The sequence below is a fragment of the Pistacia vera genome, unplaced genomic scaffold (genome assembly GCF_008641045.1).
Source record: "Pistacia vera cultivar Batoury unplaced genomic scaffold, PisVer_v2 Contig306, whole genome shotgun sequence".
Lineage (NCBI taxonomy): Eukaryota > Viridiplantae > Streptophyta > Magnoliopsida > Sapindales > Anacardiaceae > Pistacia > Pistacia vera.
In genome coordinates this window covers 188,873-302,737 of record NW_022196120.1, presented here as the reverse complement: position 1 = coordinate 302,737, position 113,865 = coordinate 188,873, and the positions used below count along the sequence as shown (strand labels likewise).

The following is a 113,865-nucleotide window of genomic DNA, read 5'->3' as shown; positions in this document are numbered from 1 at the left end:
TGGTTTGCAGATCGAGCATAGTGAAAATGAAGCATTGATCCATCAGTCTACTTATCTAAAAAATATTTTGAACCGTTTTAATATGGCAATAACTCACTCCCTTGAGTATCATAATGGTAATCCAGTCTTTCGATCATAAAAAATATCAATTTTTCCTTAAAAGAGGATAATTAGAAAATATTTGGTCCTGAGGTATTTTATCTTATTGCTATAGGCACATTGTTATGTTTGGCACAATGTACAAGATCGGATATAACATTTGTAGTAAAATCATTTGCAAGATTTAGCTCTGCACCAATTCGGCGACATTGGAATGACATCGCAATATCATGGCATTTTACAAAACAAACATTGATTGCTACTTCTTTTAATCATTTGGAGATTCTTCTACTTCATAAAACTAGAAGAGAATGCGTATGTTTAAAATCTGATATCCATCATATCTAAAGCACATGCAAGCTGTCTTTTATCTTAAATACTCATACTATCTTATATGAAGATAATGCAAATTGTATTGCTTAAATTAGAGGAAGATATATCAAAGGAAACAAAACTAAATATATCTCACCAAAATGCTTTTATATTCATGAACTCTAACAGAATCGAGCAATTGATGTCAAACAAATACGCTTCAACTTTTGAAAAATTGATATATTGCATCGGTATGCAGTAACTTAATAAGCAACCCAGTAAATTTAGTCATTATCCGAGGAGTGATCTGGGGAAGAAAATTTTGAAGAAAACTATTTTACTGAACGTATATGTATTGTACTTTTTTTTTTTTACCAAGTTTTGTCCCATTGATTTTCCTGACAAGGTTTTTAAATGAGACTATATTAAGCACGTCCACATCATTATACACTTCATCAAATAATTGTATTTCTTTATGTGGTTTTTTTTTTTTTTTTTCGGTTAAATGGTGAGACTTAAGGGGGGGAGTGTTGTGAGTGGCTTTCCACTACCTTGGAAGAGGTTTACACCATCATCTACAACATCATCATCGCCTTAATGCTTGCTGTGTGACATGTGAAAATGTTTTGCCTAGGTAGTAAGATCTATTTGCTATGATGGGAAGTCATACACTATATAAACCCCCGTTTGCTTTTATGATGTATTTGGTTGGGGGTAATGCGAGATTATTGGGGTTACTATGATGGGAAGTCATACACTATATAAACCCCCCTTTGCTTTTAGGGGACATTTGGTTAGGGGTAATGTGAGATTATTGGGGTTACTATGATAGGAAGTCATACACTATATAAACCCCTTTTTGCTTTTAGGGGACATTTGGTTGGGGAAATGTGAGATTATTAGGGTTATGTCATCTTATATTACTTGATTATCACGTTTGGTTCTCAAGTAATATAAAATTCCAACAATCTTCAAATACTAATAGTAGTTATTGACTTAATGTTGGTAATATCGGAGGTAATCTGATTACCTCAATTTTCTTAAGTAATGTAAGATTACCAAGACAATCTTTTTTTGTTATAATTATATCCCTTATTAATAAAATTTGAGGACAATAATGCCCTTATTTTAAATTTATTTACATGAATGTTGTTTTTACTATTTCACCCAAATTAATTTACTTTTTGGACAAAATTACCGTTGAATTTAAAACAAATTACAGCCCACCCAAGCCACTACCCCCACCCACCTGCCGCCGTCAGAAAGGCACACGGAAGGACGGAAATGGCCACCATTAAAGGTACAAAAGGTCATTAACGGTTAGATATGTCACTATCTGGCCATTTCCGACAAGATCTCTGGCCGAAAATGGCCATACGACGCACAAATGCCATTTCCTGCCTTCCGTGCGCCATTAGGTTGCCGGCGGTTGACAGTGGCCGGGTTGTGGGGGTGCTTTATTGATTTTTCAAACTTTTATTATGGGGTTGTTTTTGTTAAGTTTTTAAATGCAGGGGGTTCTAATAATCCAAATAATAATCAATATTAAAAAATAATATAATAATAATATTTAATTAGAGGACAATTCAATAATTTAAATAATATAACCACTAATTTATTCCTCCCAACCAAACATATTAATAAAACATACCCACTGATTTATTCTAACTAACCAAACACATTTTCTTAAAGATTCCCAATAATCTTCAAGGTAATATAACTTTCCAGTAGTTCAACATTCCCTAAACCAAACACACTCTTATAGTTTTATTCTTTGCTGTACCAATTTCAAATCAAGTGAATTAAAAAGAAACACTCTGTCCTTCTATTCTTCTTTTGTTCTCCAAAAGTCTATTATCTTTCATTTATTATGTTTTAATCCTTATTATATTATATTTTGCGATTATCATACAACAAATTAATGATTTATTTTTTTAGGTTGATTTATGAACCCCATAATATTAGACTACCATTCACCTTTTTTTTTTTCGTTGTGTTTTGCAAAGTTATAGTATGTGTAGGAAAAATTTATAAAATAAATCTATAAATAATTATGTTAATTGTATTTATAATCACAATAGTGGGAGAACGACTTACACATACCCAAGATTTACCTAAACGACAAGTTGGTACCTAAAAGGTTTTAAAACGACAAATAGGTACCTTCCGTCATGTTCTGTTAGTGATTTTCGTTTGATATTAGTGAAAAGACTAAAATGCCCTTGAAAGTTTAATATTTTAGTTTTTTATAAATTTAAAAATTTCTAAAAAACTCCCTAGGTTTGCTAATTTGACTAAAAACCCCAATATATAAAAATTTTATAAAATAACAAAAACACCCCTGCCACCCGCAATGCCAGATTCTGACCACCAACGCCGAAATTTGGCCGAAAAATTGTGTTACGACACACACCATATTGGGGTATTTAGTCAAATTAGTAAACCTAGGGGGTTTTTAAAAATTTTTAAATTTATAAAAAGCTAAAATATTAAACTTTCGAGGGCATTTTAATCTTTTCACTATTATCAAACGAAAATCACTAATAGAATATGACAGAAGGTACCTATTTATTATTTCAAAACCTTTTGGATACCAACTTATTGTTTAGGTAAGCTTTGGATATGCATAACTGGTTCAGCCTCACAGTAGCAGATGTTTTGGAAAAAGGAAAGGCCTGAATTTTGTCGTGAGTTGTGAAAACATTGGTCCAAGGGAAAGGGAGATGGATTTACACACCTTAGTAATCATGGGTTTTTAAATAAAAGTTATCACCAAGTCTTGGAAGTTGGAAATCAAAAGGCTTGATTTCAATTAACATTGTCGTCCCATTCGTTTCTTCAACAAAATGCTGTATATAATTATACGCCACGCCTTTATATGTCCATTTTATTATTACATCAAATTGCGCAATTTCTGTGTAACGATGCTTCATTACCATTGAAATTCACAATCCTGACCACCTTATCACTTTTTGGTTTCCTAAATTCAGATTTCAAGTTACGTTTCCAATTAATACTTTCATTTCATCAAGAGATTTAATTATTGTTTATTTCACTAATTAATTCAACAACGTTAATTAGTTTTTTTTTTTTTTTTTTTATCGTCTGCATACCTTAAATTCTATGTCAGTTTTATCACATGTTCATTGTTTAAAATTAACATGATGTAGTTGAGATTTGGACTTTCTAAAGCCTTATTTATTTTGGCTTTAAATTCCCATCAGTCGACTTCTAATAAGTTAGGTGGTCAAGTAATTCAACTTGATTAATGTTGGTTTACTTAATATTATAATGTTACCAATTTAAAACGCAATAAGTGTGAACTAAGTGGTTGTGCATAGATTCAACCCATAGTTTCAGGTTTAATTTTCTGTTGGACGTAAATAGTGGTGGATCCAAAATTTCTTTTGAGGGTGGGCTAAAATAAAAACTAATTACATATTAATATTTTTGTCTATTAATATTTTTGTTAGGGTGGGTCAAAATCCAAAAATTATATATATTAATATTAAAAAAAAAAATTTTGAGGGTGACCCAAAAGTGGGCTGGATTCGCTCCTAGACGTAAAGATAGTACCTTTGTTTATAATTCACCTGTAAGTCGTGACGGTAGATTACTGTGAGATAACTTCTATTAAGAATTAATCGATATGCACATAAACTGGTCTGGAATTCTGGATACCCCAATTACAAAAAAAAAAAAAAAATAAATAAATAAAAATAAAATTGTTGTTATGGTTGAGAAAGAGAAAGGAACCTAATTAAGAAAGTCACACAAGTTACTCTTATACAAATTCATTTTGTATATTTTGTTTATGAAAAAAAGAGAATATTAGTAATGAGAAGATTAAGAATGGACATTCCAGAAGGTGATTGGATGACTTTTAATTTCGATTGGTTGACAAACGAGCAAAAACACAACTTGGCAAACGTCGTCGTGTTTGACCCATGAGATGACGTTTTAGTTTATTTATTGAATGGAAATCTCAAGATTTGTCTTTATTTGTATGAATTTTATGTTTAATAGTGACAGAAGACAATAACTCCAAACCATGTGGATGTTGAATTGTTCATGTGGGTACCAGGTTTTAGTCTTCTCGTATTGGTGCATGGATTAGATTAATCTCCTTTATTTAACACTAACGCAGTACCCAGTAAATATTTACCTATATAAATCTGAAAATCTTTTATGATAATATTGTGGGTGGTTTATGCATTTGAGCTGGACTTCACATTATTATAATACCAGTCAAAGATTTTGTTTTTCTTGTGTAATTAGATATGGAGTTTATTTAAGGTAAAAGCAGATGAGATGTTGAAAGAAAGAAATCCAGGAAGGAAGGATTTCCGAGATATGATCATCAAATCTTAAACCCTTTTGCCTTAAACATCTGATTTTCACTGCTATATCTTTTAGATGAATCCCAACGTATCTAATTTCTGCAAATTGGGTCAGAAAGTAAAAAGCAGGAGAGTTTGTCGTTTTCAGTGTGGGTCCAACTTTGAAACTAGGGTTGGCGTCAGGTCAATATTCAATAGAGTTGAGAATTTGTTTGTCAGCTCAGAAAATTGTGACAGCGTACTTATCTTTATACCAAATCACTTAAAAAAGATTGAGCGTCAAACCCGTGAGAAGAGAAAGTCTTCTTCTTTATTTGCAAACTAAAACGCCATTCAAGTCTCACCAAACAACTCGCCAACTAAACAAGAACCTCTTTTATGACAAAACACTCAAGGTCAATGACTACTATTTAATCTCTTGTCTCTTCATTTTACCTGTTTTTCTTCTTTCACAAACGTCTCTCTCCTTGTTTTGACTCTGTCTCCACTCTGTCCTTTCATTTGGGTCTGCTAGTTAACTTGAATTCATTAACTTTCTCAACAAATTCTGCTTCCCCATCTGGGTATTGCTATGATATATTTTCCTTTTAATTAGTTTATTTTATATGTTCTTGTTCTTCGTATAATTGTTGTGTTTTTCAGCAGCAAATAATTTGAGGAGTTATCTGATGAAAATCAACAAAGTTGAATCTCTCTAGCAAATATTAATCTCCCTGTTGAATAAATAAGCATAAGATGAAGTGCTTTCACTACTTCAAGGAGAAGAAATTCAGAATCAGGGAAGAAAGATCAGCTCCAGAGTTGAAAGAATCAAGAAGATCTTATGATTATTCGGGTGGTGATCGTGTGGTTAAGTCTTCATGCTCAGCAGCTTCTCCTCGTGGTATACCAGAGTTGTATGAAGAGAAAGCTCATAATCTCCGAGTATTTTCTTTCTCCGAGCTCAAGCAAGCCACAAATGATTTCAGTAGGCTGCTTAAGATTGGTGAGGGTGGATTTGGGATTGTCTATAAAGGTTCAATCAAGCCTGCTGATGGGAAAGGTGACTCCACCGTAGTGGCCATTAAAAAGCTTAACAGGGATGGATTACAGGTATGGGTTATAGTGAACAATATCTCATTCTTGTCGTTTTATTTGCAGGTATTATGTTTGGATTGGGATGTTTAAACGGTGTTTGGAGGATTAAGTATTGTTTTTCATGACTGTGACTGTGAAGTCTGTTCTTTGATGCGTTCAGGAAATAACGTTTTTAAACTTCTCTCAGTAAAAATATGGTTTGGAATGCTTAGATTATATCAGTTTTGCTTGAATTCAATCTTTTTTTCATCCATTATACGCAGTTTAATTTGTAATCCTCCATTTAATTGCCGAGCTCCTAATATTATGCAGTATCAAGAAATGATATAACCGTTGTTTACCTAAACCGATCTAAAACAGATAAATTATTTAATCTAAACTAAAGTTATTTTTGTGAATAAGCATTATGGGTTTGTTTTCCTGAGTAAGTTGGTTTTTATAATGGTGATGTAGGGTCATAAACAGTGGGTGGCCGAAGTTCAATTTCTTGGTGTTGTGGAACACCCGAATCTTGTCAAACTCATAGGATACTGTGCTGTTGATGGAGAAAGAGGAATCCAGCGTCTACTTGTGTACGAGTTTATGCCAAATAGGAGCTTAGAAGACCATCTTTTTAGCAGGGCATTCCCGCCTCTTCCTTGGAAAACAAGATTGCAAATAATACTCGGGGCAGCTGAAGGATTGGCTTATCTGCATGAAGGATTGGAAGTTCAGGTTCGTTTTAGATATTAACTTCACTTACTGTGTTCAGGATTTAAGTGATTCTTGTTTGTTTCTATCCATCTCAACATTGGTAATTCTAACGGTGAAGGTGATATTTCGAGATTTCAAATCTTCCAACGTGTTACTGGATGAGAATTTTAAACCCAGGCTTTCAGACTTTGGGCTTGCAAGGGTAGGGCCATTGGCTGGGCGTACACATGTTTCAACAGCAGTAAGTCACTTTTTTTAAATTGCTCCTTTCTATTGTCAATTATTTTGGAAATATGTTGAAATAATGCTTAACTAGGGTTAATTTGAAGCATCAATCTGAAATAAATAATCGTAGATTTCTTCATATTCATGGTGGTAGTGGTTCATTTCAGATAAATAAGTTAGTTTTGGTTATGAATGATTAGGTGGTGGGGACATACGGATACGCAGCTCCAGATTACATAGAGACAGGGCATCTGACAGCAAAAAGTGATGTATGGAGTTTTGGAGTGGTATTGTACGAGATTCTTACGGGGAGGAGGTCTCTGGAAAGAAACCGCCCAAAATCGGAGCAGAAGCTTTTGGAGTGGGTGAAGCAGTATCCTGTTGATAGTAAAAAGTTTGGGTTAATGATGGACCAACGACTTGAAAATGAGTACTCTATCAATGAAGCTCGCAAAATTGCCAAATTAGCAGACAGTTGTTTGTCAAAGAGTGCAAAAGATCGTCCCAAGATGAGTCAGGTGGTGGAGAGGTTGAAGCAAGTAGTGCAAATTTCAGAAGAAGTTGACTCTTCTCCTTCTCATAAGAATTTGGAGCTGAGTGAAGACGACCCAGTAACAGAAAATAAGACCACTCAATCTGAACCTTCTGAATCATGGAAAAGACGGATGGCTCACCTAGCTAAACTGAGTGAACATGTAGACGGAGCAAGTAGAAGAAGATTGATGATCATGCAGAGGGCCAAAGTGCTTTGAAACTCTATCTAATGCAAATTTGAGAGTGAAATGAACTGATTTTCCTATGCTGAACATGGAAATTTCAATTGGATAAAGATTTGACTCGTAACTTAATTTTACGAATATTTTCTTACAATTTCGACATGACAGTTCATAATTGAACAAATAAGACCGATAGTAAATAGACAAGATTCATTTATGAGTTGTCCAATTATAAGTTACATATTAGAATTATAAGAGAAAATTTGTAAAATTAGATTATAAGTATTGTATCGTGTATTTCAATTTGAAAGTAAGTAGAGCGCTTCTAATATAGTCCACCTTGTCTTGTACAGGCGATGTAATGACAAGTGTTATATGACAGACTCTTGTTTTTACATTTTTTTTTTTATATATATATTCGGAAATAACTTTAACCTAATTTGTATTCGTGGCATGTGGCAAACCAAACATTTCTATCGTTTCAAAGGTGAGAATTGATCAAAAGCCGCCACCAACTTACCAATAAGAAAAGCCCTCACTCTGAAATGTTCAGATAATTCTTCCCTACTTGGGATGATTTTTTCTCACAGATGAAAAATCGGGTAAAAAATAAATTTCATTTGGATCTTCTCCAATGTCGCACAATGTATACAAAAAAAATAAAAAATAAAAATAAAAATAAAAATTGAAGAAGTTCCTCATAGTCTGCTACTGGTTGCAACAGGCAAATGCTGATATTTTGATATACCCATGATTATGATTGCTTTGGAAAGCCGCCTATATGCAGAGTGTAGCCACTACATGAATTGTCACTGCAAACTTCAATAATTGTTTGCCATCGCAGGGCAGATATACCTTCTTCCACTTGCAACACCAACTGCACACAGCAACAGAGCATATGTACCTCATTGTTAGTCACCAATTTTCAGCATCTCTATCTCTTCTCATGAGATCTGGTTCTATTCTATAGAATCGGTTTTGTTTTAGTTCACATTAAGGTCACAATCCACAGTACAGAATTTTAAATATGTACAGAGGAGAAATAAAAAAAAAAAAAAAAGGGATAGAGGAGCAGTTATAAGCTAACCTGTTACTTATCTACTCTGTCATAGTATATCATGGAACTCCCTCCATAAAACATGATTAAGTCACCTGCTAGAAATCAACTGCAGTCAGCATTATACATCTCATTAATATAATTTTCTTGTAATGGATTTGATTAAAAAAATAAAAAATAAAAAAACACTTGCGCATGACATACTAAGTACTAACACACCAGAAGAGCCGTCAGACAACTTTTCCCAATGGATTACAGCTACTCTGATAGCTCTACCCCAAATCTTTCGATTTCCTTGCTCTTGCAGTACTTTCAATTACAATCTTGTCTTTCAATAAAATCACCAATCTCTCGTAAAACCATCTCAAATGAAAAAATTCACCTCTTCTCACCAGAGCTGCTGTTTGTACCACCATTATGCAGAAGAGTACGTGCACAGAATGCCATGGTAGTCCTGAGACTGCCATATGCCAATTCATGATTACACAAGTGATCCAGGGAGGCACAGAGAATGGAAGATGCTAAAAAAAGAACTATGAGTCAACTTTCAGGATTCACTTGAACCACATTCAATGAGTTTAAAAGGACTCTGACTGGTTTTCCCATGAGGTCTGTTTCTACATAAATAATCATATGTAATGTACATGAGGAAGTCCAAAAAGAGGCTCTTTCCAGATGTTTCTTTAGCAAATTCAGTATTTCCTTTGATGTTATTGTAGGCTCTGTTCATTATTATATAGGAAGTCTCATCAAAATCGAAGGAAATCTCACGTAGCTTCTGACTCCACAACAAAGTCTTCTCTGGCATGCCCTGCTTGCAAAAGTGGGACAGCAACGTATTAGTAGTAATGACATTTGGAACAAAGGCCATCTTAAGCAATTTTGCAGCTACTATCATAGCTCGATCCAGTATGTCATTACAAACACCATTCATCATAGTGTTATATGTGACTGTATTCGGAACAATACCGGCTGTAATAAGCTCATCCAGCATAATCACAGCTCGATTCATTTTTCGAATATTGCAGAAACCATGGATCCGTATGTTATAGGTCGTAATATCAGGATACCAACCATTGGCATACATTTTACTCACAAACTCATCTGCATTAACCATGTCTAATGCTTTACAGTACCCACCAATCAAAGTGTTGTATGTGGTTATATCAGGGACTAACCCAGTCCGATACATGTCCATAAATGCATCAATTGCAGATTTCATTCTGCCTTGTTTGCAAAAGCCATTAATGATTATATTCGCAGTAAAGATATCTGGAAGCAGACCGTTTTGCCTCATCTCTTTCTCCAATTTCAATGCTTCATGCAACTTCCCATGGCTACAAAACCCAGAAATTAAAGAGTTGTATGTAAAGTTATTTGGAACAAACCCTATCGTTAACATTTCTAAAAACACATTATATGCATCCTCCACCAGGCCTGCCTTTGACAGTCCATTAATGTAGGCTGAGAAGGCAACGGCATCAGGAAACATTTTCCTCCTATCCATCTCATTCCACATATTTTGAGCTCCCACTAGATCCCCCATCCTAAAGTACCCATCCAAAAGCATGGTGAAAGCCACTTTATTGACGGGAAAACCCTTCTTTATCATCATACACAAAAGCTCCCAGGCTTCTTGCAGTCTCCTCTTCTTGCACAAACCAATGAGCAGAGAACTGCACGTGGATGAAGAAGGAGTCAGACCAAACTTATCCATAGTTTTATATACTTCATAAGCATTTTCTTCTAAACCTTCCCTGCTATAAGCGGCAATAATAGAGTTGAAGGCAACAACACTTGGAGGTATTCCTTTCTCAAGCATATCCTCAAAAAATTCCAGAGCCTCATCCAAATGACCAGCCCAACATAGTCCTGCAACTGTAATATCATACAATGAGCAATCTGGAAGCAACCCCGACACTGACAAATCCCTTAACAACCCGTCCCCATCTTCTTCCCTACCATATTTATAATGCCCGAAAAACAAAATATTAAAAGTTACACTATCAGGAGCTATACCTCTGCTCTTCATTTCTTCATAAAGCATGATAGCCTGACCAATGTCCCTTGCTTTAACATAACCGTTAATCAGGGTATTATATATTACCACATTTGGAGAAAGACAAGCATCTTGAATCCCATCAAAAATCTTCCTTGCTTGCCCCGTGTTTCCCTCTTTGCACAAGGCATCAATAAGTGTATTGAATGTAACAATGTTTGGTTTGCAGCCCCTTTCAACCATCAAATGCATCCAATATAGACCATCTGAACTCTGCCCCCTAATGCAATAAGCATTGATCAGAATGTTATAGACATATGTGTCTGGTACACACATATACTTTTGCATCACATGAAACAAACTCTCACCAATGCTAACATACCCTTTTCTACAAAATCCAAGTACCATTACATTGAAAGTATAATTAGAAGGCCTAGGCCCTTTACCAAGCATATCCCTAAACAATTTCCACACACTACCATAATCACCAATTCTAAGCAACAAGTTGAAAAGTGTACTAATTGCAGACAAGCTCGGCCTGACTCCCTCTTCCCTCATTCGACACAAAATCTCCATTGCCTCCGTAGCCATTTCCACACGCAAAAAGCCACGCATTAGCGTATCAAGTACAGAGAAATCTGATTCGTATTGATGGTGACCCCCCCACATAATCTCTACAAAATCTTTACTCCTACGTACTCCAATTCTACTTATAACCCACGTAACTATATCTTGTGCAAGAAAGCGGAGACTCTCTGCCGCTAAAATATGCGCAGCAACACAACAAGACCGAATTATAGACTCGGAATCATCGCGAAATGCAACTTTGAAGAATGCAAATGCCGTCTCTTGAGTTTCTAATAGTTTCATTATCTTAACTAGTAAACATGGGCAAAATTTTTGTGAAAATCCTCTCAAGATATATCCTTTTTGATTTTTGATAAGTTTTGACAACCCCAAAACGATTTTCCGCCGCTCATTTGAATTTATAAATGTCAAAGAATTTGACTTGGGATTACAGAAAGGTAAAAACTGATTTAGATAATCAAAGCTGTCACTGTTTGAAGAAGCATATGAAGAAGAGTTTTTTAGGGTTCGTGAAAAGCTTGAGGTATGCGGTTTTGATGAAGAGAGAAGAGGAGATGAAAACTGTACCTTGATAGTATTGCGCACCCGGTGCACGTTAGATGACATCCGAAGTTTCCGGAGAAATGTCGGAGACGAATTTCCGGCGAAGGGTTTTAGAAAGGTTTTGTTCAGTTCGGCGGGGCAGTGTATCAGCTGCGGAGCAAATGTCCGTCGCTTGGCACTACCAGTCGTGCGCGCTTCCCTTTTTTTTTTAAAGCCCAAAATGAGTTTTTTGGGCCCAAATTAAGCAAGTTGGGCTTATGGAAACAGTCACTTCATATACAAATTCACTGTATAAATCGATGTGTTTTAAGCAGGAATACTAGACTTACCGATCCAACTACCGACTTTGACATACCGACCCAACTATCCAAATCTCAAAATTCGACTCAATTCACATGAGTCGGTATGTCAAAGTCGGTAAATCTAGCATTACTAGTGTTTTAAGATGATTTAATAATTTTATATTTAAAAAAATTAAATAATTAAAATAGATTGTTGCTACATCTTTTTTGTAAGAAATAATTTGTATATGTAACATGACTCATATAAATAATATAAAGGCTTCATTCTCCGATCATATGATTCATTATCTTCTAAAACAATAAATTTAAAGAATATAAATTAAAAGCTCCTTACCAACATTACAAAGAAAAATATAATCATGTTTAAGTTCCGTGTTCTTAGGTTTTTTTTTTTTTTTTTTTTAATAAATTTATTTTAGAATCACGTACCAACTGCCCTGATTGGAACAAATGTTATAGGCAAACAGCGAAATAGAGGGTGTGAATGTTATGTGGTATTGGTTTTAGATAAATCCGTTTAACTTGTATTAGTTAAATTTTGAGTTATTTGGTTCCCATCCCTCTGTTCATAAAATGGCAATGGGTTGGGTGGTGGGAATTTCGGGCATATATTAGACTCGAGAAACTTTTTATCGGGTTATTAACCATCTTAACATCCATCAAATATATGGAAAAATTAACTTAACTGCCAGTCTGTTGTTGATTGCGAAGCTGAAAATCACGATTTCATTAAACAAAAAAAAAAAAAAAAAGTACACAGATCATCCCTTACAAGGACGCTACCGTTGCTTCCTCTTAAATCTTATGAACATTAATCCAAAAAAAAAAAAGAAAAGAAGCAAAATTATGGGATTGGTTTTGCTTCGTCTCTCACCCACTCACAATTCACCATTCACTTTCAGATCGAAGTCTGGATCATAATGGTTTTACTATTACGTGGGAAAATGAAAAACAAAATTTAGAGCGTTTGTCATCCATGGCCAACTGTCGTTGGTTTAAGTCTTAAGCCTTAAGCCACAGCTACTGTTCCAGTCCGTACAGTTTTGTTGGGTGTAGTAGAATTCTTAGATTCTGTTTTTCTGATAGATGATGAAGACGACCTTTTCCAGCTCTTCTCCTTCGCCTCATCTATCTCTATCTGTTCTTGTCTGCACTCTTTGCTACAAAAAGGTGTGTTTCCTCTGCAAAATTCCATAAAAATCCAATCAGTAAATCATACTTAAATCGAATTTCAATAAATCAAAACTATTATTGGATCTAGATTTATATGATTTTCTTAATTTCACATCAAAATCAAATCTAACCTGTACATGAAGATGTCGGAGTTATAACCAAGTGGTTTCCGGCAAAGAAAACATGCATCAAGAAAGTGAGGTTCCTGATGATGGTGATCTGCGCACCCGGCGTAGTAGTAAGACATCGTAGATGAATTTGAATTTGAATTTGAATATGAATACTCGGAAATGGCTAAAATGCGCCGGTAGTCACAAGCCCGCTAATGGAAGATTGAAGAACGAGAGAGGCGGAGAGAAAAAGTGAGATTGGTAGCTCTATTTATGGTGACATGGCCAAGAAAAAGGTTGTTGACTTGAGACAATCCTCTACATTAGTCACCACTCTAAGAACATACTCTAAACTAATTAAATCGCTTTAATAGTTTTTTCGTACCAAGTGTCATGCCTTTTATTGGGTGATGGATAAAGTAACAGCTATACAACGGGGAAGTTTATTTAAAACCAACGGCGATTTACAGAAATCTGTGCGGATGAATCTAGTGGCGCAGTACATGAATGATACATCTCTTTCACAAAAATAAAGAATTATTTTTATTTCCAATTGGTCCCCTTAATTTATGATTTCTTTTAATTGTTTGTGTACTATTTAGATTCTATTCTCATCACCTAGACCCTTCTACTGGCAACCACACCACTCTTTTTTTCCACAATCTACTTTTCTTAGTCCAATCTAATCGTTTTAAATGAATTTAACATGATACTTTTTTGTTCAAAGATGCTCAATAAACAACTTTTGTTAGGAATATATGTAAATCAAGTAAATCATTTGAATGTAGGTCTACCACAATATTTTTAAAAATTATAAAGAACAGGAGCTTGAAGAAATGATTAAGAGCTTGCGGGGTTTTAATAAATTATAAAAAATACAGGGTTGAAATAAATTTTGTTAAAGTTTTAGGACATGTAATAAACTTGTGATGATCTCTCTAGAGTCCAAGGACCACTTTTGTCGTCACTTTCTCCAACTAGCAGTTAAGTGTGTGGGATGGCCCACACTTCCCTAAATAACAATAAACCGAACTTGGAGCTGAGTAGACTGGGACCCATCAACCTCACAAAAGCAAACACATACCATTGATTAATGGGACTATCTGACGCATAATCTTGCTGGCTCATTTTCCAAGGTCATTGTCCCCCCGGCCCCACCCTGCTACCCGTTTACATTGGGCAGCTTCTGCCCTGTACACGTGTGCCATATCTTGTAATGTATTACCAGCGCAGCATCGTGTAATTATTAGCACGTGCTACGTGGCAAATTGATTAACAAAAAGAAAAGTAGTTTCTTTTTTTGTGTTATTGGAAGAGTACGTTTAACGAGGTCAAGAGATCTAGCGGTGTATATTTGGCCACACCCACATATTATTTGATCTCAATTATTAAAAGGATATATTGCCTCCCCCCCACGTTGGAGCATCAACGTATTGTCGTATATTTTATACAGCTTGTTTGATGGGAGTGAGGTGAGGCCTAAGGCTAAGAGTGGGAGCTTACGTGAGATTTGGGAGTTGGAACATGTGAATATTACATGAGCAAGATTCTATAATCTCATTAACATCATCTTTACTAAACAACGATCGATATCGAGTCACTTGTCTTTTCTTAATCAATTTTACTTTAATTATTTAGACATGTGTTCCAATACAACTAAGTCCAATTACCATATTATTCAACCTTAGTTACTTTATTTGAGCTTCAGCTTCTGAGTCCAAGTTCCAACATGCCGGTGAGAGACTGGACCACATCCCAGTTTCAAGATCAAAAGTCTGGCTTAAGTTTCCCGATCTTGGCCCGAAGCCTGTTCAAGAATCCCTAAAAAAAACCTATTCTCACGAATTTCTATTTGGGTTTTTTTGTATTTTTGTATACTAATTTTATTATCCTTTTCTTAAAATACATGTACAATAAAAAAAAAAAATTAAATAACCTATTATATATTAACGAAGATTATAAATAAAGCATATTATGTATAAATTATGATGTACAACATATATATGGTATATACTATATGTTATATACTTATATATTTATATACTATCTCTGATATATAATATATAATATATAATGTATAATGTCAAATGTATACCATATATAATGTGAATGTATAACTTTTGTTTCATAACATTAAAACATATATATATATATATATAACTTCTCTATAGTCATAATAGTGGGACTAACTAATTTTATTACTATGAGAAGGTTATAACTTAATAGAGATGTAGTTAAAAAAATTTCTTATTTCATAATTCATGTTTTAGTAGTACAATATTAGGATTTCAATTCATGTTTTAATAATATTAGGGTTTCAATTCAACGCTTCAATTGCTTACTTTTGAAACGGATAGAAGATTGTGTTTTGAAACCAACAAAGATAATTGTCCGCGATGGAATTGTAAATGCAGTTGCTGCATGACAACTGATGTGAAGTCACAAACAATTGCTAATTGTTTTAAGCATTACAAATTTAGGATCCCCAATATTGATGAATTGCAAATTACAAATAAAGTATATGAGAAGAATCAAAGAGTCATTGTAGAATCCAGTGATCAGATTCAACAACTTCACTACACTAATTGAATAAATATTAATGTCTTCTTTAATCATCCAAATGAGTAATAAGTCATGTATGTTTTAACAAAAGAAGAAATCATTTCTACAATTAAACAAGAAGAGAGAGGAAATAATTATAAGAATGATAATACAGAAATACAAAAAAGTTTCATGTCAAGAAGATGTAAACATGCTTGAGAAGCTATAAATGTTTTGGCTTTAACAAGAAAATGTCCATGCTAGCGAATAATGTATCCACAAGTTAAAAGATGTGGTAACAACTCTAAAACATAAATTATTGTCCCAAACAACTTCAGATAAATATTTTATTTCATCTTAAACCTTTAATGTAAAATAGCACATATTTTTTCTATAATGTACAAATAATTATTACTATGTGGAGGCAACTTTCCTTAAGATGAGAATTAGAAAAATTATAACTTATTACAATGTGGAATTTATTCTTATTTATAACTATCTCAAATTGGGAATATAATTTTTTATAGCTATGTAGAATTTATTCTTATATAGAGTATCACTATAGAGAAATTTTACTATATATATATATATTACAAATATTTATAATGATTTATTAAATTTAATCTAGTTTTATTTATTACCTATTTATATATAGTTTCATAAAATACTTACACAATTATAATTTGTCATTGTATATGTATATTTGATTTTCAAATATTAAAATTAAAATTAATATATATAATATATGGGCTGGGGAATTCGGGGCCGGGGCGGGTCGAGGCAAAACCTATCCCGGCCCCAGCCCGTCCCTGAATTTCGGTGCCAATCTTAGGCTTGATCCCACCCCAAAGCCAAAACGATTCAGAAAAAATCTGTCCCGTTCGAGCCGGGCATGGGTGGGTCCCCGCGGGGCTGGGCTTTGTGCCCATCCCTAACCACATCCCAGTTTCAAGTCTCGCTTAAGTTTCCCTGTGGAAGCCCAATGCAGTAACAATAAATGGCCCGGACCCATATGGTCGAACATTGGGCTTGCTGGCAGTGACTCTCTCTAATGGGTTTATTACATTATCTGGGTTGATCTAGTATAGGGCCTATGGGCAAATGGGTTTTGAAGATACTTAGAATAGTAATGGTGTATGTCACACAAAAGTATTAACTCTGTAGAGTGTGCGCGAGGTTGTTGCTCCCCAATTCTATGGAAGACCAAAGTGCAGGAAGAAGAGGCAACCTGCTGCCACAAGTGTTATGGTTCTTCTTCATCGCCGCATGCGTAAAGCTTCTACTTGTCCCATCATATCACAGCACTGACTTTGAAGTTCACCGCCACTGGCTAGCTCTCTCTCATTCTCTCCCTGTCTCTGATTGGTACTTGGACGAGACCAGCCCTTGGACTCTTGATTACCCTCCATTTTTCGCCTACTTTGAACGATTCCTCTCCATTTTTGCGCACCTCATCGACCCTGAGATTGTCGATATTCAAAATGGTCTAAACTACAAGGCCAATTCGGTTATCTATTTTCAGAGAATTAGTGTTATTTTATCAGATTTGTGGCTATTGTTTGGGGTTTATAGATTGAGTAAAAAATTGGAGGTTAAAAGGCGAGATTTGATGTGGGTATTAATTATTTGGTCTCCTGGGCTGGTGATTGTGGATCACCTGCATTTTCAATACAATGGGTTTTTGTTGGGTTGGTTGTTGCTCTCGATTTCGTTTCTACAAGAAGGGAGGGATTTAATGGGTGGGTTTGTTTTTGCGGTATTGTTATGTTTCAAGCACTTGTTTGCTGTAGCTGCTCCGGTCTATTTTGTTTATTTATTGAGACATTATTGTTGGAAGGGCATGGTTAGGGGATTTAGCCGTCTTTCTGTAATGGGTGCGTTGGTTGTGGCGGTTTTCGCAGCGGCTTATGGGCCATTTGTGTACCATGGGCAGGTAAGTCTAACTTTCTTTGTGGCTCAAAATCGTTGTGTAGTTTTGATTATGAATTTAGTAATAATTTTCACTTGAATGTGCTTTGATTTTTAATATTTCTAGCCTGAGTCCATTTGGCATAAAGGATTAGATATTTAGGTGATGGAATCATTTGATTATCTTTGACTGTGGTTTTTTTAATTTGTAAGGGTGTCTGTTCTGTTTTATATGTTCCACCTCCTATGCTTCTCTTAAATATGTTTGTTTTGCCTCTTTTTTGTTTATGTAAAACCGTCTACTTCTAAGTATAATCATGAGTTAATTCTTCAACGGGAGACTATAATTTGAAAGTTGAAATCACATTCCATGGAGTTTTTTTCAGGCTTTTTAAACACAATAATTGCAGTTTTACTTTTAACAAGCTTTTGAGCTGATACTCTTCTATTTTTATTTCATGGAATATTTAAATAAATTCAAATGAATTTCATTTGAGTCATCCTATTCATGTTTGCAGATACAACAAGTCCTACGCCGCATGTTTCCCTTCGGCAGGGGACTTTGCCATGGTTATTGGGCTCCAAATTTTTGGGTTTTCTATATTCTATTAGACAAAGAGCTTGCTTTCTTTCTCAGAAAAGTAGGTTTTAATATCCAAGTGCCGTCAGCTTCTTTCACCGGTGGCCTTGTAGGAGATTCGTCACCTTTTGCTGTACTCCCTCAGGTAATAATAAATAATCAACTTGACAAATATGCACAAGAAATATGACAATCACCCTAATTACTTGATGAATGGGGAATGTTTACCTTTTGCAAACTCCTCATTTGGTAATTCACAAGTTAGTCTCCTTTCCAGTGTTCGCTTTCTTATATTGGACTCAGAAATCTGACCTAGCAGAGGGAGGAAGATTGTGTATTCGTTTCTTAAATTACTAAAAGGAATTGTGATTCTGTTTTTTGACCATAAGAAAATATGCTTCTGCTATATCTGCACATTTATATTCCAAGTGCTGGTGAGACTTATTTTCAGTATACTATAAAATGAAATGGCAGATCACCCCAGTAACCACCTTTATCATGGTTTTGCTTGCCTTGTCTCCTTGTCTGATCAAGGCTTGGAGGAATCCCATACCTGGGATGATTGCTAGATGGATAGCTTATGCCTACACCTGCGGTTTTTTATTTGGGTGGCATGTACATGAGAAAGCATCGCTTCACTTCGTGATTCCCCTGGCTATTGTTGCAGTTCAAAGTTTGGAGGACGCAAGGCATTACTTCGTGTTGTCTATAGGTATGCAATTTGCTTAGCTTATGAATCATTAGCTCTTATAGTTCTTACATGCAGCAATTATTTATATGCTGATGGGGGATGTTATATTTTGTATGTCATGCAGTATCTTGTTATTCACTATTCCCACTGCTATATGAAGCCCAAGAATATCCAATAAAAGTTCTGCTGTTGCTGTTGCACTGTGCTTTGATGTGGATTGGTTTTTCTGCACAATATGCTGAAGATGCAGTAGCTAGAGCAACTGCAACTGCAACTGCACCTGCACCTGCACCTGCAAAGAAAAAAGTTGCTCAATCAAAATTGAAGGCTGCTGCTTCTGATGAAGGTGGATTTGTTATTGGGTGGATTGGGAAGATTTATCTGTTTGGTCTTTTGGTTGTTGAGATATGGGGTCAGTTTTTACACCCTTATCTTCTTGGTGACAAGCTTCCTTTTGTACCACTAATGTTGATGTCAATATATTGTTCACTAGGGATAATGTATTCTTGGATTTGGCAGCTGAGATGGATAATTAAACCCACCTGATTTCAATTCCCTGGGTGATGTTTGTATACGAACGTGACATCTTAACACATTTCTTGTATTCATATGGACAATTTTGGTAATCAAAAGATTTGTAACAAAAAACAAAAAAAAGCTTTGAGGAGTACCTAAAGAAGTCTTTTCCTTACTAGAATTCCGCATGATTGTGCTACAATGGAGTTGTAAGATTTATCTGCTGCATTTGGTTATTTTGCGTAAATTTCAACGGGCCAGTGTCTCGACTTCAATATGGTTGTTGGTCATTACTTTTTTGTTTTTTAATGAAATCCCAGAGATCTGGTATCAATGGCGATGGACAATTGTAAGGATATTTATTGCTTTTACCTGTTGCGTTGCTGCGTGTTCTTTATTGTGAACGTTTTCATCTAATATTTTCTGGAACTTCAATTTTACAGCTATGTTTAAATTAATTCAGTGAACATATGGGTTGCATTATTAGTGAAAAGCAATTAAAGTACCAAGGCAGAACAATTTAGTTATGTTGTTCTGAAATCCTTTTATAATGTTTAACACGACTTCCCTCTAGAGAAGACATCTGTAAATATATTGTTGAATTTTGATATCGTGTTGAGAATTGGATGGTAAAAGAATTGAACGAGTGTTGGGGGATTTATCACTTTTTCCCTCTTCTCTCCTCCTTTGTGGACCTATTTATATATTATTCTTTGAAACTTTTGCCAATGTTTTCTTCTTCAACCTAATCATAAAGGAGAGTATATGAATCTAAAAAAGAAAAGTAATTCTCTTTCTCAGGTCAAATGTGTGTTGCTAAATTTTGTTCTGTCCAACCTTACATACATCAATAAACGTGGGGGAGAAGGAAGTATCTCTCAACTAATTTCTTAAAAATAGAAGAAATTAAAATGTTAAAATGGGATAAGAAAAAGGTATGAATGTCAAGTTATTTAGGGACATGCCAAGAGTACAAAGTAAGCAAAGTTTTATTAATTGTTACTGTATTATCACTTTAACCCTTTTACTGCTGTGTGGATCATTCATTTATTCTATTTCTGCTTCTGGTGTTTTAATTAAGAGGTTTGTTGAAGAATTGAATGCCCCATTTTAATGTTGTGTTGAAGTCCACCTGTTCCATCTTCAGTCGTATCGTGTTGGGGCATGGCGTCAATTTGAAAGTTTGTCATGTGTCATCATTCTGGTTGAATGGAATTAAGGTGGCCTAACCTAACCCATTTGGATTGAGTTCACCTTTTTCACGTTATTATTATGATATTGACATTGATATAGGTGAGCTAATTGCATATTGTTATTTTAGTTTTGACTTGTACAATGTTTTAGGTCACCTCTATGTTTACATCAATCATTCCTTTTCCAACCAAAACTAAATAGTTTAAAAGGTGGCAGCTCCATTTTACTGATCATATTCCTGATCAAATAAATATTCTTAGCTTTCAGAGCATGCCAAGAGTGTGAAGAAAGCAATGTACTAGTAGAATATGCACGCGCAACCTACTATTTTTATGCTACTAATATATCATATTCATATATAACAAGGTTGTGTTGTGACACAGTTATGCTTTTTATTATATGATTATGGAACGCCGCGCTTCTTGGTTTCCATCATTCCATTCCACGTCCATATCCTGTTTTCCCATTATTTTCTATCTAATTAATCTACAACTAATATAACGCTTCTCATTAAGACATTAACCAAGGTTGGTTCCTTCCTTGTTTCAATTCATTCAAGTCCATAACTACTTTTTTTTCGTCGAGAGAATGAGTACACCCCGCCTCTGCCCGCATTTACTTCCTTCATCTTATTTTGGCAGTCTGAATGAATGAAGTTTTAATGACTTGTTTTCCTCACGTGATTTCCACGCCTCCACCGCCACCTTCATTCCACTCCCATATTATTTCATAAACTCGCCACTCACCCCCCCTTCTTTCTCTTTAGTCTTTACCTCGCTCTCTCTCTCTCTCTCTCTCTTCCCCGTTATGTCAACTCCACCTCCTCCATATCTCAATGTTATTGGAGCTGATATTAACACCAACGATGGAAACACTCATCACTCTCATTCTTTGGATAAATTCAAACCAAGTATTATCATTATCATTTTAATCCTAGCCATTACTTTACTTCTTTCTATCTCTCTTTGTCTCCTTCTTCGTCATCTCAACCGTCGCTGTCTCCGTCATCTCTCCACCGTCACTACTGTCTCAACCAATAATACCGACTCACGCCGTCTCTCTAGTCGCCGTGTTTCACCTGAAAATCCTACGTTCTCTATCCTTGACTCTCTTCCGCTCTTCACCTTCTCCTCCGTCACTCACCGTTCCTCTTCCGGCGGAGATTGTGCTGTCTGTTTGTCAAAATTTGAGCCACAGGATCAACTCCGTCTCCTTCCTCTTTGTTGCCATGCGTTTCATGCTCTATGCATTGACACCTGGCTTGAGTCCAACCAAACTTGTCCTCTATGCCGCTCGCCGATCAACGCCTCTGAATCTGATGTTTTGAAAGCAATACATCCTTCTTCTGCAGCTGTTGGGGGTAACGATAGCTTTCGTCTTGAGATCGGCTCAATCAGCCGCCGCCAAGCCGTTCCAGAATCAGGTGAACCGCAGCCAAGATCATACTCTCTCGGTTCATTTGATTACATTGTTGAGGGGGATTCCGATATCACAATGAACCAAACATATCGGAGAAGTGTTTCCGATAAAGAGGACATTGTAGCAGAGTCAGTTACAGCTGCTTCAGAGGCCAACTTAGCATCCGAAGTAGCCGTGGGAAGGAACTGGCTCAAGGACTACGTTGACAGGCTATCTTTTTCTCTTTCATCACGAACGATATCGTTCAGGAGCTCTGGAAGGTTCTTCACTGGAAGCAGTCGGCGGAGCGATGTCGCTGGTGTTGGAGATTATGACTTGGAGGCCAATCGTGTGGGCGAAGAAATCAGCGAACTGTTTCGTTGGTTCTCAGGGGTATGAGCGTAAATATGCGTCTTATTTAGGTGTATTTGTAATTTTGCCTTCACTTTGGCTAGGATCACTCTGTTTTGCTTTATCCACTACACACACGAGCATAATCAAGTTCAGGTGAAGGGAGGGACCGGATAGAGCAAAATTGGAAGTGGATAGAGCAAAATTGGAAGTGGATAGAGCAAACAGAGGGACACCATTTATTTCAGTTTTATCTTGTATAGATAGAATAGTTGTGGATTATCTTCCAAATTTGCATTTTATAAACAATTGGGAAGTTTAGGAATTGTTACTTTTAATGATCATAATCGGTGTTTCGTTTGCCGTAAATCACGGGAAATTTTACTTCACTCTAGTACGAGAAATTAATGATTTGTGTTTTATGGAATTTACTTGTTTTTGAGGTGTTTTATGTTTACACTTTACGACAGATTTGGATGGTAGTTGAAACAGATGTTAAACTTCTTTGCTTTGTTCTTCAGACCAAAATAAAACCACGTGTAAATATAAACATATTTTGGCTAACTAAATCCGCTACATAGAATGTTCTTTTTCTTTCCAGATGTCGTGTTCTTGGCCCTCTCGGGTATCACCAATCGATAGTAAGTCCGAACCTTTTTTGTTTGGGTCATGGATGGGCTCACTATGGTTGAGCCCATCTGACTCTGACGGCCTGACCTGACTCATAGGAAAATGTGGATACAAAATTAAAGGTGAAAACATATGGCAAACAAACTTCCAGTTCCAGGCATAGCACGTGGTTTTGGGAATGGTCAAGACCATCTCAAAGATTCATACTCATCAAAAAACTGATAAAAAGCTGAAAAATTATACAGGACCTTTTTCACAGTGTTATTATCCCCTCACACTAAGTTGCAGTAACAATTTTGTAGAAAATAAAAACATAAGAAAACCATGGTCATTATATAGTTGTTAAAAAACAATGTCTTCTCTGCTCCAGCACCACTGCATGGATATGTACTTCCACTGAAGCACCCTTTCTTTTGTTTAATCCCTTGACCTTGATCTTCCAGAACAAATGTGGAGTTTGTGACACCATCACTAAATAAAACACACCAATAAAAACGTTTATGATACCCAACTAACCCCACTCCTACCTCTGTATGTGATTTATTTCTCACAAGAGATAAAGTTTTTTTTTCTTTCACCAGAACATTTGAAAACGCTAGTGATGGCTCAACATGTTTCGATTGACAACCAACAATGTGGCCTGTTATGGTGCCAACAGTTGCTAGCTCTACACCACAGTTGGGAGCAAAAACTTCTGTGAAGTCATCTTCTGGTGGTTGACAGTTCACAGCATTTCCATTACTGCAGTTCCCCTTGCATAATTCAACATATTGCAAGGCCATGCAGCCCAGACCAGGACTGTCCTTTAGTTTTGGGAGTTTTTGAGATGTTCGGTTGTTGTTAATGATGTCGACAAGTTCATTTGCAGGGTTTCCTACAGATTAAACAACATTCAACTATAAAACAAAGTGTATGCTCAAATATATTTGCTACACGCATTCAACTGTTTTTTTTTTTCCTCCTATTAGCATACATAATCGAAGCATTCTCTAAACCAAATATGATTCAGTATTGGGATTAAGAATATCAAAAAGCAACAACATATGGAATTCAGGGACACCAAACACATGCTAAATTCTCTTTAGAACATTTAATTACAGCAACAAATAAATTTCTTCAATGTAACTAAACGAATTTTTCCAAATTTTGGGTCTGTGAAAGGTAAGGTATTTTGCTTCAAACAACAAAAGAAAGAACATGTGAAGCAGAAGGTCATGAGAGAATTGATGTAACAAGCTCTATTTGGCTTTATGCTGGTTATATCTAATCATTGAAGTTCAAATCATGAAACCGTTCGATGAACATAGACAGAAAGAAGCTGGTTATATCTAATTACCAGTATATTCAATCAAAAAACTCTCCAGAATCCAAATTAATGGTGAGGTGGGTGATCTTCTTCATAGTGACGAACTGATATTCAAAAACCCTAAACCCCAAAGCACTCTAGCTATCAAAAAGATTATAGGTTGCAATTTCTGTCTGTCTTTTCTCTCTCTGTTTTTTCAGTTTTGGGAAAAACAAAGGGCTTTAATCCATGTCAATTCTATCAGTGAAGGGGAATGGAAACCATTGATCTGCTTTATATCCAAAGATTATTAAGAGCCATATATGTGGTTTCTCTTTTGTGATGAAGGTAACAGTTAAAGGTGAGTATTTACAAGATCCAAATTTCATTCCTCACAATGTATATAGTAACAGTTAGGAGGAGAGGCATCTGGCATTGACTGAGAGCATTCTAAGTAAACAAGCATAATATCTAATCAACAGACAATCTCAATATATCAATCTAACTCTCACTCATGCGGTTTTTCCCGTGATGACAAGCTGAGACAATTGTCCCTGGCTACTGAGTAGTCATTCTACTGAACCCAGCATCACATTAGGCCCCTTACAGGAACTCAATTTTGCACTCTTCCTGGGCATTGTATTTGCCATAAAAATAAAAAATAAAAAATCTTCAAATTTAAAGTTTAGCGCACACTTTCCCAATGTTTCTACCAGTACTGGCACAGTACCAGTCATCCTCCATTTTTTCTTGTTAGTTTTCTTGGAAAACTCAAAGTCTTTGGAGTCTCAAAATGAAAGAAGGGTTTTGTTGTCTAGGTCCTAAATACTAACTAGAGTCTTAAGATTCAAAACTTAAACGTCAATCCTTTTGCCTTCAGCAAAAGAAACAGAGCATAAAGAAATACAGACGCAATAACATTATGTACAGTTGCTACAACTATTTCAAACTCAATTTTCAAGCAACCACACGACACAATAAGGAAAGTAATAGTTCAAGAAAGCAAACAAATAGAAAGTGAAGAGCTAAGTGCATTACCATGTTTCTTGGAGAAAACAACAAGAGACAGCACTAGATGACAGAGAAGAATGAACTCACAAAAACAAAGCTTCCTCACCATTATAATGCAGGGTTTGTTAAAGGAAATGTGAAAAGGAAAACCCTAGGACTGAGAAAAGGGTAACTTCTTTTATAGCGATGGAAGAAGAAAAGAAAAACGAATGGGTGAATTTTTTTTGTGGGAAAAAGTTGGGGATAAAAGTGTAACAGAGAAATAGATTACGGAAATGGTGGTCCCGAGTGGCCGTTTGAGTCTAAGAAATGGAGCAGACATTCAATGGCTGGATACTTGGAACGGGACCCCATCTCCACTTAAACCCACATTTATTGGCACCATTTAATCAATAATTAGCAAGAGCTTCAACCTTCAAGCATCACTTCTGCTTAAACCAAAGGAGAAACTTAAAATCTGCTTAAATTTAACTTTATTGATACTATCAATTACTTTTTCCACTTTCCAGCTGTTTTGCTTATTCTTATTTTGAAATTAATTTTAAAGGTTATCAAAATTAATGTTTCTTACGCAATAAATGATAAATATAAAACTAAAATCTAAAATTAAATTTTCCTTTTTTAAATGAAAATTGTATTTATTTTTCTAGATAAATATCGACCTTGCAGTTGTAATACAGAGTAAACGACTTTTTCCCACCCAAATAACTGTCTAATAACCCTTTTCCATCCAAAACATTTCAAAATACAATTTAATTACCAAAAACACAATTCTATTAATAAATTTCGTTGTGAAGAAGGGCAACGGTCAAAATTCTATTATAAATAAGGGGCAGGATGGTCAATTAAAATGACACATGATTCAGCGACATCGTTCGACACGATTAAAGATTTTACGATTGATCTCAATGTCGAAAATTGTCTCCAAGTCCACTACTAAATAAACTCATTGGCGTTCCCCCTTCAAAACCTCTAATCTTCCCACCACTCAAAATCACAACAAATCAATCAAACAATCAACACACTTCCAAAATCAATCAATATTGACACCAATTAACAACAAATCAATCTCTAATTTTACCCAAAAATTAACAAAATTGCGAAACACTAAGGGGAGTGGTGGTTGGCGAGTAGTGAGCTACCATGGTCAAGGATGATAGGGGTTTGGTAGGGGTTGGCCAATGAACACAATGGGTCTTAGGGAAGGTTTCCGATGACGGAATCAGTCGAAAAAGGGGAATATTCGCACGACACATATGGGAGGGTAGCAGTCGACAACGATGGGTTTAAAAGGTCGAGAAGGTTGGGGGTTTTGTTGGGGGATTAAGGACTTGAAGATGGTAGGGTCAGGAGGGTACCAACGATGCTGAATTAGGTCAATTTGGCTTGAGATATGCTAATCAATTCACCCAAACGACTTCAAAAAAACCTTCAATTGAAACCCAAACACACAATTCACATAAGAAACCTTAAAAGAGGTCTCCAATGAGCTATCACCGTCTAAATTGTTATGACTTTTGAAGAGGGATGATCGGTGATTCATTTGGCGGTGGAAGGTCAAATTATGGTGGTTGAAGTCGACCGAAATCATTATAGAAAGGGCAGCAACTCTTCCACGAAAACTCGTAGATGCCGATGAATGGTGGGTTCGATGAGGACAATGGAAGATAGGTTCTAATAAGGGAGGCATGAGGAACAAGATGATGGTGGCGAGGAGTCGCAATAATGTCGGAATCGGTTGGCGATGTAAAAATGACAATTGCAATTAGAGGAGGGGGATGAAGAAGAAGAAGATGGGAGTGATTGTGGGTGGGGTGAGAGGGGTTTTGGTGGGAGGATGCCAGTGAGTTGAATAGTGGTGATGAGGTTGATTTCTGGCACCAAAATTTAGGTTAAGATGCGCGGAACTTTAATTTATGGTGGCCAATGATTGGAGGTTGGTCTTTGATAGGGAGTATTCTTTTTGTCTTCAAAATGGATATCATTATGAGAAATTACTAACGAAACAAAGAGTTTGAGTAATAAAATTATATTTTGATACGTTTTGGGTGGGAATAAGTCCTTTGCTCGCAATATGGAAAATGATAGAGTTATCGAAAAGTTTATACCAAATTTATGCACCGAGTAACGTGATAAAATCCTGACCGTTGATTAATATTAACTGATAATAAATTAATAATCAAGATTTTATCACGTTATTCGATGCACAAATTCGATGTACACCCGTTGGTAACTATAACATTCTCCTCGCAATATACATAACATGAAGAGAGAACGTTCTAGAACTAGAAGGTGACACGTGTATATTAATATTATTATATAGGCGAGGGTTTCAAAATGTTTCTTCCTAAGCACAGCCTTTAGTTTAAGCGTCGTCTTGCAGTCTCTTCATAGTTGGTTTAGTTCCTTATCCATGGCGTCTACATTTGTTTCACTACAAAACCCTTTTTTATCTTTTAACAAAATCGGCATTCCTTCTTCTAACCAGAGGCTATTGGGTAAGACCTCTATTACATAATCTTATCAGCTCTCTTTTTCTTTTTCTATTTTCATTTCGTCTAATAATTAATCTGATTTTCCTGTATAAAGGGACGCGAACGCAAGCTCTGAGAATCAGTGCAATTTCTAAGAAATGGGAGCCAACTAAGGTTTTTATCTTATTCTTCATTTTTTTTTTTTTGTTACATCTTCCCGATAATTTTGAGATTGTAACCAGTTTAAGTGTTTAATTTCAAAGGTGGGTTCTTTGATGTTAATTTTTATGGTGATAATTTTGGGTTTGCAGGTTGTTCCTCAAGCTGATAGAGTCCTGGTCCGTCTGGAGCAGTTACCTGAGGTTTGCCTCTTTCTTTTACCTGCTTTTTGGGAATCCAAAATGTCTAATTATCTTAAAATATATAAGACTTTTAATCATGGGAAATGGGTATTTCTTATAAATCTTGAAGTTGTATTGTTGTGGAAGTAGCTCTTATTTTTCTTTTAGTCGCAAACCAAATCTTGCATTTGAATTTGTTTGTCTTGTTATTTTATTTTACCACATATGTATTTGAAATCTTCATATATCTTATATATCCTGTAAACTGAAAAAGACATAAGGCCATATTTGTAGTCTTAGACTAATTGTGAAACCTGTTAGTTGGACATAATCTTGTCTCCTGGCAAGAACCTTATTTTTTAGAATGGTCGGCACTATCATGCTTTATTTTTGCTGGTGTTATCTGATACAAAAAGTGAGTAATATGATTTTATCATAATGTTCTCTCGGCCTTGTCAAGAGAGATCCATCTTGATTTGTTGTTCAATAGTTATTGTAGATATGAGAGCTAAGAGTATTTTCTGTAACAGATAAACTTGTGTACCTTAAATTACATGAAAATTAGCACTGTGCTTTTTCATGCTGATGGATGAACTATTTGCATAACAGAAATCAGCTGGGGGTGTTTTGCTGCCTAAAGCAGCTGTTAAATTTGAGCGGTATCTCACGGGGGAGGTAAGATGCTAATCCTTTTGTGTATATGTTTTGGTGTTATGATTCTCAAGATGTTTATATGAATGTCTCATTTCTTTCTTCAGATTCTCTCTGTTGGCACTGATGTTGGAGAAGTGGGTGCTGGAAAGAAGGTAATACCTCCTCCAGTTTTCATGGGCCTATTATAATTTTCTGCCCCAAGTTTTATCATTTCCCCTCGTGGTTCTTGTCTTTTGAGGTTGTCTAAAAGATGTATGTGCTTCTCCTTACGCAGGTTCTTTTCTCTGATATAAGTGCTTATGAAGTAAGTACCATCACTTTAAAGTTAAATTCATCCTATTTATAAATTGGATAATTTTTTCTTGTGGCCTTGTGCTCTTGAGATGCTTAAAATTTCATGGTTCTGCCATGATTGGACCATGGACCTGACAAGCATGTTTATTTCTTATGTATGTACCAACATCTTTCCAGTATCATAATTACCTTAAACTAATGCATTTTGGGTCTTGCCTCAGGTTGATTTGGGAACAGATGACAGGCATTGCTTTGTTAAGGAGAGTGATTTGCTGGCTGTGGTCGAGTGAAGTTACATTGGTTTTGTAGGATATTACCAACTATTGGCTTCCCTAGTGGCTAGTGTTGTAGTATCAATGTCCTCAATTGTATTAATTTTGAGGGATATTTTCCCTTACTTTTTAATCTTTCAGAACTCTAGAATAATGAAATGAAAGAATTTGATGCGACCATTGTTGTGATTTGTTCCAAGGTTTAACCTCTTCTATTTTCCTTTGATATTCATTTGTTTGTACCAGTGCTGATATTTAGGCTTTACCATAATCATCAAATGCTCTATTCTATTCGGCTGGGCAATGTCTTGGTACTTTAGAACGTCGGGGATAGTCAATTTGCCCGCTAATTTTGGCTTTCAGCCTAAGACAAACCGCTACAACATAATTGATTTGCACCATTCAATATAAATTATCAGGTTAAGGATGAAAATAAATGGCTTGTTCACCTTCAGATGTAAAATTTCCTATGAAAAAGTTGGGAGTTTCATACAAAACACTTGTTAAGCTACAGAACAAAGGGAAATGTGAGTTAGAACTCAAATAGCAGTAATTCAATCATCCCTTCCTTTCTTTTTGGTGAGTACCAGGCAACAACTTTGCCAGAGCGAAGAAGCCTCAAGGAGTAACTCAAGCTGTATATTAGATCCTCCATATGTGGGGCATGTTTCTCTAATGTAGAATCAAGCAAAAACTGAGAATCAACACGAAAGACGATGGGCCCTGCAACCTGCAAGAGTTGGAGATAGTAACAATTAAAGCTTGTGTGCCACATGTTCCTCATATGTATCGAGGATTAACAAATCAGACGTATCATTGAGCATGCATCAAAAGGTAGTAAACTCCAGCAGTGGAAATTGAGTAGGGATGGCAAAACTGATTTTGATAATTCTTCCCATTTGCTGACAGTTTTTGTGAAAAAGTTCATCTAGCTTTTCTAACTTAACACTTTTTAGTTCATGAATCTTGTTCCATGTGCAGGTGCCTAATTAACAACAGTTTGCATTTAAAATTTGAGCCACAACTACAGAATTTGGAAAAGCAATATACCTGCTGTTGAAAGATAAAATTTAGTCTGGGGGAAGACAGTGAATTATCTGCATTGCTGACTGAAGAAGTCTTGAAAATATTCAAAACCTTTTTGCCAAGCCCTGAAACTGAAGATATATCCAGACGAGCATCGACCCGGGTCATGTCATTAAATAGTTTCCTGAACTTCCCATGTTGAAAAGTACAACATACGGAGCCAAATAAATCAGCATTCAGTGGACTTCTCTTTTTAATAGTCATAGAAGTATCTCCATCCTGAGATTCAATTGCCTTCGAGTTCTCCCTGCCCCCGAGCCACGCCGCACAGGTGCCCCCTGACATTTTATGTTAAAAGGTAATAAGAAACATAGGCAGCCTCTCTTCAAAATGGACAACTATTGCATTATGTAAAATGATATGGCCAAAAACATCCCCAACAAAATAAACAGCAATTCAACTTTTATTATGTTTCATTCAAGTCTCAGCCCTTATTTTGGAATTATGATTTTTGCAGGAAAGGACGGGGAGAAAAATTGTCTAATTTGAAAATTAACTACATGCACCAAGTGACAACTGCAGAGCCAAGAAAAATTACCAATAACTGCAGAAACAGTAGCATGAGGTTCTTTAAGACGGACATCATATGCTGGACACCAAAATTTGCCCCTTTTCGTCTTGAGAACGAAATCTTCTTTAGTCTCCTTTATTCTCCATATGTCTTTACTCTGCTCATATGAAAAGGCAGCCTTCGCACATAATCCAGGCATTAGAGCAACAGGTGCCTCACCATTTATGGCATTAACACTTTGGGGATGACCACTGTTCTTGTGCAAACCAAAACGATATTGCAACGGAGAATCTGAAGCGACTGATGACATATTTAAGGATATTGACTCAGGAACATCCCAATATTCTCCTTTATGGTCAATGAACAGCTGGGGCCATCCAGCCTCTAACGTGATATCATGATTAGGAAGCTGCAGATACACAAAAGTGTTGAAGAATGTAGATGTGAGTTTACCCAAAGAAAAAGCTCGGCGATTGAAGTTCAAGAGTGGAACATATAATGTAGACACCTATATTTAATACTTCCAAGTAAAATTAATAGTTAATCTCCCTATATAAATGCGATAACAACATTCCACATTTCAATATTAACAAACTGATTTAAAAAACAAGATAAATTCTTTAAAAATGGGATCGTTAATAGGAATTAAGAGAAATAGAAAAACCATGCCTTGTGATAGAGCATAAACTTGTGGCGAAGTCCTTTCCTTTCACCATGGCGTTCAGTGTTCCACAGCAAGGAAGAAGAGGGAGTGAGAGCAAGCTGTGAGCATACACCAATTGAATAAAGAGACTTGTCGAAGATGTGCTTTGTTGTATCTCGGAACATAGACACCTCCAACTCATCAGCATTTGAAAATTCTCTTTTAACATTAGAAATCAGCTTCTTTGGACGAAACTGTCCAACTAATCCAAGCCACCTATACAACATCAACAAAATAAAAATTAATAATAATGCATAACAATTCTCATTACGAAGCATCATATGGTTAAGTTAAATTTACCAATTAGAGATGGATGGTTTGAGCAAGAGAGACTGAATTGAGAAAGAACCTAATTCCTTTTGGGGAAGATTAGAGTAAGAAGGAATGAGACCCAAAGGAAACCCTAATCCCAAAAGAGAGAGTTGTTGAATCCTAAGGGCTCGGCTAGCTCGAGTAGCGTCAAGTGGAAATGGCTGTCCAGGAACCGAGTTAGCAGTACCTTCTAAGGTTAGTGGGGATGAGATTGGCTGGTCCCAGAAGGCGGAGTCCATTGCCGTCCTTAAGTTGGCCATTTCTCAGAGAATATGAGTTGTGGTTCGGCTTGGGTTTCCTTATCCGTGTTGTTTCATATTTTTTGCAAATCAAATGAGTTTCGGGTTGGGGTTTTCTTCGAGGTTTTAGGGTAGACATTAACGTGTCCCCTGGTATCATTCATTCTTTGTAATACCTACACAAACTATGGGCTCGGCTGGCCCTGCCCAGAACAGCCCAATTATATTTTTGTTAATATTTCTTCACTATAAATCAGATTTTAGAAACGGGGAAGCAACAGGTTTAGTGCTTGGACGGTAGCGCATTTTTGTTTGTAGGTGTAGGGTCATGGTTTGGATGGGCAGCGAAGCATAGAATAGAAGAGAAACTTGGTAGTCAATTTTGAGTTCATTTAAACTTGGAACCTAAGATGAGACTTCATTCAATCACCTACTCGTCAATAAAAACACAAATTTCTCAAAATTAAACAAAATCATTAATCTTTAATAAACCATTTTAAATTTTGGTGCCCGCCCATATATTCTAGATACCTTCTTTTGTCTTTAACCTCTTGTTCTTCACTTGAAGCCTAAGAATGTTGGCTTTTAAGATAGAATTTGAAAGTCAATGGTGATTGCTAGAAGACTCCTATTTAAAATGTGTCTTTCAAATTACCAAGACTTTGATATGTCTTCGTCAGTTGTGTGAAACCCACCTTTGTATAATCTGCAAGCTAGCTCTGATGGAAATTTACCATCATTTCAAGTAGCAAGAAGGATAAATTAAACTTCCTTCAATTCATCTTCCAGTATTATTTCTGATTGTCCATGCCCATTTCTATTGAATGTATGCGTGTTTAACTCCACCTACTTTCTTATTACTGGAAAGATATATCCACAACCAACAACCCATCCCTCCAAAACACTATATATTTCTTCAAGACAACAACAAATCATATCAATACAACAACATAATGAAGCTCAACTTCTCTTCACTTTCGCTTCTCTTCTTCTTCTGCTTCTTCTTCTCTGATCATCTAATAACTGCCCACGACTTGGTCCATCAAACTTGCAAAAAATGTGCGCAAAATGACCCTAACCTCAACTACAACTTCTGTGTAACTTCCCTTGAAGCAGTCCCAAGTAGCCACTGTGCAGATCTTCGCCAACTGGGTATGATCTCAATCAACTTAACTCGACGCAACGTCACAAACACAAGGTCATATATTAATGAGCTCTTGAAGAACAAAAAGTCGGATCCATTCATGAGCTCATGCTTGACTGATTGTTATGAACTTTACTCAGACGCTATTTCAACTCTCCAACAGGCCATCAAAGACTACAAATCTAAGCAATATGAGGATGCTAATTTTGAAATAAGTTCAGTCATGGATGCTTCCACCACTTGTGAAGATGGGTTTAAGGAACAAAAGGGCTTGGTTTCTCCTTTAACAAAAAGAAATAACAATAGCTTCCAGTTGTCTGTCATAGCCCTTTCTATTATAAATATGCTCGATTGATCTCATTGTTGTCTTTTGGTATATATATTTGGTTTCATATTTATAAATATTCGTGATTCTTGATAATCGATAGTTCTTGTCATGATACTTTCGAAGTTTTATTGTACAGCTTCTTGTAAGTTGAAGGATCATATTTCAGATGAAGTTAACACCAAGAAAGAGTGACTTCTAATTAAACTTGTCTTGGAGTTTAATTTTAAATTATCTAGATTTAAACTAAAATATATTCTGCATTATGATTTCAGGTAGCAATTCTTCACGCAGACTGGATTTGCAATAAATTCTACATTATGGAGTTCAGACTCAGGCATAGTCATCTATGGCATTTGCCTCCACGCAGGTGCTGATTTGAATAATTTCAAATCTCAACGAGTATGGTTTTGTGGTTTACATGACAAATTGGTCAATGAAAAGTTATGGCCGAGATGAGAATGACAAAATGCTTCCCTTTATTTAATATGAAAACGTTGGCAGGGGCATTTAAATAATTATGTAAACCAATTCATAATATGATTGAAAATGACTTCTACCAAACCAAGGCGAAAGAAGATAAGATCGTAAGAATGTGGTCAAAAATCAAAATCCATTAACTTAGTATTAAAAATTTCAAATCAAAATCCATTAACTTAGTATTGAATTTTCAAAACAAAATCCAGCTTAAAGTCACAGTTGAAATCATTATACAACGCACTAAATTTGGCAAGAAAGAGATGGTGAAAAGAAAGGGGTATCACAATTCCCCAATTATATTTCATTTCAAAACAGTAGGATTTTCAATGGCATACGTTGCAAACTGCAAAGCACTCTGCTTACGAAGCAAAATCTGTGTAGACCAATTCCAATTTCAAACAAATTCAGTGTAATAAGGCCACGACTTTGATTCCAAGACACAATTCATGCAACTCTACATGCCAAAACCATAATTATAAATCAACACAAAAACAAGTAAGCATCTCGAATGTCACCCAAGCAAATCATTGCAAATCCAAGGATAAAAAATGTTAACAGCATAAAATAACAAAGTCGTGAGATACAAGTTCTGCAAATTGTATTCTTTATCAGACAGATTTCGATTATTTTCCAACTTCATTACAGGGATCGAACCCATACAAGCACCCAAAAAGTCAATCCAAATGAGGATAGAGGATGATAATTTCTTACTCAAAAGGAAATTCAAAGAGTGAAACCTCACTACTCAAATTAGCTAGCCATTGGATGGTTAGAGATGTATTCAATTGCGAGATTACATGAATCAATCTTATCAGCTTCCTTGTCAGGAATTTCCAGCTTAAACTCCTCTTCTAAGGCCATTACAATCTCCACATTGTCCAAGCTATCCAGGCCCAAATCCTTCTGGAAATGTACTTCAGGAGTCACCTGCATAAAATTAAAGGAAAAAATATATATTATCTTGGTAAAAGAACCGATCAAATTATAATTGTTATGAAGCATGAGAAATCAACAAGCACAATTACAATACTGAAAGAGTTCACTAGATAAATAATTTCAAAAATACTAAAGAGAAACATAAAAGAAGTAGACAATTGTTTTCTTAAGATAGTTCGATACAGGTGCGTCCTAGGAGTGAAGCTAAACCAAATGAATGTGGTGAGAAATAGCCAACAAAAAAGAGGTATTATCAGGGCAACTGTCGGGGAAAGTAGAATACTAGAATGAACTCAATAAGCAGCAAAGAACAAATAAGATCTATGTGTTTTTTGAAACTTAGATCTGTCGTGTAATTTAATTTCTGCTTCAACAAATAGAATAAATGCAAAGAAATTTACCCATATTGACAGGAACTTGCGAGTAAGAAATTATGAGCAAAAACAAAAGGATGAATCAATGGTGAGACTGGCATTAAGATATGGGGTTAAAGCACCATCAATGGACTGTGCTTTGGAAGAAACAATCTACTAACTATGCGTCTGACTGGAAATAACAACAGCTTCCCGATCTTACTTAAGTTCTTTATATTCAACCGAGTTGAACTCCAACTTTTAGCAAATGCTGGGTCATCCATTATGATTGGAGCGCCTAGAATAGAATATTGTGCTATGGGGATGATTATGATACCATAGTACAGTTTCCAGGGAAATACAAAATATTCAAAGCATTTAGCTAGGCATAATCCCTCAAACATTGCTTGAAAAATATAAATCAAGCAGCTAAATAGACCCACATTTAATCAATAACCAAATAGGAACTAATTGACTAATCCTGAACTAATCTGTTGTTATCCGAATCCCAAATCTAGGTTTCACGAAAGAAATAAGCGGCCTAGACTGTTCAAATCTATCAGATAATAAAACTTATTGTTGAAAAAAAAAAATCCAGATTAATTGCAGTTAAGCAAAGAATTGAACATAAATGATTTTTTGGTGAATCGACTGACCGACCTCGGCAGGATCGACTTTGGGGAAGCTCTTGACCACAGAGAGGACTCTCTCAATAACTTCTGCTTTGGTAATATGATCATCGTGCGATGACATGAACCGTAGACTCCATAGCTGTTGTTTGGATCCGTTTAGGGTTAGGGTTTGAACGGGTATTCGAACATGGCGAAGTACGGCTGTTCTCAATGCCATGTCTCTCGCTCTCTCTACACGCTCACTCTCTTTGGAAGTGAAACAAACCGCTTAGTAAACTTTGCTGGAGTATCACGCCCGTTGCACGTGTTTAACATCATTTCCCCTAATTTTAACCTTTTTTTTTTTTTTTAATACAGTATTTGACTTATTACTAGTTTATTACATGTACATTTACTCATAAGCTTGGCTTAAAATATTTACTAATTAATTTGTAAGATTAAAATAATATAAATAAAGTTTATATATTATATGTGAAGGAAATGTAATACCATTATGTTTCCCTATAACAATTACAGATTAATGTTTTAATCTTTTTCCTCCTTTTTTTTTTTTACGCTAACTGAAGTATTTGGTTCAGTTTAAAACGTTTCAACTCTTCTTTGGGAGAAACTATCCCACAATAATCCATCACCACTACTTCTCAGGTAAATCATTGACAAATATACTACTCTTATCCTTAATGAAAAATTAAACCTAGTAAACACAATCCCCTTAATTCACTCTTACATTAAGTTACCCATAGGTGGGTCTTTTTCCCCTCTTTTGCACTATGGTTAAACCATTAACCATGAGATTATGCTACACTCACTATAAATAGTTTTTTTTAAATGCCATTTAAGATATATAGAGCTAAGAAAATATAGGTTCAAAATCACAAAATAATTTAAAAAATAAAATAAATTTATTACTTTTCTTAAAAAGTGAATGACCAATTACCAAATCCCCGCGGCCCCTGTGAAACGAAGATGACCAGAATTGGTCCGTTTACGTTGTTGATTACTTAGAAAGTGGCTTCAAACCTTTCACGCGCAAAAGACAAGCGCCGAAGCCAAGCCTGCCAACCCATTTCTAGACACCATTTCGTATAAATAATAATCTCTCTCTTAAATACTTGAAATATAAATACCCGCTTGCCCAAAAAGACCGAGCCTCCTGGATCTCGATCTCTCCGGTTTAATAACTTCAATATTTCCGGCCGAGATCTCGATCTTCCCTAATTTAAGTACATCCGAATAATGGCTCCGGTTTCCGCTCTCGCCAAGTACAAGCTGGTTTTCTTAGGAGATCAGTCTGTGGGCAAAACCAGTATTATCACTCGTTTCATGTACGATAAATTCGACAACACCTATCAGGTTCTTATTTATTCAACTCAATCAATCTCCTATTTTTATTTTTCAGATCGGATTTTCAAAGTTAATTCATACTTATCTCTGTGGATCTGAATCTGATTGACTTCTTATTTGAATTCGATTTATTCTTACTCGATCATTTATTTTTACGGCAATACAATTGTGTGTTCTGATCTTAAATCGGTTAAATCTTGATTTCGTTTTGGATCTGCCTGGGCTTTGTTACGAATACCAGTATTTACATTATAGTGTCAAGATTGAATGTTGTATATGTTGATCTATCTCCTATTTTTGAAATGTTAAGAGGTGAATATGTTGCCGCCTTTTTACTTTGTAACAAATTGTCCACTGTCTTTGGTCGCGTAAGATGATCTAATGTTGAAAACAGATATGGCTATTGCATGACCTAGTAATTGATAGAATGGTGTTGAGTGCAGTTTGGATGGGCAAATTGGTTAATGAAAGATTTCTTCTACTTGAACTTTGCAGTTGATGTTCATAGAATGTGCAAATGGCTGCATTTTTATTAGCTTTATGAACTTTTGGGCAACATTTTTCTTCTAATTATTTTTTTAGTTTCTTCAGGATTGTGATGCTTTCATCTCTGTTGCTTTATTTTTGTTTCTTACATTCATATACTTGCTTTTTGTCATAGTCCCCAGTTTAGAACACGGTGAACATATAGGGCCCTTGTGTGAAATGATCTTCCTCTGCTTGAATCAGCTAGTTTTCTTATTCTGCCCTTAGATCCCAGATATTTGGTTTTCCTTTCATCAAAACTATCCTTTTGAACCTCACATTTTTTTTATTGATCCTCAGGCTACCATCGGTATAGATTTTTTATCAAAGACAATGTACCTTGAAGACCGAACAGTTCGATTGCAGCTTTGGTGAGTTTTTAGTACCTTATCTGAACTACAATTGTTTTTTCAGTTGTTATGCTTGGTTTCATTATTTTAGTACCCAGGTCAAGATTGGTGCTTTGCATGTTTAGGCATGTCCTGTTGAATAATTGAGTGTTTGAAACATAAATTTCTGGAATTTGTGGCAGGGATACTGCAGGACAAGAAAGGTTCAGGAGTCTCATTCCTAGTTATATCAGGGATTCTTCTGTTGCTGTGATTGTATACGATGTTGCAAGTATGTCTTTCTTGACTTCTTTTTGTGATTTGGGACTTGTGGTCTTGATATCTGTTCGCTCTTTCATGTCTTGTTTATGTGTACGTACATGGTGAAATACAGTTTATATTTTGACAAAATTTGTAGATCATAAGAAAATTGTTTTTTTTTTTTTTTTTTTTTAATGATTTCTATGCTATGCTAACTTTTTTGATAAAAATTGCTATCTAATTTGGTGGTTGCTTATGGTTTAGGCAGACAGTCATTCCTAAACACTTCTAAGTGGATTGAAGAGGTTCGCACTGAGCGGGGCAGCGATGTTATCATTGTTCTTGTTGGGAACAAAACAGATCTTGTGGACAAAAGGTAATGAATTACTGTGTTGGTTGAAATTATTATTAAATGAACTTGTCTGGATTGCTTGTTACATTTCAGTTGCTTTATTTTTCAATGACCTGACTTTGGATGTACAGTAGAGTGTGGAATTTTAGTTGTGTGAAATCCATGGTGAGAAGTAGATTTTCTGAAAGTAAAATTATTTAAGGCTCTTTCATAGTCTTGGTTTTAAATTTTAATAAAACTCGTTTAATTATTTTAAACCAGAATGGAGACTGTTTTAGACGTCCAAGCTGGATCTTTTTTAGAGAATGTTTTAGCGAGCAGTGCCAGTTAAAGGCATGATTGAAAACATTGAGCCTCTACATTTATTTGTTGCAACTCTGTTTTAAATATTTTTTTTTAAATGCACATGCTGGACTCTCTTTTAGGAAAAAAAAAACTACAAACATGTGGAATATGGTTTGTGGTGCAGAAATAATGTGTTTTATGTGCTTGTACATGAAACCAAGCAAGAGGAAACTACATTTTCCCTAAATGTAGATTGGCTTATCATTCCGCTTCTTGTTGCTTGACAGGCAAGTTTCAATTGAGGAAGGAGAAGCCAAAGCTCGTGAACTAAATGTTATGTTTATTGAAACTAGTGCAAAGGCTGGCTTCAATATAAAGGTAAATCATATGTTGTTTATTATTAGGAAGTCACTTCATAGAACCATGGTCAAACTAGACCTTAAGTGATATTGTGTATGATTGTGGCTGGGGCTTTATGATTGGATATGGTGAAAATTTTGTTTGATATGATTCCCTTCATTCATTTATTCTGGTTGAAGGAGGTGTTTCAATGCTCTAGTCCAGAATATTCTTATGGTGCAAAAAGTGACCTATAGAGTTTTTTTTGGTTTATCCTTTCTAGGCACTGTTCCGGAAAATCGCTGCAGCATTACCAGGGATGGAAACACTTTCTTCAACAAAGCAAGAAGATATGGTTGATGTTAATCTGAAGTCTTCCAACACAAATGCATCTCAGTCACAACCTCAGTCTGGAGGATGTTCTTGTTGATGTACATGGTCAACTGAAGCAGTTCCTTCTTTGCGATAATTTCCCTATATTCTTCAAGTGTCTGTAAAGTTGTGTCATTATCCCCTTTTTTGTAGCATTTGGCTTTGGGGTTTGGTCGAGTGGTAAGAGATTTTAAATTGGAAGAGGATATTAATATTATTGTGGTAGTTAGGCTAGTCCTAACCTGCTCCGATGTATACACACATATATGTTTGTTTTGGAGTAAGAGATATTTGTGCCAAATTTTCTCTTAGAAATGTATCTAGGTTTTAGTCGTGTTGAATAAGTTGGATTTGTATAATCATTTTTATTTCCCATCTTAATTACGTTATTATACCGTTTAAGATCAGAGCCTGAGCTTCTTCCTGTTGTGCAGTGGTAGTCTAGTCCTGTAGGGGGGACTCCACTACCACTTTCTGTTTCTTTTTCAGCATTCTCTGTCCATTGATCATTTGAGTTGGAGATGTGATTAATCATATAATGGGTTGAAAAGGCATTTTAACTTTGACAAACTGATTCGGATTTGTTATGATTGATTGATTATATATCCCTTCTCGGTAACAATATAAATTTATCTTTGGACCCAGGAAACAATGATGTAAAAGAAATATTAAAAAATTACTAATCTCTAACACGATTATTGACAAATTTGGAACGTTACAGTGTGGGTGAAAGTGACAGAAAGTCTTTGAATGGAAATATTACCAACGCGAATGACAGAATAAGCACAGATAAGATTTCATCAGAAGAACCTTCCTTTTATGCAAAAGAAAATAAGTAAAAAGGCACCACTCAAAAGCCTTAAACTTAAAGTATATAGTTGTATTTTCCGTAGTTGTTGTAGCGTACAACAGCCCACAAAACGAACCACCTCAAAATTCAAATCTCGGTTGGGTCGGGATCTCTGAACCCGTGAATACTGAACCGCCACCACTCACCAACTGAAGTCTGAAAATAAAAACAAATTTACAAATTACAACATCCTCTGATTCCATTCCATGTATGATATAACTCTCCTACCTGTTTTCGATTCCATCCTTCTGTCAAGTATTTTCCTTGTTTTTTGTTTGCTATGTAACATTTTTTTATAACGCCTCTTTTCTTTCAAGGGTCGGTGCTCCTTTCAGTTCTTCCGGTTATACACGTATAACCACCATGCCAGGTCTCTCTCTCTCTCTCCCCTATTTCATTCCTTTCTTTTCATCATTTAAATCTGGGTTTGGGTTTTACTTGTACATTTATTAGCCACCTCCAGTTACCGTCGACTTAATTTCAGTCGTAAACTGGAAAAATTCTATTTTCTTGTCTTTTTTCTGTTATATGTTGGTTTCTTAGTAACCAATCATATGATAATCAATTTTCCAAGGTTTGATTGAATGTTCACTGAAACTGATTTTTGTTTTTTTAATACAATCAGCTTGTTTTGACATCTAAGAATTGTGCATTCTGTGTGTTTTGACTTTTATGCTCAGCGCTTCTAATTTGTAATTTGGTGTTCATCTCATGGAAGTTCTTATATCTTTGTGATTGAAATTTAGAGAAAACCTACTCTTCAAATGTGGATAAGAATTTTTTATATCAAACCTGGTGATATACAATTTGTATATTGTTTTAGGGAATGAAACAATTCTGTGGAGGAGGTAATTAGTAATTTTATCAATGTGTTAATTACTAAGCTGTTGACGGTGTGTGAATTTGATTTTCTTTATAGTCCCTGCCTAGAGGTGACCAAATATATAAGCATCAAGTATAAACTTTTGTTGTCGCAAGAATTTGAATAAAGTTGCTGCTGTTTGTTTTCTTTCAGCCTCTTAGGTTAAGCATGAAATATATGAGTGGCATGTGATATGAAGGAGATAAAGGATGGATTGCTTAAGAATGTCTTCTATTAGACTATTAGTTATTATGATATAGTAGTGGTCTAACCTTAGTTTATTAGATATGTTTTAACTATGCAATGGCTTCCATGTTTCATTTTGTACTTTGTATCACTTTTAGGAATTATAGCTATTCTGGTGCCCCTAAGATCTGGATTATGTATTAGTGAGGTCTATTTTTTGTCTAAAACCTTTATCATGGTCTTGGAGTAAAATATTATTTTAGTTGATGCACTACCTTGTAATGTTTGTTGAACTCTTCTATGATTCTCTTTGCCATATGCATTATCTAATTTTAATTTTTTATGATCAAATTATATTCATTTTCTTCTAGTGGAACTAAATCTGTTTTCGCATTTATTTTACATCTGTGTACAGATAACCAAGAACTGATTTTGATCAAGGATGATGTAACCAATCAATTACCATTTCTTAAACTCAAGCGCTGGCAATGGTGGGTTTTGGTGGCGGTCAATATATTCTTCCTTGTTGCCGGACAGTCTGCTGCTGTCCTGCTGGGGAGATTTTATTATGACCAGGGTGGAAATAGTAAATGGTTGGCTACCCTTGTCCAAACTGCTGCATTCCCAGTCCTTTTCATTCCCCTCTTTTTTCTTCCTTCTTCTCAGGAGGCTTCATCTTCTTCCAGATATCCTTCTTTTATAATTCTTGTCGTGGTCTACTTCGTTCTTGGAATTATCTTGGCTGGTGACAACATGTTGTATTCTGTTGGGCTCTTGTACCTTTCTGCCTCTACTTATTCCCTAATTTGTGCGAGCCAATTAGCTTTTAATGCAGTTTTTTCATACTTCATCAATTCTCAAAAATTCACTGCTCTAATATTCAACTCCGTGGTTGTCCTTTCATTGTCCGCTGCTCTTATAGCAGTCAATGAGGATTCTGATACACCATCTGAAGTATCGAGGTGGAGATATACAATTGGCTTCATTTGTACCCTTGCAGCTTCTGCAGTTTACTCTCTTTTGCTTTCTCTAATGCAGCTTGCCTTCCAGAAGGTTTTGAAATCAGAGAGCTTTGGTGTGGTTTTGGAAGTTCAAATTTATACTTCCCTTGTTGCCTCTGGTGTTGCCATTGTGGGTCTTTTCGCCAGTGGGGAATGGAAGAGTTTAGGTGGTGAAATGGAGGCGTTTGGTAAAGGAAGATTATCTTATGTGATGACTATAGTTTGGACAGCTTTGTCTTGGCAGGTTTGTTCTGTTGGTGTTGTGGGATTGGTTTATGTGGTTTCTTCTCTCTTCTCCAATGTAATTAGCACAGTCTCTTTGGCTGTTACCCCTGTTGCTTCTGTGATATTTCTCCATGACAAGATGAATGGTGTGAAGGTAATTGCTATGCTTATGGCTATTTGGGGTTTTGCCACATATATTTATCAGAATTATCTTGATGATTCTAAGGTAAGGAAATTACAAAGTGATGTTACTGAAAGCCATGATGATCATTCTTGAGTATGATATTATATTAATTAGTGTGGAGATACTGCACAGAAATTCTTTGCTATGGATGATTTTTTATGAGTTCTTTTTCTTTTTTTACTGCTATCGATGCCAATTTTTTTAGCTGATTTGATTAATTTTTAGTTTGATAGGAGTACTAGAAATAAATTATGTATGCAGGACAATGCATAATTAAAGATTGAAACAATAAGGAGAAAGAATATTGATTCCAGTACGGTTGTCATTCTTAAAAAGAATCTGCTGCAATTGGATGGAAATACAAGATTTATGTTGATGTTTGGAGTTTAGTAGAGCCGATTATTCAATAGTTAGTTCTGTTGTGATTAATAGTATCTCTCTAGAGGGTTGTGTTGATACAATGTATTCACTATAGTATTGTAAATTGTAATTAGGCAAGAATGATTTATTATTTTCACTGTTTTTGGTACAGTTTAAGGAAGATATATGTTGTGATAGTTGTGTGAACAGACCAATGGGTTTGATATATTCCAGGTTGTAGGCAATCTTCTTTGATGCTCCAAATAAACATGCTTAATGACGTTCGCCTTCAAACTCTAAATTCATTGTTTATATCCATCCAGTTCCCATAAAGCAGTCAAATATTTGATGTAGTTTACAATAAAGGCTTATTGCTTTTTCTATAACTATTCACCAGGAGTTATTATTGAGTTCAACGTACACACCGCCAGGAATTCCTAAAAAAACAAAATATATCTGATATTCTAAGAAGAATGATGTTCATGTGAATGGGACATGTAGGAATGATTGAAGCTTTAAAGATATTTTTATGTGTGAAATTGAAAAGAAATGATACTATTTTTGAGTCGGCCTAGAAGATGTTGGATGTGGACTAGGAAGGGAATGAGTGGAATCATAAGAAAAGTGATGAATATAGTATGGTATTTTAGGTTTTATTTTATGCTTTCCCAGATAAGGTGTTAAGAATAAGAATGCATCTCAGCGTCACATCTTGGCAACCGTTTACTTAAGTGTGAGGCCCCAGTGGGTTAATAGCCCTTGTACTCGAAACAGAAATTTCAACTACTAAAAAGTCAGCTATATTAACTATTTTCTTAATTAATATGGGAAGAAACTTCCAGTCCACGTGGAAAAGTCAGACAATTTAAATACCCACATTTACGCTTTCGCTCTTTTCAAAAGCCAACATGTGATTTTGATTTTGATTTTGAATGAATATAAATATAAAAATGGCGCTACTTCTACTTGAATTAAAAGAAAAAAGGAAAAAGAACATAACATTTGTTTAAAAGTAAATGAAGAAGAAGCATTAAATTGAAAGTGTGTGTATAGCCCGCTATTAAAATTCAATACCCCCACGCCTTTAATATCTATCTTATATACATTACACTTACACCCATGGGAAAGAGATCCCACCACCACCCACCCCTACTCTACTACAACTCAATTCATTCTTCTCCTCTTCTTTCTTTTTGCCATTCATTCTTTTAACATAATCTACTGTTGTTATAACACCAGCTACAACTCACTCAAATCAACCAATAATCATAATAAAGTCAATGTATTTGTACATTAAACAAACAAATCTTTTTTCTTTTTTCTTTCTCTTTTCGATTTGTATAAACCATGTCAATAAAATTAAATTAAAATTAAAAACACCGCAAAATGAGTAAGGGTAAAACCGTACATTTAAATGATACATAATCACAACCATGGTAATGTCAACGCGCATCACACTCAACGGTTTTGATTCCCTCTCCCAATATCAGCAAGCTTCCTCGACCGATTAGCACAAAACGACGCCGCACTCGATAGGTGCGGCTTTACCGTGCCCCTTATCTCGCCCGAATATCCAATGTCTGGTGGCAAACCACCCTTCTGGTTCCACTGTCGACTCGGACTAGCCCTTACCAACGGACTCAAACAAAACGCCAATCCAGACACGTTCCTGTTATGTCCCGTTCGCGTCCGTCTCACTGCAGCCGGCGCTGTCATCGGCGTTTTTCGCCAATCTTCCGACGATTCCCAACTTCCCGACGGCGAACGATCGCAGTCTTCATCATTATCTACTCCGCTCTCCGGGGATATTCCCCGATTCGATACTCGACAATCTCTCCGGCCGCCCGTTGTAGATTCTTCTGGATAACAGAAAGTCGATTGCTTTTTCCGGCGAGAACGAAATATAGTTGAGAGGAAGGATGAGGATGAGGATGAAGAGTCGCAGGAATCCCTATAAGGAACAGTAGGATCCGAATTCAATTTGTCGGATCTGGACCTGAATAGATTAGAAAAAATAGAAAACTTGCCGTATTTCTTCCTAGCGGGGAAAGTGGACGTGGTGGAGGTGTCGAAGGTGGGGCCCACTTGAGGAGTACTGTAAAAACGGTTATGGTGGGACCAGGCAGTGGTGTTGTCGTCAGATTTTCGACGAGTGACGTAAGGAGAGACGGAACGAGGGAATATAAGAGGGGGAGGGTCTTGTTGTTTCCGGCGATCTCGTTCTAAGGAGGTGCGTTGAGCTTGAGCGTGAGCCTGGGCCTGTGCAGCTATGAGAGCAAAGAGACGTTCTCGGAGACAAGAGGCGCAGACGCCGATGGTGCTACTGAGGTCGGATTGATGTTTTTTACACCTCATTTACTTACAACTGAAAATCTAAATCTAACTAACTAACTGACAATCAATCAAATAGTAATGGTAAAGAGTGGAAGTGCATATGATAAGATTTGAGTAGGGCTAGTCCATTTGAAGGCTGAGGTGTGTTTAGGTGCAAAATGAAGTGATCTGATGAGGAAATCAAAGGGAAGGGTTTGGGTTTGTGGTCTTCTCCAGTTTGTGAGACTCAGAGAGAGTTGGGGGTTCTCATGTAAGAGAGAGAGAGAGGAAGAAAAAGGAAATGTAGTATGTTTTATTTATTAAATTTGGAGAGAAGAGAAAGGAGTGAGTCAATGTTGTATATGATGACACGCTGTCTGCAAAACCAAGATCTGCAGGGTCATTTATGTTAACTAATTATGTTGATTTGTAAAATATATTTACAAAATGAGAGGTTGCTTTAGCTATACTGTTGACTCTTTAAACTTATTAGGTGGATATTAATGATTAGCTCATCCAATACATTTACTACACATAAAGATGAATCCAGCGTGGCAACTTATAACACACGCCTGCTTGTCGGTTTGTAAAAAAGGAGTGGATAATGTATTTACACATGGGCTTGGGCTTTTAAGTTATAGTGTTGGCAACCAAACGGTATTTTGATAATTGACCCGAGGGTAGGGTGGGCAATGATTTATTGACTTTGTGATACGTTACGTGAGAGCAGAGTTTCTTATTATCTTTACTTAATTGTGACCAATTCCAAGCATTAGAGAATTGAAAAGGCAAAATGATGTGAATCATTATTCTTTTCGTAGTGAGATCCAGCGTGAAGCATTTGCATATATATTCAAGGTCAAACAACATATCATGTTACCCTTCTTTTTCTTTCTCTCTAATGTGCCATTGCCACTACCAATACCTACCGTCATATTCCTATTCAAGGTCAAATAACATATCATGTTACCCTTCTTTTTCTTTCTCTCTAATATGCCATTGCCATTGCCACTACCAATACCAATACCTACCGTCATATTCCTATTTATAAATAGTTACAACTGAGAAGACTATTCTAACAACACCCAAATTGTGGGTTATTTAAAAGTAGTCATTGTCATATTATTATATTGAATAAGCATGCCTTTTTGTGGTTGTGTTCTTTAATTCAAAAATTGTTAGACGTTGTCCACGCTTTTTAACGCGTTACAATAAATCAAAACTGAATCCAGAGTAAAACCATTGATTAGGTCACAGACCATCAGCAACTGGTTCGTGTGTGAACTGATTTCATTTCATCTCATGTGCGTTTATAATAATTTAACAAAACAAGAGTGTTATTGTTTCTGAAAAAATAAAAAAGATTTAAAGACTTTAGGCAGATTACCAAATTGGATGGTTTTTATATGTAGGTCCGTCAAGTAATCATTATATATTTTTCAATCTCCTAATTGATTGATATAACATATGATTAAAGTTGTACACGCAATGCCAATAGGCCTAATGGATCCCTTTTTATCAAATTATAATTAATTTAACTAAATAACTAACTTATGACTTCGTGTAAACTAAGAAATTTGAAATTAAGCATTCATCACGCATACCATTATCACAAATTGAATAAAGGATGATATTCTATTGTTAAATTGTGTTTACTTTCTCCAAGAAAGACACCCTAAATTTTAGGAACCATTTTTATAACATTATCCACCACACCACCTCAATAAACCATATATTTTTTTATGTATATTATAGGCGTGAAACGTTCAAAACTTGCCAATAATAGGAGCTATTTTTTCTTTTAAAATAATGAATTGTAATTTACAGGTCAGCATATGATATTTTAAATTTATCAATTCAATCCAATTTATTCATCTAACAAGTTATCGATGTAACGCAAATAATAAAAATAAAAATCATATATCTTTTACTTAATAATTAATAACGGAAAAATATTTATTATGAAAAATCATAGGACGTGATTCTGATCATACAGAAGGTAATTTACATTGAAAACCTCTTAACAAAATTAAATGACACTAGTAAATATCCAAAAGAATAAAAGGCCGACCGACTTATGCATACCCAAGGTTTGTCGAAACGATAAGTTGGTATCCAAAAAGTTTTGAAATAACAAATAGGTACCTTCCGTCAGGTTCTGTTAGTGATTTTTATTTGATAATAGTGAAAAGACTAAAATGCCTTTAAAAATTTAATATTTTAGTTTTTTATAAATTTAAAAATTTTTAAAAATCCCCCTAGGTTTGCTAATTTGACTAAATACCCCAATATATAAAATTTTTATAAAATAACAAAAACACGCCCGTCACTCACAGTGCCAGATTCCGACCACCACCGCCGGAATCTGGCAGAAAAATTGCGTTACGACACAGACTCGTCGGATTCGTAACGCGTAGATCCAACATTTTCTGGCAAGATCCGTGGCTGATCTGGCCGAAAAAGGTCAAATTTACTGTCAGATATGACCGAAAAATCGTGTTACGACACAAACCCGTTGGATCTGGTCGGAAAATGCCAAATCGACGTATTACGACACAGATCCAACAGGTCTGTGTCGTAACACAATTTTTCGGCCAGATTCCGACGGTGGTGGCCGGAATCTGGCACTACGATGGTAGGGGTGTTTTTATTATTTTATAAAAAATTTATATATTGGGGTATTTAGTCAAATTAGCAAACCTAAGAGGTTTTTTAGAAATTTTTAAATTTATAAAAAGCTAAAATATTAAACTTTTAAGGGTATTTCAGTCTTTTTACTATTATCAAATAAAAATCACTAACAGAACCTGATGGAAGATACCTATTTGTTATTTCAAAATCTTTTGGATATCAACTATTGTTTCGACAAACCTTGGGTATGCATAAGTCGTTCGGCCAAAATAAAATTGAAAAGTCGTTACCGGCACTGGCTGTGGTCCTGTGGACTTTTGGAAGCCGCGTGGCCTGGTGAGAAGTAAAAGATTTTGACTCAAGAGTCAGATGATTGGAGTTACGAAAGAAGAAAAACACGAAACTGTAGCGATAGCTCTTGTCAGTTAGTTCTTACTCTTACTCCTTCGGTTCCTACTACTACTCCTAGGGTTTCAATTGTTTTTGGTTGCAACAATCTTGGAGAAAATGTCTCAGATCAGAGCATCCTCTTCTCTCATCCGACGACTCAAACAACGATTCGTAAATCCAGCTGTGTTAATTCATACTACATCTTTTACTACCGCAGAAGGACATCGCCCCATCATTGTACATAAGCGTAGTCTTGATATTCTTCACGATCCTTGGTTCAACAAGGTTATTCTCACGATTTCTTTGTTTCTTCAATTTACTAGTTTCAGTGCTTTAGCACAATTCTTTTCCGATCAATTTAATTCAGATTTGCAGGTTTGTCCTTCTTTTCAATTTGTTCGGGATTAATTACATTGTTTTAAGTTACCTCCGAATGACAACATCAATCTTTGGACCTGTTACATTTTGGACTTGCAACCGATCTGCTTTGAATTTGAAGTTGTATTTGATTGTTTTCGATTCATATGTCAGGGAACCGCATTTTCCATGACGGAACGAGATCGTCTTGATCTTCGAGGACTTCTTCCTCCAAATGTCATGTCTCGAGAACAACAAATTGCGCGCTTCAGTGAGTTTTTACTCTATTCTCTTTCCCCCTTCTGTTCACATGTTGGTTTACCAAATTTAATGTAGGCTGTTAGTTAGGGTAGGATTTTATAAATTTTAATTTGTAACTCTATGAATATCTAATCTATGCCATTAGCTGGAATACAATTAGCTTCTGAATTCTGAACAACAAATTAAGCATGGTGATGCTGTAGATTATTTTGTATTTTTTGTTGTTGTTTCACCATGTCAGTTTTCTCATCTTCAATCTTTATCAGTTGAAATTTGTTAATTAACAGTGGCTGACTTGAAGAGGCTTGAGGTGCATGCAAGAGATGGACCTTCTGATCCAAATGCTCTTGCCAAGTGGCGGATACTTAACCGATTGCATGATAGAAATGAGACAATGTACTATAAGGTAAGTGCTTTTTATATATTCTATTATGCGTGTATGTATAATTTCATAGAAATCATTGTCTAGAACCTTTATTTTGATTTAGAATATGTTGGTAGCTTTTCTACATTGATACGTCATATGTCCTACACTTGGTTGCACCACATCCATGCCCATGTTATTGAACTTGGGTTCAAATTTTATGCCCTGTTTTATTAATTTCTTTACTGTATAGGAATAGTAGGTTCTGTGCCTTTCTTTTTTCTTCCCCTGATGATTGTTATTACTAAATCATAGATTTTTTTTATGATTTTTCTTTAGCACTTCTGGTGGTTGAATTGTTTGCAATTTATGCTGGTTGGGGTTGTTAATAAAGTTTAGCGGATTTGAGTATCGGCTGCCGTTGTTTACTAGATATTTCTGATGGTAAATTTACTTCAAATTTGACAGGTTCTAATTGCCAACATTGAGGAATATGCACCTGTAGTTTATACCCCAACTGTAGGTCTTGTTTGTCAGAACTACAGTGGTTTGTTTAGAAGACCAAGGGGAATGTATTTTAGTGCTGAAGATCGCGGAGAAATGATGTCAATGGTTTACAACTGGCCTGCTGATCAGGTGTTTATTACTGTTCATATGTTTAATTGATTTCGTACCAACTTCTGTGCTTATTGCTCTGTTTATTTGTTTATTTTTCTTAAGTACAGGTTGATATGATTGTTGTTACGGATGGAAGCAGAATATTGGGTCTTGGAGATCTTGGAGTTCAGGGAATTGGAATTGCTATTGGGAAGTTGGATTTATATGTTGCTGCTGCTGGGATAAATCCTCAACGGGTAATTTCTTGATGAATATCTTAATGCATCATGGAGTACAACAAAGTTTATCCGTAATTGAGTTTGGTTTGTAAACACCGTTTTGGGAATTGGATTAACAGATCCTTGGAAAAAGCTTGCATTTACTTTCTAATTTATGAGTGCTCTGAATCCATAATTCAACTAAGCCCGTTAAAGTGAAAATTCAGAAGAAGTAGTGAATTGGAATATGTTTACTTTTGGTCTGCATCTATCATATCATTTGGAGGCACATGATATTAATGTTTGAGCTTCAATCTCCACTTCTTTCTGCTTGTTATATTTTGTCCACCTTTTGCTGCTGATTGCAGATGTCTCTACATTGTATTAGATGCTTCTTGACTATTTACTCTGGTTTTTTCATGATGGCATTTACTGATTTCATCCTTCCTTCCCCCATATCCCTGTGGCATTAGGTGCTACCTGTCATGATTGATGTTGGAACTAATAATGAGAAGCTGCTTAAAGACCCCCTTTGTAAGTATATATATATATATATTTTTTTTTTGTCCGTTTCTTGGGGTCTCCTAAGAAAATGTTGTAGCAGTAGTACCTGCGTTATTCATCCTAACAAAAAGTTGATCATTTGTTCTTTATTATAGATTTGGGCTTGCAAGAACACCGTCTTGATGGTGATGATTATGTTGCTGTCATTGATGAATTTATGGAGGCAGTATTCACTCGTTGGCCACATGTGATTGTGCAGGCAATATTTATTGTTCCATTATCATGTAAGCGTACAAATGCATTTAAAAATTACCTTTATTAAATATATGATATCAACTTTGGGTTCTGCAGTTTGAAGATTTCCAGAGCAAGTGGGCCTTCAAGCTGTTGCAGCGGTACAGAAATACCTATAGAATGTTCAACGATGATGTCCAGGTAATCGTAATTTCCCTGTTATTCTTATAGCTTTTCTTATTTATGAGTTAATCTCCTATTTAATATGTGCTCAACTTTTTCTAATGATTTATCATGCAGGGTACAGCTGGGGTTGCAATTGCTGGCCTTTTAGGAGCTGTGAGGGCACAAGGAAGGCCAATGATTGATTTTCCAAAGCAAAAGATTGTTGTTGCTGGTGCTGGAAGGTCAATTTTTTATTTTACCTTAGGTTTTAAGAGGCATCTTTTTTTTTTTTTTTTTTTTTTTTTTTTTTTGAGAAGATGAAATGGTTACGAGGTGATACTCAGTAAACTGATATCAGCAATGGGAGCCAATGGATTTTGTATCTATTGATTGGTGTCATATTATTTTATTATGATTTTTTATTATTAAAGCACAGCATGTAGCTGCTAAAAAGCTTCAGCCATAGACGAGATCTAGAACATGAATCATATTTCCGCCTTGCTGGATCGGACATATTCAATGATCTATGCAGAAGTGAATTCGTATCAGAAATGTTATACAGGAGTAGTATTCCAGGTCTTTTAAATTGAAGAAAACTACCAGGCTAAAAAATGAAGCATGTTTGTAATATTTTTATTCTGTGAAGTGGCTAGTAAGATCCACTGTAACATGTGGATCTTATAATCTTATTTCATTTGTTTGTGATGCTTCATTTTGTTGTACATCTTTTTATATCTAGTGCAAATTGAAGCATGCTTGATGCAAATTATCACAACTTTTTTGCATGATCTTTCAACTGTTGCAGTGCTGGCATAGGGGTTCTGAATGCTGCCAGGAAGACAATGGCAAGGATGCTAGGGAATACTGAAACTGCTTTTGATAGTGCACGGAGTCAATTCTGGGTAGTTGATGCCAAGGTGAGCGGTCGCCCTGACTGTTCTAACTTAAATATGGAGATTTGACTCTTTTACTAATTGGGCGGCAGCCACCTATTATTGGGGACAGTTGTCAGGTGTTCCCTGGATGGGTAGTGGACCCAATGTGTTTTTATTTGGAATATAGTAAAACTTTTTCTTGTGATATCTTGGCTAAACTATGTAACCTTACTGAGGTATGAGGACCTCATTTTTCTCCTAGTGCTGGCCTTTATTTTGATGTGTTAAAATGTATAAATTGTATGCACCCTTTACGTCAAGCATTCATATCTTGTTATGTGAACGGAGATTCTTTTCCAATAGCCTGAAATGATAATTACATTGGTTTTTCCTTGTTACATCCAGGGTCTTATCACAGACGAGCGTGAAAATATTGATCCAGATGCCCTGCCTTTTGCAAAGAAGGTGAAAGAAGTTGGTCGTCAAGGATTAGGGGAAGGCGCAAGTCTTGTTGAAGTGGTTTGTGAAATTTCCTGACACAAATATAATATTGTTATGTAATATATTTCTATTAAACTGTAGTGTTAATATATAATGTATATTAAACAGGTGCGGCAAGTGAAGCCTGATGTGCTTCTTGGGTTATCTGCTGTTGGAGGATTGTTTTCGAAAGAGGTATAGAATGACCGTGAAAATTATTTACATAAATCTTCTTTTTCTACTGTTCTTTAACAGGATAGTCAAATTTGCATTGAAACTTTTAAGAGGGGTTTAAAGATTATGATATTTGATGGGAGCAAATATATATAAATTGGGAATGCCCATTGGAAATTAATTTATTTTTACATCCCAGAGCTGTGTCATTTATTGTTTGTCATGTTCATTCTTACTTGATTTAGTTCGTAGACAATGTAAAAGTTGATGGATTTATTTTTACATCCCAGAGCTGTGTCATTTATTGTTTGTCATGTTCATTCTTACTTGATTTAGTTCGTAGACAATGTAAAAGTTGATGGTCTGAAATTGGATACTTAGTGAGGATGGAAAAAATTAGCCTTGTTGGCTGAATGTTATTACTATGACTATACTCGTATATTTATGTTCTCATCTGAGTACATCAGAATGTGATCAATAAGTCATTTTTGTAGAATTTGTTAGCTTAGATCTTTATCAGAGTTTAAGTATTCTTCTAGTTTATTTGTTTTGCAAAGTCCATGACATGCATATGCTATCTTAGGTGTTAGAGGCTATGAGAGGTTCAACTTCAACTAGACCAGCCATCTTTGCAATGTCAAACCCCACAAAAAATGGTATGGCTTCCTCGTATTATTGTTTAAAAAAAAAAAAAAAAAATTATGGTAAATTATACTATTGTTGCCAACTTTGAATCAGGACTATTTTTCTGATTGTCTTTCTGTTCCAACAGCTGAATGCACACCAGAAGAAGCATTTTCCATTGTTGGTGACAATATTATATTTGCAAGTGGCAGCCCCTTTAAAGATGTTGATATGGGTATGTATGAAGGCAACTGCATTGGATATTTTGCAACATCTTTTATATTTCATAGCTATTGTAATTGTCTCCTGATGTTGGTGGAACTATGGTTCCGTCAACTAATTTAGGGCCTTTTGGAATTGTAGAATAGGTAGAGGTACATACATGCCTTGATAACCATCTTGATTGACAGACATGGACATGTCACATGTCACATGTTACATGCACATATGTTTATGACTTTAAGAGCTTTGTTAACCACAATGTTGAGTCTTGCAGGAAATGGTCATATTGGGCACTGCAATCAGGGAAATAACATGTACCTCTTTCCAGGGTCAGTTATCCTATTCCACTTCTTAGTAGTCAATCTTAATGGAATTTGTGTGCACAACAGATCTAGGTGTTTTATTTAGTTTTGTAATTTACAAATTTATTCTTGCAGTATTGGACTTGGTACTCTTTTATCTGGCTCAAGGATTATATCTGATGGCATGCTACAGGCTGCAGCAGAGTGGTATTCTCATCTGTTCTCTCTGAATTAGCTTCTGTTGGATGGATATTTCTGTAAATGCTGCATTTTTGTTTTTTTTTTTTTTTTTTTTTTTTTAATCTCTGATTATAAATATTCTTTCTGGCCTTAATGTGATACAGATGTTTTTTGCTGTGGATCCAATAAATGTCCAAAATTATTTTATATTTTCGTTTTTGTTCTTTTTCAACATGCAAGGAAATGCTTTTGCCATTGCATTGATTTTTTGACATGGAACTGAATTACAGCCTAGCTGCGTACATGACGGAAGAGGAGGTTCTCCAGGGGAAGATATTCCCGTCAATATCTAGGTAAATAGTTGTTCTTTTCCCTGTTGAGGTAGTTATAACAAATTTTGGCTCAGTACATTGAACTTATTATTTATGCAGCATACGAGACATAACAAAGAAGGTAGCTGCAGCCGTTGTGAAGGAAGCTATCGAAGAGGGTTTGGCAGAGGGTTACCGTGAGACAGATGCCCGAGAGCTGCAAAGACTTAGCCAGGTATTATTGCTATTACAAAAATAATCGTGTGGTACATTGGGAAAAACGTGAGTCCAGGGTTCCAAAATTTGAAAGTTTGATGGGAGAACGACTTACACATACCCAAGGTTTACCAAACGATAAGTTGGTATCCAAAAGGTTTTGAAACGACTAGAGCGGGTATTTGGGACCGGGCCCAAATACCCAGCTCTAAAATCTGGTCCTAGGACCGGTCCTTGAGAGGACCGGACTTAGGAGGCCTGGTCCCAAAACGAGACCAGGCCTAAGGAGGAGGGCCCGAGCCCTCCACTGGGCCCTCCTCCAAGGCCTGGGCCTGGGACTGGGCCCAAAAAATGTTGTATTTTTTTAATGTAATCCCCTGCCAAATCACATAAAACCCCTTGTTAATTTTAAAATAAATATAAATTACGAGGGCTAAAATAAAATTTTACAAAATTATAAAAAAAAAAAAATCTTCCAGGTCTAAAAAATTTATAAATTTTACCCCTAAAAAATACTAAAAACCTCCTATAAAATTTCGTTTTGCCCCAAAAATATAAAAAAAATTGAGGGGGGAAAAATGAAATTATCTAAGGCCCATGTGACCGGTCCTGGGCCCATGGGACCAGTCCCGACCAGGCCTAGGGCCTGGTCTGGGTCCTGGTTTTTCTCATGGGCCTGGGATCGGTCTCAGGCCCATGAGTGACTGGTCCCATTTGGGACCAGTCCCAAGGGACCGGTCCCTTGCCCAGCTCTAGAAACGACAAATAGGTACCTTCCGTCATATTCTGTTAGTAATTTTCGTTTGATAATAGTGAAAAGACTAAAATGTCCTTGAAAGTTTAATATTTTAGTTTTTTATAAATTTAAAAATGTCTAAAAAACCCCATAGGTTTGCTAATTTGACTAAATAACCCAATATATAAAATTTTTATAAAATAACAAAAACACCCCCGCCACCCGCAATGCCAGATTCCGGCCACCACAGCCGGAATCTGGCCAGAAAATTGTGTTACGACACAGACCTGTCGGATCTGTGTCGTAACGCATCGATCTGGTCTTTTCCAGCCAGATCTTCCACATATTTAGCGGGAAAATGCCAGATCGACGTGTTATGACATAGATCCGAAGGGTCTGCGTCGTAACACAATTTTCCGGCAAGATTCCGGCCTCGACGGCCAGATCTGGTCGTAGATCTGGCCTTTTCCGGCCAGATCAGCCACGGATCTTGCCGGAAAATGCCAGATCTATACGTTACGACACAGATTCGATGGGTCTATGTCGTAACGTAATTTTTCTGCCAGATTCCGGCGGTGGTGGCCGGAATCTGGCATTGCGGGTGGCGGGGTTGTTTTTGTTATTTTATAAAAAAATTATATATTGGGGTATTTAGTCAAATTAGTAAACCTAAGGGGTTTTTCAGAAATTTATAAAAAACTAAATATTAAACTTTCAAGGGCATTTTAGTTTTTTCACTATTATCAAACGAAATTACTAACAGAACATGACGGAAGGTATCTATTTGTCTTTTCAAAACCTTTTGGGTACTAACTTGTCGTTTTGGTAAACTTTGGATATGCGTAAATCGTTCAGCCAAGTTTGACAAACATAAATATTTCACATTTGCAGCTGCAGGAGGAACTTCTAGAATATGTGGAGACGAACATGTGGAATCCTGAATACCCTACATTGGTTTACAAGGAGGATTAATCCACACGACCCAAAATCCTCACAAGATAGATTTGCCCAAGAACAAAATTTGAACAGTCGACTGATCTGAAGCAGTTGTCAAGATCTTTGTACGAGAACAAAATAACAGACAAATACTGTTGCCAGAAATATGTAATTGTTGGCATGGTACTCTTAAATTGTGTCAATGCGGCTGTATCTAATTCTTTATTTGTAGATGTCAACTGACTTTGTTTATTTTTTTAACTGTTTAGAATGCACGAGGGGTTTGTGTTCGACATCAATCCCGGGGTTGAATTAATCTTAAATTATAGTTGAAAAATACTGTGTAGAGCTTATTAAATTTGGTTGGCTGTGCTGTGATACTGCCACCTCATCGACTTAAATTGCATAGCCAATAATTACGACTTATAGGATATTGTTTATCAGAATCAGACAACGTTGAAAATATCGTGACACCTTTTGTGTCATTAACATGTCGATGCACATTTTGTTTAATCTAAATGTCCTAAATGAATAATTTACTTAATGAACAAGAAGTCTAGAAGTTTTATAGACCGTTGGAAGATTCTTTTTGGGTCGCTCACAGCCGTCCATTTTGAATGATATGATAGTTTACAATTAACTGTAGGGGTCCACATTTTTTGAAAATTCAAAATTCAAACGCGTGAAAGTAAACTTTCCCGTTTATACAATTTTTTTTAATTTAAAGAAACAAAAACAACTAAATCCATAGGCCACTAATTACAACGGGTAACCAATATACCATGCTGACTATATGTTTCACCAGCCTAAAACACGGGTAATGTTTCTCTGTGTCTATCTCAGACTTAAGTGCTACGCTATCACTTCCTCCAGTCAAAGCCGTTTCTTCTTCTAGGGTTTTCTTCTTCTACGCTATCACAAAGCTTATCAGATCTCAGGGTTTAGGCAAAAACTAATTGGAGTTGAAAATGACGACGATGGAGAGCTTGATTGGACTGGTTAATAGAATTCAGAGAGCATGTACTATGCTCGGAGATTACGGAGGTGGTGATAACGCTTTTTCTTCTCTTTGGGAAGCTCTTCCTTCTGTCGCCGTCGTTGGCGGCCAGAGTTCTGGAAAATCTTCCGTGCTTGAAAGCATAGTTGGCCGAGACTTTCTTCCCAGAGGATCCGGTTCGTTTTCTTTCTTTATTTTCCTTTGTTCGCTGATTTTATATCTGACAAGTTAACTAATTGTTAAAAATATACATTGATTGCAGGAATTGTTACTAGACGGCCTCTTGTTCTACAGCTTCACAAGACAGAAGATGGTTCACAGGAGTACGCTGAGTTTCTTCACTTGCCCAAGAGGAGATTTACGGATTTCTGTATGTCTAATCTCTTTACTTGTATGAAATTAAAATCATTTTTAAAAGCATGTGAATATTTGCAACTGAATTTACTTGTATGAAGTTAAAATAAATTTTGGTTTTCAAAGTATTTGGATGTCTCCTACTAAACTTGTCTTATTTTATTGTTGGGTACAGCTGCGGTTCGTAAAGAAATTCAGGATGAAACAGATAGAATGACAGGGAGGACCAAACAGATATCTCCCGTTCCTATCCATCTTAGTATCTACTCTCCCAACGGTCTGTTTTTTTATGTTTTTAATTTCTTCGCTATCTGTTTATTTTTATTTTTAATGTTTTTATTTTATTCACTATCTTTATAATATATCATTTTTTTATGTGTTTCTTGCTAACACCACCCTTAACTTGCAGTTGTCAACTTAACCCTGATTGATTTACCTGGTCTCACTAAAGTTGCCATTGGTATGCTTTCTATTTTTTTATTATGAGGTGCACTTTCTGCATTTTACTAATTTAACTAACAGTTTGAGCTCGCATGTTATTCTTTTCAGAGGGGCAGCCTGAAAGTATCGTTCAAGACATTGAGAGTATGGTGCGAACATATGTTGAGAAGGTAACAGAACTTCTTTGTTTCTTTATATTGTCTAATGTGATTTCTGTCTGGTGGGATCTTGTACACGAATTTAATTCATATGTCAAATAATGTTAATTTTTTTATTTACAGTCTACTGCTTCATTGTTTTATTATATAACATTTGCTCATTTGATTTTTGTAGCCTAATTGTGTCATACTAGCTATATCTCCGGCTAATCAAGATATAGCAACTTCTGATGCCATCAAACTCGCTAGGGAAGTTGATCCAACTGGTATGAACCCATTAGTGTTTTCAGTATCTGAATAATATATATATTTTGCTGAAACTTCTCTTGCAGTTTGATCTTCAAATTCTAATACATTAAGTAACTGTCCCAGGTGAACGTACTTTTGGGGTGCTGACAAAGCTAGATTTGATGGACAAAGGAACAAATGCATTAGATGTAAGCTCTCAGTGTATCTTTGTGTTTTTGATATCCTTATCTGATCTCAAGTTCTCAGTTGTTGGGATGAACGTTCGGTAATATTTGGTCTATTAGAATTAATCGGAGATACTTTATATTATCACCAGAATCTTTATATTTTCAGGTTTTGTTTCTCTTTTTAATTTAACCACTTAATTGTTGGAATATGTTCCCTCCTAAGGTTCTTGAAGGAAGATCTTATCGACTGCAACATCCCTGGGTTGGAATTGTTAATCGCTCGCAAGCAGATATAAATAGAAATGTTGATATGATTGTTGCTAGGCGCAAGGAGCGTGAGTATTTTGCTACAAGTCCAGACTATGGACACTTAGCCAGCAAAATGGGTTCAGAGTATCTTGCAAAACTTCTCTCAAAGGTTTGATTTAGAGCATCTAGTAGTTGGAGATTAGTTTTTTGTTTTCTTGAATATCATTTTGATTATGTGCTCTGTTTTCAGCATTTGGAGTCTGTAATTAGGGCTCGAATACCAAGTATCACTTCCTTGATAAATAAAACCATTGAAGAACTTGAATCGGAAATGGACCATCTCGGTCGGCCTATTGCTGTTGATGCTGGGGTGAGTGGCTCAAACCTCATAATTATTTTTTATTAAGTTGTATTTTTATGCTTTATTTTATAATATATTGTAGGCTCAGCTATACACTATCTTGGAACTATGCCAAGCATTTGACCGGATATTTAAGGAGCATCTGGATGGAGGGTAAATTGCCATCATCTTTAATGCTTTCTCTCTTGAGTTATTTTCTAGAACTCTTAGAGTTTTCTAGCAGATTAATTCTGGTGGTTAAGGGTTCCTTCTTTCTTTTTCTTTTCTTTTAATCTCTGGCATGATTTTTGGCTTGAGCAGTTGTAAATCATGCATTTTTGAGTTGATTTCATATACTGAAATTCTTTTTATGGAAACCTTTTTCTTTTGCTTTCTGTTCTGGCCACTAACTGATATAATTTCAAAGAGATAGCTTCTTGTTGGGAGATTTTGGATTTGGTTTATTAAGAATTCGCAGCTCAAAAAACTGTTTGGCAATCTGTATTAGTTATTGGTACAACCCAAACATAGTTTATATCTTTAACATCAATTGCATATATAGTATCTAATGCTCTGATAGCTTGCATGGGATTGATTTTTTATCTCAGGCGACCTGGGGGTGATCGTATTTACGGAGTCTTTGACAACCAACTTCCAGCTGCTTTAAGGAAGCTTCCATTTGATCGGCATCTTTCTCTGCAGAATGTAAGGAAAGTGGTGTCCGAGGCAGATGGTTATCAACCTCACTTAATTGCTCCGGAGCAAGGTTACAGACGCCTAATTGAGGGGTCACTAAATTTTTTTAGAGGCCCAGCTGAAGCTTCAGTGGATGCTGTAAGTTGTATTGCCTTCTGTAGTATGTACATATTAGGAGTTTGTTTCCTCTGAAATGAATGTTCCAGTTTATCTGGAAGCTGTGAAAATCTTAATGGAAATATCAGAAGATCTTTATGGAATCCTAAATTATGATGCAGGTGCACTTTGTCTTGAAAGAGCTTGTGAGGAAGTCAATAGGAGAAACTCAGGTGAATCTTTCAGAATTTGTGTGAGTTGTTTGTCTAGAAAATCACACCTATAAGAGGAAAATGGATTTAAGTCTTTACTTTTTGTTTGATAAACAGGAGCTGAAGCGCTTTCCCACTCTGCAAGCTGAGATAGCAGCTGCTTCAAATGAGGCCTTAGAGAGGTTTCGTGATGACAGTAAGAAGACGGTTATCCGTTTGGTGGATATGGAATCTTCATACTTAACAGTTGATTTCTTTAGGAGGCTTCCCCAGGAAGTGGATAAAGGAGGACATCCTGCTACCTCAACCGTGGATCGGTATACAGAAGGCCATTTTAGGAGGATAGCGTCAAATGTATCTTCTTACGTGGGTATGGTGTCAGAGACGCTTAGAAACACTATTCCAAAGGCAACAGTATATTGTCAAGTAAGGGAGGCCAAACAGTCATTATTAAATCACTTTTACACCCAAATAGGGAAGAAAGAGGTATTGTCTTGCTCTCGCCAGTGCATTTACAGGGGTGATGTTACTCAATTCCTAATGTTTTGTTAATTGTTTCAGGGTAAGCAGCTTGCACTATTGTTAGATGAAGATCCAGCATTGATGGAAAGAAGACAACAATGTGCTAAGAGGCTTGAGTTATACAAGTCAGCTAGGGATGAAATTGATTCGGTCTCATGGGCTCGGTGATGTTTATTTTTATGTGTACCTTGTATCATAGTCATCCAGATGATTTCGTTAACTATTTGGTCTGTTAATTTTTTTTTTTTTTTTTTTTCTTCCTCTCATTTTCTCTATAGTCTGTAATATCTTGTATTGTTGAGATTGGGTTTGGTTTGGGATGCCAGATACTTGTAATGTCTGATAGTATATGTTATTTTATTTGATGTTCTATCTTCTCCTCTGTAAGAAATTGACGGCTTCCCTTTTAAATATATATTAAATTTTGCTCATTCTTTTTATTTTTTATATTGTGTGAAGTTATACGTGTAGAATCACTTACCGTGGTCTTAGTTCTTTTCGACTTTTTTCATCTGATTTTTTTTGCTTCTTATGGTACATTGTGGGATATGGCAGACAACTGCTCAGCAATTGACAATTTCTCACCCAAGGTTTGATAAAATCCCAAGTTGGTACTTCTGGTTTCATTTATTCTAGATTTTCACCTTTAAAGTGACGGAAAATTGTTGGATATAATGGTTAAGCGGTAAATTGGTCATTTTGCATGAGTTAAGGAGGCACATATTAGTAGATCTTCGTCCTTAATAGTGCTCTGACACACATTAGTTGATGTCGTCTTTGATGTTTTTCACTTTTTTTCCAATGATTCTTTGACCCAAAATCACCCTTGTCACCACCATTCGAACCTTCATCCGCCCCTCTACAAAACCTTAAAACCTTACCTTCGGCCTTCACAACCCCTCATCACTCGTCGATCGTCAGTCATGACAACGGCTACATGCGACTGGTTTGTATCGGTCTCGACCGACGAACGACTATTAAATGGTTGTTAGGGACATAGGGGTTTTGTAGAGTTGGAGACTCTGGTTGCAGTGGTGATGTCTAATTGGATTTTCGTCACCAGAATCCAGCGAAGAACAGTGAAACCCTAAGCCTTACGGTGCCGGTGATTGGAGGGGCCAATGAGTCAGGAACTAGAAGGGTTTTGGACAACGAACGATAGGGAAGGTGATGGAGGTGACTAGAGGGTTCAACGCTGTTGGAAACAATCCAGATCCAACAAAAATCGAGAGGGTGCGCAATCACTGAGGGTGTTATTAAAGTAATTTGAACATAAGATGGTTACTTATAATTTTAGTAATTTAGAGGTTAAAACGTAATTTATTTATTTATTTATTAAGGGCATTATGGTAATAGCATTTTCTATAATCTAAAAATTGCTAATAGTGTTATTTTAAGAGTGGAAATCTAGAATAAATGAAACTAGAGATACGAAATTAGGATTTGGTCAAACCTTAGGTGGGAATATGTTTACTCTTTTTTTTTTTTTTTTTTTTTTCTAATAACTGAGATATCGAATACAATTATCTATTAAACCCGTTTCATCTTTAGGGTTACAGAAAACCAATGACCACATGGCTAAAAGCCACGCGCTCTACGATTAAGCTAAGACAGCTGTTCCCTTATTAATTTCGCTACTCAACTTGTCAATTTTTGCTTAAATTTGTTACGTAAAATGTTTAAATTAAATTGACAATATAATAATTTTTCAAAAACTCTATAATTATACCGGAAAAATCACATAAAGACAAGGTAGCTAATAGGGGATTTAACATTCTTAATGGGTCCTACTCTACTACAGATGAACATTCCATTTGGGCTTTGAAAACTTAAGTCTAAGCGAAGCCCCAGACCATATATGGGGAACTTCAGAGTACCAAATACACACTCCAGCGTCTGGGGAACAACATCGCATATGTATCAGAATAGACGCCCATAAGGTGTTGTGAGAATAAGAAGAAGAAGAAGTGGGTATCTGTATTTTGTAGTAACTGGTAAGAGAAGCTGTCGGCCTTCTTCGCCCGAGAGTGATAAACCAGCTAACATATGTTGTAGCGTTAAACCCCAAAGACACGGATATGGTTTTCTGTTTCAGAGGAGGTTTTACTCAGTTACAACTATGGCAGATTCCCTGTTCTAAAATTTACATTCCTACCTCTAAAGGTTCTTCTTTTCTTTTTTATATCTCTATATTCCCCTTCATTTTTTTTTTCTTTTATTTCTTCAATTTCACATTTCTTTTTGTTACCAGGCGCAACAAAATATCCCAACTTCTGGTTATGTAGAGAAATGCAAACCTCCACATCCACACCTCAAATTGTACACAACAAACCAAAGGTACATTTCCTATTCATTTCTTTTATTCATTGTTTTGTTAAGTTAATTATTTATTTATTTTTTTATAGGATAAAATTGAAAGTGTTGGTGCATTTCAAAAACTACCTATGGTGATGCCTTCCGTTGATATTTTGTATTCGGCTATGAGGAAGGCCAAGAGAGTCTCACCCACTAAAGGTTATTGGGTTTTATCTACATGCGTCTTTTTTTTTCCCTATTATTGATATGTAAAATAACAATAGGTGGATAATAGAATATATTTTGCTTTACCAGGCATTGCTAATATTGCAAAGCGAGAGAGAAACCGAGCTGCAAAGCAACTTGATGCACTGATGAAAGTATGCCCTGTCCTTTTATTCTTATTATACACATTTTATTTTCTATTAAAGCTGAAATCTTAGATTTTTAATTTTTTATTCAGGAATTGGCGGTTCCGTTGAGAAGTTATTTGGAAAATTTTCCCAAGAAAAAATATTTGCATCCTTATGAAAGATCTCTTATTGAGTTGACACTTGGGGATGGCATATATGAAGAGGTAATCAAGTTTTTTTAACTTGTTATTATGTTGAAATCATTTAGAATTTGTTGTTATATATGTCCAATTCAAATGCACTTATGCATTGGTAGGTTTTAAAGAAAGTGGATGCTCTGAGGAAGAAGGTGGTATCTGTCGGGAAAGAACATGCTTCTCTATGTGCTAAGGTTAGCCTCTTACCTCAAAAACTGAATCCTATTCATTATCTTCTGGGACCTCTCCCAGTTGTTGAATTGGTGGAAAATGGTGTGTAGTCCAGTACCATTAAGATGAAAATTTGAGCCTTTTTGGGGCTCATTTTTGCATGTTCATGCGTCATGCTTAGCTTCTAGTTCTCCCATTGTTTTCCTTAGATGCTCTTGGAGGCTGTCTGGTTAATTCATGATCTATCGCTCCTTTATTTGTGAAACAATCGTTTTTTTAAGTGACCAGTTAATTTATTCTGTGCAGTCTTTATCTAAGCGAGAAGCAGGTGAGCGATTGGGTGAGGTCAGTTATCCTTGTGCAAAGTAATGAATACATCTTCTGTTGATATAAATAAACGTTAACCATTTTACTACTTTCTGCAGGGTATGGAAAGACTTGAGGACATTTTTAACTGTGAAGGAAAAGCTGTTGATGATTTATTGAATATCGCTAAGGTATCTTTCCTTTGAAATGCACTAGTGATTTATTGTATTTTGGGTTTTAGAAAACTATCGTAAGCTGGTATGTTTTCAGATGGATACATATTTCGATATAAGAAATTTATATTGAAAAATTTGGTATTAGTCGCATTTGATTTTTAATGAATCGCTTCATGACCAAGCTATTGGATTCATCATGCCAGAGGATGAATTTGTTACTGTACTATTTCCTTGAGGAGTCACTTTGAGAAAGTTCTCTTGAAATGGTATTAATTTGTAAGTGTCATGAGACATGACCTTCTTATAACTGTAAAATTTTGATCTTTTCCTAGTTCTAGTTATAATTTGAGGGAATTCATGGCCCTCCCATTGACATCATTTAGTAAATTTCAAAGTTATGTTGTCTAAATTTAAATCTTGCCACAGTTTCCAGTGAAGTTTGAAACGTTGATTTTCTGATTGCCCAAGACAGAGAGGTGGTGTTTCATCTACCTCCTAGTTTTATGAATTATTATCAGACTACACTTTACAGCTTTTTGATATACCTTTTCTGATTCTATGCTTTAGTAACCTCACTGTTGGCATTGGTAATATGGTCTTATCATGTTACAACTGATAATATCTGCTGGTCTCGTTTATTTCATGGTTTACAGACTTTGCGGGCCATGCCAGTAGTTGATCTGGAAACGCCGACTCTCTGTCTTGTTGGAGCTCCTAATGTGGGGAAGTCGTCTTTGGTTCGTGTACTCTCCACAGGAAAACCCGAGGTCTGCAACTACCCATTTACAACTAGAGGAATTCTAATGGGCCACATTACTCTAAGCTATCAGAATTTTCAGGTTGTTATTTTATTTTGGCGTGGAATGCTATCAGTTTTAAATTTATATATCATGATTTTGTTTACATTGGAAAACTTAATTGATTGTAGGTGACGGACACACCTGGCCTATTGAGGAGAAGTGATGGTAAAACACACTTGTTATTTGTTGATTTTTGTCTAATTGATTGTGTGAAATTGTCTTAGTGGGTGTTCAAACCACAGCCCATCTCTTTCACTCTTTATCCATTGCATGTGTGTGTAGACACATGTTCATGCACATGAATGTTTTTGCTAATCTTGACTCTGCAATAGGATAATGGAGGACAACCAATTGATATATTTTGAAAGGGTTTCTTAACTTGCAAAAGAGCAGAAATGGAGAAATTTTTTGATAATATTTCAAACAGACCAAAAGATACATTTAGAATATATTGAACCATTATAAATTTTTCTTCTTTTTGTGTCCTTATCATGTGAGTTGTATCAAGAAACATCCAATGTCCCTTGATAATGTAACTTATATTTTATTACATGAAATATGATTGGTGTATTTAGCTGCACTATTGATCATGTTCATTTCTTGGTTTAACCTGCAGATGACAGGAATAATTTGGAAAAGTTAACTCTTGCTGTTCTCTCACATTTGCCTACAGCGATACTATTTGTCCATGATCTGTCTGGAGAATGTGGAACCTCACCTTCTGATCAGGTACTAATTTCATTGCTCTGATCACTTTGCCATATGTGAAAATGCTCATTTCAACTATATGTCCTCATCCGTGTTTGTTTGTTTTGGTCTAATATTGTATCATGCAGTTTAAGATATACAAGGAGATTAAGGAAAGGTTCAGGGATCATCTTTGGCTTGACGTCATCTCAAAATGTGATCTGCTGCATACATCTCCTGTTGTTTACATCACAGAAAGCGGAGATGGTGAGCATCTTGCAATGGCCAGTTATCGGAAAATGGGACCTGATGGAGCAATCTGTGTATCAGTAAAGAATGAAGAAGGGCTTGATGAGGTTATTTGACCCTTTTAATCTATATCTTTTATTAACATCATTGCATTGCTTCAACCCTCCAGTGAATGTCCTTTTTCAATATTACTTTTTAATTCATCTGCACAACCGTGTTGTGCTGGGACTGGTGGGTCCCACTGTGAGAAGTATTCCAGCCATGATTTTGAACTTTTGGTTTTAACTTTATATGGTTATAGGAGACTAGTCAATGGGGATTTTTCTCCCCTTAATATCCGCCTCAAATGAGGAGTTACATGATATGGAAATTTCTTTTATGTCTTAGGTAATTTCTGAATAAATTTTGCTTCAATGGTTTACATTTTCTTGAAGTTCTCATTAGATTGAATAACTTATTTGCTGCAGCTTAAAGATAAAGTGCATGAGCTGCTGGTTGCACAGATGGATAGAATTGGAAGTGGAAGCAATAGTGATAGTCCTGAAGTTGTTACATAAACCATTCCTCTGTAACTGCAAGAACATTGAGCTTTGGATTAAGTTTGATGATGAGATTACCGGCTAACTCAAACTCTGCCATGTTGTGGAAAAAAAGCTTGGGGAGTGGGAGTGAGATTTGGTGTTACGTACATAAAGCAAGGACATGGAGTTGATCATTCAGAGTTATCACATGCCNCTGTTTTCCATGTATAATGTCCATTTCATGTCTAGGAGAGACCCGGCATTAATTTGTGGTGCATTAAACTGAAAGCTAGGCTGGCCTTCTCATTGGCCTGACTGTATGTTTTCCTTTAAGTCATAGTACTACCAATCTATAACACAAATCTGACAAATAGAGAACTCATACATCCAACTATTTATTGCATTACATATACACATACAAATGTATGTGAAGAGAATTGCACCCCACAATTAAGGTGAAGAAGGACTCTTCAAGTGATTAAGGGTTAAGCAGACGAACCTTCCTTCAAGGTTCCACCCCCGATATCAAATTTGTATATATTGCCCACTGTTTTAAAAACCGGACTGGACCTACCGGTCCAACCGATTGGATCAAAAACCGGTCACGTGTCCGATTCGAGTCAACACCAAAACTGCCATAATGCAATAAGCCGCTTTAAGTCGTTTAAAACTGGATAAATTCAGGTTGGACCGGCAGATAAATCGATCGAAATTTTAAAAACCCCTAAATCCCTAATACGCAATCGCAGCCCTTTCTCTGTTTCTCAGCTTCTTCTCTCTCAGTTTCTCTGCGAAAATTTCTCAGCTTCTTCTCAGCTCTCTACGAAAATTTCTCTCTGAAATCTCACTCAAATCACAATCAACTCCACTCCCTAAAGTCTGAAATCGACGACGACATCTTCCTCCCTCGCCGAAAATCGACGACGACAGTTCAGTTCCTTGCTGGAAATCGATGGCAACAGCTCCATTCGTTGACGACAGCTCCATTCCTCGCTCCAGCTCCATTCCTCGCTCCATTCATCTTATTGAGAGATCTAATCAACTTCTCCTCTTTTAAATCTACTACCATTATTTTATTTCACCTTTACAGATGTTGATGCTTCTTTATGCATTGTGCGGATGTAGAATTCCATGATAACTTTATATTATTTGTTATGCTCTCGATAATTGATTTCCTTCTTTAATGCAAATGCCCTGATATTTTATTGGATTACTTATGCAGATCATATATTTCAGATACAAGTTAGCCGGCTCTCATGGGTACCGTTGTTGAGGATCCAAAGAGGGTACCGATTTCCATTTCCTTAACCTTAATTCCATGCCATCGTTTCTGATCTCTACTGTGATGATCCAATTTTTTTCAGAGAAAATTTTTATTAAGTAAAAAATCCCATTTTTAATTAAATATGTTTCTGAGGGAATTTTTTCAAAAAGAAATTAAAAAGGTCCAAACAATGATATGGAATTCTTTAATCTATCGTTTAGTAGCCCAAGCTACGGGATTGTTACTGGATCAAGTTATAAAGTGAGTAGACAAGTTGACATCTGAATCTTTTCTGTTTGAAAAGTCTGGCAAGTTGGGTGGATGCCTACTGTTACAAATTATAACCCTTTATCATTCATTTATGCCCTGCCTTGATGTTGTCATCTGACAAACATCCGATTGCAGGAAGCATATGGAAGTTTAGCCGAGAAGAAGCCCACTGTTGTTTTTGTTTGGGTAAGCATCTTGTACTAACTGTTACTAGAGTATTTGAAATGATTTCATTCCACAAGTTCTTTGACAAATTGCAATCACTTTCCACTACAGATACAAGGCCTCAACCCACTTTGTATATTATTTCTGTCTGAAATATTTGTAAACTATTTGATGCAGAGCAAACATTGTATAGAGAACGTTAATATTTTTTGTTGTTTATAATGTTCGGGGCGTGTACTATTTGCTTCTGATATATTCTTTTTCACATAAAAATTTTCTAGCTTATGAGTTTGGGTTTTCTTCTTTATTTCTTATTCTCTATATCTTCAGAGACTTCCCTGAGCTGGTATTTCCTTTCTCATTGATTAACCAGGTGGACCAGGCAGTGGCAAAGGAACCCAGTGTGCAAATATTGTCGAGCACTTTGGGTACACCCATCTCAGTGCTGGTGATCTTCTTAGGGCAGAAATTAAATCTGGCTCTGAAAATGGGTATGGCTTAAAATTATGTTGCCGTCTACATGTTGTGTAGATCTAAGACGTGGACATTTTGGATAAACTGTCTATCAAAAATCAATCATCATGCATGATTTATGTGCTTATTTTTGAAATATTCTAAAAAGCTGTATTTTGAATTGTGCATCAATCATGAACTCAGATGCTTGTGGACACTTAGGGGTCATCTTCTTATGAAATTTATGTATCAGCAGTGGCATTATAGAACCCATTACCTTTAAGATTTTTTTGTGTTTGTGATCCAATAGCTGCCACTTCCAACTTGTAATATGGGATTTAGACTTAGTTGAATTACTGTAAAAGCTTTATTATGAATTGTGCAACCCGCAAGTGTTAAGTTGTGTCACAAATGGTGTATGTTCCTTTGAAGTTGTCCCCAGGTCTTTTAGCCATTCTGCATGTGAGGGCATTCCATTCTATATCAGGTGTTAAATCAGAATCTTTATTGTGGAAAACTGGAACCTGTAGACTTTGCTATAAACATTTTCTTCTCCTGCTGTGTACAGTACCATGATTCAGAACATGATTAAAGAGGGAAAGATTGTTCCTTCAGAGGTAACAATTAAGCTTCTCTAAAAAGCAATGTTGGAAAATGGTAATGATAAATTCCTCATTGATGGTTTTCCTCGTAACGAGGAAAATCGTGCGGCATTTGAAGTTGTTGTAAGTCTTCTGTTTTATTTAGTATTGAAGATGTTGTTAGCTTACATATACTATTACATCAACAATTCTTTGAATTTAGGATGTCTTCTTTTAATTGCTGCAAATGTATTGGTCCTGCAGACTCAAATTGAGCCAGAATTTGTCTTATTTTTTGCTTGTTCTGAAGAAGAGATGGAGAAGCGCCTTTTGAGTAGGAACCAGGTTAGATGAACTTTACCTTTTTTGTTATGTAATTCCTGTTTTAGGTTTTTTTTTGTTTTAACTTGTTGCATAATACCTTTTCCTTGGTAATGAAGGGAAGAGAAGATGATAACATTGAGACAATAAGGAAGCGGTTTAATGTTTTCTTAGAGTCTAGTTCTTAATTATTAATTTTATTAACATAAAATAAAAATAAAGATGGGTGCGTTTGGCTCCCTATTTTTATCCATATTCCCAATCCTATTTTCCAAATAATGTTTGGCACATTATTCCAGAAATATTACCTTATTTTTTTAATTCTTTTAAACCCCATAAGGTTATTAATTTCACTAAATACCCCCTAAAAAAAAGTTTAAAAATTAACAAAAACACCTCCATCAACCCATACTTGCCAGATTCCGGCAACCACCGTCGGTGATTGCCGAAATTTGTACAACGGTCTACCTGCCGACCATAAATGGTTGAAAGTTCACCGATCTGACCGTCAGCGACGACCAAAGAAATGGCCGTCGTTGACTGTCAACGACGGCCACATCTTTGGCCATCGTTTTGGCCTTTTTCGGTCATCAACAGCCACAGCAGGCCGTAGATCTGGCCTTTTCCGGCCAGATCCGTGGTCAATCTGGCCGGAAAAGGCCATAACGACGCGTTACGGCGCAGATCCGACCGGTCTGTGCCGTAACAAAATTTTTCAGCTAGATTCCCGCGGTGATGGCCGGAACACCGGAATCTGGCACTGCAGGTGGTGAGGGTGTTTTTGTCATTTTATATGTTAGGGTCTTTAATTAAATTAGTAAACCTAAGAGCTTTTTCATAAATGTTTAAAGTTTACCTCGTAATACTCCCCTATCCAACAATCCAATACTATCCCCAAAATTCTATCCAAAATATTAAACCAAACGCACCCGATAATTTTTTTTTATTATAATAGTGCTGATGATCCGTGATAAAAGGTGTTAAATTGAAGTAAAAGTGTGAATTCTCATATATACCCCTACCGACGAGTGGTAGGCTAAAGCCTAAAAGGACTGAAGCATTCAAAACAAAGTGCGTATTTAAAGGAGAAGATCCCCAACAATTGGCATTCTTGTCTGGCAGCATTAGCATTACCATTTCCCTCCATTCTCCCTCCTATAACGCTACCATAATTTAAGGTAAGATTATATCTCTCTTCTCTTCATCTCCATCTCCATCTCCATCTCCTTCCCCATTTTCACTTAATTTTGCCTTTTGCATTCCGTATCTTCATAAATCTAAGATCTGTCTTTTTAAACCATTTTATTTGGATCTATCCCTTGGATTTTTTTTTTTTTCTGCATCATCTTATTGAGAGATCTAATCAACTTCTCCTCTTTTAAATCTACTACCATTATTTTATTTCACCTTTACGGAAGTTGATGCTTCTTTATGCATTGTGCGGATGTTGAATTCCATGATAACTATATATTATTTGTTATGCTCTCGATAATTGATTTCCTTCTTTAATGCAAATGCCCTGATATTTTATTGGATTACTTATGCAGATCATATATTTCAGATACAAGTTAGCTGGCTCTCATGGGTACCGTTGTTGAGGCTCCAAAGAGGGTACCGATTTCCATTTCCTTAACCTTAATTCCATGCCATCGTTTATGATCTCTACTGTGGTGATCCAATTTTTTTCAGAGAAAACTTTTATTAAGAAAAAAATCCCATTTTTAATGAAATATGTTTCTGAGGGAATTTTTTCAAAACGAATTCCCCCACCACCCCCCTTCAAAAGAAAAAAGGTCCAAACAATGATATGGAATTCTTTAATCTATCGTTTAGTAGCCCAAGCTAAGGGATTGTTACTGGATCAAGTTATAAAGTGAGTAGGCAAGTTGACATCTGAATCTTTTCTGTTTGAAAAGTCTGGCACGTTGGGTGGATGCCTACTGTTACAAAGTATAACCCTTTATCATTGATTTATGCCCTGCCTTGATGTTGCCATCTGACAAACATCCGATTGCAGGAAGCATATGGAAGCTTAGCTGAGAAGAAGCCCACTGTTGTTTTTGTTTTGGGTAAGCATCTTGTACTAACTGTTACTAGAGTATTTGAAATGATTTCATTCCACAAGTTCTTTGACAAATTGCAATCACTTTCTATTACAGATACTAGGCCTCAACCCACTTGTATATTATTTCTGTCTGAAATATTTGTAAACTATTTGATGCAGAGCAAACATTGTATAGAAAATGTTAATATTTTTTGATGTTTATAATGTTCGGGGCGTGTATAATTTGCTTCTGATATATATATATATATATATATATATTTTCACATAAAAATTTTCTAGCTTATGAGTTTGGGTTTTCTTCTTTATTTCTTATTCTCTATATCTTCAGAGACTTCCCTGAGCTGGTAGTTCCTTTCTTATTGATTAACCAGGTGGACCAGGCAGTGGCAAAGGAACCCAGTGTGCAAATATTGTCGAGCACTTTGGGTACACCCATCTCAGTGCTGGTGATCTTCTTAGGGCAGAAATTAAATCTGGCTCTGAAAATGGGTATGGCTTAACATTATGTTGCCGTCTACATGTTGTGTAGATCTAAGACGTGGACATTTTGGATAAACTGTTGATCAAAAATCAATCATCATGCATGATTTATGTGCTTATTTTTGAAATATTCTAAAAAGCTGTATTTTGAATTGTGCATCAATCATGAACTCGGATGCTTGTGGACACTTAGGGGTCATCTTCTTATGAAATTTATGTATTAGCAATGGCATTATAGAACCCTTTACCTTTAAGATTTTATTGTGTTTGTGATCCAATAGCTGCCAATTCCAACTTGTAATATGGGATTTAGACTTAGTTGAATTACTGTAAAAGCTCTATTATGAATTGTGCAACCCGCAAGTGTTAAGTTGTGTCACAAATGGTGTATGTTCCTTTGAAGTTGTCCCCAGGTCTTTTAGCCATTCTGCATGTGAGGGCATTCCATTCTATATCAGGTGTTAAATCAGAATCTTTATTGTGGAAAACTGGAACCTGTAGACTTTGCTATAAACATTTTCTTCTCCTGCTGTGTACAGTACCATGATTCAGAACATGATTAAAGAGGGAAAGATTGTTCCTTCAGAGGTAACAATTAAGCTTCTCGAAAAAGCAATGTTGGAAAATGGTAATGATAAATTCCTCATTGATGGTTTTCCTCGTAACGAGGAAAATCGTGCGGCATTTGAAGCTGTTGTAAGTCTTCTGTTTTATTTAGTATTGAAGATGTCGTTAGCTTACATATACTATTACATCAACAATTCTTTGAATTTAGGATGTTTTCTTTTAATTGCTGCAAATGTATTGGTCCTGCAGACTCAAATTGAGCCAGAATTTGTCTTATTTTTTGCTTGTTCTGAAGAAGAGATGGAGAAGCGCCTTTTGAGTAGGAACCAGGTTAGATGAACTTTACATTTTTTGTTATGTAATTCCTGTTTTAGGTTTTTTTTTTTTAACTTGTTGCATAATACCTTTTCCTTGGTAATGAAGGGAAGAGAAGATGATAACATTGAGACAATAAGGAAGCGGTTTAATGTTTTCTTAGAGTCTAGTCTCCCCGTGGTTCAATATTATGAATCTAAGGGTAAAGTTCGGAAGGTAATATAATTTTGTTTTGAGTTCTTTTAGTTCCCCGGTTTAATCTATTTTCAAGTTTAATGCAATCTCACATTTTGTTGCTTTTGTTGTCAGATTGATGCTGCAAAGCCAATTGCAGAGGTTTTTGATGCTGTTAAAGCCGTTTTTGCTGCAAAACATGAGAAGGTAAAGCACCATAGTCGTGTCACCCTTTAGGTTCTCTGTTTGGGACATGTATTTGGCTAGAATATGATTTATCATGTGTAAATATAGTGGTGGAGACATTGGTTTGTCTACTTATATTTCAGCAGGTGTATTGAGTAAAATATCATATATGTACTATTTCATTGCTGTCCTGATAACTTAAAAAAAGTTTGTTTTTATAGATATTTTGGATGGAAATGATGTAGTTTCTTGACTAAATAGAAATTGCTGCTACAGTTACAGAAAGGGATCTTTATCATTTGTATGCAATCATGAATGTAGGAGATTAGTGAGTGGCTATTAAAGTAAATGTTTCATTGATTCTGGTAAGGTAGCTTATATTGTTGAATGGATGCATGTGCTGATTTCTTTAAAGGTTGGGACAACAAACAATATAATGCACATGTCTGCACTATTATATTCAAATATTAGGGCTTAATCATAAAATAAATAAGATATGATTTTTTACCAACGTTCCTGCAGCTATTAGCAACAAAAATAAAACTGGCAACTGTTGATGGATTTTGTGTTTTTAAAATATGATTTGTTATATTTTTGTGTAATCCATCAATTTAGTAAATGCGTGTCTTTAATTGGATTGTGCTTCAGTGAATAGTTGTGTAGAATCTGGAAGTCATAAAAATCCGAAAGTATAGTTGATCCATGTTCTTGCCAATTTCATTCTCTATTTTTCAACTCTTTGCAATTAATAACTTAATTGAGCCACTTCTCTTTTTTGTATCAGACCTGTGTTTCAAGGAATCACTAAATGTGTGCAAAAGTACTTTGGTGTAGTAGTTTCAATTTAGAAAATTATCAAAATAAGCAAGCATTCATTTTCCACTTACGTGACTAATTGAATGCAACCATTTTATGTTCATTTTTACCCCATTAATTGATATTTATGTGTGCGTGAGTGCAGGTTGCTGAGTAGATTATCAGATTGCTCATATAAAGGTAACATTGGTACAGGTTATAACATGAAATGGTTTTCATTCAGTAAAGTTGATGGTTCTTTTCTTCATTATTTTTCATTTATTTATATTGGGGTAGAGGAACTCAGTGAAATTAGTAGATTATGAGAGTTAAATTTGTAATATGAAGGAGGAAATTTAGTTTGCAACCTGGGACGCAATGATTTCAAGTAATGGATTGTTAAATATGTTATTGACCATAAACTCCTTCACACGGTTATTCATAACCAGAAGGTGAAAATGAGAAATATTTGCAGCTCAATTTCAGATAAGGCATCTAAATTTCATTATGAAGCTTGGTTGATAGTGTAATGCTAAGAATAGTTTGTCCTGTTTTGTTGCAGGTGAACGTTATGTTGTGGATGGTCGCGTATTATTGTAGTTTATTGAGAGGTTTTAATGTCACATGTTTGTGAGGTGTGATAGAAGAAGATTATAGTATGTATCTGTGATTTTATTTATACCTCTATATAGTTAATTTGATGAGGTATGTATACCTATTTTTTATTATTATTGTGATTGTACTCATGAGATGATTGAGAGTAATAAAGAGTTGAAGAATAAATCCTTATTTTTGAAGTAGCAAATTGAATGAGTAGGTCGTGGGTGGCTCAAGGAAGAATCGTGATGTTATTACTCCACCTCTTATCATTAATTAAACAGCTATACTCGTATTCTTAAACTAAAGCCACCCATGTGACCAATTGAATATCGTCAGAATATAAAGAGATTTGACAAACAATAAGGCGAGGTGAAGGTGTCCGTGTGCATGAATGATTGAGGACTCTTGTTTTTAAGGTGCAAAACCATAAATAAAAACGCAAGGGAAGTATAGCCGTGGCTTGCTGGGGATGTGTTCAAGAGACAATTGAGTAGAGTAGATGTGAGTTGTGAATGTAATTAGTAAATTACTCACCCCATGCAAAAAGTAGATGGAACGTGGCAAATGCAATTGTATATAACATACCCCATGCATCATAGATGTTCATTCCCTTTTCCCAATTTCCTCCAAAGTCGGTCCTTAAAGATATATGTAACGCCAATAGTAGGTAAAATTGGATACATGCACGGTTGGACTGAATCAACGTTTTTGTCTTCATAAGTAAGTAGGAGTAGGAGTAGGACTACATTATGATGAGTCAAAGTTGCGCGTTTGTTTTAACTGAGACACAATTCACAAGAAAAAACAAAATAAAAGTTTCGATCTTATTTAATCGACTGTGAATGGTAAGCTTAAAAGTAATTAAGGAGAGAACCAACCTTAAGAATTTGCAAAGCGAAGGAAGGTACAGCTGTTCCTTCAATGTTTGTGTTCATGCGTGGTTTCTGCTTATTGGGTTGTTGAATTTAATCCACATTCTTTTGACGTGAATGCAAAGTTATCAACCTTCAATCCCTCCCTACCCTACGTGATTTATTTTTGTATTTTCGAACCTAATTCCTATCTAATCCCCCCACCACAATATATCAAGTTAAATTACAACAAACGTCCACTTCATTCCCTCCCTCTTTCTGATTGGACAAAATTATATATTACCATCAACTTACTTTCTCTCTTTTAATCCCTGTCTTTCTCTCTCACTTATGGTATTTCAATTACTTTTGATGATGAGGAGCATATCCGATTCAACCACCTTCAACCATATGATTTTCATCACAATAACAATCATGTTTTTGGCGTTGATCCGCTTTGCTGCCAAGTGTTTTTGGTTCAAGAATTGGGACTCCCCTAACAAATTGGAGAGCCGGCCATTTTGTACGGTGTGTCTTGATGAGATAGGCTATGGTGACAAGTTTCGGCGGCTTCCCAAGTGCCATCACTGTTTCCATGTTGAATGCATCGATGCGTGGTTCCAGTCTCGTTCTACTTGTCCCCTTTGTAGAAACCAGGTCTCTCTTCCTCATCCTCATCCTTATCCCACCTTCTTCTATTATTTTCTATCCTTTTTACAAACTATTGACAGAATAATCAACAATGTTCCTCTCAATTTTGAGACGCCTTAAGTTCACCCCTCAATCTACTTCCTTTTAGTACTTCTGTTATCTTTATTTTGTTTTTTATGGATCAATCTTTCTTCATCTTTTAAATTTAGAAACTAAAAACGTTTAACAACTACTCACTGCATATATGGGTTGTACATGTTAATAATTTATCCTGTAATGTCGACCGCCCAGATAGAGGTTTGCATACAAACAAAATCAAAGATTTAGTGACAACAAAGCAAATTACATTACAGTCCAGATTGGATTATCGTTTTCTTCTCTAATGTAAAATGTAGGTAGCTTCAGAAAAACCCAAAAAGTGTTTATTGCGTGCATTATTCATATATAATAAGATTAGGGTTTGGTGGATTTATTGTAGTATATATATAAATGGAGTTGGGCAGTGGTACTAGTAATGTCAACCTCACATTTCACAATGTGTTGAAAAATGCTAACACTATTTTCTCAAGGGTAGGGGACAAGGCACACACGAGTCCCATAATGATTCATGAACTTCAACAACCCACTATCTAAAACTATAGATGATAAAGGCAGGCATTGCCGAGTTTGGTGTATCCTATTTATCTTTTTGCTCTTAATTTCTAAACGTCAACCAGAGCAGTGGCCTCTACTCTGTTTTGGTAAATTAAAAAACAGAGGAGTTAGAACCACTCTTACAATACAGGTTACACTTATACGTCACTTTGAACTATTCTACATCTTCAATGAACAGGTAGTAGTAGGTGTAGGTGGGCGGCTAGCCAACACAAAATAAAAGTATAAGAGTTTATTTGAGGACTGTCATTAGGTATATACTTTAATTATTTTTATGCTTATAAGCAGTAAACGCATTAGGTGGGTTTACATATAATTTGTTGATACATATATGTAAATATATAATGTGAAAAGGGAAATGCAGATAACTGAACAGATGATTTATTATTATTTTGGGGAAGCGTGGTTGTGGGAATTGGGTCAATCAACAATCCTTGAAGGGAGGAAGCCATGTCGAAGGGAAGCTTGCCAAACTTGGTCATTGTTGCACATTGTTTGCCCACATTCGTTTATATCCCATCCTTCTAAGCCATGTATTATCCCAGCCACACGCCACGCACTCATCACCGTTCTTGGCAGCCAGTTCTGTTATATTTACAAATAAAAATACAGTTACTTAACTTTTATATTCATATGAATAAAAGAAAAGAAAAAAAATATGGAAATCGGCTTACTTCACAAGAATGCATATTATATAAAGAGGGAGGAGCTATCATTGCTGGTGTAATGTGGTAGAAGCAATCAGTTCGAACTTTTCTCGGAGGGAGTTGCGAAATAGGAATGAATATCGTTCCTTTTGATGCTTTCAACTGTTCCTCATCCTTTAAATCCTCTCCAACCAACCATATCTGAAACATTGATTTAATTTAAATTAATTAATGTTATTGTTTCATTTGAATTTACTACAGAGAAACTAATTGAAAATCATATACCCTGTTGTGAGCATAACTTGTGGAGAGGACTAAATTATTACGAGACGCGGCCGTCAGCCTGAGTTTAAGCTTCTCGTACTCTTCCTTGCGTACTGCGGCTACCTAAAACCCACATACATTAATTAGTTGTAGCTGATGCAAGGCCCCAAACCCATATATATAATTATAATACCTGGATGCCCATTTCACATAGAGCGGATACAGTTGCATAAGCAACCTTGCTAAGTTTCCCTCTAAAGAGTAGTTGGGTTGTTCCTTTGGGTATGGTGTTAACCACTGTAGCCACTGCCAAGCTGCTACCATCCACCACCTTTACTTTCAGCTCTGGATATCTTTGGATATACATCTCTCCGTTTCCATTTAGCTCTTCACTCTGCAAATGTTATTATCCAATAAGTATTATTTAATAGGGAGATATTATTTTTAAGAAAAAAAGGAAAATGAACAAACCTGATTGAGAAGACCTAGAGTCACTACTTGAACTCCTCTCTTATCTGCTTCTAGTATGGCATCTTCAATCAAGCTGTTAATGGATTCTCTTCGCCAGGGCAAAAACTAACAAATCAATGAAATGATTAATGAAGAAGTAAATTAAAAACCAACAAAAAGAAAAGATTAAAAAAAAGGCTACTTACTTGCACAATGTATCTTGGTAAGACCCAGGTCTGCAATTTAAGTTTATGGAAAGTGTTGCTCTCAGAAATAAATGCAGTGGCGAAAATCCAAGTGAAGAAAACAGAGAAACAAGTGAGGGGCCAGATGAACCATTTGGAATGAGATGAGTGGGGTTTTGATGCCAATGAGGCAAATCCTAGGCGTAGATGATAAACTGAATCAGGCGTAGTTAGGTGCGTTAGATGTACCACGTCAGCTGATTCTGAGTGGTCTTTTTTGATTGAAGTTTCATATAGAGCATCCGAACTTTTGTCCACTGTACCATAAATGTAATCATATAGTGGCATAAATAGCGAGTAGTTGGTCCGAAATTGAGTGTGATGTAACGAATGAAACCTGCACTCATCACATTCACAAATCTTCATCAATCTCATTTTCACTTAATTTCTTACGTAATTCATCTTCATTTGATACGCATTAACATCAACAAATTATATCAACATATCACATAAAGAACAGATAATTATCACAAACTATATTATATAAAAAAGATACGGTTTTGAATAATATAAATGTCTAAGTACATAAATAATTAATTGTCACATCTCACCCGTACGTGTCATGTAATTTTTGAAATTGATAGTACCAATTACCTTCATGATGAAAATTGGTAAGAAAAAAAAATACCGATAATACTAGATGAATGATGTATGAATTATATATTTCATACAAACGAACNAATATGGAAATCGGCTTACTTCACAAGAATGCATATTATATAAAGAGGGAGGAACTATCATTGCTGGTGTAATGTGGTAGAAGCAATCAGTTCGAACTTTTCTCGGAGGGAGTTGCGAAATAGGAATGAATATCGTTCCTTTTGATGCTTTCAACTGTTCCTCATCCTTTAAATCCTCTCCAACCAACCATATCTGAAACATTGATTTAATTTAAATTAATTAATGTTATTGTTTCATTTGAATTTACTACAGAGAAACTAATTGAAAATCATATACCCTGTTGTGAGCATAACTTGTGGAGAGGACTAAATTATTACGAGACGCGGCCGTCAGCCTGAGTTTAAGCTTCTCGTACTCTTCCTTGCGTACTGCGGCTACCTAAAACCCACATACATTAATTAGTTGTAGCTGATGCAAGGCCCCAAACCCATATATATAATTATAATACCTGGATGCCCATTTCACATAGAGCGGATACAGTTGCATAAGCAACCTTGCTAAGTTTCCCTCTAAAGAGTAGTTGGGTTGTTCCTTTGGGTATGGTGTTAACCACTGTAGCCACTGCCAAGCTGCTACCATCCACCACCTTTACTTTCAGCTCTGGATATCTTTGGATATACATCTCTCCGTTTCCATTTAGCTCTTCACTCTGCAAATGTTATTATCCAATAAGTATTATTTAATAGGGAGATATTATTTTTAAGAAAAAAAGGAAAATGAACAAACCTGATTGAGAAGACCTAGAGTCACTACTTGAACTCCTCTCTTATCTGCTTCTAGTATGGCATCTTCAATCAAGCTGTTAATGGATTCTCTTCGCCAGGGCAAAAACTAACAAATCAATGAAATGATTAATGAAGAAGTAAATTAAAAACCAACAAAAAGAAAAGATTAAAAAAAAGGCTACTTACTTGCACAATGTATCTTGGTAAGACCCAGGTCTGCAATTTAAGTTTATGGAAAGTGTTGCTCTCAGAAATAAATGCAGTGGCGAAAATCCAAGTGAAGAAAACAGAGAAACAAGTGAGGGGCCAGATGAACCATATGGAATGGGATGAGTGGGGTTTTGAGGCCAATGAGGCAAATCCTAGGCGTAGATGATAAACTGAATCAGGCGTAGTTAGGTGCGTTAGATGTACCACGTCAGCTGATTCTGAGTGGTCTTTTTTGATTGAAGTTTCATATAGAGCATCCGAACTTTTGTCCACTGTACCATAAATGTAATCATATAGTGGCATAAATAGCGAGTAGTTAGTCCGAAATTGAGTGTGATGTAACGAATGAAACCTGCACTCATCACATTCACAAATCTTCATCAATCTCATTTGCACTTAATTTCTTACGCTTTAACATCAATAATTATATCAACATATCACATAAAGAACAGATAATTATCACAAACTATATTATATAAAAAAGATATGGTTTTGAGTAAAATTGTCACATCTCACCCGTACGTGTCATGTAATTTTTGAAATTGATAGTACCAATTACCTTCATGATGAAAATTGGTAAGAAAAAAAAATACCGATAATACTAGATGAATGATGTATGAATTATATATTTCATACAAACGAACATGTATATGAAGTAATTGGATGAAAGCATATAAAAAATTAACTCAATAAATATTCAATATGTATAGATGAATGATGTGACAGTGACTTAGAATTGTATACATTAGTTTGTGCAGCACCACTCAAAAATTGGCTAAGTGGACTGTACTGGTTTTCTACATTATTTCTATTAATTAAATCACAAAGTCAAATTCAGTCCTGTAACTCTTTTATATCAGACCTAATTGGAAACCAAACCAGTTGCAGTTAGGGTTTGGTGGTGCCATCCCTAAGTTGATATAGTTAATTTGTTGTATACTATACAGAGACAGATAACATTTCATTACAGACACTTGGTGTCCTGCCTAGGTAAGAAAGAAAATGAGGGTGCATTTTGTGTTAAGGATGCATTTCATATAAGATAAAGTAGTTTTATGATATTTAAGATTAAAAATTAAAAAAATAATTAATGATATGATGTAGGTAGGAGATGGAAGGAGGAATCTTACGAGGGAGTATACGTGAGATACTTGAGAGGAGGAAAGATGGAGAAAAGGGAGTGGGGGATAAATTCAAAGTTACAGTGTCCCATATTGTTCATGAAGTCGATGTGGATGACGTAACCAGCGAAAGAGATTATAGAAGCAGTTCTTGTAAGCATCGTTTTTAGCAATGGTATTGCAAAGAGCATGAAATATACTATGTGTTCAGCAAATGGATGAATGACAGCTGCCATATATATATATGATATACTTAATTAGAGCGATCATTCACATATATAATAATAATAAAAAATATACAAATGTTCTTACAGGTAATGGGCTCAGTGACAATAGAAGTATGGTGATGAGAATGATAGCGAGAGTAGAGGAAATGGTGGTGCAATGCTCTGTGAAACCAGTAGTAAAGGAATTCCACTGGACCCGAATGAAGCAAAATTGTAAGGATTATGCCATCTGTTCTCCACAGAGGAAGCTTGGAATAATGCGGAGGAATGAACGTAAAACCTATATAAAATAATAACCCATTGAACAAGATCTGGTCGTCCCTGCATATACATATATGTATATATATTAATTAATTAATAATTATAATTGAGATGGATGTACGTAGTAGTAGTATACTGACCAATTCCTTTCTCTATCAACTTGGTCGAATTCTATGCCCTTGTCGACGATCCTGTTGTCTCCTTTGGCTGTTCGGTGACGGGAAAGAGAAATCCAAATCTGGTTATGGAGCATCCTCACTAGCAGAAACGGGAATATGAGGAAGTATCCCAGATCTCTCTGATTTTCTTTGGTAAAGGAGTATATGCTATGCACCGCCCAGGGAGCCAGGATCGTGTACTTGAAAAAAATATCATCAAGAAATTAAATAATGTTTTTTATATAATATAAATTGTTTAAGAAATGAGATATATTACCTTAAAACTTCCAAGATGCTTCCAAGGCCAATCAGTGAGGATTCCTGGTTTAGAAGCCATATCTAGTTAACCGCTAGAATGCAGGCACGTATTTGGAATTGTGAGTTTGGTGTATGTTGTCATATCCATATACAGGGGCGGATTTAACGAATGACATGACGAGTGGGGACAACGGCCCCCACTCAATTTTTTAAAAATTTCAGATTTTCTATTTCTATTTATATTTATTTAAATTTTATCTTTATAAATCTTTAAGATTTTGAGAATGGAATAGCCGACCCCCACCGTAAGTTTGGATTTTGTTTTTGTAAAACCCCTTTTTTAATTCTAATATATTTATTACATATTCTTTGTGATTTTTATTTTTATGCAAGGGATCTATTAGTTTTTAAAAATTTTATTGGGAGTGAAAATAAAAGGAATAAGAGCTGTTGGGTTTCCACGTAATGGTTTAAATCCTGAACAAATGAGTGAAACATATAATCTATTTAGGGGTGAAAATCAAGTCAAGCCACTCAAACTATACTTAATGTTGGCTTGAACTCAACTCCGCATTAGTTGAGTCGAGTTCGAATAGTTAATCGAGTAAAACTCGACTCAATATATTCACGAGTCTTTCCAAGCTCGATGGTTAAGTTGACAGTTTTTAAAGTCATAGGGGTCATATGTAATTTAAAAGTTATAAAACTTGCAAATCCACCCTTGTTAGATGAGCTTGAAATCGAGTTCGAACTTGAACTCGATTAAAACTCGAATAAAACTAAAAAAAAGCTCGATTATACGAACTTGAATTCGAACTCGATTTCCAATTTCAAGTACCGAGTTCGAGTTTAAACTTGATTTCTTAGGTTCGATCAGGCTTGAACTCGAACTCGAACTCGATACTATAGAGATCGAGTTGAGTTTGATTTATCAAATACTCGACTTGATTCGATTTCACCCCTAAATCTATTAGATGTAATCTATTCCTTTGATTTTGCATTTAGCTTGCATATGATGAAAAGTATATTGATAATTACTAATGAGTTGTCACAAGCATTGCAAAGAAAAGATCAAGACATTGTAAATGCTATGACCCTAGTCAAAGTCTCCAAAACAACGGTTACAATTGTTGAGAGATGAAGGATGGAAATCTTTGTTGAGTGAAATTTCTTCATTTTGCCAAAAACATGATATTGCCATTTTGAATATAGATGATATGTTTGCAATTCGAAGGCGGCCACGACGAAGAGTTGAGCACATGAAAAATTTGTATCACTATCGAGTTGAATTGTTTTATACAGTGATAGATATGCAACTTCAAGAACTTAACACTTGTTNGATGGATGTACGTAGTAGTAGTATACTGACCAATTCCTTTCTCTATCAACTTGGTCGAATTCTATGCCCTTGTCAACGATCCTGTTGTCTCCTTTGGCTGTTCGGTGACGGGAAAGAGAAATCCAAATCTGGTTATGGAGCATCCTCACTAGCAGAAACGGGAATATGAGGAAGTATCCCAGGTCTCTCTGATTTTCTTTGGTAAAGGAGTATATGCTATGCACCGCCCAGGGAGCCAGGATCATATACTTGAAAAAAAAATATCATCAACAAATCAAATAATGTTTTTGATATATAATATAAATTGTTTAAGAAATGAGATATATTACCTTATAACTTCCAAGATGCTTCCAAGGCCAATCAGTGAGGATTCCTGGTTTAGAAGCCATATCTAGTTAACCGCTAGAATGCAGGAACGTATTTGGAATTGTGAGTTTGGTGTGTGTTGTCATATCTATATATACACATATAGACTGGTGGGTTGTCATGTTGTTATGTGTGAATGTTTTTGTATTAAAAATGAAAGCTATTGTTAATGCTCCCCAACGCTCCATTGCCAAGTGGCTTGCTGCTGCTGGTGCTATTATTATTGTACATGAATTCAAAACAAATCTCTGTCCTAATCCATGCAGTTTTCTGTTGTGGTGCCAGCCCATTCCTCATTAAAGATTTTTCTGTTTAACCAATTTTCAAAACCATAAATTTCATTAGTTACGTGCCATTAACCATGAAATGCCAAGGTGATATGTTAATGTTAGAAGATCACAACAAAACTGAAATTCAACATTCATTAATTTCCAGTTTTGAACCTTATGGTTTGACTGCTTAATTTTTGTATATATAATTTCATGTACAGGAATTACAATTTATACAATTATAAAGGTAAGATGTAAGAAAATCAAATAAATGAAATAAATGTAGATCAATACATATAAGGTAATTACCTAAACTACATATTTAGAAAATATTACAAATCTTTTAAATATAGTTTATGCAGTCATTCACATGTCAACAGTTATATAGTAAGAAGATGGTAATTAATAAATAATGCAACGGCATCTCACCTAAAAATTCAGCCCATTGAGCCAGTGCCGTTGGAGAAATTGACGTCATGTACATCCAAAGGTGTTATGGCCTCCTTCCCAAGACTATCATGCCATCTCAATAATATCAATAATATACATACATATGAGTAATGCTACAGTCACTAAAGTAGTACACAGAATTTATGTACCGAATGACGTGATAAAATCATAATCGTTGATTAATTTTAAATTAATATTAAATTAAAATTAATCAACGGTCAAGATTTTGTCACGTCATTCGGTGCAGCAACGTCGATGGTTGTATTATTTTCCTATACATACAATCAACCACTTTGCCGGCACCTTACCTTGCTTTTTTAAAGTTTCGAGATTTCGTCGACTCTGCTCACCCATTCATCACACATTATACACACCCTCACCCTTTATTTAAATCTAGAAATATATATATATTAACCATTGTTTTAAAATCTTGACCGAATTGGTTGGTTCTACTAATCCAATCAAGAATCAAACCTTTATCCAATCCGAGTACATCTTAAACTCAATTATAGCAATTGAACTGGATTGACCCATGATTGAACCGGTAGAATAGTACGATTCACCAGTTCTACTGCCTAATCAGAGAATCGATGGCTAAATCGCAATCCTAATTCCTAAAATTAAAATGCCTAAATTCTATTCTTCATCTTCAATTTCAATTTCAATCTTCAGATCTTCATCTTCACTCCGAATCTTCGATCTGGATTGTAGTTCGCTTCGCCTTCGCGTCACCAGGCTTCAGTTTACTTGGCCTTCCACCTTCGACTGTCCGATCCAAACTACACCTGTTAGCACTTCATTGGCTTGATCTCTAAGCCCGCTCACATTTGCAATATCTGGTAATTTTGAAGTTTAATTAAAATGAAAGAAAACTCTTTGATGAATGCTCAAGTCTAAATAGAAATTATAGAACAAGAATAATTGAGATGATGGTATGGAAGTTCAATTAAGGATAAATTCAAGATCATGGGGTGGAAATGAAGATTGAAATTGAAATGGATTTGAATTTATTTTATATTGTTAATTGAGTTTGGATTTGGATTTTGGATTTATTTTATTTATCATTCCATCTTGAGATTTGAATTTTTGATTTATTTTATTTATGTTATATTGTTATTTAGATTTTGAATTTGGATGAAATTATTTTGAAAATTTATTAGAATTTTAAAATTTTATTATATCATACTGATATCATCAGTCTGACCAACCTAAGACCTAACCCCTTGACCTGGCTGAAGGCCCAATCCGAGTCTTGCAACATTGATCAGCTCTATTATCCCTCATCTCTTATATGTATATAATTAATAGAATAAGCTTATTAATTGATCATACGTATAAGAGAGTTTATGCTGATACACCAATTAAAAATTTATCCTTATTAATCTGGTATACATATTAAAAATAAAAAAGAAATATGTAATTTCAGACTAAAGGATTGAATTTATTATATAATGACTAGTGAAAACAAAGGAGTAGATTTTCACTGTCAACTGGCAAGGGTTACATTTAGCGTCCGATAAAATTTCTGACAAATTAAGCAACGTGATCCATGATAACAAAATCTAATGAAGGTGGAAATAGGATTGATTTGGGATGGTAAGAGGTTGAAAGCCATGTCGAAGACTTGCTTCCCAAACTTTGTCAATGTTAGAGATTTTGTAACCACACTCCTGTTCCTCCCATCCTTCTAACCCATGAATTATTCCACCAATACGCCACGCACTCATCACCCTTCTTGGAAGCCAATTCTGATTCGTTTCAATTATTTAATTTTAGGATTAGTTACTCATATATAAATTAATGAAACTATTTAATTAATTAAAATCACAAACCTCACAAGAGTCCACGTTCTCAAGAGCCAAAGGAGTAGACATTGCTGGTGTTAGGTGGTAGAAGCAGTCTTTTCGTAGTTTCTTGGGTGGAAATTGTGAGAAAGGAATGAATATCGTTCCTTTTGTTGCTTTCAACTGTTCTTCTTTAGTCAATCCCGCTCCAACTAACCATATCTACACTACACAAATATCAATTAATTAACTAATTCATGAATTGTTAAAACATATGTAATTAACAAGTATATAATATTAATACATACCTTTTGAGAATAAGTGGTTGAAATGACCAAATTACTCTCGAACTTGCCATCAAATGATTTCTTAAGCTTCTGATACTCAGACTCACGTAATGTTACTACTTGAATCCCCCTTTGACAAAGAGCAAAGGCAACAGCATAAGCAACCTTAGTTAGATTTCCTCTCAGGACCACTTGTGTTGTTTCTTTAGGCATGCTGTTTACCACTACTGCTACTGCTAAGCTATTGCCATCCACCACTTTTATCTTCAGCTCCCGATGCCTTTCCACATAAATCCCACCATACCTGTTCAGCTCCTCACCCTGCAATTATTTATTTATTTATTTTCTCATTTTTATTAATTATAACACCAAGTAGTTCCAAGTTTTTCTTTTCATATAATTAATAAAACTCACTTGATTCAACAGTCCTAGACTTATTACTTTAGCACCTTTTTGCTCTGCATCTTTTATGGCTGCTTCAATTAAGCTATTGATAGGTTCCTTTTGCCATTGCAACAAGTACTGCAACCCAATAATCAATGAATTTAATATAAACTTCAACTAAAAAGTTAAAAGAAAAAAAAAAAAAAAATCAATGAATTTAATATAAACTTCAACTAAAAAGTCAAAAAAAAAAAAAAAAAAGAAGAAATTAGTGTACTATGTGTTATGAGATGTCTTCTTACTTGAATGTTATACTTGGGTATGGCCCAGGTTTGCAACTTTAAGTTATTAAAACGGTTCCGTTCAACCACAAAAGTACGACCATAGATCCAAGTTATCAGCATGGACCATAAAGTAAGCGGCCACATTAGCCAAATATACCAATTTGATGATGAATGTGGGTTAGCTGCAATGGAAGCAAATCCAAGGCGTAGATGGTAAATGGATTCAGGTGTGGTTAGGTGTGTAAGATGCACTACGTCCGGCGATTCTTCTCCTCTCTTCAGTGAAGTTTCATATAATGCATCGGAAGCTTTGTCCATGGTACCATACATCAAATCATATACAGGCATGAATAATGAATAATTGGTTCGGAATTGCGTATGATGAAGTGAGTGGAACCTGTAACATAAATTTAATCAAACCAACTGATTTACTACACTCTAAAGAAGAAGGGGACAAGACAAATGATATGATATAAAACATGAAAAATAAAAACGAGAACAATAAATAAATGAAAGAGGGTCATAAATGTCTTTATAAAATTTATTTATAAGTATAGTATTAGAAAAAGATGTTTGACTGATCTGACACGTGAGCGTGTGTGACATGAAAAATATCTAATCCCTAACTTTATTAGTTGTCACTTGTCCGCTTACTTTTGAATTTGGACGGCTCTTTTAAGTGTCAGGACGACAGGAGTGGTCAATTCTAAGATTTCAGAAACTACAAATAAAAACGGAATTCCATAAAGCGGTGGTGCGCCCTACACTAGATCAAGTTGATACTGAAGTGAATATGCTATTTCCTGTATTCCATAAAGAGACTGTCGACAACTGTGCCCACCTAACTAATGCAAAATTGCAAATTTCAAAGACGAACCTAAAACTATTAATAATAAATGTAGCACGACGTAATATTGAAATTATAAAGTGTAAGATGTTAATATATCGTATGTATGAGAAAGAGAGAGACATACGAAGGAGTGTACATCAAGTACTTGAGAGGAGGGAAAATGGAGAAAACCCAATTAGGAATGACCTCAAAATTACAGTGACCCATGTTGTTCATAAAGTCGATATAAGTGATGTAGGAAGCTAAGGCTGCGACGGAAGCAGTTCCGGTCAGCATAACCGTAAACATGGGTATTGCAAAGAGAGCGAAATATGCAATGTGCTCTGCAAATGGATGTACCACAGCTGCCAAATAAAACGTATTAGTTTTTAGTATAATTAAACATTAATTAAAAATTAAGATAAAAAAAGAAGAGTAATTAATTACAGGTGATAGGCTCGGTTACTATAGATGAATGGTGATGAGAATGGTAGCGAGAGTAAAGGTAATGATGGTGCAGTGCTCTATGAAGCCAATAGTAAAGGAACTCCACTGGACCAGCATGCAGTAGAAATGTGATAATCACACCATCTAATCTCCACAAGGGCATGTGAGAACCCCCTGGAACTGTCTTTCCGAATACGTAAAATAGGATTCCATTGAAGATTATTTGGTCATCCCTGCATGCAATATTCCAACACATTTATTTAAGTATACGTTTGTGATATAGTAATAATAAATCATTTTACGTTCTCACTCACCAATTCCTTTCTCTGTCCACTTGTTCAAATTCGATAGCCTTGTCAACAATCCTGTTTGTTCCTTTGGCTGTTCTATAACGAGACAGACTAATCCATATCTGATTGTGAATAGCTCTCCAAATCAGAAATGGAAATACCAGAAAGTTGGAAAGGTCTTTCTCCTTTTCATCCTTAACCATGTATGAGTAGATGCCCTGAATAACCCAGGGACCCAATACTAGGTACTGCAATCACATAATAAANATTCGATAGCCTTGTCAACAATCCTGTTTGTTCCTTTGGCTGTTCTATAACGAGAAAGACTAATCCATATCTGATTGTGAATAGCTCTCCAAATCAGAAATGGAAATACCAGAAAGTTGGACAGGTCTTTCTCCTTTTCATCCTTAACCATGTATGAGTAGATGCCCTGAATAACCCAGGGACCCAATACTAGGTACTGCAATCACATAATAAACCCACAATATTATTCAGTTTCGTACCACATAAAATATCCATTAACTTCATATGATTGATAATAACCAATGCCAAGATATCATAAGAATCTCTATCGATTATTAATTTACATGGGTGGGTGGGTGGCTAAAGGAATAACTGAAATTTCCTTTGGTTTAGTGTTACTCTTTTTGTAAATACGCATCGGTCTAATATTTGTTCATGCATATGATACTAACATGCAAACGGGGTGTTTTGTGAATGGAAAATATTGAGAAAGAAGAAAAAAGTAAGGAATGCCTAACATTAATTCATGTAATGTGGCAACATGCATTGGTGCTAATTGATTATTAATTAAGAAACTTTAATTTCTAGTGGCTATAGATGTGTTTGTGTGTGACAAATAGAAAGAAATAAGTTGAAGAAGGAGACCTTAAAGTTGCCAAGAGGTGTCCATGGCCAGTCAGTGAGAATTCCTGGTTTAGAGGCCATACTTGTGCTGCTGTTTTTGCTTATGGGAAGTGAGGAGAGGATTCTTGTGATATATATAAATTTATAGCAAGCATGGGCTGTACAACTTTGAATAGATACTTAACACACGTAGACCCACCAACAACACGTGTAAGATTCTCATTGCCCAATTACAACATAGCAATTAAAGTTCAATACAAAATATCAAACGTAGGCCCACCTTCCACGTAAACAAAAATACTATATCTGCTTACTCATACATTTATTGTCCTTTCACATTAAATAAATAATAAATGTCTTTTTAACATAATTTCCATTTTCGTGTTTGTGCTAACAAATAACGATAAGCAGCAAAATAAGCATTGTCCAAGGAAAACATCACATGCGTGGATATGAGTTAGTTTCAGCCCTAATTTATTAATCCACCTATATTTTAATTACTTTTTTAAAAAATAATTTAAAATTTCAAGATGAGCAACAAACTATCTTTTCTGGCGGAACACAAATTCAATGTGGTTCTGTCGTAAGGGGATGAGTCATGGAATCCATTAGACTGCCGACACTTTCAAAATTGGTTGAAAGTTTTAATAATTTAACTGCGAACAGTTGCCGAGAATTGAGTATTGGGCGGCACCGAATGGGTGCTGAAACAAACTAGCGGTAGCAGCTTAGCTACAAACTAGAGACTAAAAACCAGCAACGTGTATCTGTGGCCCTATGCCACGTGGAATAGTTGGTATAACGTAATAAATATGCCTCATAAATACAATATGTATACCTAATTACATATTATATAGTTTTAATTCAATTGTATTTACGTAATTAGATTTTATTAATCGGTTAACTCCCACTGCCAAACCTTAAAGGAGGAATTAATTCCACCAAACCTACCTAGTATTGTGTCACACACTTGATTAAATATCATTTACAAATAAAAAGACGTACATTACAATTGTTGACTAATTAGGGAAGGATGTGTGACTAATTAATAACGCTAGTTTAAGTTATGTAAAGCCACAGCTGTCTCATAATTTGCCACCTCCACCTATATATAAATTTAAAATTAGACAGGACCTGCAACACTTGATTAAAGCCCATCTAGTTATACGTTCTACAGCATTCAATAAGAGGATTTTAATTGTTACAATTTTAACTACAATAAGGATTTAATTTCCAAAGTCAAAAGAAAGGCTATGCTTTTAACCTATAATTATAGTGATTATCACAACTCTTTTGAATAAAATGATAAAAGCAGAATTTTTGTACCCAGATTTTTTCCTCCAGTTATTCAAAATTCCATCATATTATTCTAAATTAAAATCATAAGACATTAGAATAAAAATTAAGAAATATTTTAATTCATTTTCATATCATGGTAATTATTTGCATGGTGTAATTGAAACTGAATGGATTCTACTAATAAGATTAAGATAATAAAGGGAGAAGGTAGTGCAGGAGTGGGCTAATATGAAAGCAGCCTATATTAAATTGGGCTATAGCCCGATATTGAAAAATAGGCGGGAAACACACATATCAAAAGGCGCCCAATTCCAAATCTAATCTCTCAGGCTCAGAGTAGTGTGAGGCACGGATTTCAGGTTTGTCTTTTATTTCAAGATTTCTCAATTTGGTTTTGTGTGAAAGATCTTTGCGTTAATAAAAAAGGAATAATTGAAAATTATAAGGAGTTTTTCCTCTTATGGTAGTTGATTCACATTTTCGATATTAGAACAAATTGGGTTCATGGAGAGAAGGTGAATTGTTTCATTCAATTAGTCTTCTACCGATGAATCAATCAGTTGGTTTCGGTAGTTTTAATGTGGATAATAACAATCTCTCCCTATCTCTTTTAATAAACTTTTATGGGCAAGGCAGATTGTTGATTGGTTAGTTATTGATGCTATTATGGATTAAACCCTAACCACAGGAATTTCTTTAATTGTGTTTTACTTTAACGCAGCAAGCAGAAGAGATTATCAGTTTGGTACGCCGGGATCTTTGATGTGTCATTCTGGTTCTGGATATTGATAATTTTCGTGTGGAAGTTGGACTAGTTATTGGTTAATGGAAATTATGGAACAAGCACGTCCAGTTTGCAGAGGTGCTGGAGCGGTGTTGAATCTCCAACCCAGCTCTTCAATTTCTATTGCATATCACACTCACTTTGGTCCACATGATGATCTAATTCTCCTTGAGGTTGATGAGAAACTCCTCCCAGATTTCTTTCACCAAAGGTGAGCACCAACTGCAAATTGAAATTTACAAGCTCATTGAATTCTCTGCTTTTCAACTGTTTATACTCAATTTAAGTCTTCATCCTAGGGTAAGTTTGAGAGGAGAACGCAGTGAAGATGCAGTTCTTTGCACTCAATCAAAAACTTATTCCATCAAGTTTGTTGGAACTTCTAATTCTGTATTCCTCACACCCCCACTGGATAATTCGATATTGTATGAAAATTCAGAAGATTGTAACGGGAAAGATAATCACAAAGCTATTGTGTCTGTTATCAAAGTTGCACCTGGAAATATGGAGCTTGTTGAGGTTGCTCCCAGACTTGACAAGCTCAAATTACTTCTGTCAGAGTATCCTTACAGCTCAAGGGAGGCATCAGAATTTGAGGATTTGGAGGAGATGGATAAAAGTATAACAAAAAGAATGTATAGTTGGGATGATCTGGTTGATGAGGTTCAGGCTAGCGATAATGAATTAAGGAGCGGATTACTGGCTATTTCAGCGGTAGAGATTGATGGTTACTGGAGGATTGTTGATGAGAAATACATGAGCACAATTTTGATTATGCTTTTGCACAATTCTGTGTTGAATGACTGGTCATTGGATGCACTGAATGAAGATGAAGTTGTAAGCATGCTGGTATCAGATGGCTTTCCACTCAAACTTTCGCACCACTGTTTGCATGTTTTTGGTAGTAAGGTGGAGGAGGGTGCGGGTGGAAGTTGTTTGTGGAGATTGGATGAGAGGCGAGTATGTGTACATTTTGCTAGAGAAATCTTGGTTGAAGGCAAAAGAAAAATGGATAATTTTATGGAAGAGTGGAAGCAGAAGGTTCCCAAGGGGATGCATCCAGATTTTGAGATGTTGGAAGGTGAAGTTTTGAAAGAGAAGTTTGGAGTTGAATCATGGGTTCATGCCTTTAGCGTTTCATCTTTGCCTTCCACTCCTGCAGAGCGTTTCTCCACACTCTTTAGAGAGCGACCAAAATGGGAGCAGAAGGATTTGCTGCCCTACATCAGGTTTTGTTCATCTTAATTCTCATTTCCTCTTTTACTGTATTCTTGATCCAAAATAGATATATACTCTAACCTCTCTTCCTGAACTGATTTACTAGGGATCTAAATGTACCGGGTCTTTCTTTGGAAGGCTTGCTGCTAAAATACACGCGAAGAACACAGCCAACCCTGGATGCTGAACCTGTTTTTAGCGCAAGATAGTGTAAAATGTTCCTTGGCATAACAAGGTGTCATTTTTGTGTCCTCACTGTGTTGAAGTGGATGAAGTAATGATGGATTGTATTAGAGAGGTGAACTGAAGTCATATGTTATTCATTTTGAACATTTTTATTATAGATCCATTTGTGTATAGCTAACTTCGATTACCACGTGTATGCAGGTATTTGTGATCATCTTAATATTTTCTGTTTTCACACCTCAAATGACAGATTTTTTTGGAATGTTAGAAGTCCCTATTTAGATCCCAAAGAATCAAATGATCTTAGAAGAGTAATTAATTTGGTAATAGTTTTACGCCCTCAGAAAAACTGATATGAGAGAATGCATGGATCATCTTTGATCAATTCTGAGAACTGTAGAATGTAGATTACTTGATTAAGAAGAATGCTCTTCCCCCATAATCCTTATACACATAATTGATGCAGGCAAATGAACATTCAACTTGTTTTGGGCAAGTGGGAGTGCGGAATTGATGCCGCATTTTAGAGTTTAGGGTTACTATTGTCTGATACAAGGGAAATCGATTACTTCCCCACACATCTTTTTTCGTTCATCTGTTCCTTAAAATTCACTGACCCATGCGACTGCGTAATTGTTATATGCATAAAATTCCAAGAGAAGAAAGCTGATTGGATTTGGCTTGTAAGATTCAAGTCATTTTTTATAATTTTCAGATTCTATTTCATTAATTTTTTTGAACAGGGGTAATTTGGAAAAGGGAAAGAACGTTATAGATAATGGTTGATGAATGGAATATTTTGATTTTTCACTGACTTTTTTGATTTATTTTTTTTCTTTCTGGCCTGGATTCAGTGCTCTCGGGTTGGGATTTGCAGTAATCACATTTACACTTTTTATGTTTTTTTTCTTTGTTTGTACTTTGTATATGACCCCCAATCTATACATTTTGTACATTTTTACTTGATTGTATTTATATGACCCAACCTATTCAGTATTCACATGGAGCTACCTGCTTTCATTTTCAGTGTTTTCATCTACAGATTATTGGGTTTGTTAAATGATATGGTCACAGTTTCTCCTATTGGAAAGGTTTTGATTGGCTCCAGTGCTCCTCTTCGTGTCATCCTATTGGAAAGGTTTGTTAAACCATAAATGTATGTGAATAAGCAGTGGTACTGGTCCACGGGTTAGTTAAATTGCCTTGCTAACTTGAAAGGTACATTCAGCTAGATGATAAGCGACTATGACTGTCTGGACGGTGGCTGATGACATGGTTCGACTTGGAAGTCAAGTCATTCAAGAAATAAAACAAATATTGTAATTTAATGGATGTTAGGACAAAATTAGAGGTTGTTATTTCATTCGTTACATAAATTGATGATTGCAATTTTGAATATAAAATTTAACCCAAACTAATCTTTTTAATTATTGTAACCATTAGCAAAATACTATTTTATGAATAGTTATAGAATATTTGTTGGTGGGAATTTGACTCTGAAGTGAGGAGTAATCACAGAGTGCAGATAAGGAATGGAGGTTGCAGTATATGTAAAAGAAAAGAATGGCAGGTGAAGGAGATAATTATTTGGACGCCTGCGACATTAATGGTTATTAATTAAACACAGCATGACTCAGTGACTCATGGACCTGGTCATAAACGTTTCCAGTTCCTTCTTCTTTCTTTCATTTTTTGAGAAACGCTTGAGAGATAATTATTTGGATGCCTGCGACATTAATGATTATTAATTAAACACAGCATGACTCAGTGACTCATGGACCTCATCATAAACGTTTCCAGTTGCTTCTTCTTTCTTTGATTTTTTGAGAAACGCTTGAGAGATAATTATTTGGATGCCTGTGACATTAATGGTTATTAATTAAACACAGCATGACTCAGTGACTCATGGACCTGGTCATAAACGTTTCCAGTTCCTTCTTCTTTCTTTGATTTTTTGAGAAACGCTTGAGCTGATTGCGAGTAGAGCAGTGTTGCTATATCAAAATTTATAATCCTTAAACAATGCATTACTTTTTTCGTACTACCTTGAATTGAACCTACTGCTCCATTTCTTTCTTCTTCTTCTTCCTGCTTAACACGCTATGCTACCAAAACTAAAATTTCAATCTTCAATCTTCAACATCAACCTCAGTCTATTTCTTTTACCATGTCCATGTTGTATTAACAAGATACATATATATGTGTAACAATCTTGCATAAACTTAAATAAAATTTGTTATTGGTTGGTGAAGAAATTTGTTGATACTTGATTTTGGACACCAACGACTCGCACGTGTAAAGTGCTAAGAGAGTCTTAGAAATTACACGTGATCGATCCAAGAGATTTGAATATGGCACTGAGATCATATGTGTTGTAAAAACATAAATAACAGACTGACAAGAGAGGTTTTTATAATGGTTCAGATGCTTAAAGCAAATCCTACAACCACTGTTATTTTATTATTCTCTGACTATTTTTATGATATTGCCCCTAAGACATACAAAGATGAAGAAATACTTTGCGTTACATAGAGAAAATAATGAAGCTCAAATCTATATCTAGCTCTCATATGCCAACCTCCCATTTTCGTGAAGAGAGGTGCTCATTTATACACATTTTAGGTCAATATAATGAGTGCTTTTGCAAGTTGTCATGACATGTGGGGACTACTCTTTAATCCTTATCTTTTTATTTTGATAAAGTTGGGACAAGTGTGTGGTCCTCATCCACTCATAGACAAAACTTGAATCTGCTGGGTTGGTGATAACCGTATCTCTTCTATCTTGGGGTGATGTGGGACGACACAAAGCCTTCCTAAACTCTTATTGGTTGGTGCTGACATTAGTACAATTTTTTAGGCACAACAAAATCCTCCCAGTTTTTGGAGTGCATAATTGCACTTCAAAAACTCACATCTTAAATCTGAATAGTTGTCGCACTATAGGTTGTAGTCTCGAACTAAAAAACTCGAACTATGCTTGGCGCGATCGGGTGCTGAGAGCTAGGACTATGATTTCAGAGCTTGGAGTGATCCGAAGCTGAACGCGATATGATAACTAACATGAAATGTCCAGTAGATGAATTCTTGGAGGGAGCTAACGTCAGAAACCCAAATGCAAGGCTTAGAGGCCTTAAAAGGATAAGCTAACTTAAAACAACCATAACTTTTGATTCGGGAGGAGTTTTGGAGTCTATAAGATATCCACGGAAAGCTTGTTCCGAGCTCTACGTCGTGGCAACTAGGAACCCCGATTAAGGCCATTTTTGGGGCCAAAATCCACCATTTTTGCATGTTTCGGGGCTATTTTGAGTTTTCTACGCGTTTTTTCTGACGTTGGCAACTAGTCGTGATCTGAGAGCTAAGAACTGATCGCGATCTGAGAGTTGAGAACACGACCTGAGGCTGTTTGCAATATCAAAGCTAATAGCTAATCGCGATCTGAGAGTTAGGAACTGATCGCGATCTGAGAGGAGCTTGACCTGAGAATCTGAGGCATGCGATCTGAACAATCTAATGCATCTCAAGTAAACGAGTGAGCTTATGAGCTCAATCAGAAAGCGCGAAGCTTGATCTAAGAACATATGGAGTTCGATCAGAAAGTGCGAAGCTTGATCTGAGAACACAAGGAGTTCGATCAAAAAGAGTGAAGTTTGATCTGAGAACTTGAGATCAACGATCTGAGCGTGTGATCAATGATTTGCCACGCGATCTGAGGCTAAAGATCAGCGATTTGAAGCTGAAGATCAGCGATTTGAAGCTGAAGATCAGCGATCTGAGCGTACGATCAGCGATCTGGCCATGCGATCTGAAGCTGAAGATCAAGACGATCTAAGCGTGCGATCAGCAATCTGGCCACGAGATCGAAGAGCTAAAGATCAGCGATCTGAGCATGCGATTAGCGATCTGGCCACATGATCTGAGACTAAAGATCAGCGATCTGAAGCTAAAAAATCAAGACGATCTGAGCGTGCTATCAGCGATCTGGCTACGCAATCAGAGAGTTTGGACGCAGGTTTGAGACCTGCATGGGCCACCAAATTGTTGATGCTTGACTTTGGACACCAATGATTCGCACGTGCAAAATGCTAAGAGATTTTTAGAAATTACAAGTGATCGATCCATGAGATTTGAATATTGTACTGAGATTATATATGTTGCAGAAGCATAAATAATAAATTAACAAGAGGGGTTTTTATAGTGGTTCGGATGCTTAAAGCACCTACATCCACTGTTATTTTATTATTTTCTGACTATTTTTATGATATTGCCGGTAAGGCATACAAAGATGAAAAAATATTTTGCTTTACAGAGAGAAAATAATGAAGCTCAAATCTATGCCTAGCTCTCATATGCCCAACCTCCTTTTTTCGTGAAGAGAGGTGTTTATTTATACACCTTTTAAGTCAATGTAATGAGTGCTTCTGCAAGTTGTCATGACACGTGGAGACCACTCCTTAATCCTTATCTTTTTATTTTGATAAAGTTGGGACAAGTGTGCGGTCCTCATCCACTCATAGACAAAACTTGAATCTGCTGGGTTGGTGATAGCTATATGTCTTCTGTCTTGGGGCGATATGGCAGCTCCTGGACTGCACAAAGCCTTCCTGAACTCTGATTGTTTGGTGCTGACATTAGTGCGATTTTTTAGGCACAACAAAATTCTGCAATGAATTTCCTTGATCTGTTCGTGGTTGCATTGATGCCAGTTCTCAAAGTAATCTTGATTACTGCCCTTGGTTTATTCCTTGCATTAGATCGTATAGATCTGCTGGGCCCAAATGCAAGGCACCATCTAAATAATTTAAAGTTATCTTATGCTTTTGCCTTCATTTTTTGTTTTCAGCAGAATATATGGAAAAAAACAAAAAGAAGTTTGATCTTACTTGTATTTCTACAGTTGGTATTTCATGTATTTAGTCCTGCACTCATAAGTAGCTACCTGGCTGATACAATTACTCTTCAAAGTTTGACTACATTGTGAGTTCATCTCTGTTCATACTATCTTTTAACTTGGTGAGAATTGTACATTGTAAGTGACAAAGACAAATATTACCTATGGTAAATTAAATATGTATCTAGCTGCTGTTGTTTTCTCATCACTGGAAAAATATTTGTTAATTGTGTAGGTGGTTCATACCAGTGAATATCCTTCTCACATTCATTATTGGTTCTGCACTTGGATGGTTAGTCATGAAAATCACTAGAACCCCTGAACAACTCAGAGGACTTGTCATTTCTTGCTGTTCTGCAGGTGTAGTGTACACACTCCATTATACTTTCTCTGCATGTATATATATGTAAGGAGAGCGTATTAGATTACATGACAAATGCTTCACTTTATTGTCAAGTACCTCGTCACTTACTGTTTTGCTTACTATTTCGACCTTATGCACCATTTCACGTATGATCACAAGTTGTTGGTCTCAAATTTTTTTTTTCTTTTTTTTGATTCAATGATGTACACAGGTAATATAGGAAACTTATTTCTAATCATACTCCCAGCAGTATGTGACGAGCAAAATAGTCCTTTCGGAGATTCATCCACCTGCTCTACATATGCAAAGGCTTATGCCTCCCTTTCTATGGCGGTATTTTATTTTCCTTGAATCTGATTCGGATACGTGTACCAAATTGTATTAATTAAAGCATACTAAGGTGTTGCTCTATGTCTTCTCACAACCAATATGATTCCATTAATACTCCCAAGACTCTGTAAATCATGTATAGTTTAGTAAGTTTTACTGTTGTGTCTCAAAAGCAGATATCCATTTCACCTCTTTTTTTCTTATTAGTACTTTGATAACACAGTTACGATCAGTATGTCTTTGGACTTACATTTATATTATTATGCGGGCATATGCAAACAATGAAACAAGCCACTCAACTAGTATAAAGAGTCCTGGAGAAAGCTCAGAGAATTTTACTCAAGTGTTGCTTCCAAGCTCAGACGTTAGAGTTAATGTTTATTACATTTCTAGTTTCCATATAAATCTCATCTTTTGTGTTTTATTTTCTATCCTGAACAATTAATTCCGTTTGACAGGTACCAATTTTGGAAAAAAATAAAGGAACGTGTTTCAACATCTGTAGAGAAGATCAACATAAAGAAGATTTTGGCTGCTTCTACAATTGCAGCAGTATGAAATTTATGCAAGTTTGACGTGTTTCCACAAATGCCACCTGAGATGTCTAAAATCTCAAATGGTTTATTGTTGTATAGATAGTAGGCTTAACAATCGGAATAGTGTCTCCGATTCGAAAGGCGATAATTGGTGATAGCGCTCCTCTCGGTGTCATTTATACTGCTACATCTTTGCTGGGGTATAACCATAATAGTTGGAGCAAACCTTGTGAAAGGTAATTAAATAGTGTAAATCATTTGAATGATTTTGATTAAAAGTATTGAAATGGGTTTGGGTATTTAGGTCTGAAAGGATCAGGAGTAGGAGCACCAGTGATTAACAGTGAAATACATAATAATGCCACCATTGGGGGTTGGTGTTGTAAAAGCTGCAAGACATTTTGGGTTCGTGGAATCAAATCCATTGTATGAGTTCACTTTGGTGCTTCAATAATTTGGCCTTTTGGTCCACTTTATTACCGAGGCCTATTATTTATTATAAGAAGAAGGATTATTAGTATTACCCACCCAACGTATTTTAAAACACTTAAAAAATTCCCGAGTCTCTAATATAAATATTGTCAAAACCCCCCTTGATATGATATATTTTTAAAACATTAATTTACATTTTTTTATGAATAATATCCTATTAAGATAACTAAACATTAATTTACATTTTTTCATGAATAATATCCTATTAAGATAACTATTGGTGAAGTTTGAACCATCCAATTCTCTTTAAAATATCCATGGGTGCGTTTGATTTATTATTTTAGATAGGATTTTGGGAATAATATTGGGTAGTTGGATAGGGGAGTATTACGAGGTAAAATTTAAAAATGTATGAAAAAGCCCATAGGTTTGTTAATTTAATTAAACACCCTAATATATAAAATGACAAAAACACCCCACCACCTGCAGTGTCAGATTCTGGCCACCACCGCCGGAATCTGGCCGAAAAATCGCATTACGACACAGACTGGTCGGATCTGTGTCGTAACGCGTTGTTATGGCCTTTTCTGATCAGATCTGCCAAGACGGCCAGATCCATGGTGGATCTGGTCGGAAAAGGCCAGATCGGTGAACTTTCGGCCATTTCTGATTGGCAGGTAGGCTGTTGTACAGATTCCGGTTACCACCGATGGTGGTTGCCAGAATCTGGCAAGTATGGGTCGTGGGGGTGTTTTTGCTAATTTTTAAACTTTTTTTTATGGGGTATTTAATAAATTAATAATCTTATGGGGTCTAAAAGTAATTAAAAAAATAGGCTAATATTTCTGAAATAATGTGCCAAACATTATTTGAAAAATAAGATCCAGAATATGGATAAAAATAATGAACCAAACATGGCCCATGTTATTGAATTAATTAATGCATAAAAAATTGATAAAGGGATTTCTAAGGAAACCCCCACGCATTTCGTAAATTAACTAAACCCCCACTAGTTTTGGAAATTGGACTCTAACCCTATTCCGTTAAAATTTTCGTTGAACTAATTGAAACAGAGGTATCATTGATATTTCATCAATAACGAAGGGTAATTTTGATCTTCGTTTTTTAATAAAAAACACTCAAGTTAATTTTTTTCCACTCTCTTTCTAAACCTTCATTTCTCCTCTCTTTTCTTTCTTTCTTCTCTCATTCTTTCCATCACTGCTACTTGGCCCTTGTGGTGGCCAGGTTTTGGACCATACGGCCAAATTTGGCCCCCACAAGGCCTCCATGCATTGGTCACATTTGGTCGTGTGCGTGAGGCCAACATGACAGCCTAATTTGACCACCACATGGGCTATGACAACACCAAATTTCGCCGTCGATAGCTTGTGGTTTTAGACTTTCCAAAACTTAATTTTTTTATTATTATTATTATTAATTTTTTTTTGGTTTGTTGTAGATCTAATAAACTTTTGGTATTAGATTGTTAGAATGTTGACATATTTTATGGAGGTTGGATTGATGAGATTGTAGATGAAATTTGGAGGTTGATTTTATGAAGATTTCATATGTTAGATCGACCAAGGTTGGGTGATGAATTTTGATATTGAAAGTTTCGATTTTAAAATGAGATTTTTATTATAAATTTGTTGGGGGTAAATAAAGTTGTAAAGTCCGTTGGATTATGTAAAAGTTCTGTAAATTTTGACTAAATATTGTGAATTAATAATTTTTGGGTAATTAATAAAATATCATTAAAGGGCAAAAATGTCATTTTTACTTCAACAGAGTTTTATACTTTTATTGACTGATTTTAACAGAATGGGGGTTAGGGTCCTATTTCCCAAACCAGTGGGCGTTTAGTTGATTCACGAAACACATGGGGTTTTTCTATATAAAATTAAAACTTGTAAATATACATTTTCGGTGTCGGTGGAGCGTGTAGGGTTGGAGCAGTTTTAAATTACAATATTAACCTTCTGAATAAAAAATTGATTTTCAGAATCATTCAAGTTTTGGCGGGAAATCATAGATCACAATCAATAAAGCCGCCAAATTAAATCAAACGCACTCTTCTTTCAGAATCAAAGAAAATGCCTCCAAGAAAGAAACTGAATTCATCTACAGTCAAGAAATCACAATCTTTATCTTCTCCTCAGATTCAGCCTACTAAGTTTGGCATCCAACATTTCTTCGAACGCCATACTCAAAACTCTAAGAACGTTGCCGTTTCTTCAACCCCGCTAAACCCTCATCCCCATTTCCTCAATTCTAACCCTAAAAATGCTTCACATTCTCTTTCTACCCAAAATCCCCCTGATTTATCCCTCCACAATACACCTCCTGACGATATGGTTTCTCCTGAAATTTCCAAATCTCTCCCTCTCAAGCGCTTCAAGTTCTCTCCCGGGATGGTAATTTTACTTATTTATTTTTTTTCTTGGTGTAATCATGAAGAATATTTTATTTTTATTTTTGGCTAATTATGCTGTTTGGAATTACATGTAATAATAAAACAAAGTTGATAAAGCAAAGCCAGGATGACGGAGGTGACGAAATTACTTGGAAGATATCTCCTGTCAATGAAAAGCTCCAATCAAGAGTAGTGTCCAATTCTTCGAGGCTCAACTCTTCAATTATTCGTCAATGCTGTTTAAATCAGGCATGTCTTTGGTATAATTTCTCTATTTTGTTTGAAAGATTTTACTATTAGTTTATTGACAATAAATTGTGCAGAGTATGCAGGATTCCCCTGGTACAGCTGGTAAGGTTGAGAAGTGGATTTCTTCACCCACACAAAACTCTACTGAAACATCTTTGGTTTGTACAAATAAGTCTGCCCTGAAAAGGTTAAACCCTGATCAGGATGCTCTTCTCCATGGGAGTGCAACTAATGCCAATACTACTCTATCATCTAGTCAGCATAGTCCATTCAGAACTCCTCCGTCTCTGTCATTTCCCCATGATAAGGTAATTTAATATGACTTGCCTCATTTGGTCTTATTTTAAGAAAACGGGGAAGAAATATTTGAAAAATTGTTGCATCTTTGACGTTTCATAAATCAGGAAAGAAGACAAAATGAAAGCAAGGGCAATCTAGATTTTTTTTTTTTCATTTTCTGATAAATGCTGTATGGATATGTAGCTACCCAATGGTGCTGTGTGCAACGGAGCATCTGATCACCTGGGCTTCAAGCAGCACAAAAAGGTTTTACTGAATTTTTGCATTTGAATACAACATGAATAATTCAATTTCACATCATCTATTCCTTGTAACTACTCATATTGATTTGTTTGTCTTGTAGGCATTGCTTGAACTTTTGGATCAAGTAGAAGATGCCATTTTTGTTGAGGATTCTGTAGCTGGTGTCGTGGAGGCGTATCCATCCAAATTTGAAGATAAAAAAAGTGATAATATGTTTATCAAAGCTGATCCCCCTGCTAAAAGAGTGACAATAGATCCACCGGAAAAGGTCAACGGGACACCTTCTAATTGCTATTTCCTTGTATTGGAGGTATGCTTTTCTTCAATGATTTTATTTTTCCGCTTTCAGTTGTGTGTTTCTTTCTTCCTGATTAAAATTGTGAGTTATTGGATCTCTTTCTTTCTTCCTAAATGAAATATTGAGTTATTGAATATTGATTTTTGCTCAACGTGTCACTGATATAGGTATCCGAGAAGTGTAGGCCTTCTGACTCCTTCGGTTCTAAATGCCCATATAAGGTTTTTTGTAAGCGTGATTCTCAATACATTCATTGATTGCATAGACTGGCATGGCAGTGACGTCTGTCAACTGCTTTTTCAGGTTCTTCGCTTATTAAATGAGCAAAGTGGAGAAGAGCGGGCTGTGTATTTGTGGGAAGAATGGTATATAGTTCAACTTATCTTGCTGTGAACCATGAAACTGTTGCCATTTTTTGTTTTGGAATCGTATACGTGTGGGTTGATTATCGCTCCACCCATTCCGGAATTACACTTTTTGTGTCATTTTTATTTTTTTTAACATTTTCTTACTATTATAGGCATCGAGACAAACCATCTTGGTTTTATGCCTTCAATCTTCGATAAGCTCCTTAATGATAAATTAGTTGGAAATTATTTTGGCTTTTACTAAGGCATATGTTGATCTTCTGATATGAAGTTTCACCTGTAATTGCTTGATGTGCTTTTGGATATGGTGTTCTAGCATTTCGAATTATTTTTGACTTGTGTGCCAGTGATCTTCTACTGAGAATATTATGTGTTCAAAATTTTTGTAGATTCTGACTGTGTCTTATTGGTTGATTAATTGCCTTTGGAGATTATGTTCTTATGCCCCTAAAAACTTTCACCAGGTTTTACAGTGTAATTGCTCCTGGAGATACTGTAAATGTTGTTGGTGAATTTGATGACCAGGGAAAGTGTGACGTGGATCGTGACAGTAATCTTGTAATTGTTCACCCTGATATTCTGGTCTCTGGAACTAGGGTAATTGATTTCTACTTGTCTGAATTTCATGTTTATTATTAGCGGCAATATGTGTTGTGATCTTGTCATGCTAACTGCTCTGAACCATTATTTAGGAGGATTCTAATCATGAAATTTGTTGTGTTTACCTAGTTCTTCCTGATAAATCTAAAAACATTCAGGTCGCTGCAAGTTTTAATTGCCCAAGGCGAACTGTTCTAGATGAGAGGCTAAAATGTAGTGAGCAATCAACTGCAGCATTAATTGGTACCTTGCTGCACCAAATTTTCCAGGTCAATGATTGAAAAAAAAGAATCCCCTTATATATTTGTCAAATTTGTAATAAATTAGCAGTTTTTTCAATGAATATGCATCTAAGATATGCTTATGTATGATTTCCTTGCCTTTTGCAGGCTGGACTTATGACAGAGATTCCTACAATAAACTTTTTGGAGGAATATGCTGGAGTAGTCCTCCAGAAGAACATTGAGAGTTTGTATGCATGTGGAGGTGGAGATTTTCATAAATGCCACTTCCAATTTTTAATTTCTTTCTGGCACCTTCATCTTGGTTAATCGTTAAATAGACCTATAGAATCATAACCACTGTCATGTTAGTTCAGTGGGCTGCTTTGTGTAAAAGTTTCACATAGTAATTTATTTTAAACTATATGATCATTAAACTGTATTGATCATCTTGTCCGAAGGTTCTTATCTATTCATTATGTGGAACCTGCAGTAAATGAAATCGATATTCACAAAACCTTGATTGAGGCTATTCCAAAAATTTTGAATTGGATCATTCTCTTCAAAGGTACAAAGGTGAGCCAACTGCTCCTCCCCCTCTTCCTGCTCATTGCTGTTACCCCTTTCACTCAAATTTTACTCGTATTTGGAAGATCTTCATACGTATTTATAAATTTGTTACTGCAAAAGTTAACCCTGTTTTAGTGGTGGCTGCCACTTTGCAGTCCTTGCCTTGGTGCTCATGAACCTAGGTTGTTGCATTGTGTATCGGTATTATCCCTTTTGTCCTAGATTCCTCTATACCCAACATTTTATTTTTTTGTTAGATGACTTTTATGTGTGTAAAGTAAAATTTTTCTATGTGGTCATAGTTGTACTTGTAGTGGAATTCCTCTATGCTTATGTTTGTCTTCCAACCACTTGTATTGCTGTCATGTGACTAATAAGCCAGCAATGAAACTTTCCTATTCTTGAGGCTAACAGTTTAGAGGTTGCTTGCAGGACTCCAAAGTCCCTATTGTGGATTTTGGATCTGATGGTGGGCATAAAAAGGTCAAACTATCTGAGGTTAGGCTCTTCCTTGTCTTGTTTGTGCATAATTACTTGATGTATCATTTGTTTTGCAGTACTTATGCATTTTAGAAGAAATACATGCTCATGGATCTTATAAGCATGGGTATCAGAGGCATGGTTAGGCACTTATGTGCATGCAGTTGCCTATACTTCTAGCATTCTGCATGAATTCAGGAAATACCAGCAATTTGCAACTGATTGCTTCATGCAATATTCAGGTGTCTCCACATGTCTACATCAGACTACATAAATTTTCCAGGCCATCCAACTGATAACTGCGTGAGCTATTGTGTGGAGGGCCCAACTAGTATAAGTAGCAATATCAACTTCTGAATGTAATCTGCAATACACTGACATAAATATTGTTGTCTTTTTTTCTGTCTGTAATTAAACACTCTAATCTAGTCAAGGGCACTTCCAATTATTAAAAGTGTTAACTTGTAGAAGGGAGTAATACTATTGTTATTTACTTTAACATGAACTGTATCACATTGTACTCATAAGAAATTTACTCTTGATTGCAGGTTATGGATATCGAGGAGATGGCATGGGCCCCGAAATATGGTTTGAAAGGGATGATTGATGCTTCAATAAGAGTAGAAACTGAATCAAACAGAGATGAAACTGATGAGATGATTGTGCCTTTAGAGTTTAAGACTGGAAAAATACCCAATGGTCAGGCAAGTATTTAGTCTTTACAGAAATTTATGAGCCAAGGGTCCAGAATGTTCAAATTTTTAAAGATGCATGAGACATTATTCAAATTACTCAATCTACATGACGCCATTGTACTTTTTTTTTTTATTACTCGTTTCTGCAGTCATCTATGGAACACTGTGCTCAAGTGATTTTATACACTCTCCTTATGTCTGAGAGGTGTGAATGCTGTCAACATTATTAAATTATTTGGGCAAGGGGAAGGGGGTGGATTGGTCAATTTATATGCCTTTTTGTGGGCCACTTTTGAGAACTTTTCTTTATTAATTGTTTTGTTCAGGTACCTGAAGCATATTGATCATGGCCTTCTCTATTATCTCCAGTCAAATCAGACTCAGGTAAAATAAGATACTGCCATGTATTTGTAACTCTCCTCTTAGAAAGCCAATTGATCATCTATTGATCATGTGTGAAGGGAATAAAAGTTCGAAGATCTGACTTGGTTGGGCTAATCATGCGTCGTAATGAATTGGCAAACGATATTCTTAAGGCATCAACAACACAACAACTGCCGCCACTGTTACGGGTATGGCTACTGTTGAATTGTTAAGATCATGTGTTTCTAGACAACTCTTTATGGATTACCTTAGTAATTAGGTAAATGTTTCTTTTGTAGAGTCCAAGCATGTGCAAGGGCTGTCGCCATCTTAATGTTTGTACCATCTATCATAAGGTAACATTTTGAACTTTACAAGTTGAGGGAGTAAAGTTTTTCTCCTCATCTGGTAGGCTATTTATAGTTGTATATCTTAATAACTAAAAAATATTTTACATGGCAGCACTGATAGTTTTTAGTCTTCTGGACATTAGTCCATGTAAAAGATTGCAATTAAAGGAGTAAAATAATGCTTTTCAATATGTATGTTGAAGCTTTTGTTTCTATTCAGATTATTTTGTCCATGGCATTTTTCAATATTAATTTTCTAATTTTAAGTATAAGGAAATTCATATTTTATGAGACTGTTGAAATACAATCTGAGCATTATCATAGATGCATATTAATTATGAGGGTCATTTGTATAAATCTAGGACATTGTCATATGAAAATCCCTGTGTTCTTCAACTTTTATTGATTGTTTTAACAGAAACAACTTCAGTTTATAAATTGTGCTTTGTGCCCTTTTCTTGTTTTGATAACTTATGGGGCTTTAATTTTGTTCAAGACAAAAGAACGTTTAGTTGGTGGAAGGTACTTTCTATCGGCATTGTCTGAAGATTCTAACATTACAAGGTTTCTTTTATTGATTCTTGGGCTTCTGCTACTGGTACTGAGTGCTCATAGTTGCTCCTCCTTGTTCAAATGCTGCAGGCACATGGTGGCAACACTGAAAGTAGTGGGTTGGGTGACATGTTTGATTCACATATTCACCATCTTACAACTGCTCATTGTGTTTTCCTTCGTCATTGGGATCGATTAATCGACTTAGAAGCTAAAGAGATGCAGGTGCAAGTTTTTAAAAAAAAAAACTGTATTTATACAGTAAAAGTAGTTAACATCCTGCAGTTTTGTGCATGACAAATCTAGTGGCTATTTCATGCTTAATATCTTTCTTTCCTCTCAATTTCAGCTTGTAAAGAATGAAATCTGGCGATCACGTGGTTTGAGGGGTGACCCCTTAACAAGTTGCCTTACTTCTATTGTTCTTGACACTTCCAAAGAACTTTTACATCATAAGTCTTATAAGGACGACCGATTTGTCTACCGTTTTGTGCACCAAGATATACCTTCTCGCAGTTTGAATGCCTCTGACGGAGAATCTTTGAGTGTTGTGGCTTCGCCAGCAAATGTTTTGGATTGCACACTTAGAAGTGGAGACTATGTGGTATTTTTTATTCTCAAGTCGTGAGACTTCTACAAATCTAGTTTTAGCTGAATTCACAACTAATACGCCCTTAATTAGTTTCACATGAGGCGTTCACAAATGATGTCATGGCTTCTGCATTTGTATTTTTATCGGTTTGGTCAACCAAAAAAGTTATGTTACTGTTTTGGAGCCAAATTGACCATCTCATTTTATACACATATCATCTATATATATATATATATACTGACCAATAGCCCAGTTTTTCATATAATATCACGGATTGTTTATTCTATTGATTTAGTCCACAAAAAAAAGTTACATTACAGTGTTGGAGCCAAATTGGCCATCTCATTTTGTACATATCATCTTTAGTATTTACTGTTGTGAATAATTGAGTACTTTTTCTATTTTAGATGCTTAGCACCAAAACCGGCCATCTTACTGTTGCTAGTGGGTTCATAACAGATATCAGTCGCTCCCATGTTTCTGTAAGCACAATGTTTGCTGTGTTTTCTATTCATGTTGCTATGGTGGATAGGATTCTTATCTTCTGTAAATTAGGTTTCCCTTTCCAAGCGCTTACGGCTACCTGGGAGCGATGCTGCTTCAGAGGCCCAGGATCTGTTTCAGGAGGTTTGGCGAATTGACAAAGATGAAGTGATGACGTCATTTTCAGTTATGAGGTAACTACTGACTATAATTTCATCTTAAGCATTCTTCAAAAGTTTCTTTCTCTTGTTGCATTAGGACCTCTAATATTTGAGCTATCTACAGTCACGCTTTTAATCATTGTTGAAGGTTCAACCTGGTACAACTTTTTCAGCAAAGTGCAGAAAGTTCTCAGCTTAGGAAGATGATTGTTGACCTTGAGGTAAACACACATTGCTAGACTTTTTATGGTTTTTAAAATTACTGTGGTTTGCCAATGCTTTTATCTTTATTGGTGTCTGCCTTTGTGTGTGCAAGAACATGCATATGATTTGAAAATGTGGATTGCTTTTAGGCTCCTAGATTTGACAGTGGATGTATATTCAGTCAAGATCCTGCTATATCGTATATCTGGTCAGAGAAGAATTTAAATGATGATCAGCGTCGAGCTATTCTCAAGGTTGTCAATATTTTTATTTAGGTTTTGCTATTGGCTTAATTTTTCTTTATAAGTCTGTCACTGAATACAACCCTTGTCTTGTCCACAAATTCTTTGTTTCAGATTCTCACCACAAAAGATTATGCCCTAATTCTAGGAATGCCGGGAACGGGCAAGACATCTACCATGGTTCATGCTGTTAAAGCTTTGTTGATGAGAGGTTCATCTATTTTGCTAACGTCTTACACAAACTCCGCTGTGGACAATTTACTAATCAAGTTAAAAGCACAGGTCATCTCTATCCTTGATGCATCTATTAAGAATTAGAGAATGTCCCGTGTTCCCTATTCTCTTCAAATTTGTTATGTGTTGTTAGTGGTATCATGCTTCAAATAGGTAACAAATAACGCCGGGGTAATTGTGCTGACTATCTGTATGTTGTTACAAAACATGACCAATTGTAAGGATTATTTTTTGGTTATAAATAAGACTTGGCATACTTCGAAAGGAGCAGACTGATAGCATTTTTTATAAAGAAAACATAAATTGATGTAAATATGGTGTTGAATAACCTGAAATTGCTTTTCCTTTTACCTTATATGTTGAGAAAGACTACAAAATTGCAACTCAGCTGAGAACTTTCTTGATAGATTTTGGACCACTGTGCAATCATTTTATGATTGATTTATCTGATTGTTGTATCCTATCTTTATACTACCCTTTTTCCTGTGCATGTGATTGAAATTCAAATAATGGCAGAATATTGATTTTGTACGCATTGGGAGACATGAAGCTGTGCATGAGGATATACGGGGGCATTGTTTTTCAGGTCAGATAACATATCTTTAGTAGCTTGCTTTAGTGAAACAGTCAATATCTTCTCCATGTAATTGAAGTTCAAATGACAGCAATGAAAATAAAAAGTGTTGAAGAGATCAAAGTGAGATTAGACCAAGTCAAAGTTGTTGCAGTTACTTGTTTGGGAATTACTAACCCCTTGCTCATCAACAAGAGATTTGATGTATGCATCATGGATGAAGCTGGACAGACTACCCTTCCTGTATGTACTGCTTTTTGCCGTTTTACCATCTCTACCCTTTATATTGTGTTGTTGATGATTTACTATTAATGCCATAGAGTATGAAACTTAATAAGGCACACTGTAAAAGAAATTGGAATCTACTGTAATTTCTCACACTTATAACCCACAGATTGCAATTTTTGTCATTCTAGAAATGAATGACCTGGAACAACAAAATTGTAGCCAAAAAGTTCATTTGGGCCTATGAAAGATAAGTTAGCCTTAGAGAAGTGAATTAATTTGGGAATGTAGAATGCTATAATTTATTATTAATACTATGAAATAGAAGTTTGCCAAAACAAATTATGTGTTACAGTATTGAGTGTTGCTGTATTGTGAATTGTGATATATGAAGTATGGGTACTGATAATGTGTACTGATCTGATCTGGATACAAAGCACTAAAATGATGAATAGAAGTAGAACATTATCTAAAGCAAAGATGGTTTTGTGAGGTGAAACAGTATCTAATGATGTTGTTCCTTAGATTAAATGGAAGACGTTTTGGTTGAGATTATTAGTATTACCTTCTTTGTGATGCAACTTTTTGAAGAGAAGTAAAAGGGATATCATGATTCACATTTCAGTTGTGTTATTTATTTTTAATCTGAATGGTGGATGATGTAAGAATAGAGTTCTTCGAAAATCTGTGGATTGATGAGTGTTTGTTTTCCTATCAGGTATCCTTGGGACCTTTAATGTTTGCTTCAAAGTTTGTCCTTGTTGGTGATCATTATCAACTGCCTCCCCTGGTCCAGGTATCTAACTATGTATCTTTAGTTTGATATTTATTTTATGCGTCTTTATTTATAGGTGCTTGAACTTTATGCCATAAAGTTAAGCTCGTTTAAAGTGTTGTGCTAATTATTGTGTAGAGTATGGAAGCTCAAGAGAATGGAATGGACATAAGTTTGTTTCGCAGGCTCTCAGAAGCACATCCTCAGGCAATTTCAGCATTGCAAAGCCAGGTAATCCCTAATTTTGAATTGAATTCCTGGGGCTAACTCTGCCTTTTACTATGTCAATATACCATGTTATTATTGTGCAGTACCGTATGTGCCAAGGCATTATGGAACTATCAAACGCCTTAATATATGGTGATAGATTGCGTTGTGGTTCACCTGAAATAGCTGATGCCAAAATTGAAGTTTCAAATTTGAAGTCTTGTTCATCATGGCTAAAGGAGGTAAATCCAGCTTCTTTTGTTTTCATAATTTGAAATGCTCTCTTAGTAGTCTTATTGGGATTAAAATATTTTCTTGTTTGTAGCTAATGTGATTTTGTTTGTTCTTGAAATTCTACATATGGATGCCTGTTTTAGAAAGGACAGAAGTTGATGGAATTTAAACATTTATAACTTGTTCTCATAATTGCAGGTTTTGAATCCAAACAGACCTGTAATATTTATTAATTCAGGTTTGAGGAGTTTGTGTTTTGTGTATGTTTGGTTAGTTAAGTGGGTTGGGTTTCTTAACGAATCATTTTGTATTACATAGATATGTTGGCTGCTTTTGAGAGAAAAGTTAACAAGACTTTGAATAATCCAATTGAAGCTTGCATAATTGCAAAGGTATGCGTAATAATATTATTGATTTGTTTTATGAGGCATGGTATTAATTATTGATTGATTGATTGGATGGTGGGTTATGATATAGATCACAGAGGAACTTGTTAACAAGGGTATTGAAGGCAAAGATATTGGGATCATTACCCCTTATAATTCGCAGGCCAATCTCATCCGCCATACTGTTTGTGTACCCTCAGTGGAGGTTCATACCATTGACAAGTACCAGGTCTGGGTGAAGCATTTATTAATAATGATATAGATAATTGATTATTATTTATCAAAGTGATGTTGGTAATTTAACAGGGAAGAGATAAAGAGTGCATATTGGTGTCATTCGTAAGGTGTAGTGAGAATCCGAGGAACTCTACTTCTTCACTGCTTGGAGACTGGCATAGGATTAATGTGGCACTCACTCGTGCTAAGGTAAGGCACATTAGGATTAAGTTAAATTGTTTTAAAAATTAGGAGCAGGTGTGAGTGTGATATTTTTGGTTGTGCAGAAAAAGTTGATAATGGTAGGCTCACGCACCACTCTTTCAAAGGTTCCTCTGCTCAAACTTCTGATTAACAAGGTTGAACAACAGTCAGGCATTTTGAGTGTCTCCAAATTGGATATCAACCACTTTGGAGACCTCAACAGATGCTCTCACTCTCATATCACATCATTGTAACTATTCTAATAATTTTAGGCTAAAGTTTGGTAGCTAGCTAGCTAGCTAGCTCAAATGAAAACAATTCCAATCATAATCCATGCATCACGAGGTAACAGTATCTGCCTTCATCTCACTATACAATTACAATTACAATTACAATACAACAATAACATTTCCTTTTCTTGCACCCACTCTCAAGTGTAGTCACATCATAAATAATTAATCATTTATTTAACATAAATTTTACCTATAATATTTATGTAATTTAATCTTTTTCTGTCGTTGTTTTGTCGCAAGTGTTGGCTTAGCCTTAAACAATAGACAAAAAATAATTAAAAAATGTGTAGTTAATTTTGAGAGTGTAGTGTTGTGTTGTGCGGCATTCATTCTCACATCACATGCCCCGCCACTATTACATGGAAGATCAAACACTGATTAGACTGCTAATTAAAACATTACTAGTGCAAGTAGAAGATGATTATGTTGACATAAAATCAAATTAAGTTAATATATATGTAGCAAGTCGCTTTCTTGGCCATATAGAATGAAACAATACAATCTGGTAGTTATCCATCGTTTTCTTTTCAATTCATGATTTAGATTTGGTAATCGGATCAAGCTCACTTCACTTCTTCTACTTGTATGCAAATAGAAAATGGTGTATGTGTTTGTAAATAAAATAGCCTTGTCATTCCTAACTTTATAATTTATGGAATGGAGTATTGTATTTTCTACGTCAGGCAGCTCAGCAGAGGTGGCCCATCGAGAACGACCTCACTAACCTCTCCACTCATCAACCACAACAATACAAACAACAAAAACACACATACATTTAATGCATCTGAATCTGATCTGACTAACACCAAGCCACCAACCATTCCACATGCTTTCTCAAACTACATTTTATATTTATTTTCTACTCCCAATAATTGGACGGATCTTTCGCCAACCTCGGGCATTGTTAAGGGATTAAAATTTTAATTATATTCTCATCAATTTCAAAAGAATTCA

At 35.7% G+C, this 113,865-nt stretch overlaps 21 protein-coding genes and 2 pseudogenes across 32 annotated transcripts; 15 read left to right on the top strand and 8 right to left on the bottom strand.

Annotated features, from left to right (window-relative positions):
- Positions 1-5,065: 5,065 nt before the first annotated feature.
- LOC116135965 (probable serine/threonine-protein kinase PBL19) lies at positions 5,066-7,565 on the top strand. Of its 3 annotated transcripts, none has more exons than XM_031421676.1 (5): positions 5,066-5,314; positions 5,397-5,843; positions 6,282-6,542; positions 6,640-6,762; positions 6,947-7,565. In XM_031421676.1, the coding sequence occupies exons 2-5, from the start codon at positions 5,487-5,489 to the stop codon at positions 7,496-7,498; spliced, it is 1,293 nt and encodes a 430-aa protein (XP_031277536.1). In that variant the 5' UTR covers positions 5,066-5,314; positions 5,397-5,486; the 3' UTR covers positions 7,499-7,565. The 3 variants fall into 3 exon arrangements, with proteins under 3 accessions (XP_031277536.1, XP_031277537.1, XP_031277538.1); XM_031421677.1 differs by having other exon boundaries at positions 5,394-5,843; XM_031421678.1 differs by having other exon boundaries at positions 5,120-5,146; positions 5,394-5,843.
- A 589-nt stretch (positions 7,566-8,154) lies between these two features.
- Positions 8,155-11,809, bottom strand: LOC116135964 (pentatricopeptide repeat-containing protein At5g01110-like). Of its 6 annotated transcripts, XM_031421675.1 has the most exons (4): positions 10,539-11,809; positions 8,724-10,397; positions 8,550-8,614; positions 8,155-8,339 (listed from the first exon to the last, which is right to left on the bottom strand). In XM_031421675.1, the coding sequence occupies exons 1-2, from the start codon at positions 11,710-11,712 to the stop codon at positions 9,067-9,069; spliced, it is 2,505 nt and encodes an 834-aa protein (XP_031277535.1). In that variant the 5' UTR covers positions 11,713-11,809; the 3' UTR covers positions 8,155-8,339; positions 8,550-8,614; positions 8,724-9,066. The 6 variants fall into 6 exon arrangements, with proteins under 6 accessions (XP_031277535.1, XP_031277534.1, XP_031277529.1 ...); XM_031421674.1 differs by having other exon boundaries at positions 8,550-8,617; positions 8,724-11,809; XM_031421669.1 differs by having other exon boundaries at positions 8,724-11,809.
- Positions 11,810-12,715: 906 nt separating this feature from the next.
- Positions 12,716-13,494, bottom strand: LOC116136013 (FCS-Like Zinc finger 3). The gene is made up of 2 exons (XM_031421732.1): positions 13,256-13,494; positions 12,716-13,132 (listed from the first exon to the last, which is right to left on the bottom strand). Exons 1-2 carry the CDS (start codon positions 13,369-13,371, stop codon positions 12,961-12,963), a joined length of 288 nt encoding a protein of 95 aa, XP_031277592.1. The 5' UTR covers positions 13,372-13,494; the 3' UTR covers positions 12,716-12,960.
- A 3,442-nt stretch (positions 13,495-16,936) lies between these two features.
- LOC116135990 (probable dolichyl pyrophosphate Glc1Man9GlcNAc2 alpha-1,3-glucosyltransferase) lies at positions 16,937-19,775 on the top strand. The gene is made up of 4 exons (XM_031421698.1): positions 16,937-17,708; positions 18,202-18,408; positions 18,738-18,975; positions 19,079-19,775. Exons 1-4 carry the CDS (start codon positions 16,971-16,973, stop codon positions 19,498-19,500), a joined length of 1,605 nt encoding a protein of 534 aa, XP_031277558.1. The 5' UTR covers positions 16,937-16,970; the 3' UTR covers positions 19,501-19,775.
- A 1,292-nt stretch (positions 19,776-21,067) lies between these two features.
- LOC116136002 (E3 ubiquitin-protein ligase ATL4) lies at positions 21,068-22,808 on the top strand. Its single transcript, XM_031421709.1, has one exon. The coding sequence runs from the start codon at positions 21,472-21,474 to the stop codon at positions 22,459-22,461; it is 990 nt and encodes a 329-aa protein (XP_031277569.1). The 5' UTR covers positions 21,068-21,471; the 3' UTR covers positions 22,462-22,808.
- Positions 22,809-23,208: 400 nt separating this feature from the next.
- Positions 23,209-25,682, bottom strand: LOC116136012. Its single transcript, XM_031421731.1, has 2 exons — positions 25,367-25,682; positions 23,209-23,917 (listed from the first exon to the last, which is right to left on the bottom strand). The coding sequence occupies exons 1-2, from the start codon at positions 25,446-25,448 to the stop codon at positions 23,316-23,318; spliced, it is 684 nt and encodes a 227-aa protein (XP_031277591.1). The 5' UTR covers positions 25,449-25,682; the 3' UTR covers positions 23,209-23,315.
- A 1,979-nt stretch (positions 25,683-27,661) lies between these two features.
- Positions 27,662-29,580, top strand: LOC116135997 (10 kDa chaperonin 2, chloroplastic). The gene is made up of 7 exons (XM_031421703.1): positions 27,662-27,837; positions 27,929-27,987; positions 28,125-28,175; positions 28,764-28,829; positions 28,913-28,960; positions 29,083-29,112; positions 29,324-29,580. The coding sequence occupies exons 1-7, from the start codon at positions 27,753-27,755 to the stop codon at positions 29,390-29,392; spliced, it is 408 nt and encodes a 135-aa protein (XP_031277563.1). The 5' UTR covers positions 27,662-27,752; the 3' UTR covers positions 29,393-29,580.
- Positions 29,581-29,801: 221 nt separating this feature from the next.
- Positions 29,802-32,397, bottom strand: LOC116135995 (protein TRIGALACTOSYLDIACYLGLYCEROL 4, chloroplastic). The gene is made up of 5 exons (XM_031421702.1): positions 31,975-32,397; positions 31,641-31,890; positions 30,999-31,380; positions 30,425-30,738; positions 29,802-30,104 (listed from the first exon to the last, which is right to left on the bottom strand). Exons 1-5 carry the CDS (start codon positions 32,244-32,246, stop codon positions 29,907-29,909), a joined length of 1,416 nt encoding a protein of 471 aa, XP_031277562.1. The 5' UTR covers positions 32,247-32,397; the 3' UTR covers positions 29,802-29,906.
- A 542-nt stretch (positions 32,398-32,939) lies between these two features.
- On the top strand, positions 32,940-34,137 carry LOC116136032 (putative invertase inhibitor). Its single transcript, XM_031421760.1, has 2 exons — positions 32,940-33,742; positions 33,970-34,137. The coding sequence occupies exon 1, from the start codon at positions 33,050-33,052 to the stop codon at positions 33,722-33,724; it is 675 nt and encodes a 224-aa protein (XP_031277620.1). The 5' UTR covers positions 32,940-33,049; the 3' UTR covers positions 33,725-33,742; positions 33,970-34,137.
- A 484-nt stretch (positions 34,138-34,621) lies between these two features.
- On the bottom strand, positions 34,622-36,379 carry LOC116136001 (acyl carrier protein 1, mitochondrial). Its single transcript, XM_031421708.1, has 2 exons — positions 36,124-36,379; positions 34,622-35,101 (listed from the first exon to the last, which is right to left on the bottom strand). Exons 1-2 carry the CDS (start codon positions 36,310-36,312, stop codon positions 34,925-34,927), a joined length of 366 nt encoding a protein of 121 aa, XP_031277568.1. The 5' UTR covers positions 36,313-36,379; the 3' UTR covers positions 34,622-34,924.
- A 704-nt stretch (positions 36,380-37,083) lies between these two features.
- LOC116135961 (ras-related protein RABH1b) lies at positions 37,084-40,234 on the top strand. Its single transcript, XM_031421666.1, has 6 exons — positions 37,084-37,448; positions 38,265-38,335; positions 38,497-38,585; positions 38,819-38,930; positions 39,479-39,569; positions 39,814-40,234. Exons 1-6 carry the CDS (start codon positions 37,332-37,334, stop codon positions 39,958-39,960), a joined length of 627 nt encoding a protein of 208 aa, XP_031277526.1. The 5' UTR covers positions 37,084-37,331; the 3' UTR covers positions 39,961-40,234.
- Positions 40,235-41,720: 1,486 nt separating this feature from the next.
- LOC116136004 (probable purine permease 11) lies at positions 41,721-43,599 on the top strand. 2 transcript variants are annotated; one of them, XM_031421713.1, is made up of 2 exons: positions 41,721-43,180; positions 43,472-43,599. In XM_031421713.1, exons 1-2 carry the CDS (start codon positions 42,143-42,145, stop codon positions 43,481-43,483), a joined length of 1,050 nt encoding a protein of 349 aa, XP_031277573.1. In that variant the 5' UTR covers positions 41,721-42,142; the 3' UTR covers positions 43,484-43,599. The 2 variants fall into 2 exon arrangements, with proteins under 2 accessions (XP_031277573.1, XP_031277572.1); XM_031421712.1 differs by lacking the exon at positions 43,472-43,599 and having other exon boundaries at positions 41,721-43,444.
- A 1,137-nt stretch (positions 43,600-44,736) lies between these two features.
- On the bottom strand, positions 44,737-46,212 carry LOC116135987. Its single transcript, XM_031421693.1, has one exon. It carries the CDS (start codon positions 45,923-45,925, stop codon positions 45,029-45,031), a length of 897 nt encoding a protein of 298 aa, XP_031277553.1. The 5' UTR covers positions 45,926-46,212; the 3' UTR covers positions 44,737-45,028.
- Positions 46,213-48,836: 2,624 nt separating this feature from the next.
- Positions 48,837-56,997, top strand: LOC116135999 (NAD-dependent malic enzyme 62 kDa isoform, mitochondrial). The gene is made up of 19 exons (XM_031421705.1): positions 48,837-49,189; positions 49,436-49,532; positions 49,810-49,928; positions 50,355-50,522; positions 50,612-50,740; positions 51,175-51,235; positions 51,361-51,464; positions 51,557-51,640; positions 51,740-51,846; positions 52,410-52,521; positions 52,885-52,998; positions 53,089-53,154; positions 53,717-53,789; positions 53,906-53,992; positions 54,254-54,308; positions 54,417-54,488; positions 54,752-54,814; positions 54,893-55,007; positions 56,616-56,997. Exons 1-19 carry the CDS (start codon positions 49,022-49,024, stop codon positions 56,694-56,696), a joined length of 1,875 nt encoding a protein of 624 aa, XP_031277565.1. The 5' UTR covers positions 48,837-49,021; the 3' UTR covers positions 56,697-56,997.
- Positions 56,998-57,421: 424 nt separating this feature from the next.
- LOC116135921 (dynamin-related protein 1E) lies at positions 57,422-61,515 on the top strand. The gene is made up of 14 exons (XM_031421632.1): positions 57,422-57,833; positions 57,920-58,027; positions 58,187-58,288; positions 58,421-58,471; positions 58,561-58,622; positions 58,786-58,876; positions 58,983-59,047; positions 59,250-59,444; positions 59,526-59,645; positions 59,719-59,789; positions 60,224-60,449; positions 60,590-60,640; positions 60,737-61,105; positions 61,181-61,515. Exons 1-14 carry the CDS (start codon positions 57,629-57,631, stop codon positions 61,307-61,309), a joined length of 1,845 nt encoding a protein of 614 aa, XP_031277492.1. The 5' UTR covers positions 57,422-57,628; the 3' UTR covers positions 61,310-61,515.
- Positions 61,516-63,072: 1,557 nt separating this feature from the next.
- On the top strand, positions 63,073-67,079 carry LOC116135922 (nucleolar GTP-binding protein 1). The gene is made up of 13 exons (XM_031421633.1): positions 63,073-63,304; positions 63,393-63,478; positions 63,547-63,655; positions 63,752-63,816; positions 63,900-64,013; positions 64,106-64,180; positions 64,464-64,502; positions 64,583-64,654; positions 65,293-65,478; positions 65,568-65,604; positions 66,056-66,168; positions 66,276-66,482; positions 66,843-67,079. Exons 1-13 carry the CDS (start codon positions 63,220-63,222, stop codon positions 66,930-66,932), a joined length of 1,278 nt encoding a protein of 425 aa, XP_031277493.1. The 5' UTR covers positions 63,073-63,219; the 3' UTR covers positions 66,933-67,079.
- Positions 67,080-68,816: 1,737 nt separating this feature from the next.
- Positions 68,817-70,138, top strand: LOC116135944 (annotated as a pseudogene).
- Positions 70,139-70,981: 843 nt separating this feature from the next.
- On the top strand, positions 70,982-74,794 carry LOC116135988 (UMP-CMP kinase 3-like). Of its 2 annotated transcripts, XM_031421695.1 has the most exons (9): positions 70,982-71,128; positions 71,498-71,561; positions 71,968-72,019; positions 72,387-72,504; positions 73,035-73,191; positions 73,312-73,392; positions 73,486-73,593; positions 73,687-73,758; positions 74,699-74,794. In XM_031421695.1, the coding sequence occupies exons 2-9, from the start codon at positions 71,532-71,534 to the stop codon at positions 74,708-74,710; spliced, it is 630 nt and encodes a 209-aa protein (XP_031277555.1). In that variant the 5' UTR covers positions 70,982-71,128; positions 71,498-71,531; the 3' UTR covers positions 74,711-74,794. The 2 variants fall into 2 exon arrangements, with proteins under 2 accessions (XP_031277555.1, XP_031277554.1); XM_031421694.1 differs by lacking the exon at positions 74,699-74,794 and having other exon boundaries at positions 73,687-73,803.
- Positions 74,795-77,708: 2,914 nt separating this feature from the next.
- LOC116135943 (very-long-chain aldehyde decarbonylase CER1-like) lies at positions 77,709-84,263 on the bottom strand. The gene is made up of 10 exons (XM_031421654.1): positions 84,204-84,263; positions 83,905-84,122; positions 81,944-82,179; positions 81,641-81,860; positions 80,487-80,862; positions 80,302-80,406; positions 80,024-80,224; positions 79,852-79,953; positions 79,594-79,767; positions 77,709-77,873 (listed from the first exon to the last, which is right to left on the bottom strand). Exons 1-10 carry the CDS (start codon positions 84,261-84,263, stop codon positions 77,709-77,711), a joined length of 1,857 nt encoding a protein of 618 aa, XP_031277514.1.
- Positions 84,264-86,330: 2,067 nt separating this feature from the next.
- LOC116135966 (very-long-chain aldehyde decarbonylase CER1-like) lies at positions 86,331-90,249 on the bottom strand. The gene is made up of 9 exons (XM_031421679.1): positions 90,156-90,249; positions 89,289-89,512; positions 88,975-89,207; positions 88,673-88,892; positions 87,717-88,095; positions 87,445-87,552; positions 87,052-87,351; positions 86,792-86,965; positions 86,331-86,707 (listed from the first exon to the last, which is right to left on the bottom strand). Exons 1-9 carry the CDS (start codon positions 90,213-90,215, stop codon positions 86,522-86,524), a joined length of 1,884 nt encoding a protein of 627 aa, XP_031277539.1. The 5' UTR covers positions 90,216-90,249; the 3' UTR covers positions 86,331-86,521.
- Positions 90,250-91,768: 1,519 nt separating this feature from the next.
- LOC116136011 (sister chromatid cohesion protein DCC1) lies at positions 91,769-93,817 on the top strand. 3 transcript variants are annotated; one of them, XM_031421727.1, is made up of 4 exons: positions 91,769-91,792; positions 92,155-92,428; positions 92,517-93,446; positions 93,542-93,817. In XM_031421727.1, the coding sequence occupies exons 2-4, from the start codon at positions 92,259-92,261 to the stop codon at positions 93,642-93,644; spliced, it is 1,203 nt and encodes a 400-aa protein (XP_031277587.1). In that variant the 5' UTR covers positions 91,769-91,792; positions 92,155-92,258; the 3' UTR covers positions 93,645-93,817. The 3 variants fall into 3 exon arrangements, with proteins under 3 accessions (XP_031277587.1, XP_031277589.1, XP_031277590.1); XM_031421729.1 differs by lacking the exon at positions 91,769-91,792 and adding an exon at positions 91,901-92,080; XM_031421730.1 differs by lacking the exon at positions 91,769-91,792 and adding an exon at positions 91,907-91,948.
- Positions 93,818-98,289: 4,472 nt separating this feature from the next.
- LOC116135915 lies at positions 98,290-100,198 on the top strand (annotated as a pseudogene).
- A 2,074-nt stretch (positions 100,199-102,272) lies between these two features.
- Positions 102,273-112,905, top strand: LOC116135991 (DNA replication ATP-dependent helicase/nuclease JHS1). The gene is made up of 34 exons (XM_031421699.1): positions 102,273-102,593; positions 102,701-102,845; positions 102,941-103,149; positions 103,325-103,387; positions 103,485-103,694; positions 103,850-103,903; positions 103,986-104,047; positions 104,515-104,647; positions 104,809-104,919; positions 105,040-105,136; positions 105,365-105,447; positions 105,874-105,939; positions 106,470-106,625; positions 106,766-106,821; positions 106,943-107,000; positions 107,078-107,188; positions 107,279-107,335; positions 107,972-108,106; positions 108,231-108,485; positions 108,881-108,955; positions 109,029-109,150; positions 109,266-109,338; positions 109,471-109,575; positions 109,678-109,845; positions 110,314-110,383; positions 110,463-110,614; positions 111,315-111,392; positions 111,510-111,602; positions 111,683-111,820; positions 112,011-112,050; positions 112,131-112,204; positions 112,290-112,427; positions 112,505-112,624; positions 112,702-112,905. Exons 1-34 carry the CDS (start codon positions 102,273-102,275, stop codon positions 112,870-112,872), a joined length of 3,999 nt encoding a protein of 1,332 aa, XP_031277559.1. The 3' UTR covers positions 112,873-112,905.
- The last annotated feature ends 960 nt before the right edge of the window (positions 112,906-113,865 follow it).

Bases quoted from the DNA above. Each gene is read 5' to 3' on its own strand.
- LOC116135990 (XM_031421698.1), top strand. From the start codon at position 16,971: ATGGAAGACCAAAGTGCAGGAAGAAGAGGCAACCTGCTGCCACAAGTG. The intron at 18,409-18,737 runs GTAATAATAAAT...ATGAAATGGCAG, and splicing joins CTTTTGCTGTACTCCCTCAG to ATCACCCCAGTAACCACCTT. The intron at 18,976-19,078 runs GTATGCAATTTG...TATGTCATGCAG, and splicing joins TTACTTCGTGTTGTCTATAG to TATCTTGTTATTCACTATTC.
- LOC116135988 (XM_031421694.1), top strand. From the start codon at position 71,532: ATGGGTACCGTTGTTGAGGCTCCAAAGAGG. The intron at 72,505-73,034 runs GTATGGCTTAAC...TGCTGTGTACAG, and splicing joins AAATCTGGCTCTGAAAATGG to TACCATGATTCAGAACATGA. The intron at 73,594-73,686 runs GTAATATAATTT...TTTTGTTGTCAG, and splicing joins CTAAGGGTAAAGTTCGGAAG to ATTGATGCTGCAAAGCCAAT.
- LOC116136004 (XM_031421712.1), top strand. From the start codon at position 42,143: ATGATCAAATTATATTCATTTTCTTCTAGTGGAACTAAATCTGTTTTC.
- LOC116135966 (XM_031421679.1), bottom strand. From the start codon at position 90,215: ATGGCCTCTAAACCAGGAATTCTCACTGACTGGCCATGGACACCTCTT. The intron at 89,513-90,155 runs GTCTCCTTCTTC...ATGTGATTGCAG, and splicing joins CACCTCTTGGCAACTTTAAG to TACCTAGTATTGGGTCCCTG. The intron at 89,208-89,288 runs GTGAGTGAGAAC...TATTGCATGCAG, and splicing joins GTGGACAGAGAAAGGAATTG to GGATGACCAAATAATCTTCA.
- LOC116136011 (XM_031421727.1), top strand. From the start codon at position 92,259: ATGGAAATTATGGAACAAGCACGTCCAGTTTGCAGAGGTGCTGGAGCG. The intron at 92,429-92,516 runs GTGAGCACCAAC...TCTTCATCCTAG, and splicing joins CCAGATTTCTTTCACCAAAG to GGTAAGTTTGAGAGGAGAAC. The intron at 93,447-93,541 runs GTTTTGTTCATC...CTGATTTACTAG, and splicing joins GATTTGCTGCCCTACATCAG to GGATCTAAATGTACCGGGTC.
- LOC116136001 (XM_031421708.1), bottom strand. From the start codon at position 36,312: ATGGCATTGAGAACAGCCGTACTTCGCCATGTTCGAATACCCGTTCAA. The intron at 35,102-36,123 runs GTCGGTCAGTCG...AATTTTATGCAG, and splicing joins CCAAAGTCGATCCTGCCGAG to GTGACTCCTGAAGTACATTT.
- LOC116135991 (XM_031421699.1), top strand. From the start codon at position 102,273: ATGCCTCCAAGAAAGAAACTGAATTCATCTACAGTCAAGAAATCACAA. The intron at 109,576-109,677 runs GTTGTCAATATT...TCTTTGTTTCAG, and splicing joins AGCGTCGAGCTATTCTCAAG to ATTCTCACCACAAAAGATTA. The intron at 111,603-111,682 runs GTAATCCCTAAT...ATTATTGTGCAG, and splicing joins TTTCAGCATTGCAAAGCCAG to TACCGTATGTGCCAAGGCAT.
- LOC116135961 (XM_031421666.1), top strand. From the start codon at position 37,332: ATGGCTCCGGTTTCCGCTCTCGCCAAGTACAAGCTGGTTTTCTTAGGA. The intron at 37,449-38,264 runs GTTCTTATTTAT...ATTGATCCTCAG, and splicing joins AATTCGACAACACCTATCAG to GCTACCATCGGTATAGATTT. The intron at 39,570-39,813 runs GTAAATCATATG...TATCCTTTCTAG, and splicing joins AGGCTGGCTTCAATATAAAG to GCACTGTTCCGGAAAATCGC.
- LOC116135997 (XM_031421703.1), top strand. From the start codon at position 27,753: ATGGCGTCTACATTTGTTTCACTACAAAACCCTTTTTTATCTTTTAAC. The intron at 27,838-27,928 runs GTAAGACCTCTA...TCCTGTATAAAG, and splicing joins TTCTAACCAGAGGCTATTGG to GGACGCGAACGCAAGCTCTG. The intron at 28,961-29,082 runs GTAATACCTCCT...CTCCTTACGCAG, and splicing joins AAGTGGGTGCTGGAAAGAAG to GTTCTTTTCTCTGATATAAG.
- LOC116135922 (XM_031421633.1), top strand. From the start codon at position 63,220: ATGGTTTTCTGTTTCAGAGGAGGTTTTACTCAGTTACAACTATGGCAG. The intron at 63,817-63,899 runs GTATGCCCTGTC...TTTTTTATTCAG, and splicing joins AACTTGATGCACTGATGAAA to GAATTGGCGGTTCCGTTGAG. The intron at 65,479-65,567 runs GTTGTTATTTTA...AATTGATTGTAG, and splicing joins TAAGCTATCAGAATTTTCAG to GTGACGGACACACCTGGCCT.
- LOC116135995 (XM_031421702.1), bottom strand. From the start codon at position 32,246: ATGGCCAACTTAAGGACGGCAATGGACTCCGCCTTCTGGGACCAGCCA. The intron at 31,891-31,974 runs GTAAATTTAACT...GATGTTGTATAG, and splicing joins AAACCATCCATCTCTAATTG to GTGGCTTGGATTAGTTGGAC. The intron at 30,739-30,998 runs GTAATTTTTCTT...ATAAAATGTCAG, and splicing joins TACTGTTTCTGCAGTTATTG to GGGGCACCTGTGCGGCGTGG.
- LOC116135964 (XM_031421674.1), bottom strand. From the start codon at position 11,712: ATGTCATCTAACGTGCACCGGGTGCGCAATACTATCAAGGTACAGTTT.
- LOC116135921 (XM_031421632.1), top strand. From the start codon at position 57,629: ATGACGACGATGGAGAGCTTGATTGGACTGGTTAATAGAATTCAGAGA. The intron at 58,623-58,785 runs GTAACAGAACTT...TGATTTTTGTAG, and splicing joins TGCGAACATATGTTGAGAAG to CCTAATTGTGTCATACTAGC. The intron at 59,445-59,525 runs GTTTGATTTAGA...CTCTGTTTTCAG, and splicing joins TTGCAAAACTTCTCTCAAAG to CATTTGGAGTCTGTAATTAG.
- LOC116135965 (XM_031421676.1), top strand. From the start codon at position 5,487: ATGAAGTGCTTTCACTACTTCAAGGAGAAGAAATTCAGAATCAGGGAA. The intron at 5,844-6,281 runs GTATGGGTTATA...ATGGTGATGTAG, and splicing joins TTAACAGGGATGGATTACAG to GGTCATAAACAGTGGGTGGC. The intron at 6,543-6,639 runs GTTCGTTTTAGA...CTAACGGTGAAG, and splicing joins ATGAAGGATTGGAAGTTCAG to GTGATATTTCGAGATTTCAA.
- LOC116135943 (XM_031421654.1), bottom strand. From the start codon at position 84,263: ATGGCTTCTAAACCAGGAATCCTCACTGATTGGCCTTGGAAGCATCTT. The intron at 80,407-80,486 runs GTAAGTAGCCTT...TTGATTTGTTAG, and splicing joins TACCAAGATACATTGTGCAA to TTTTTGCCCTGGCGAAGAGA. The intron at 80,225-80,301 runs GTTTGTTCATTT...TAACATTTGCAG, and splicing joins CTCTAGGTCTTCTCAATCAG to AGTGAAGAGCTAAATGGAAA.
- LOC116136002 (XM_031421709.1), top strand. From the start codon at position 21,472: ATGTCAACTCCACCTCCTCCATATCTCAATGTTATTGGAGCTGATATT.
- LOC116136032 (XM_031421760.1), top strand. From the start codon at position 33,050: ATGTATGCGTGTTTAACTCCACCTACTTTCTTATTACTGGAAAGATAT.
- LOC116135999 (XM_031421705.1), top strand. From the start codon at position 49,022: ATGTCTCAGATCAGAGCATCCTCTTCTCTCATCCGACGACTCAAACAA. The intron at 49,190-49,435 runs GTTATTCTCACG...TTCATATGTCAG, and splicing joins ACGATCCTTGGTTCAACAAG to GGAACCGCATTTTCCATGAC. The intron at 50,523-50,611 runs GTGTTTATTACT...TCTTAAGTACAG, and splicing joins ACAACTGGCCTGCTGATCAG to GTTGATATGATTGTTGTTAC.
- LOC116136012 (XM_031421731.1), bottom strand. From the start codon at position 25,448: ATGGTGAGGAAGCTTTGTTTTTGTGAGTTCATTCTTCTCTGTCATCTA. The intron at 23,918-25,366 runs GTAATGCACTTA...TTTAATCTGTAG, and splicing joins TGTTTTCTCCAAGAAACATG to GAAACCCTGCAAATGAACTT.
- LOC116136013 (XM_031421732.1), bottom strand. From the start codon at position 13,371: ATGTCTTACTACTACGCCGGGTGCGCAGATCACCATCATCAGGAACCT. The intron at 13,133-13,255 runs GTTAGATTTGAT...GGAATTTTGCAG, and splicing joins TCCGACATCTTCATGTACAG to AGGAAACACACCTTTTTGTA.
- LOC116135987 (XM_031421693.1), bottom strand. From the start codon at position 45,925: ATGAGGTGTAAAAAACATCAATCCGACCTCAGTAGCACCATCGGCGTC.